We start from the raw sequence: 135694 nt of genomic DNA, 5'->3' as shown, positions 1-135694 counted from the left end.
ACAAGGACAGCCTTCCTGAGAAGGAACAAGGAAGAACACAGAGCTGGGAGGGACTGACATCGTTTCCAGATGTCAGCATCAGAACATCTGGACAGAGCCACGCAGATATCTATTCCCAGTCTCTTCAATGACAAGGGTCAGAAAATTCCTCTTTTTCCTTAGTCCTTTGATTTTCATTTCAACTTGCAATTGAAAGTGTTTCTGGCCGGGTGCAGAGGCTCACGCCTATAATCCCAGCACTTTGGGAGGCTGAGGCGGGCTGATCACCTGAGGTCAGGAGTTCGAGACCAGCCTGGCCAACATGGTGAAACCCCGTCTCTACTAAAACTACAATAATTAGCCGGGCGTGGTGGCAACACGCCTATAATCCCAGCTGCTCAGGAGGCTGAGTCAGGAGAATTGCTTGAGCCCGGGAGATGGAGGTTGCAGTGAACCGAGATTGTGCCACTGTACTCCATTCTGGCTGACAGAGCAAGACTCTGTCTCAAAACAAACAAACAAACAAACAAACAAAAAAGGTGTTTCTGACTTCTATAGGGCCATAGAGAAGGTTTACTTTTTCCTCCCACATGTTAACCCTTCCAGTATTTGAAGTTAGCTGTCCCATCTCTCCACTTAAGGACTGATCTGTGATTGGACACCATCCCAGAACTGCAGGGTGAAGGGTCACTCCTTAGCCAGTCCAGGCTTCCATCTCATGCTTGAATTCCTCCCTGAGCCTCAATGCCAAGTGTGTGGACCTGACACTCAGTCAGTGACTGAAGGACCAGAACATTCATCGTTCAATCCATTTTCTAGTATGCTGTACTCTCTTGCTTTTTCCTCAGCTCCCAACTCCGATCCGACTACCATCAAATGATGTGTTGGTGGGTTAAATTAGTTTCTAAAGAAACGTATTAACTATTATATAAGCTCATGTTCAACTTTTCCTCCTAAATTCAAAACACATTTATTCTAAGAATAAACCTCCACATACTCATATAATAGTTTACCTGGGTACCTGGGTGAGAACTCTCATCTCCTTTGCAGTGAATTCTGTAGAGTAGCCAGTCATTGGTGTTTTTTGTTTTTTTAAACTGATGTTGGTTCAGGCTAAATACATTTGTCACAATTATTACTTAGAAGATACCAGTATAAGAAAAATCCTTTTGAAAAAGTAAAAAAAAAAAAAAGAAGAATCTGAGCATGATTTATCTGCTATACCATGAATCATCACAAGGTAGCAGTGTTCTATGATAATGCCATTCTGAAAACAATTTACAATAGCCTGTCTTCTTAAGAAAGTCAGTGTTTGGACAATTTATGGTTTCCTTGATTAGGAAATTAGGAATTTGAATTCCACTTGACTGTTTGTTTTGTTTTTTATTTTGTTTTTTGAGCCAGAGTCTCACTTTTTTGCCCAAGCTGGAGTGCAGTGGCACTATCTCGGCTCACTGCAACCTCCACCTCCTGGGTTCAAGCAATTCTCCTGCCTCAGCCTCCTGAGTAGCTGGGATCACAGGAACCCACCACCATGCCCAACTGATTTTTGTATTTTTAGTAGAGACGAAGTTTCACCATGTTGACCAGGCTGTTCTTGAACTCCTGACCTCAGGTGATCAGCCTGCCTCGGCATCCCAAAGTGCTGGGATTACAGGTGTGAGCCACTGAGCCTGGTCTCTTTTTTTTTTTTTTTTTTTCTTGAGGCGGAGTCTCCCTCTGTTGCCCAGGTTGGAGTGCAGTTGCACCATCTCAGCTCACTGCAACCTCCACCTCCCAGGTTCAAGCAATTCTCCTGCCTCAGCCTCCTGAGTAGCTGGGATTACAAGCACCTGCCATCACGCCTGGCTAATTTTTAGTTGTATTTTTAGTTGTGACGAGGTTTCACCATGTTGGCCAGGCTGGTCTCAAACTCCTGACCTCAAGTGATCCACCCACCTAGGCCTCCCAAAGTTCTGGGATTACAGGCGTCAGCGACTGCACCCAGCCATTGAGCTCTTATTAATAACTAATCACTTGTGAGCAATGTTAACAATGAACAGCTAAGTAAATACTAAATAAAATATTAAAGCATATCAGGTAATTTTTTCTTTACTGATCCACTTTATCATTTCATTTTATAAGTAATACATAGCAACATAATATTAGAAGACATAATAAAAATCACATATTTCACCACTACTAACATTTTAGTGTATGCCATTTAAAAGTTTGAAATAAACTCGTTAATTTTAGAATAGTTTTAGATTTACAGAAAAATTGCAAAGATAGTACAGAGAATTACCCTATATCCTGCAGCCAGTTTCCCCATTGTCAAGCATCTTACATTCCTATGCTACACTGGTCACAACAAATGAAGCAATATCAATACATTATCATTAACTAAAATCCATACTTTATTCAGATTTCCTTAGTATTTGCCTTATGTCCAATTTCTTTTCCAGTATCTCACTTAGAATATTACATTATGTTTAGTTGTCTGTATGGAGGTTTCTAAAAAAATTACACTGGGCATGGTGGCTCACACCTGTAATCCCAGCACTTTGGGAGGCCGAGGTGGGTGGATCACCTGAGGTCAGGAGTTTGAGACCAGCCTGGTCAACATGATGAAACTTCATCAAAACTAAAAATACAACTAAAAAGTAGCCAGACGTGGTGGCAGGTGCCTGTAATCCCAGCTACTCAGGAGGCTGAAGCAGGAGAATTGCTTGAACCCAGGAGGTGGAGGTTGCAGTGAGCCGAGATTGTGCCATTGCACTCCAGCCTGGGCCACAGAGTGAGACACCATCTCAAAGGGAAAAAAAATAGAAACAGAACTACTACATGATCCAGCAATCCCACTTCTGGGCACGTATCCAAAAGAATTGAAATCAGGATACCTGTGAAGCGATACCTGTGCTCCCTTGCTCACTGCATCATTATTCACAATATCCAAGATATAGAAACAACCTAAATGTCCATTAATGGATACATGGATAAATAAAATGTGGTATATACGTAAATGGAATCAGCCATAAAAAGAAGGAAATCCTGCCATATGCCACATAGGAATGAACCTGGAGAACATTATGCTAACTGAAATGAGCCAGTCACAGAAGGACAAATACTGCATAATTCCATTTAGATGAGGTAACTACAATACAGGGTGGCTGAGGGTGGCTCACATATGTTATCCCAGCACTTTGAGAGGCTGAAGGGGGAGGATCACTTGAGCCCAGGAGTTCAAGACCAGTCTAAGCAACATAGTGAGACCCCCGTCTCTACAAAAAATTTTAAAAAATTAGCCTGGTATGGTTGTGCATGCGTACAGTCCCAGCTACTTGGGAGGCTGAGGCTGGAGGATCACTTGAGCCCAGGAGGTTGAGACTGCAGTGAACCTCGATTGTGCCACTGCACTCCAGCCTAGGTGACAGAGTGAGACCTTGTCTCTAAAAAGAAAAAAATAGTCGAACTCATAGAAGCAGAGAGTAGAATGGTGGTTGTCAGGGATTTCAGGGTAGGATAAGTGGGGAGTTTGTTATTCAGTGGGCATAAAGTTTCAAAAAGATATGCAGAGCTTTTCTAAACAGCCCACTCTAAGCAAAAGAAATTGCTTCCTATCACCCTGCCAATAGCTTTTCAACTAAAGCAAGAATATGTGTGGATGTGTTGGTTTTTACCTGTGTTCACAGCGTGTTGCTTTTTTTTTTTTTTTTTTTGGAGATGGAGTCTGGCTCTTGTTGCCCAGGCTGGAGTGCAGTGGCGTGATCTCGGCTCACCGCAACCTCCAGTTCCCGGGTTCAAGTGCTTCTCCTGCCTCAGCCTCCCAAGTAACTGGGATTACAGGCATGCGCCTCCACACCCAGATAATTTTGTATTTTTAGTAGAGACGGGGTTTCTCCATGTTGGTCAGGCTAGTCTTGAACTCCCAGCCTCAGGTGATCTGCCCACCTTGGCCTCCCAAAATGCTGGGATTATAGGCATGAGCCACCGCGCCTGACCAGTTTGTTGCTTTTTACAAGAATGAGAATGTTGATGCCATTCAATGATACGACAGCATCTTGGCTAGGTGGCATCGCAGTACTGGGACCGTCTGCATCTAACCCATGGAGGTCCCAGAGGTGTAGGCAGAAGTTAGTGAGGCCCATATGTAGGGGACCGAGACAGTGAACCCAAAACACTGCATTGGAACTTCAGGCACAAACATCCTTATGGATGACCGTAACAGTCTGGGAGGGCCACAGGGCAGGGCTGGACACCCGAGACCCGGGTTGTCTGTCAGTAAGCAGCTTCTTCACCATATTATGCTTAAACAGCCTGCCTAGTTCACTTCATTCCTTTCACCAGCATGTCTTGAAGTTGTCCTGCTTAGGAGGAAGTAATAAATTATATCACCTCAAGTATGTTTGCTTCTGTCAAAATGACTTTGTGGAACTGATCTTTATCAATATGTTTCTACTAGCTCCAGCAACTTTGTTTACGTGTTTTATTCACTGACTTAGAAGATTTTATGGTAATATGATATATTATCAAGTTCCTGCCCAAAATAAAGTTCAAGAACTCTGAAACAACATTTTAAAAATATTAGAGGGTCAAAATAAAGACCAATGAAATTCCGATTTTTATTCCAATTAAAAAAATACATTATAATGCATAATTTTTCATTTTGGTCACAGTGGGACATCTGGGGGAGGCTGTCTTTAAAAAACTCAGGAAATATATGCATTTCTTTTCAGCACAGAAAGTAAATATAAGCTTCACATTTTTAAAATACTACATAAGCATGATTATCTCAATAGATGCAGAAAAGGCTTTTGACAAAATTCAACAGCCTTCATGCTAAAAACGCTCAATAAATTCGGTATTGATGGAACGTACCTCAAAATAATAAGAGCTATTTATGACAAACCCACAGCCAATATCATACTGAATAGGCAAAAACTGGAAAAATTCCCTTTGAAAACTGGCACAAGACAGGGATGCCCTCTCTCACCACTCCTATTCAACATAGTGTTGGAAGTTCTGGCTAGGGCAATTAGGCAAGAGAAAGAAATCAAGGGTATTCGGTTAGGAAAAGAAGAAGTCAATTTGTCCCTCTTTGCAGATGACATGATTGTATATCTAGAAAACCCCATTGTCTCAGCCCAAAATCTCCTTAAGCTGATAAGCAACTTCAGCAAAGTCTCAGGATACAAAATTAACGTGCAAAAATCACAAGCATTCTTATACACCAGTAACAGACAAACAGAGAGCCAAATCAGGAATGAACTTCCATTCACAATTGCTTCAAAGAGAATAAAATACCTAGGAATCCAACTTACAAGGGATGTAAAGGACCTCTTCAAGGAGAACTACAAACCACTGCTCAGTGAAATAAAAGAGGACACAAACAAATGGAAGAACATACCATGCTCATGGATAGGAAGAATCAATATCTTGAAAATGGCCATACTGCCCAAGGTAATTTATAGATTCAATGCCATCCCCATCAAGCTACCAATGAGTTTCTTCACAGAATTGGAAAAAACTGCTTTACAGTTCATATGGAACCAAAAAAGAGCCCGCATCTCCAAGACAATCCTAAGTCAAAAGAACAAAGCTGGAGGCATCACGCTACCTGACTTCAAACTATACTACAAGGCTACAGTAACCAAAACAGCATGGTACTGGTACCAAAACAGAGATATAGACCAATGGAACAGAACCGAGTCCTCAGAAATAATACCACACATCTACAGCCATCTGATCTTTGACAAACCTGAGAGAAACAAGAAATGGGGAAAGGATTCCCTATTTAATAAATGGTGCTGGGAAAATTGGCTAGCCATAAGTAGAAAGCTGAAACTGGATCCTTTCCTTACTCCTTATACGAAAATTAATTCAAGATGGATTAGAGACTTAAATGTTAGACCTAATACCATAAAAATCCTAGAGGAAAACCTAGGTAGTACCATTCAGGACATAGGCATGGGAAAAGACTTCATGTCTAAAACACCAAAAGCAACGGCAGCAAAAGCCAAAATTGACAAATGGGATCTCATTAAACTAAAGAGCTTCTGCACAGCAAAAGAAACTACCATCACAGTGAACAGGCAACCTACAGAATGGGAGAAAATTTTTGCAATCTACTCATCTGACAAAGGGCTAATATCCAGAACCTACAAAGAACTCAAACAAATTTACAAGAAAAAAACAAACAACCCCATCAAAAAGTGGGCAAAGGATATGAACAGACATTTCTCAAAAGAAGACATTCATACAGCCAACAGATACATGAAAAAATGCTCATCATCACTGGCCATCAGAGAAATGCAAATCAAAACCACAATGAGATACCATCTCACACCAGTTAGAATGGCGATCATTAAAAAGTCAGGAAACAACAGGTGCTGGAGAGGATGTGGAGAAATAGGAACACTTTTACACTGTTGGTGGGATTGTAAACTAGTTCAACCATTATGGAAAACAGTATGGCGATTCCTCAAGGATCTAGAACTAGATGTACCATATGACCCAGCCATCCCATTACTGGGTATATACCCAAAGGATTATAAATTATGCTGCTATAAAGACACATGCACACGTATGTTTATTGCAGCACTATTCACAATAGCAAAGACTCGGAATCAACCCAAATGTCCATCAGTGACAGATTGGATTAAGAAAATGTGGCACGTATACACCATGGAATACTATGCAGCCATAAAAAAGGATGAGTTTGTGTCCTTTGTAGGGACATGGATGCAGCTGGAAACCATCATTCTTAGCAAACTATCACAAGAACAGAAAACCAAACACCGCATGTTCTCACTCATAGGTGGGAACTGAACAATGAGATCACTTGGACTCGGGAAGGGGAACATCACACACCAGGGCCTATCATGGGGAGGGGGGAGGGGGGAGGGATTGCATTGGGAGTTATACCTGATGTAAATGACGAGTTGATGGGTGCTGACGAGTTGATGGGTGCAGCACACCAACATGGCACAAGTATACATATGTAACAAACCTGCACGTTATGCACATGTACCCTAGAACTTAAAGTATAATAATAATAAATAAATTTAAAAAAAAAATAAAATAAAATAAAATAAAATGCTACATAAGCCTTTGTTAAGCGTAGATTTTAAACAGTTTCATACTGGGATTTGGAGTATTTATTATTATATCTATTTTTATTTAAATGTCAAGATTTATAACTTTTCTAATAGAGGAAAATTTTCTCTGTTAAGATTACCAGTTATACATATTAAAAATTAGACTCAGTTCAATCCAGTATGTTATTTTGTTTTGTGTTTTTTTAGACGGAGTCTTGCTCTGTCGCCAGTCTGGACAGGCTGGAATGCAGTGGTGTGATCTCGGCTCACTACAACCTCCGCCACCTGGGTTCCAGTGATTTTCCTGCCTCAGCCTCCTGAGTAGCTGGGATTACAGGTGCTTGTCACCACACGCAGCTAATTTTTTTTATTTTTAGTAGACACGGAGTTTCACCACGTTGGCGAGGATGATCTCCATCTCTTGACCTCATGATCCACCCGCCTTGGCCTTCCGGAGTGCTGGGATTACAGGCGTGAGCCACAGCACCCGGCCCAGATTGGATAATTTCTGAAAAAACTGTTTGCAAGTGCATGGACACTTTCTTCTACCATCTCCAATCTGCTGGTAAGCCTATCCCATTGTGTTTTATTTTATTTTAAATACTTCCATTTTCAGTTCTAGACTTTTAAACTTGAATCGTTTAAATAGTTTCCATATTCTGTTGAAATTCTCTATATCTTTATTTATGATGACAATATTTTCCTCAGGTCTTTGAATATTTATAATAGCTGTTTTAAAGTTCTTGTCAGCTATTTCCAACATCTGAGCCATCTCACATGTTTTTCTATTGACTACTTCTCCTCTTAACCTCATGGTACTAGTCTTACTTACTTAAATAGCTACTATTTTGTCTTTACATTGTACATTATGAATAATATATTGAAGAGCTTTTGGATTTTATCTTTCTTAATTGAGTGTTGCTTTCTGTTTTAAGTAATCAATTGCTTTTTCGACAAATCACCTTAAATACTTTAGAAAGTATTACACTTTCTAAAGATGCATTTATTTTAGCTTTGCCACTAGTTTTAGGGCAAATTCCTTAGATGTAGAACATACTCTTTACTCTTAGAGCATGACCTTATGATATGCAAACTCCAAATTCCATCTCCCTTGCAGTGCGCAGATGAGGTAGTTGCTCTGTTTTAGGCACTTTCCAGCTGTTGCTTTATGTTGACATCTTCAGAGTCTCATCTCCTTAAGCCCTGTTCAGGGATCAGCCAAGAATTTAAAGTGAATTTAAACACAGATTTTGGGGCTTCCTCTTTGTGGTTCCCTCTTTTCCAAGGTTCCTCCCCTCGATTTCCAGGTCTTTTGGCAGCCCCAGACTCCATCCTCTGACAAGTCAAAAGCACTGCGATTTCTGCTCAGTCCTAGCCACTCCATGCAGTGTGCACTGGGGAGTGCCCTCAGGGAGCAGCTGTATAAACATGAATCTCATTCAGTATGGGTGGTTTTCTTATTTCAACTGTCAAATGCCCTCCTTCTCTTCTTTTTTTTGAAATGAAGTCTCGCTGTGTTGCCTAGGCTAGAGTGCAGTGGTGTGGAGTGCAGTGGCCTCCGGGTTCATGCAGTTCTCCTTCCTCAGCCTCCCTAGTAGCTGGGATTATAGACATGTGCCAGTACACCCAACTAATTTTTTGTATTTTTAGTAAAGACGAGGTTTTGCCATGTTGGCCAGGCTGGTCTCTAACTCCTGACTTCAGGTGGTCCACCTGCCTCAGCCTCCCAAAGTGTTGGGATTACAGGTGTGAGCCACTGCGCCCAGGCTTCCCTCCACTTTCTACCTAACCTTGGTGATTTTTTTTTCCAGGGTCTTCAAATAATTAAATTTTATATTTGTCTAGAGTTTTATAATAATTACCTGAAGAAGAGTTAGTCCAATACAAGCCACTCCACCATTTCTAGAACCAGAAATTCAAGAATTTATTTTTAAGTACTGATACCCCAAATATTTCCAAAGATTGCATTTTATGACTCCTAATATTTCTATTTGTGTATTTATGACTTGATATGTAGAAATGTAACAGCAAAACAGATATTCTGATCTTTGCCATAACTTCAAGATTTTCAGTAGCTTCATATTAATTGTTGCGGGAAGTCAGGGATGCCAAACGGAGGGACTGGCTGGAGTCGCAGCAGAAGAACATGAATTGTGAAGATTTCATGGACATTTCCCAAATAATACTTTTATAATTTCTTATGCCTGTCTTTAATCTCTTAATCTTGTTATCTTTGTAAGCTGAGGATGTACATCACCTCAGGACCACTGTGATAATTGTGTTAACTGTACAAATTGATTGTAAAACATCTGTGTTTGAACAATATGAAATCAGTGCACCTTGAAAAAGAACAGAATAACAGCAATTTTTATGGAACAAGGGAAGACAACCATAAGGTCTGACTGCCTGCGGGGTCGGGCAAAAAGAGTCATATTTTTCTTCTTGCAGAGAGCCTATAAGCGGACATGCAAGTAGGGAAGATATTGTTAAATTCTTTTCCTAGCAAGGAATATTAATATTAATACCCTGGGGAAGGAATTCATTCCTGGGGGGAGGTCTATAAACGGCTTCTCTGGGAGTGTCTGTCTTATGCGGTTGACATAAGGACTGAGATACACCCTCGTCTCCTGCAGTACCCTCAGGCTTACTAGGGGTTGGGAAAAACTCCGCCCTGGTAAATTTGTGGTCAGACCGGTTCTCTGCTCTTGAACCCTGTTTTCTGTTGTTTAAGATGTTTATCAAGACAATACATGCACCGCTGAACATAGACCCTTATCAGTAGTTCTGCTTTTGCCCTTTGCCTTGTGATCTTTGTTGGACCCTTATCAGTAGTTCTGCTTTTGCCTTTTGTCCTGTTCTCTCAGAAGCATGTGATTTTTGTTCTGCTTTTTGCCCTTTGAAACATGTGATCTTTGTACCTACTCTCTGTTCTTACACCACTGCCCCTTTTGAAACCCTTAATAAAAAACTTGCTGGTTTGAGGCTCAGGTGGGCATCACAGTCCTACCAATATGTGATGTCACAACAGCTGTAAAATTCCTCTCTTTGTACTCTTTCTCTTTATTTATCAGCCGGCTGACACTTATGGAAAATAAAAAGAACCTACGTTGATATATTGGGGGCAGGTTCCCCCAATAATTAATCTTGGGATTTCCCCCATGCCTTCATCTTTTGTTTTTCATTAATTGTTTCATCCTCAGATAATCAGTTTTTCAGTAGTTCAATCTTACTGGTGATTTCTTCCAATTCTCCTTCCAAGGTGGAGTGTTTGTGTGTATATTTTAAGACTACCAGCATGTTTCTTGTCAAAGATTGGCAGAATATCCTTTGGTAAACGATTATTATCAGGACAGGGCTGACCTAGCAGCTGCATGCTTCTTTAAGACCGTGCATTTCACATTTGAGCTTTTCAGTTTCTGGGAAGATAAGCATTCTCAAAGAAGATATAATTACATGGCCATCTTAGAATTTCCAATTGATAGTATTTCATAAGCCTATAATAAATTAAGAATTTCAGAACTTTGTTATATTTAAAATCACCAATAAAATAAGAATTATAACAGGAAAAATGTAAAAGACCTGCATATGCCATGCTTTTCTGAAAAACAAAAAAAGTGTTCTGCTAAAAGTATCTTTCAAAAAGGATCTTTAGTGCACTAATCAAAGAATTTAAGTAGGCCAATGTTTGCTATTGTATTATATTCATGAGCAATTGCTAGGTGATGAAGCTTTGTATTTGAATAGCATTTGACAATCTACAAATGCCAGGTATTATTATGTGTTAACGAGTCTCAATTTTGCATCTCCAAGTCTGTGCCACTGTCCTGAACTCTAAACTTACATATCCAACTGCCTACTCAACACTTCACATAGAAATCTTACAGTTTGAACTTATCCTGTTCAAAACTGAGCTCCCAATATTTTTTCTTCTTCCTTCATTTCCCCAAGCTGCTCCTTCCTCAACCTTCACCATTTTAGTTAATACCAACTTCTGAGTTGTGATAGGAACTGCTGGGTGCTGCAGCTGCCCGAACCACAGCTGCAGACCCAGGCCTCCTACCCTAGGGAGCAGAAAGGAGCCCCACCCTCCTGGGTGGGGCTACAGCCTCCCAAACTGCAGCTGTGGATTAGAACCTCGCTATGCTCTTGGAGGAGGGTCGGGGGCAGACAGTATCCACCTTCCTGGTGCAGCTAAAGCCGCCCTCCTAGGTGCAGGACCCAGGAGCATCTGCAGCCTGCACCCTCAGGGGCCCCAAGAAAGAGTCCCCCTGCCCCCCAGCACCACCCTCAACCTCCCTCCCAACCCCCCACCTCCCCACCCCCACTCTCAACCTCCCTCCCTCCTCTCCAAACCTTCCTCCCACCCCCCACCCCTACCCTCACCCTCAACCTCCCTTCCACACCCCCACCCTCACCCTCAACCTCCCTCCCACAACCTCACCCTCAACCTCCCTTCCACACCCCCACCCCCACTACCTAGGAAAGACCCCCTCGCCCACTCCTCCACCCCACTGTAGAGCAGTGGGACACTATGGAAATATCTCCAAATACAGAATCATAAATCTTGCACTTGATTGTTGTGTTTGAAATTGACTATGTGTGGCCGGGCGTGGTGGCTCACACCTGTAATCCCAGCACTGTGAGAGGTTGAGGTGAGCAGATCACATGAGGTCATGAGTTTGAGACCAGCCTGGTCAATATGGCAAAACCCTGTCTCATCTAAAAATATAAAAATTGACTGGGCACAGTGGCTCATGCCTGTGATCCCAGCACTTTGGGAGGCCGAGGCAGGTGGATCACAAGGTCAGAAGTTCAAGACCAACCTGGCCAAGATGGTGAAACCCCGTCTCTACTAAAAATACAAAAATTAGCCAGGCGTGGTGGCAGGCCCCTGTAATCCCAGCTACTAGGGAGGCTGAGGCAGAGAATTGCTTGAGCCCGGGAGGCGGTGCTTGCAGTGAGCTGAGATCACATTACAGCACTCCAGTCTGGGCGATAGAGCAAGATTCAGTCTCAAAAAAAAAAAAAAAAAAAAGGCTGGTCATAGTGGTGCGGGCCTGTAATCCCAGCTATTTGGGAGGCTGGCAGAAGGATTGCTTGAACCTGGGAGGTGGAGGTTGCAGTGAGCCAAGATTGTGCCATTGCACTCCAGCCTGACTAGTGAGACCTTGTCTCAACAAACAAACAAAAATAAAAAACTAGTAGAATTTTGCTGTTCAGGACTTGGAAGTGGTAGGCTGGCCTGTTGCACTGGTGACAACACACCCCAAATTTTGTGTTTCCCTCTGGCAGGCTCATTTTGAGAGAGAGATTTTTCAACTGGGTACAAACAAGGTAGAGTAGATCTTGGAAACCATAATATAGAGGAATTGAAGGCACTTGGCCATGAGAAGAAAGGAGTCATTGCAGGCAAGAGCACTGTGTTCCAATGTTTAGGGGTATAGAATGAAGAACAGAATTATTTCATGTGGTCCAGAAGACAAATCAAGGACAAATAGTTGACTTTTCATATAGGGATGATTTCAGCTTAGCATAAGGAAAAACATTGTCTTCAATTTCTCATCATTTGAGGTAGTTAGCAATAGAATGAGGCACCTGCCTCATTGGGCTTATTAATTAACTCTGCAAATATGTATTGAATGCCTACTATATGCCAAGCCCTGTTCTGGACATGAGCAAGTGATCAATGAGATAGTCATGGATTTGCCGTAATAGAATTTACATTCTAGTGGGGCAGATAACCAATAAGCAAAAAAAAAAAAAAAAAAAAAAAAAAAAAAAAAGTTTAATTTCCATGAAGAAAATGAGATTGTCATGAAGAAAACAAAGCAGGGCGCATGATAGAACAGGGTGGGAAGGGAGCTGAGCAAGAGATAGGGTGGTCAGGGAAAGCCCTGTGAAGACAGCATTTGAGCTCAGACTTAAGTATTTAGCTGAAATAATCAGCTCTGCAAATATCTGAGGGAAAGGCATTCCAGGCAGGAGGTAGATGAGTAGGGGGCTCTCAGCCAATGACCCTGTGATGGCTAAAATTATATGTCCACTTGGCTAGGCTATGGCACCTACTTGTTTGGTCAAACACTAATCTATATGCTGCTATGAAGGAGTTTTATGGATATGATTAACATTTACAATCAGTTCACTTAAGTATGTTACCCTCCATAACGCAGGTGGGCCACATCCAATCAGTGGAAGGTCTTAAGAGCAAAAACTGAGGTTCCTCAGACAACAAGGAAATGTTTTAAGTCTTCAGCATCAGATCCTGCCCGAGTTTCTAGCCTGCTGGCCTGCTCTACAAATTTCAAGCTTGCCAGCCCTCACAATCACATGAATAAATTCCTTAAAATAAATCTCGTGTGTGTATATACATATATATCCTATTGGTTCTATTTCTCTGAAGAATCCTGACTATTTTGGGGGCTCTCACACTCCTTGGCATGAAATGTCTGTGATTCCACAGCCAATTAAGTGGGTGTGGAGAATAGATTTTAACGGGTTAGGATGCTAGAATTATTTAGATGAAAATGCTGAGAATGAGGTTTTCAGAAGGAATTTCTACTTCACAAATATTTCCGCTGATTACTGAATCCTAGAGTGTAGCGGGGTTTCCTACCACTCTGAATGTCCAATCCAAAATGGAAAATTCAGCAGGGGACGGTAGCTAACGCCTGTAATCCCTCAAGATGGGCAGATCATGAGGTCAGGAGATGGAGACTATCCAGGCCAACATACTGAAACCCCACCTCCACTAAAAATACAAAAATTCGCTGGGTGTGGCAGCACGTGCCTGTAATCCAAGCTACTCAGGAGGCTGAGACAGGAGAATCGCTTGAACCCAGGAGGTGGAGGTTGCAGTGAGCCGAGATCGTGCCATTGCATGCCAGCCTGGTGATAGAGCTAGACTCCATCTCAAAAAGAAAAGAAAAGAAAAGAAAAGAAAAGAAAGAAAAATGGAAAATTCGGCTGGGCACGGTGGCTCACACCTGTAATCCCAGCACTTTGGGAGGCCGAGGAAGGTGGATCACCTGAGGTCGGGAGTTTCAGACCAGCCCGACCAACATGGAGAAACCCCGTCTCTACTAAAAATACACAATTAGCCAGGTGTGGTGGCACATGCCTGTAATCCCAGCTATTTGGGAGGCTGAGTCAGGAGAATCACTTGAACCAGGGAGGTGGAGGTTGCGGTGAGCCGAGATCGTGCCATTGTGCTCCAGCCTGGGCAACGATAACGAAACTCCTGTTCAAAAAAAAAAAGGAAAATTCTTCCTTACTCCATTTCTACATTTTAGAATGGGTTTCTTACTAAATTTAGACATTCTCTTGGATAATATTTAAAAAGAAGTAACTGTGGGAATTCAAATTTTTTTGTCCAGTCTTTGCTGGATTATTTAAAATAGACATATTTATATTTTTGAGAAAAATATATTTTAACTTATATTTATAATCCAAGGAATACTCTAGATATTCAAGTTGGAGTGAAAGGTGTTATCAGTGAGCAACCATTTTTGATTTATGATCTATTACAAATACCTGAGAAATCACCTTGAAATGATTTTCCTGGCAATTGCACAACTGATACAGGTCAGTGATAATATTTATTATTCTGTCACTGCTTACTGCTCCCTTCAAGTTCAGCAAATGCCTGGTATAACATTTCACAGACTCAGGGCAAGTTGACCTCATCAGGGAATTGAATCTCCAGGGTCTTATGGCCACAGTTGGCAATTATGGGTGTTTTCCATCAGCAGTACAGAGTGCAGAAAAATGTTGTCAGCCACTGAATAACTGGTGATAGAATAAGAGTTACAGATTACTATGGTTAATTTATCATATTGAGGAGTAGATATAACATCTTACATATATTGTCCTTGGATACTATTAGTCTTCTCCATATAGAATGTGTTTGGCTTTTTAAATACATAACCTTGTCTAATCTTAAATTATGCTATTTAAATTTTGTTGATTCTCAGTAAAGCAAATTATCCTCCATAACTTGGATGGGGCTTGCCCACCCACTTAGTTGAAGACGTTAAGTGTCAAGACTGAGGTTTCCCAGAGAAGGAGGAATTCTCAGTCAGTAACATAGAAACCTTGCCTGTGTTTCCAGCCTACTGCCCTCCAAAATTTGGACCCAAGACCGAAACCATGACCGACTGGAATTTCCAGCTTGCTGGCCTGCCCTGCATATTTCTGACTTGCCAGTTCCAACGACTGTGTAAGCCAATTCCTTAAACTAAATGTCTCTCTATATCTACATCTACGTCTGTATCTATCTCTATCTCACCTGTATATCCCCTATATATCTCCTCTCGTCTGTTTCTCTGGAGAACTCTAATACATCAAGCAACACTATTTTTTTTCATTTTCTCATCTCCCCCTTATTGTTCTTTGAGTATGTTCCAGTTTACTAATATCTAATATACTCAAGGCATGATGGGTGCAGGGTAGAGCCATACTGTTACCATCTTATCCTCACCCCAGTATAACTTAGCTCTTAAGGACAAGGGTCTTGGATACAGAGAGAAGATTTAAGCCCCCATCCCACAATTTTATGACTTGAACAAGTTACTTAACTTCTTTCCACTTTGGTTTCTCTAAGTCTGGTTGGAGATGATAGTAACCACATGATAGTATTCTGTGATGTGAGAGTAAAAGGTACTCTACCCAAAGGAAAAAAAAAAAATCACTCATTCTTTGGCTTTGGCAACAAGCAATTACCAGATCTAGGTTTAAACCCGTGTGTTTTTGTTGCTGTTGTTGTTGTTGTCATTGTTGTTGTTGTTTTGTTTGTTTGCTTTTTTAGACGGAGTCTCTCTGTGTCACCCAGGCTGAAGTGCAGTGGTGTGATCTCAGCTCACTGCAACCTCTGCCTCCTGGGTTCAAGCACTTCTCCTGCTTCAGCCTCCAGAGTAGCTGGGATTACAGGCACGTGCCGCCAAGCCCAGCTAATTTTTGTATTTTTATTAGAGACAGGGTCTCACCACGTTGGCCAAGCTTGTCTTGAACTCCTGACCACAAATGATCTACCCGCCTCTGCCTCCCAAAGTGCTGGGATTACAGGCATGAGCTACTGCACCCAGTCGGGTTTAAACCCATACTAATGGAGCAGTAACAACTTACTACTGTAACTAGGAAGACAATTAATGACAGCCCACATTTCCTAAAAACAGGCCACTAACAATAGTCTCATGGAATGACAATATTTCTTAAGCTCGGCTAACAAGTAACTGCTTCATTTAAATAACTACACTCCCAGAGCTAAATATCAACTCACCCCAACACATCAATTTCTGAAAATGCACCAGTCCCTGAACTCAAGGTTTGTATAAATGCAGCTGTCTGCTTTGCTCAGAGACCCTGTGACTCACAAGCACTGCTCTCTCTCGTTTAGCAATAATTTCAGCTTTTGATTTCAGGCATTGAAACATCATTTGACAGAGGATAAAATTAGATCATATATGGAAGTATTTAGCATAGTGCCTGGCATAGAATAAGCACTCAGTAATGTTAGCTATTCTCTTGAGTATATAATTATATCAGCGTCCTTTAGTTTGACAGCAAAGGCTGTCAGTCTGGGAAGGCTGTTGAGGTGAGCACCTGTATACAAAATGGGCATTATTGGGGTATAAAGTAGAGTAGCAGCAAACCAGGGAGGATGATCAAGACCAGAGTGGTGGCTCAGCATGCTGGCTCATGCCTGTAATTCCACCACTTTGGGAGGCTGAGGTGGAAGGATCATTTGAGGCCAGGAGTTCCAGGCTGCAGTGAGCTATGATCACTGCACTCCAGACTAGGTGATAGAGTGAGATGAGATCCTGACTCAAAACAAAAACCACCACCCCCCCCACAGAAAAACCCAGAGTGGCTCACTGGGAGTGCCTGTGACCAGCGCCACATCTTGTCTGGCCGTGCTTCTGTCTGCTCCATGAGCTGCTACCTGAGAGTGACCTCCTTACACTGTTGAATCTCAGTGTCAGGTAAACCCCAGAGTTCTTTCCACAAGGCCTGTGGATTACTCATCTAGCTCCAGTTTTAGTTGCTGGACTCCAAAATATCAGTGTAGGATCTTTGTCCCATTAAATTTCTTGTGGCTAGATTTGGATCAATGCACCAGTTTGGTCAATATCCTTTATAAGAAAATGCCTGTAAACATATGTTGAAGCAGGACATAGCAGGCTTTACATGCGGAGAGGAGGACATTTTTGCCTTTCTAATGAAAGCCTCTGCTCTATAATTTCTTTGTTCATGAGATTCTGCAGACAAAGATAAGACCTAGGAACGCGAAATACGTTTTTCACTTTAAACTTAATTAAAATTGTATTATTATTATTATGGGTACATAATAGGTGCATAGGTTTACATGCGATTTTTTGATACAGGCATACACTGTGTAATGATTCAATCAGGGAAATTGGGGTATCTGTCACCTCCAGCATTTATCATTTCTTTGTGTTAGGAACATTCCAATTCCTAACTCCAATTCTAACAGTAAATTATTATTGATATGGCAGTCACCTTCCTGTGCTATCAAATACTAGATCTATTCATTCTAACTATATTTTTGTACCCATTATCCATCCCCACTTCACCCATGCCTATTTGCTTTGCTTTCCAACCTCTGGTAACCATCATTCTATCCTATATCTCCATGAGTCCGATTGTTTTAATTTTTAAGCTCCCACAAATGAGTGAGAGCACAAGAACTGTGTCTTTCTGTGTCTGGCTTATTTCGCTTCACGTAATGTCCTCCTCTTCCATCTATGTTGTCACAAATAACAGGATTTCCTTCTTTTTTAATCACTAAATAGTGTTGTTTAAATGTTTTATTTATTTATTTATTTATGAGCTGGAGTTTTGCTCTTGTTGCCCGGACTGGAGTTCAGTGTAGCACGGTCTCGGCTGACTGAAACCTCTGCCCTCTTGGTTCAAGCGATTCTCCTGTCTCAGCCTCCCGAGTAGCTGGGATTGCAGGTGCCCACTATCATGCCCAGCTAATTTTTTGTATTTTTAGTAGAGATGGGGTTTCACCATATTGGCCAAACTGGTTGCAAACTCCTGACCTCAGGAGATCCACCCACCTCAGCCTCCCAAAGTGCTGGGATTACAAGTGTGAGCCACTGTGCCCGACCTAAATGTTATTTTTTGGAACAGTTTTAGATTTACAAAAACTTAGGATGACAATACAGAGTTCACAAAAGCCTAGCACCCGGTGTCTTTTATTATTATTATTATTTTTTTTTTTTTTTTTTGAGGTGGAGTCTCGCTGCGTTCCCCAGGCTGGAGTGCAGTAGTGCGATCTTGGCTCACTGCAAGCTCTGCCTCCCGGGTTCATACCATTCTCCTGCCTCAGCCTCCTGAGTAGCTGGGACTACAGGCGCCGGCCACCACACCCGGCTAATTTTTTTGTATTTTTATTAGAGACAGGGTTTCACTATTTAGCCAGGATGGTCTCGATCTCCCTCATGATCCGCCCACCTCGGCCTCCCGAAGTGCTGGGATTACTTAGACTGGGATTCTGTGTTTTTTGGGGAGGAAGATCACAGAGGTAAAGTGTGTGCCACCACACCCGACGGTTCCCTTTATTATTAACTGTATTAGGCCTTTCTTGCATTGTTATTTACACCTGGAGCTGGGTAATTCATAAAGAAAACAGGTTTAATTGGCTCACAGTTCTGCAGGCTTTACAAAGAAGCTTGGTGCTGGCATCTGCTCAGCTTCTGGGGAGGCCTCAGGAAGATTACAATCATGGTGGAAGGTGAAGTGGAAGCAGGAGTCTCACACGGCCAGAGTGGGAGCAAGAGAGAGAGTTGCAGGAGGTGCCAAACACTTTTAAACAACCGGATCTCATGAGAACTCACGATCATGAGGACAGCATCAAGGCATGAAGGATCTGTCCCCATGACCAAATCACCTCTCAGCTGGCCCCATCTCCAACATTGGATTACATTTCACCAAGAGATGTGGTGGGCGCACAGATCCAAACCATATCATTAACATCTTCCCTTAGCATGGTACATTTGTTACAATGAATACACCAATATTGATGCCTCATTATTAACCAAAGTCCCTACTTTATTCAGATGTCCTTAGTTTTTACCTAATTTCCTTTTAGTTTCCAGTATCCCATCCAGGATATATAACATTTAGTCATCGTGTCTCTTTAGGTTCCTCTAGACTGTGAGTTTCTCAAACTTTCCTTGTTTTGACAGCTCTGACAATTTTGAGGTGTACTGCTCAGGCATTTTGTACAATGCCCCTCAATTAGGATTCGTCTGATGTTTTTCTCATGATTAGACTGGGATTCTGTGTTTTTTGGGGAGGAAGATCACAGAGGTAAAGTGCCATTTTCATCACATCATATCAAGGGCACATGCTAGCAGCATGACGTCACTGTTGATGTTGACCTTGGTCACCTGGTCATCTAGTAGTGTTTGTCTAGTTTCCCCACTGGGAAGTTCCTCCCTCCACTCCCCACTTTCCACATTGCGCTCTTTAGAAGGAAGTCACCATACATAGGCCATACTTAAGAAGTGAGGACTTAGCTTCTTGAGGGTAGAGTGGCTACATAGATTAGTTATAATTATTCTGCACAGGAGATTTTTCTATATTCCCCCATGATTGATATTTATTCAATTATATACTTATATTGTGATGGACTCCTGCGGTTTTTAAATACTTTGGGTTGTAATCAAATACTGGGTTATTATTTTTTTTAAATAGTTCCAACTTTGGCCACAGGAGCTCTTTCTGTTGGATCTCATATCCTTTTGCCATGACTCTGAGGTAGGAGGCAGGACTCAATTCCAGAGGCAGGGCTTGGACACTGGACCAAATTGAGGACCAGCTAAAACAGAGATGGGGTAGAAGTACCTTTCTATAAGACATACCCACCAGTGTGCCATGGCAACATACAGAAGTTATCACCCCTTTCTAAGGCTACAACTTGACAACCTGGAAGTTACCACCCCTTTTAAAGAATTGTCTGCATAATCTGCCCCTTAATTTGCATATAATTAAAAGTAGGCATAGATACAACTGCAGAACTGCCTCTGAGCTGTTACTCTGGGCACATTCGCTATGGGGTAGCCCTGCTCCACAAAGAGCAGTACCCCTGCTGCTGCTTATACACTGCTGCTTCAACAAAAGTTACTGTCTAGGCCAGGCGCAGTGGCTCACACCTATAATCCCAGCACATTGGGAGGCCGAGGTGGGCAGATCATTTGAGGTCAGGAGTTCAAGACCAGCTTGACCAACACAGTGAAACCCCGTCTCTACCAAATACAAAAATTAGCTGGGCATGGTAGCAGGCGCCTATAATCCCAGCTACTTGGGAGGCTGAGGCAGGAGAATCGCTTGAACCCAGGAGGTGGAGGTTGCAGTAAGCCGAGATTACACCATTGCACTATAGCCTGGGCGACAGAGCAATACTCCATGTCAAAAAAAAAAAAAAAAAAAAAAAGTAGCTGTCTAACACCACTGGTTTGCCCTCGAATTCTTTCCTGAGCAGAGCCAAGAACTCTCCCAGGCTAAGCCTCAATTTTGAGACTCACCTGCCCCGCATCAGCTCCACTACTGTTTTTTTGTTGTTGTTGCTTGAAGCCCTTACTTTCTTGCACTACAAGAGGCTCCAGTGTCTCCTTGTTCACCTGGAAGGGATAGTAGAGGAGAGCCACTTACTAAAACTGTGTAAGACACTGGCGCACAAGCGGCCCTGCTGAGATCCCTCCTAGGTGAGCATAACACAAGCTGGTGGAGGGCCCTCCTCTACTTCCACATTTGACCCTGGCAGTCTTTAGTGTTCTCTTACTCTTTACGCCCCTTCTCTTTTTTGCACCTTAAAGTCTCAAGTATCTCAGCTGACATGTGGTGCCCACTGGATGTCAGTGCCTGAGAGCAGAATGGTGGAGAGCAATTTTTTAAATGAAGGATATTCATTGGAAGCCATTTCCCAACGCAGGTCTCTAAATTTTTTTATAAAAACAATTTATAAAGTTTACAGCAATTGCTATTAGCTGGGATGGGATGATGGGTATGAGTTTGTTTTCTCTTTTTTTAAGTTTTGAGGATCTCTGCAAAACTTTGATAGGCCACTTTTCATTTTATGTTCATAATAGCATCTCAAGGAATATTTGATTAACCTCTGCCTTGAATTTCTGGTACTGTGATACAGTCAATTGGGCAGAAACAAGACTTTTTGCTGGGGGAAAGACAGGGAACATTGAGTGGCAGAGACAGAGGGCACGTGAGTGCATTTTTCACTAATACTCCTAGTTATAGGAATATACACAACACTTTTCCCTTGACTGAAAACATATCCTGGGCCAGGCGCCATGGCTCATGCCTGTAATCCCAGCACTTTGAGAGGCTGAGGCAGGCGGATCATCTGAGGTCAGGAGTTCGAGACCAGCCTCCTGACCTCAGAGACACTACTAAAAATACAAAAATTAGCTGGGTGTGGTGGGTGCCTGTAATCTTAGCTACTCAGGAGGCTGAGGCATGAGAAGAATCGCTTGAACCCAGGAGGTGGAGGTTGCAGTGAGCTGAGATTGCGCCACTGCACTCCAGCCTGGGGGACAAAGCGAGACTCTGTCTCAAAAAAAAAAGAAAAAAAACATATTCCTCACAAAGAATGTAAGCCCCATGAGGGCAAGAATCATGCCTACATTGTCCATCCCTTTATTGTCAGGTTTTAGAACATTGTAGGTGTTCAGAAAATTTGTTTGAATGTGGGATCGATATGTTTATTATGTGCATGAACATATTCAACATCTATTGCTTCAAAAATAGATTCTTTACAAATAGAAACAGTGCTCTATTCATTCAAATATATTATTCTTACAAATGTATTAAAGTATTCATAATCAAGAAGAATATATTCATAAAGATAGTTGTTGAATATTCATAAGGATGTTTCGTAAATATTTTACGAACAAATTTCATGAAGATTTTATGAACAAATTACGAAGTAATTTGAGGAATGTGTACATGAAAAGTTTTTGAAGAACATCTGGAGAAGAAAGTACTAATAAGGAAAATATTTTAATAAGAAAAGCTTCAAGATGAAGAAAATATTCATGAAGAGTGTTCCTCATCTTCCCCTCTGCCTCTGCAGCTGGGCTCTTTTGCCTTCCCCATTTCATTCTTTCCTTGAAGAAGTTTCCTCTGCCCAGTTCTTCCAGCTGCAGGGACAAGTTCAGCCGTCACAATTTTAATGTTCCCAACAACCATATAATTAGCAAGTAAAAATTCTTGAAATATCATTATATTTTCCTATGTATAAAATATAATGCATGCAATAATGTACTGCCTTGCCCTGCTATTTAACCTGTTATTTGGCATGTCTTATTTCTCTTGTTTACTACAGATCTCTTTTGAAATATTTTTTAGAGGCTGGGTATTGCTATGTCTCCAAGGCTGGAGGGCAGTGACTATTCACAGGCACCATCACAGTGTATACTCATGACCACACTGCAGCCTTGAGCCATCCTCCTGCCTCAGCCTCCTGAGTAGCTAGGACTACAGATGTGCATCACTGTGCCCGGCCTATTTGTTTTTTTCATACTACACACTTCTTAAAAGCAGAGATCTCATTTTATGCTTCTCTGTAATTCTCATAGTGAGCATTTAGCATCTAACAGGTGAATGCATACATTCTGTTGATTACATCATGAGTTGTTTTTTTTTTTTTTTTAAATCATCTTTGCAGATATATTCTCTGAGGTAAACTTAAATTTTTTTGAATCACCAAACCAGATCATAAAGTTGTACCTTTATTCTAAAAGCTCTTTTTAGCATTCCATGAGGACAGCAGCATTCTTGCAGAGGACAGTAGCACTCAAAGCAGAAATGGATGGGCATCTGTTTGGAAGCCCACAGGGCACTCAGTCCTGATAACAGAAGAGTGGAATAGATGACATCCATTCTGGTGTCACAATTCTGGGCACGTTTGAATTAAGGGGCTTTATTGCTGCATCTTGGCAATAGCCGGAAAGGATCTTTAAAAGCGTAGTGCTTAAAGTGGTTAAGAGAAGGAATTCAGGCGGTTTATGGAAACCCGGATCAGTACTGCAGTCTAATATACAGGCCCTCTTGAAGCAGAAGACTTTTTCAACTGGAGTTTTTTAAACCTCGCCCTTAAGAAGCACTGGAAGAGAGAATGTGTATTTTCTGCAGGCGAAGGCCTCCGAAGGCAGGTGGCTGGCATTTTTACTCAGCAGTGTCCTGCGGCAGCTGTCTGAAGAGCCACAGGTGGCTGCAGTTGGAGAGGGCCTCTCCTTCTTCCTCTTCTCCCCCACCCCCGCAACCCTGACATGCCTCATGCTTGTCATTCAAATTTATCATTCAAACCATAACACAATGCTATGTGGGTAGCTCAGCTGTCTGAGAAAGGATCAGAAAACCCAACTCTAATGGGCTGATGAATGGAAAATACATTACTGATGTAACACTCAAAGGATGCTCTTGCTTTATTTCACCCGAGTGGAATGGAAATGTGAGTAAATAGGATGATGAGCAGCTGATAGTGTCATTTGTAAATGAAAACGTCCAAGGGTGATTTTTTTGCTTTTTAAAATCTTGTACTGTTTATCTTTGACGTGTATACTTTAAAGGATAATAAAATATTTTTCTCCCACTAGAGTACACAGTTAAAATAAATATTATTTTTTCATAAGTGTTCAGTACCTGAATTGTTTTTATATAAATATACTTTTAGTTTTTTAGTTTATTCAAATGTCATTTAGTACATTTTGGACAAGAATGAAATTAAATTATAATGTTCACATTAAGTAGAGTACCAGATAAAATACAGGACACCTAACTTTGAATTTAAGAAAAATGATGAATAATTTTTGTTATGTCCATGCACTATTTGGGATATAAACTCAGGCACTACATAATGACATTTCAGTCAACTATCAACTGCATATATGATGGCAGTCCCATAGGATTACAATAGAGCTGAAAAATTCCTATTGCTTAGTGACATCATAGCCATCATAGTGTCATAGCGAAATGCATTCCTTATGTGTTTATGGTGATACTGGTGTAAATCAACCTACTGCATTGCAGTCATATAAAAGTCTAGCATATATAGTTATGGATAATATATAATACTTGATAATGATAATAAACAACTATGTTACTGGTTTATGTATTTACTATACTTTACTTTTTATCCTTATTTTACAGTGTGCTCCTTCTATTTATAAATAAAAGTTAGCTGTAAAATAACCTCAGGTGGGTCCTTCAGGTGGGATTCCAGAAGAATGCATTGGTACCATAGGAGATGACAGCTCTGTGTATGTTATTGCTCCTGCAGACCTTCCAAAGAGACAAGATGTGGAGGTGGAAGACAGTGATATTAAGGATGCTGACCCCGTGTAGGCCTAGGCTAATGTGCGTGTTTGTGTCTTAGTTCTTAACAACAAAAAAGTTTAAAAAGCAAAAAATAAAATAAAAAATTAACAATAGAAGAAACTTATAGAAGGAAAGAAATATAAATAAGAAAATATTTTTGTGCAACTGTACAATGTGTTTGTGTTTTAAGCTGTTATTACAAGAGTCAAAAAGTTTTAAAAAATTCATTCTACTATAAAGATACATGCACACATATGTTTATTGCAGCACTATGCACAATAACAAAGACTTGGAACCAACCCCAATGTCCATCAATGATAGACTGGATAAAGAAAATGTGGTACATATACACCATGGAATACTATGCAGCCATAAAAAAGAATGAGATCATGTCCTTTGCAGGGACATGGATGAAGCTGGAAGCCACCATCCTCACAAACTAACACAGGAACAGAAAACCAAATACTGTATGTTCTCACTCATAAGTGGGAGTTGAACAATGAGAACACATGGACACAGGGAGGAGGGAGGGGAACAACACACACTGGGGGCTGTCCGGAGGTGGGGGGCAAGGAGAGGGAGAGTATTAGGACAAATACCTAATGCATATGGGGCTTAAAACCTAGATGAAGGGTTGATGGGTGCAGCAAACCACCAAGGCACGTGTATACCTATGTAACAAACCTGCACATTCTGCACATGTATCCCAGAACTTAAAGTAAAATTAATCTATCTATATATAAAATATTTTTTAAATTAAAAAGTTTTATAAAGTAAAAATGTTATAGTAAGCTAAGGTTAATTTATTATTAAAGAAAGAATATTAAAAAAAGAATTTTTTAATAAATTTAATAAATCCCCCCCTATAGAGTCTATACTAGTATACAGTAAGGTCCTAGGCCTTCACATTCACTCATGACCCCCTCACTGACTCAACCAGAGCAACTTCCAGTCCTGCAAGCTCTGTTCATGGTCAGTGTCCCACACAGATGTACCATTTTTTATCTTTTTTTTTTTTTTTGAGCCAGAGTTTCACTCTTGTTGCCCAGGCTGGAGTGCAACAGCACGATCTTGGCTCACTGCATGCTCTGCCTCCCAGGTTCAAGCGATTCTCCTGTCTTAGCTTCCCGAGTAGCTGGGATTACAGGAGCATGCCACCATGCCTGGCTAATTTTTGTATTTTTAGAAGACACAGGGTTTCATTATATTGGTCAGGCTGGTCTCGAACTCCTGACCTCAGGTGATCCACCTGCCTCGACCTCCCAAAGTGCTGGGATTACAGGCATGAGCCACTGCACCCGGCCCATTTTTTATCTTTTATACTATACTCTACTGTACCTTTTCTATGTTTAGATACACAAATACTTATTATGTTACAATTGCCTGCAATATTCAGTACAGTACTATGATGTCCAGGTTTGTGACCTAGGAGCCATAGGTTCTACCATGTTAGCGTAAGTGTATAGTGGGCTCTACCATCTAGGTTCATGTAAATACAACCTGATTTCTCCACAAGGACGAAGTCACCTAAGGACACATTTCTTAGAACATATTCCCATTGCTAAGTGATGAATGACTGTGCTTATACTCAAAAATTACTCATTGTTTATCCAAAATTCATAACTGGGTGGCCTGTATTTTTGTTTGCTAACTGTGGCAACCCTATCACCAAGGCAAATTTCACTGGAAGAAATTTGAAGCTGTCAATACAGTTTTTAATCAAGCACATAGACTTTTATTCACACTTGAAAATCAACCTTACATCATCCAGAGAGTACATATGCTGTCTCCAGCTCCTTGTTTCCCATTGGCCCTCAGCCCATTCCAATCTGCCTCACAGAGCCCCATCACCCCATGGAAACAGGTGTCTTCATGGTCACCAACACGTTCCTTGTTGCCACACCCAATGGACACTTTTCTGTACTCATGTTAACATCTCAGCTGCGTTCTGCAGTGTTGACCTCCTTCTCTCTTTTGAAAGAATTCGGCTCTGGCTTCTGTGACCCCATTCTCTGTCCTGGTTTTCTACTTATCTAGCCACTAATTCTCATCTCCTCTATCAGATCCTTCTCCTCTAACTCCAAATTGGGAACTCCTCGTGGCTTCGTACAAGGTTTCCTCCATCCTCCTCTGTATCAACACTGTCCAACAGAACTCTCTGTGATGATGGACATGTCCTCTTTCTGTACCATCCAATGCAGTAGCCACTAGCTACATATGGCGACTAAGCACTTGAAATGTGACTAGTGTGACTGAGAGATGGAATTTTAAATTTTATTTAATTTTTTTAATTGAGAGTTCCACTCTGTCACCCAGGCTGGAGTGCAGTGGCACAATCTTGGCTCACTACAACCTCCACCTCCTGGGTTCAAGCGATCCTTTTGCCTCAGTCTCTGGAGTAGCTGGGATTACAGGCATATGCCATTACGCCTGGCTAATTTTTGTATTTTTTGTAGAGACTGGGTTTCACCATGTTGGCCAGGCAGGTCTTGAACTCCTGACCTCAAGTGATCCGCCCACCTTGGCTTCCCAAAGTGCTGGAATTAAAGACATGAGCCTCTGTGCCCAGCTAACTTTTATTTAATTTTGATTAATTTATATTATCACATATGGCGAGTGGCTACCATGTTGGACAGTACAGCTCTAGATTATCTTAGTAGGTGAGCTACTATTGGCTTTAAAAAGCAGCTTTATTCTTATGATCTCCTGATATTTATCCATATCTCTAATCCTCCACAGAGCTCCAGGGTTGTGTCCATCTGATAGCTTTGATGACTCACAAGCATTAAGGGACCATAACTGTTCTTTTCTTAGCTGTCAATACTTCAGAAATGGTACCACCAGTTACCCAGTTTGTTGAAGCCAGAAAATGAGAGTAGTTCTTTATTTTTCCTTATTCCTTACTATCCACAGCTAAATCATAAGTAAGTTCCATGGATGTTACCTCCAACTTACTTTTTTTTTTTTATAGGCACCCTATTTACTTTTATTACCTGGCCGGATTTGCAGGATAATTGCCCAGAACTGGCATATTGATCCAGATTTTTACATTACCCATGACTTTTTGTCTCTTCCAAGCTGCAGGAGATCACTACTTGATTCAGGGGAATAAGCAGGGTTAGCCACAGGTTAGGAAATCTGCATAGGGACTGTGTAGACGAAGTAGGAGGCCAGTCATCCCCAAGGGGCTTTTATTGGCTCTGCAAGTCAAGCTTGATTCCTTAAAGGGAAACACACTTCCAGTCAAAGCTTTGGTAAGACAATCAGTTTCTCCAATTGTGTCTTCAGACTTCTATTGGTGTAGTGCATGCAGTTAACTCCTGTTTGACATTCATGAACATTTCAGCTCTTCATGAGTCCTGCACGTTTTTTCTCTATTCCAATGTTGCAATCTTCAAAGCTATTAGAAACCCTTAAAAGCTATTAGAAACGATCCCAGATGGGTCCCTAAAATGAAGCAGCGTCATTGTCTGGGGTAAATATCCGAGTTTCGTCGTCTCACACCAAGGAAATTGAAGACGCGTACACACAAGAAGTGAGTTTAAGAGCTCAGGTTTAATAGGCGAAAGAAGGAGAAAGGAGAATAGTTCTCTCTCCTGCAGAGACAGAGGGGCTCCCGAGTGGATCTTCCCCCCAAATCACATTTTGAATCTGTCTACTTCCTTCCATCTCCACCGCTACCATCTAGTCCAAGCCACCATTTACTGCCTGGACTACTTGCAGTCATCTTCCTGCTTCCTAAACCCAGCTTTAATCCAGTATCCACACAGCGTCAGGATGATTCCTCTCAAAAGATAAATTGGATCATGCCACTTTTCTGCTAAAAATTCTTCAGTGGTAGCCAAGCACGGCGGCTCATGCCTGTAATCCCAGCACTTTGGGAGGCCAAGACAGGTGGATCACGAGGTCAGGAGTTCGAGACCAGCCTGGCCAAGATGGTGAAACCCCATCTACTAAAAATATAAAACTTAGCCGGGCGTGGTGGCATGCGCCTGTAATCCTAGCTACGCGGGAGGCTGAGGTAGGAGAACCGCTTGAACCTGGGAGGCGGAAGTTGCAGTGAGCCGAGATTGAGCCATTGTACTCCAGCCTGGACAACAAGAGCTAAACTCCGTCTTAAAAAAAAAATTCTTCAGTGGTTTGCCATGGTTCTTGGAATAAAATCTAGATGCCCTGTATTGGACTTCAAGGCTCTGAACCCTGCTTTCCATTTCAACCCAATTCATGCCATACTTCTCCTATCAGTGATAAGTTGATCCCTTGTTAACTTGACACCCATATGCATCTCCTTAACATACTAAATTTCCAAATAAAGACATGGTAGCTCAGCCTAACATGATGCAACTAACACAATGTAACTATCTGCATGCAACTGAAAATGTGTTAACCCCTTTTCCAGAATTCAGCTTCCAGGATTTCAACATTTGGAATTTTAATCTTTTGGGATTGTGGTTTTTGAGATTTTAGACATTAGGGATTTTGATCTTTCTGGATTTCAACATTTGGGATTATGGCATTCAGTATTGTGTCTTTTGGGATTATGATGGGCACCACCTGAAATCATGGGTTTGATGTGTTATTTATATCTTTTTCTATTATACATTAAAATAAGTCAGTAACTATTAAAATATTTGTGGACTGTCTAGACTCACTCTGTACCCCATGGGACCCTTGTACCACATGTTGGGAAACAATTGTGTCAGGGCCTCCAGTATGTCTGCTTACTCCCATCCCTGGCCCTTCCTCCCCATCCTGCCGGGATTCCTCAAAGTCCCACATTGGAACACAAACACTTAGAAGTAACAAAGCTCGCTCTGTGCCAAGAGCAATGCTTAAGTATATATGCAATTTTATTGATAAAAGAGTACAATCAAAGCCAATATAATGTATTGGCTAAGAACAGGGAGATGACCTGGATTCAAATCTTGGTCTCCCACTTGATCTATAAGTCATTTCACCTCCTCGGGTAGCTCAGGGGACAGCTGTGAGGATTAAATCAATTACATCAATTAATGTATGTCCAGAGCTTACAATGTCTGACACATGGTAAATTCTGATATATATATTAGCATTTTTTTAATGTTCTTTATTTTTTGAGACAGGGTCTAGCTCTGTGCTCAGGCTGGAGTGCAGTGGTGCTATTTCAGCTCACTGCAACCTCTACCTCCTGGGCTCAAGCCATCCTTCCACCTTAATCTTCTGAGTAGCTGGGACTACAGGCGTGTGCCATCACACCCGGCTAATTTTTGTATTTTTTTTGGTAGAGACAGGGTTTTGCCATGTTGCCCACGCTGGGCTCAAGTGATCCACCTGCCTCAGCCCCGCAAAGTGCTAGGATTACAGGTGTGAGCCACCGTGTTTGGCCAGTAAGTGCTATATAAATGTTAGATATTACTATAGCTTGTGAGTTTTGGCAATGGAAGTTCAAAGAAAAAAGTAACCAGTGAGTTTACTAAGCATCTTTCCCTTTGAAAAAAATTGGTTGGTTAGAAACTCATAGGAGTGTACTCATACCTACTTAATCTTTTGGTAAGACTGCATGCATTTGTGATGTTTGAGTATTAAGCTTTTATGAATTAGTTGGATAATATAGAATGCTCAATGATTTAAAATGGCATCTGACTTACTACAATTTAGCTATACAAATTGATTATTCTATGCAAATTTGAGGATGATACTTCTAGGCACCCCCCCTCAAAAATCTATTGCTCATGTAGTTTATCTTTATTTGAAAACAGAGTATTTTCACTAAACATTAGTGAATATTGGGAGCAGTGCAAAAGCGTGTGTGTGTGCACACGCCAAATGTTTTAAAAAGGCTTTCTGTTATGACAGAATATAACAACAGGTATTTTGCAAATAAACTACAAAACAGTCAAACTAATACTTTTTTTTTTTTTTTTTTTTTTTTTTTGCGGCAGGGTCTTGCTCTGTTGCCCAAGCTGGAGTGCAGTAGCACAAAGATGGCTGACTGCAGCCTTGACCTCCTGGGTTCAAATTATCCTCCCACCTTAGCTTCCCAAGTAGCTAGGACTACAGGCACACTGCCATGCCCTGGGGTCTCTCTCTGCTGCCCAGAGATGAGGCCTCTCTCTGTTGCCCAGGCTGGTCTCAAACTCCTGGGCTCAAGCAATCCTCCTGCCTTGGTCTCCCAAAGTGTTGGGATTACAGGCATGAGCCACCTCTCTCAGCCTATTTAATATGTTTTAATGTTTCATAACAACTGTTTCCTAGATCATAATACGAACAATTTTTTTCCTATTTCTGTTTTGAAGTAAGTCAAGAGTTGGCTTCATTACTTTAAAATGTCCTTGTTACATTTAATTGAACATTATCAATTACCTTTATGAAGAATAACAGAGGAACCATAAAGCTATATTTTAGCAAAACATTTTAATTCTGATTCTGAAACCTAATCAGAAAAAATGTATTTAGTACAATGATAATCCACTAAATACAAATCATTGTTAGACTGTCTCTGTTACAGAAACTATCATGTTATGAAAAGGTATTCAGCTAATATGAATCTTTTAAAAACAACTGAACTTTACCATTGCTAGAGATTTTTTTAAAAGCTGTAGATATATACGTAGGAGATAAAACAATCAAAATTACTTCCTGAAGCTAGTTTAACAGGTTCTAAATGCTAAACAAAAATTTCATGAAATGACTCAGGAGATAAGACTGTAAAAATTTCCTCCTGAAGCTATTTTGGCAGCCTCTGGGGATGTGAAATTCCCTAAGGTGCTCTAATGGGAAAAACCCTAGAATAGGAACCAGAATCCTTGACTTCTACTCCCACTAGTAAGCTAAGTGAACTTAGGTCAGTATTTAACCTCCTCCAGTTTGCTTATTGGTTCATTTGAGAGACTCACACTTTCCTGAGTTACTTCTATGTATTGTAGCCAGTTTCAAAATGCTGTGTGAAATTTCCCATATTATCTAAACATTTCCAACTGATTATTTTCTCAGCCACTCAGCCTTTTTCCTACGATCTGTGTTTCTTTGCACATAAGGTGAATCTCCCCACTCAATAAGAGATCATTGCCATTTCACATTTCCCTGCCTCCTACCTGCATGCACACTGCTATTATGTTGTCCCCTGGATTGTCTTTCAAAAATCCTCATTGTTATAGGTAAAGAAGGGACCCGCTCTATCTGAGTAACTGATTGCACAGCCCAGCCCAGACAGACACACATCCCAAGTCTCTGCTTCATCTGTCCTAGAGGAAACTGGCTCGTGGGGAATAGCCACAGCAGGTCTGATGGCCTGGCAATCTCCTGCAATTTTCATAGGAAGTGGCCCTGAAGGAGAGGTAGCCCTGGTGACTGTCACTGGAGGACCCCAGGCTTCTGGATAGACAGACATCCCAGTATCTTCAGGAGCGTAGTTACAGCTCGAAAGGCTCTTCAACTCTCGCACACTGTCACTGTATTTCATAGCAGGGGGCTGGTAGGCCTGGTAGGACACTTTAGTGGTGGTGGTAATCACAGTTTGTAGGGCAGGGGCACCTGGTGGCGGAGTCGTGAGGTACCTGCAGGGAAGCTGTGGGTTATAATAAGGGCGAGTGGCCATGGCCTGAAACGGCCCATGGTCAGTCCTCTCCACAAGGCTGGGCTTTCCAAGAGCTGGTTTCCAGCCATGCTCTTTGTTGGTGAAATCAAAGCTTCTCTCATAGCTGCTGTATGAATTGACATTATATTGTAGTGTGTTCAGATGAACCCAGTCTGTGTCATTAGGGATACTGGTGGAATCCTTATAAAGGGTGGGATATGGGCTCGTATTTGTATAACCAGGGTTTGCCAATTCATAGCTGCAAGGTGGCCTAGGCAAATAGATTCTTGGGCTTGAGTATTTCTGAAAGGGTGGCATTTTGTCTCCTTGAAAGATGGCTAGGTCACAGGTAGCTTTGTAAGAATCAGAGTTTGGGAAGGAAGGGCAAGGCTGCCCCGGAATAGGGAAGCTGGTTTCAGTAGCTATATCAAAGTCTTCTGGATTTTCCAAGGGAGGTATGTTGCTGAAATGACCACTGCTGTCTTGATTTTCTTCTGCCTAGAAAAATGATACAAACACAGACACATGCTATGTAAATTGTATGGACACCCTCACCCGTAACAATAGCCAACAAGTAAGTAAAAACAGACATCCATGCGCTGGGCTCTGTGTTGTGAACATGGCACTGCCCAGGTACGTGATTTAAGCACATGGTCCAAGGGTTGCTAAGCTTGAGCTCTCTCAGATATAAATACCAACAACTGAATGAGGAAGGTCCGTGGTAGCCAGGTAGGATGCTTCTGAGTGGTAGATGGTCCTCTTCTCACTCATACTGTGTTCCTAATAGTGGAGACTTAGGAGCCACACAGGCCTGGGTTCAATTCCTGACTCTGTCCCTCACGAATTGTACAAGCCACTTAACCTCTCTGAGCCTCAGATTCTTCATGTTAAAAATGGAACTTAATCATAGTAACCTCATTATAGAGTTTCTGCAACCATTAAATGTGTGAAACTCTTCAACCAGTACCTGGCACATAGGAAGTGCTGGAAAGTGTCAGTTTCTGTTATCCTTACACTAACACTCTGCCTGCTTGGCAAGCTTTGGTTGAAAAGGAAAACTGAATTAAATTGCGCAGAGAAATTTTATCCATTCTTATGGATGAAATAATGGAAAGGACCCTCTCAAGGGTACACTGACAATGTCCTGTTGGTAGGCACATATTTCTGTCTTTATTACTGTTGCATAATCGGCCTTATATTAGGATGTCAGCACACTGACATATAAGGACTGTATCATTGCTTGTAGAGATTGTTGCTTTTTCTTTTAAGGAGAAGAAGGGATTAGAAACCCTATCCAAATGTTGACTTAATGATATTTTGTTACAGACATATAATTTTCACATGAAATCAAACCCTTGTAATTAATGTATGACCTTCATATTTTGCATAATGATCAGCGTATCTTGGGATGAAAATGAGCTGAGACCGCTGTGCACTGTCAGCTCCCTGTTACCTCGGATTCTCGAATTCTCTTTTTCTGGGGTTGGTAGAAAGAGGCCATTTGTCTCTTGATGGCGCTTCTTCTAGCTTCTGTCTCCGATTTGCTCTCCGGTCTTGGGTGATCATGAACTCCCTTGGCCTGCAATAAGGAGAAAATGAATCATACATTTGTGCCTCAAAAGGAAGCTGATGATGTTGCCCAAAAATTGATCATGCCTTTCCCAAGATCTCAAGTCTTTAGTTTTGTTTCTTTCAAAATGACAGGGAAAAAAAATTCTCAAACAAATAAAACAGCCTCAAGAATTGACATCTTAAAAGATCACCTGCAATCCCTTCACTCTATTGAAAGAACTATAACTATGACTTGGTTTACCATCTGTGGACCTTAAAGAGCACAAAGTAGTGAGCAAATTTCTAGGCTCCCGCTAGGTCCCTGGGGAGCTCTAGCACCTATTTCTGGCCACTGGGGCTGTATTTTGTTTGGCCCAGGGTTCCCAAGGCACATGATAGGTGGTTTGGTCTTTATGGTCTGATGAAAAGTATCCATCACAAATTGTGTTCTCACCTGACCTACCTGAAAAAAGATCGCGTTGCCGTCAAGCCGCCAAAAGTTGGTTACAGGGTATCCGCTGTGCCCTCGACAAGGAATCAACTCCAAAGCAGAATGACAGTTAGGGCATGCCTTCTCTGCAAAGCCCAGAAGTGAGAAATATTAACCCTGACTCCAGACCCTTCTGAAGAAAGAAAGGGCAAATTAGTTGGGAACAAAGAACTCATGCTTGGGCACAGTGGCTCACGCCTGTAATCCCAGCACTTTGGGAGGCTGAGGTGGGCCATCACCTGAGGTCAAGAGTTCAAGACCAGCCTGACCAACATGGAGAAACCCTGTCTCTACTAAAAATACAAAATTAGCTGGGTGCGGTGGCTCTCGCCTGTAATCCCAGCACTTTGGGAGGCCGAGGAGGGTGGATCACCTGAGGTCGGGAGTTCAAGACCAGCCTGACCAACATGGAGAAACCCTGCCTCTACCAAAAATGCAAAATTAGCTGGGCATGGTGGCGTGTGCCTGTAATCCCAGCTACTTGGGAGGCTCAGGCAGGAAGATTGCTTGAACCCGGGAGGCGGCAGTTGCAGTGAGCTGAGATCGCGCCATTGCACTCCAGCCTGAGCAACAGAGTGAGACTCCATCTCAAACAAACAAACAAAAACAACAACAACAAAAAGCTCGTGACTCCAAGGTCACCCTCTCCCTGGCCCCACATCCTCACTCTGCTGTTTCAGCCGTGCCTTGTCGCAGATGGCTGGCCGCAGCTGCAGGCGGGAACCGTCGGGCAGGGCGCAGGCCTGTGCACACACCACCACACCCAGGCACGACTTCTTGAGGATGTGGCCATTGTGGTTGTTGGTGTTGCGCATGGCCCAGCCGCTCAGGTGACGCTGAGCCTTCTTCTCATCACTGCTGTAGATGAAGCGCACATAGCCATCAGGCCACTCTCGGAATTGGTCGAAGAGGGCCAGCTCCTAGAAGAGTGCAGAAGTAAGGGTGGTTAGTTTATCGAGTCCAAACTGCACACGTTATGCTCTAAAATTTCTCCAAGCACATTAGGATAAAAACATGTTCCTTTTAAATCCAGTAATGTCAAATCCCAAAATGCCACTCTTTCTATTATATAAGACTTCCTGACAACCAGGTAATAAGTAATGTTTATATAGTGCTTATCTGTTAAATGCTAGACATGTATTAATTCATCTAGACTTCAAGTTACAGGCAAACAATTATTTCCAATTTACTGACAAGGACATGGAGGTCCGAGAGGTTAATCAACTTGCCCAAGGTCATATCACACGGCTAGCAAGATCTGGCTCTAGGATTTACACCCTGGCAGTCCCATTCCAGAGCCGGTACTTCTTACCACTATGTTATATCACTTCTTGGTGTGTTTAAATGTTGAAAACATTTTTAAGTTAAGTATCGAAGTACCAGGGGAAAAAGTGATTGGAATGTTCTATCCCTGAAATGTAATTTAACTGGTAAATATCTTTAAGTCAGTGCATTTTCTTCAAAAGCTCTTGGCTCTCCATGCCAAACCTGTGAGTCACATCAGCAGTGGCACCCACAGTAATGTCAGAGAAGAAAGAACAGCTTCCCTCCCTACTCTCAACTTGGCTCTCCAAGTTTAAAAGGGTACTGCAATGAAGGACTTAAGCCATGAGCTTTGGGGTGTGGGTGAGCTTGCCTGGCACTGGACTGCTCCCCGGAGCAACATGGGATTGTCATTCTCCTCCACAAAGAGCCACATGACTGAAATAATAAGTTATTTCTAAAATACCGAGCATTGCCTTAGTATTCATATTTGGTAGTCTTTGTCAATTTAATGCATTATTTATACTGCAATAAATGTCTCTTTTGCATATAAGTTTCATTGCATAATCACCCTTTACTGAGTACTTTCTTTTTTCTTTTTTTTGAGATGGAATCTCACTCTGTTATCCGGGCTGGAGTATAGTAGCATGATCTCAGCTCACTGCAACCTCCGCCTCCCAGGTTCAAGTGATTCTCCTGCCTCAGCCTCCCGAGTAGCTGGGACTACAGGCGCACGCCACCACGCCTGGCTATTTTTGTATTTTTAGTAGAGATGGGGTTTCACCATATTGGCCAGGATGGTCTTGATCTCCTGACCTCATGATCCATCCACCTTGGCCTCCCAAAGTGCTGGGATTACAGGCATAAGCCACCATGCCCAGCCACTGAGCACTTTCTTTTATGTAATGTTTAGGGCTGCTTTCACACTACAATGCAGAATTGTATTGCAAAGCCATATTATGCAATATATATAATTCTCACAACATCTTTGCAAGATGGACATCTTTACTCTTGTTTACTAAATAAGGAAATGGAGGTTCAATAGATAACCTTTCACAGTGGCATAGCTGGAATATAAACAGAAGATGGGTAGCAGCCAGACCCAGTAGCCTTGCTGGTGTGATAAAAGCTCCGAACAGTGTATCATAGTAGTAAGCCATTTGCATCTCCTCCGCACTCCTGCCACTCAGGAAAATTAGATCAGACATTTGCAAAGCCAAAGTATTCACAGTTGGAAAATTCAGACTTGTATACATCATGAATACTGCACATTCTAACAGTAATAAGGCAAATGAGTGATTTTGTTTCCAAAATTACAAAGATATTGTTGAAATCATTATTACTACCATTAGGTATTATTTATCTTTTCTCTGAAATATTACAATTGACATAAATTAGTACATTAATGTAAGGTAAGACACAAGTGAAATATATAATGATGTACTATCAACTCCAAGCTTATACTAAATGCTAATATCTTTGTTTTAAAAGTGAATATTTTAACTTAAGGATCTTAGTAATGAATTGACAATTTTCCAGAAAACAGCCTTTCTTTAGTTCTCCCTTAAGGATGTAGACTAGGCCCACATGCCTCACGCGAGCTACTGAGGTAGTGACCCCGGCAGTGGAGCCGCAGAGACTCTATCTTTAAAATCAGAATAGAGGATGTCAAGGATTGGGTTTCATTTGTTCTAAAGTGTTGACATGTTGTGTGTGTGTGTGTGTGTGTGTACGCACACACACTCCACCTGAACCTGATCGTAGACCTGGAGGAGAGTTTGAGATGGTTATCTCACTCTACCGCTTGATGACAAGTCGGTAAGTAGCCTGAGACTAAGGCAAATTCAAGGACTCTCTCAAGGTCATACAGGTAGTTTAACTCGCTCACTTGGTTAGCCAGAGCAGGGCGATGCTAAGTTTCTTCACTTCACCATGTCCCAGTGTGCCTGGCCCTTTTGAGCTATTACACACATACTTCCACTTAACAACCAGTCTCCTAAAACAAAGTTCGTATTTACATAGGAAGTCTACCAAATGCTTGAGAGACGAACCATAATTACATTATTTGGATGTGATTTTCTAATATGCAAGATATGATTGTTTCCTGTGAAGATGTACATGGACAGAAACAGAATGAGATGCACTTGCTGTACTGTGGTCCACTTTCATGAAAGTGGTACCATGTGACTCTAAAGTAGGCAGACTTTAAAACAAAGGAGTGGGCTGGGCACGGTGGCTCACGCCTGTAATCCCAGCACTTTGAGAGGCTGAGATGGGTGGATCAGCTGAGGTCAGGAGTTTGAGACCAACTTGACCAACATGGAGAAACCCCATCTCTACTAAAAATACAAAATTAGCCAGGTGTGGTGGTGCATGCCTGTAGTCCCAGTTACTTGGGAAGCTGAGGCAAGAGAATTACTTGAACCTGGGGGATGGAGGTTGCAGTGAGCCGAAATCATGCGATTGCACCCAGCCTAGGCAACAAGAGCTAAACTCCATCTCAAAAAACAAACAAACAACAAAAAACCCCAAACAAACAAACAAAAACAAAGGAGTAAAACACACCTCACCTACAAATGTGTGGCTCCAAAAAAGTGCTGACCTCTTTGAGAGGGGACACAATGTTGCAATGAATTACTATTCATCTGAACACCTATCAGGCACATTTTAGTTGCTGAAAAAATGACACATCTCTTTTATTCCTGTGCCACAACATTGCTGGAAGCCCACATTTGTAAATGGCTGGGAAGCAACTCTCATTCTACATCCCCCATCCCCCACAGCCCAGACTTCAGAGTCACTCAGTTTTGGCCCAAACCAGTATGACCAAGCATAATTGGTCATTCTCTGGAATTGGCTTCAAACCACTTCATTTACCACTTCATCCATCCCAGTTCATTCTTTGGACTTGGCTCCAAACCATTTTTGCTTTATACAAAAATGCTTTATACAAAAATGAAATACGACGAATTCACCCTAAAAGAATGATGATTTGCTTGTCATTAAAGAAGAAGTAAGTTTCGGGGACAGATGGCCTCGTTGGCATGACTATGGGGCCTCCTTCCTCTGGGCAGTCAGGCAGGTCTGAACAAATTGCTGAAGTCTGGCTATTTGTTTTAAGTTTAGGTCATTAGATTCACTTTATAGTTGTACCTCATAGTTTTGCTGTATGAGAAGCAGTGGTATTTACATCTGTTTAGATTTTCTCGTTAGCTTTCTCATGGATTTAAAGTAAATGAATAAGGAGAGAGGCACCTGATTTCTACCTTGGTTAACGGGAAGCGAAAGGACAGGCGTCCCGCTCTCCCCAAGACTGGGAATGTGGAGCCTGATCAACATTTCCTGCTGCTTTCCGCGTAATTTCAGGCAAGCACAAGGAAATTGCTGGGAGAAGACACATTTCTTCTTATTTCTTTCCTTTTTTTTTTTGAGACAGAGTTTTGCTCTTGTTGCCTAGGCTGGAGTGCAATGGGGTGGTCTTGACTCACAGTAACCTCCGTCTCCCGGGTTCAAGCGATTCTCCCGCCTCAGCCTCCCGAGTAGCTGGGACTATAGGCATGCTCCACCACGCCCAGATAATTTTGCATTTTTAGTAGAGACGGGGTTTCTCCATGTTGGTCAGGCTGGTCTTGAACTCCCGATCTCAGGTGATCCGCCCGCCTCGACCTCCCAAAGTGCTGGGATTACAGGCGTGAGCCACCGCGCCCGGCCGAGAAGACACATTTCTAAACCCAATTCAGCCTTTTGTGGAGTCCAGTTCTCTTTCTACATTTGAGGGGGCCTCAGAAACCCAGAAATTTTGCGTGTGTGTGCGTGTGTGTGTGTGTGTGACCACGTCATGGTCCGTCCGCAGACTCTTCAAGAACTTGAATGCCATTCTCCCTCCCTCCTTCGGATAGACAGCGCCCCGCGTGCCCGCACACACCCGGTTCACTTACCTGAGGCATCTGTGGATCGTTGATGTCCCAGCTGAGCTGCATCCCGTATGAGCACACGCCGACCGTATCCTGCACCGCGGCTGCCGGCATCTGCCCAACTCGCTCGCGCTTTCCGCCCAGGGTTCTGAAAAATAGAAGAAAAAAGGAGAGGTGCGCCAGGTGATTTTTTTCCTACTCTTTAAAGAAGAAAGTGGGGTATGTGTGTGAAGGGGAGGGGCAGAGAGAAAGAGAGAGAGATTGTTTAGAAATCTGGAAGTTGGGGACAATGGTTATGGACCCGGGCGGGGCCCTGTCCTCGGCCGCGGTGCTGAACGGTCTCCACCCGAACGGTAGCATCGACGTCTGCAGCTGATCCCTCCTTTATAAAGATGCATCTCCGGGGGACTCCGCCCTGTTTCGCCTACCTCGCTAGCGCCCACGCTCCAGGGGCCGGCCACCACCTCCACCACAGACCCAGGAACGGAGGTGGAGGTTAAACTCAGCCCTGGAAGCAAAGGGAAACTGCAGCCAGGGGGTGGGGGTGGAGAGGGTAAGTTGGAATGTATCCTTTAAGTTTAAAACCTTATTATTTTCTTCTCTTTTCTTCTTTTTTGTCTCACTCCGTTGCCCAGGCTGGAGTGCAGTGGCGCCATCTCGGCTCACTGCAACCTCCGCCTCCCAGGTTCAAGCGATTCTCCTGCCTCAACCTCTCGAGTAGCTGGGATTACAGGTCCGTGCCACCACGCCTGGCTAATTTTTGTATTTTTAGTAGAGACAGGTTTTCGCCATGCGAAACCCTTACCAAGCTGGTCTTGAACTCCTGACCTCAGGTGATCCGCTCGCCTGGGCCTCCCAAAGTGCTGGGATTACAGGCATGAGCAACCGCACCCGGCCTATTTTTTTTTTTTTTTTTTTTTTTCTAAACGCATCCAGCTTCCCTGATTTCGGAAAGGGGCTTAGATGGAGGCTTTGGAAGCAGAGGCTTTCCAGCAAAGTCCCCTGAGAGTCAACACTCAATTCCAGTAGAGCATGGGAACCGTGCATGGGCCCCTCTGCCGTCCGCGCGCTCCCTACGCTGAATAACCGTGCCCATGCCTCCTAGTTACGGGTCAGCCCATTTTGGGCCTCCATTGCCGGCTCTTCCCCTAACTATTGTGCGTGTCTCGGAGTCTTCGCTCGGCTGTTTGGGATGTGTGAACGGGCGCCACGCCTCCGCGTATGCTCGCGAGCCCAGGCGCCTTCGCGCTCCCGGGGACTTCGGAGGGACCTGGCCCTGCAGGAACGGAGTCCTACAAAGTGAACCCGGAGGAGGTGGGGGGAAATGAGCCTGGGGTAGGTAGGAGCCTGGGGAAGGACGGAAAAGGGAGAGGGGTAAAGTCCCGAAGAACTCCTAGCTTTCTCCACTGCTTTGGCTCCCTCTGGGTCTCAGCTTCCTTATCTGTTAAATAAGGGGTTATGGTTCGGGTAGCTCTCAGTTGCCACCCACCTGAACAGAACTCTTTTTGAGACGGAGTCTCACTCTGTCGCCCAGGCTGGAGTGCAGTGGTGCAATCTCAGCTCACTGCAACCTCCGCCTCCCAGGTTCAAACGATTCTCCCGCCTCAACCTCCCGAGTAGCTGGGACTGCAGGCGCGCGCCACCGCGACCAGCTAGTTTTGTATATTTAGCAGAGACGGGTTTTCCCCAAGTTGGCCAGTATGGTCTCGATCTATTTACCTCGTGATCCGCCTGCCTCAGCCTGTCAGAGTGCTGGGATTACAGGCACCGCGCCCGGCTCACAACTCTTTTAAAACTCTTAAAAAACAACAACAACAACAACAACAACAAACAAACAAACAAACAAAACTTTCCTGATATAGTCGTGGAAATTTTACTCCATTACAGTCTTGGGAGGCTTTGGGGGATTAGAGAATCGCGGTGGTGCGGGGGTGCGCAGGACTATGTGGGTTTTCCGGGACTGGGACGAAACCTTCCTCATCTGAGCAGCCGTCTCGCCCAGGGCTACTATGGCACTTGGAGACCCTCAGTTAAAAAAAAAAATCGATTGAAGTGACTAAAGTCACTCTGACTACGCCAGGGCCGGATTCTGGGCGGCCAGGGAAAAGGGTTTCTGGAATTTATTCCCCGCGCCCTTGTTTTGCAGCTGCACGCTTCCATTCCCAGCCCTAGCCAGAGAAGAGGAGCCAACTCCTCACGGCGAATTCCCTTGATAGAGGAGGATGAACCGAACCCATGACCCTCCAGACCTGGGGAGCGACGCGCCCTAGACCTCGGCACCGCAAAGCCCGCGCTCGGCACACGGACGGGTGCTGCGCGGGACTCTGCCGGGAGGGCGCCCATGCCAACGCCTCTTGCAGGATTAGTGCCTTCGGTTGGCAAAAGGCGGATAAAGGAAGAGCGAAACAACCTCAGGAAGCTAAGGGTGGTCCACACTCCCTGTCCTTTTACTTCCCCAGCCAAAGGCACAGTGAAGCTTGCTTAGAAAAGTCGATCCCGCGGCTGGGCGCTGTGGCTCATGCCTGTAATCCCAGCACTTTGGGAGGCCGAGACGGGAGTATCGCTTGAGCCCAGGAGTGCAAGACCAGCCTGGGCAACATGGAGAAACCCTGTCTCTTCCAAAATAATAATAATAATAATTTTAAAAAGCTGGGCATGGTGGCGTGTGCCTGTAGTCCCAGCTACTAGGGAGGCTGAGGCGGGAGGATCGCTTGAATCCAGGAGGCAGTGGTTGTAGTGACCTGAGATAGCGCCGATGCACTCCCGCCTGGGCGACAGAACGAGGCCCTGTCTCAAAAAAAAGAAAAGTGAAAGAAAGAGAGAGAGAGAGAGAGAGAGAGAGAGAGGAGGGAGGGAGGCAGGGGGGAGGGAGGGAGGGAAGGAAGGAAGGAAGGAAGGAAGGAAGGAAGGAAGGAAGGAAAGAAGGAAGGAAAAAAGAAAAAAGAAAAAAAAAGAAAAGGAAAGAAAAGAAAAAAGAAGAAAAGAAAAGAAAAAGAAAAAGTATCCCGGTCTGTCACAGAAGCCGGCCAATAGCAGCGGACCAGCGAACTCTGTTGGGGAGAAAGGACAACTTTGAGCAGTTCCTCGCGATTTTTTCCTCCCTTATCTTCAAGCTTGGGTCCTCCTCCCAAGCAAAGCTGAAGGGTCCTAGCAGAAGAAAGTGATGTGTTCATTCCCAGCCTCCTTTCTCCCGAAGTTCTCCCCTCCTGAAAGGTCCAGTTAGTCGTCAGGGTTTCTGATTAAAATCACTCTCAAATGGTCGCCACTAAGGTCCAGTTGGGAACGAAGAGATGTGTCTACTCTTCACCCACCAGGTTCATTCACAGATTTTCATCTTATTAACTGACTGCCAAAGGTCCCCGAAACTCCTGTTGATTCAGTTGCTTTTCGTGTTGTTATGTCTTCCAAAATTGAATGAAAATTTATTGATCATCCATTTTAAAATATATTCTTTCATTAAATGTTGTAGTTTAAGATAACTTATCCTTTCAAATGTTCTAAAAATAACTTTAAAATGGTGACTTAAAGTTACCTCTGAGAATGCATAGAAATTAATTTTTGGTCTTATTGCAGTGCTAGAATAGTTCCTGTCTCTGTGCTTTCGGAATGTTCCTAGAGAGACCTGATCCGTCAAAATGTAAATAAATAAAACTTTTTTATGTTAAAAGCAAATCAATTAATTTCTAAAGGGATTCTGGTATCCAAAGAAATGTCATAGAGCCTCTACCATATTTACTTTGAGAAGAATTAAAATATGCATTTCAAGTTCCCACAAATTATATTTGGGCAAAACATGTTAGTAAAAGAAGCTAATCAAAGTAAAAAAATAACTAAACAGGTAAAAGGTATTTTGCCTATTTCGTTATTTTTAATTTCTCTTAAAGATTTGAATGCATTGCACCATAGACTTTGGAAGGATATGTTTTTCCCCAAAAGCCTGAAAATAACAGATGATGAAGTTTGCTATCTAATATTATGAAAACTCTAATTTTTAATATTCTATTAAATAAAATTCATTTAAACTGTAGCATTTTGTTTATTGCTTCTTATTATTCTTTATTTCTTTCTTGCCCTGGTATTATATTTGTATTGATTCACAATAGTTTATACTCACAGCTGTTCCTGTATTGATTACTAGTTTAATATTACAAAACTCCATTGATTGAAAAGGAAGAAAATCTGCGTTTGAATTTCCTTGGTTTAGATTAAAATAGGTAAACTAATGTAAGAATATTTACATTATACTTGCCAGAAAATGGGTTCATCAGGCTTTGACACAAGCATTGTTTTCAACGGACTAGAAGTGTGTGCAAGTCCTGGGCTAACAGGGGTTCTGGTTATGTTATGTTTTGCTTTGGTGTAGACAAATATCTTCTGTACATATTATGACATGAAATACTCGCAGGTCTAGTTATAATACAAGTTGATTTTTACACAAAGAATGTTTGGATTGGAGGGGTCTTTTTTTTGTTTTTGTGGAAAACTCCAATCCAATTTAGTTTTGCCACCGTGTTCATACAACTGGCCACCTACACAAATCAGCCCAGCCATTGGTACGCATACTTGTCAGGTTAAAGGAAATAGGCAAAAAACCAAACCAAAACAAAAACAAACAACAACAACAACAAAAACTATTTGCTTTGATTAAAAAAAAATTTTTTCCCTTCCTCCGCACCACAGTACTTAAAAAACAACAAGCAAACACACTTTTTGTATGTGTGAAATCAGGAATGTATTAATAATATCGGGTACAAGTCTGGTTACCATAGCAAAGGGTTCGGCTTCTGTCTACATACATCAATGGACCAAAAACTGCTTCTCTGGCTTATTTATTCATTTATTTATTTAGACAGGGTCTTACTCTGTCTCACAGGTTGGAGTGCAGTGGCGCGATCTCGGCTCACTACAACCTCCGCCTTCCGGGTTCAAGTGATTCTCCTACCTCAGCCTCCCCAGCAGCTAGGGTTACAGGCACATGCTACCGCGCCCGGCTAATTTTTTGTATTTTTAGTAGAGACAAGGTTTCACCATGTTGACCAGACTGGTCTCGAACTCCTGACCTCAAGTGATCCACCCGCGTCGACCACCCAAAGTGCTGGAATGACAGGCGTGAGCCACTGCGCCCGGCCGTTCCTCTGGCTTTTTAAAGCGGGGCGAAAACTTGGAACAGCTACCGCAAAGCGAACGACTATCTCTCTGGAATTTCGCAAATACGGGACGTTTAAACGACATAGTTCACATCCTTTGAGTGCTGGCTTTCTCTTAAAGGGTGTGTGCGTGCGCCCAGGTGGCTTGGCCTGTGTGCGCTAGTTACTTGCACGCTTTTCTTGAGTCTCAAACACGGAGCTCTAGTAAACTGCAGGGGCGGATTCATCAATTACAGTTGCGGAAGACTCGACTCAAAAAGCGGTCCGCCCCCAGGGCTCTCGCAGCAGCGCCCCCAGCGGGCGGGTGTCTTGGGTAGGGAAACCGCAGAGGGCTGACCCAGCGCAGCAAAGCTGAGCGGCGCGCCGCTTCAGGACCGAAGCCTCGGTATGCAAGCGGTGAGTGACCCCTGGAAGGCCCGGACCTTTTGTCCACAGTCCGAGGGCGCGCGAGGGCGCGCGAGGGCTTGAGGTCCCTGGGGCTTAGGCTCTGCCGCCCCGAGGTGTTCTCTCAGAGATCGGGTGCTGAGCACAGTCCCCCGCCACCTCCTTGGATTTGCTCGGGGTGTATTGGCAGCTTGCGGTGAGACTAGGCAGAATAGAAACCTCGGATCCCTTGCTAAAGAGCGCTCAGGGAAAGGGGAACCGATAATTCGTGTTCGGAAAGCAATGAGATAGTTCTTTTCTAGTTGCTTTGCGTAGTTTCCTAGCCGGTTTTCCAGCCCTCTTTCCACCTTGCTGCGTAGAAAGTGCAATAGCGTTAAGCAGCCCGAAGTGCTGGGACTTCATTTAACCGAACGTCAAAGGACAGCCCCCAAGATAAAGCTACAATTATTACTTATCAATAAATAATAAAAAGTAAAAACACGTGGAGTGTGAGCCCACCCAGGGACGCCAAAAACAACAAACAAAAACCACTTGGGGCGTGTTTCTAGCATTCTTTTGCCTGGGTTCCTGGTGGTAGAGATTCTGATTTAATTGGTCTACGGTGGGCCGGTAGTTTGTTAGTTTGTTAGTGAGGACCCCAGGTGATTCTGATAGCCAGGGATAACTGCTTGCCTAGATTCAGGAACTCGCTCTTGTTCTCCATAACGTCCATCTGTCATCTGGCGCCATCTTCCCAGCCATGGGGAAACAGATTTGGGACAGAAACCTTTCTAACATCAAGCTACGCTTAAATTCAGAGCACTTAAGCATAACCTCCTCACCATCCCTCTTACATTGAAAGCTGCCATTCACTGAACCATTTTTATGTGCCAGGCACTATGCTAAGAACATTACAAACATTCTGTCAGTCCTCACTCCAATCCTTCTGTATAGGTGTTCTCATCTTTTTTTTTTTTTTTTTTTTTTGAGACGGAATGTCATTCTGTCACCCAGGCTGGAGTGCAGTGGCGTGATCTCGGCTCACTGCAACCTCCGCCTCCCGGGTTCCAGCGATTCTCCTTCCTCAGCCTCCCGAGGAGCTGAGACTACAGGCGCCCGCCACCACGCCCGGCTAATTTTTGTATTTTTAGTAGAGATGGGGTTTCACCATGTTGGCCAGGATGATCTCGATCTCTTGACCTCATGATCTGCCCGCTTCGGCCTCCCAAAGTGCTGGGATTACAGGTATGAGCCACCACGCCCGGCTATCATCATGTTTTTTAAATGAGGAGACTGAAGCTCAGACAATCTAACAACCTTTTCTGCCTAAACCATCCCACTTTCTGATTTTCCTGTCAAGTTCCTACCCACAAAAGTTGCCACATGATCTTCACAGAGGGGGATACCTTTCTGTGCACTGGAGTGGCTCCAGAAATTCCAGAAACAGTAAGCATTTCTTTGGAATTTGCAGAGTACTCACCACCAAGGCCAGAGACGTTTGAAAGGAGGTAGAAATAAAAATACACAGAGCATCTCTGCATATGAGTTAAACTGAAGGAGAGATGGGGCAGTGTCTATAGAGAAAAGAGGTAAAGAAGCGTAACATAAAGACTCCTGGGAATATTTTCTTTGGGATGGGAAGTATTTCCCACTAATTCAGAATTTGTTGACAAAACTTAGAAATTCTTTATAGATCCATAGCATAGTGTTTATTTGATGTCAGTTTGTGCTATGAATTAACATCCTTTTCTTTCTTTTTTTTTTTTTTTAAATGGAGTCTCACTTTGTCACCCAGGCTGGAGCACGGTGGCTCGATCTTGGCTCACTGCAACCTCCACCTCCCAGGTTCAAGTGGCCCTGCTTCCTCAGCCTCACGGGTCGCTGGGACTACAGTCTCGCACCATCATGCCAGGCTAATTTTTGTCTTTTTTTTTTTCTTTTTGAGATGGAGTCTTGCTCTGTCGCCCAGGCTGGAGTGCAGTGGCATGATCTCAGCTCACTGTAAGCTTCACTTCCCAGGTTCACGCCATTCTCCTGCCTCAGCCTCCTGAGTAGCTGGGACTACAGGGGCCTGCCACCACACCCGGCTAATTTTTTGTGTGTTTAGTAGAGACGGGGTTTCACCATATTGGACAGGCTGGTCTCGAACTGACCTCGTGATCCACCCGCCTCGGCCTCCCAAAGTGCTGGGATTACAGGCATGAGTCACTGCGCCTGGCCTAACATCCAATATTAATTGTAGCTTTAGCTGTTCCTTCTATCTCACTTTTGCCTCTACTCAATTATCTACTAACACATGGTTCTTTTTCTTTGCCTTTATCATTTATTTTTAATTGACACATATATTAATTGACACATAATAATTGTACATGTTAATAGGTGTAGTGTGATATTTCCATATGTGTATACAATGTGTAATGATCAAATTAGAGTAATTATGCATATCCATCACCTCAAACATTTATTTCTTTGTGTTGGGAATGTTCAAAGTCTACTTGTCTAGCTATTTGAAAATATACAGTAAGTTGTTCATTATAGTCACCCTACAGTGCTATCGTACTCTAGAACTTACTCCTTCTTCCAGCTAGACGTAATTTTGTGTCCATTAACTAACCTCTGCCTATCTCACCCTTCCCCTTTTCTAGTGACCACTATTCTATTCTCTACTTCTATGAGATCAGCTTTTTTTTTTTTTTCTTTTTTTTTCTTTTTTTTTGAGATGGAGTTTTGCTCTTGCTTCCTCAGCTGGAGTGCAATGGTGTGACCTCAGCTCATTGCAACTTCTGCCTCCCGGGTTCAAACGATTCTCTTGCCTCAGCCTCCCCAGTAGCTGGGATTACAGGCATGTGCCACCATGCCCGGATAATTTTGTATTTTTAGTACAGACGGGGTTTCGTCATGTTGGTCAGGCTGGTCTCAAACTCCTGATCTCAGGTGATCCACCCACCTCGACCACCCAAAGTGCTGGGATTACAGGCATGAGCCACCACACCTGGCCAAGATCAGCTTTTTAGCCTCTACATGTGATCAAGAACATGCAGTGTGTCTGTCTGTGCCCTGCTTATTTCACTTAGCATAATGTCCTCCAGGCTCATGCATGTTACCATGAATGACAGGATTTTATTCTTTTTTTCTGGCTGAAAAGTATTCCACTGCGTGAATATATCACATTTTCTTTATCCATTCATCTGCTGATGGACACTTAGGTTGATTCCATATCTTGGCTGTTATGAATAGTGCTGCAATAAACATGGGAGTGCAGATATGCCTTTGACATACTGATTTCTTTTATTTTGGATATATCTGTAGGAGTAGGATTGCTGGATTTATGATAGTTCTGGCTTTAGTTTTTTGAGGAACCTCCATGCTGTTTTCCATATTGTCTATACTAATTTATATTCCTACCAACAGTGTACAAGAGTTCCTCTTTTTCCATATCCTTGCCCTCATTTGTTGTTTTTTGTCTTGATAATGGCCATTCTAACTGGGGTAAGATAATATCTCATTTTGGTTTTGATTTGCATTTTCCAACGATTAGTGATGTTGCGTATTTTTTCATATACTTGTTGGTCATTTGTATGTCTTCATTGGAGAGATGTCTATTTAGCTTATTTACCCGTTTTTAATTGGATTGGTTATTTTGCTGTTGAGGTGTTTGAGTTCCCTGTATATTCTGGATATTAATGGCTTGTTGGATGCATAGTTTGCAAATACATTCTCCCATTCTGCTGGTTGTCTCTTCACTCTATTATTTCCCTTTCTGTAAGAAGCTTTTTGGTCTGTATAATTTCATTTGTCTATTTTTGCTTTCATTGCCTGTGATTTTGAGGTCTTCTCCATAAAATCTTTGCCCAGACCAGTGTCCTAAAGTGTTTCCCCTATATTTTCTTCTGGTAGTTTCATAGTTTGGGATCTTAAGTGTAAGTTTTTAGTTTATTTTGAGTTGATTTTTGTATATGGTGAGACATGGGATCTGGTTTCATTCTTCCACATATGAATATCCAGTTTTCCCAGCACCAGTTATTGAAGAGACTATCTTTTCCCCATGAACGTTCTTGACACCTTTGTCAAAAATCAGTTGGCTATAAAGAAGTAGATTTATTTTGGGTTTATCTATTCTGTTCCACTGGTCTATGTATGTGTCTGTTTTTATGCCAGTACCATGCTATTTTGTTCCTATAACTTTGTAGTATATTTTGAAGTCAGGTACTATGATGCCTCCAAGACACTTTTATTTAACTTTATTTTACAAGCTCTCATTCTGAAAATGGTTTATTAGTTCAAAACCTTTTACTTCTACTTTATAATCATCATTATAGAGTTTGTTTTGTATGATTATTTATTCAAATGATGTTTGCTTTGCTTCTTCTGATAGTTTGTATTGTATTTGTCATAGACCATGCTAAAGAAGGTTGGATAAAGGTTTTTTTTTTTTCCAAGTACTGTTTTACTTAGACCGATAATACGAGCAAACAAAAATTTCTGTTCAGGAAAACAATACAAACCTTTATTTATTTATTTATTTTTGCTTTATGTTTAAAACTTGAAATGCATCTCTTTGAAATAAAAATTGTTTTAAAAACATATTTTTATTCCACACAGAAAAACAAAGATCCTTTGCAGCCTATTAAGGAAGATAGGACTGGGAAGGCCCAGAATGATGCTTTCTGGGTAAAGATCAAGTTTCTTTTATAATGTGTGTGTGTCTGTGTCTGTGTGTGTATGTGTGTGTAAGTGTATGTATTTCTAGTTCTGTGTTCCCTGGGTCATTAGCAAGATTGTTCCTCCAGTTGCTCAAATCAGAAGCAGAGAAATCTTTATTTTTCTCCTTCCCTAATCTCTCATGTCCAATTTATTACTATATCTAGTCAATTTACTGTTAGCTATCCTACCAATATCCTAGTCTAAACTATCTTGTATCCTGTGCTATTCTAGATGTAGATAGATAGTACTGAACAAACTAGATACAACTTCTGCCTTTATGGAGCTTATAGACTGGCAGAGAGCCAAAGAAAGCAGGAAGAAAAACAACAGGGTATTGAGATGGGGAATGATTGGGAGTGTTGAGGAGACACCTGGTCTACTTAAGGTGGCCCTGGAAGATCTACCTGAAAAAGTTATGCTTAAGCTGTGGTCTGAGTGGAGCCAGCCATGTGGAAAGTGGTGGTGTGAAGTAGCCCAGGCCTTGAACAGCCAGGTCAAAGGCCCCAAGGTAAGAGCTTGACTTATCCTAGGACTCATTAGCAGGGTAGTGTCAGACTGTCAGAGATCAGATCATGCCACGTTCTGTGGGCTAAAGCAAAGGACTTGGATTTGTTCTGAATGCAGAGGAAGCCATGGCAAAGTTTTGTTCTGTTTTAACAGGATCTCACTCTGTCACCCCGGGTGGAGTGCAGTGGTATAATCATGGCTCACTGCAGCCTTGACCTCCTGGGCTCAAGTGATCCTCCTGCCTCGCCTTCTGAGTAGCTGTGACTACAGGCATGAACCACCACACCTGACTAGTTTTTCATTTTTTGTAGAGATTGAGTCTCAATATATTGCCCAGGCTGATATCAAACTTCTGGGCTTAAGCGATCCTCTTGCCTTGGCCTCCTAAAGTGCTGGGATTATGGGCGTGAGCCCCGCGCCTGGCAATGGCAGAGTTTTAAGCAGGTAAAAGGGAGTAAATTTCAGCTGAGTGATCTCACATAAGTTTGTAACCTTTCTTATCCTTGCTACTTCTATCCTGAGATAAAGAACCTAACCTCTCAGGACCGAGGCGAGGATTAAATAATAACATCTGCAGAACACTTAACACACTTGGCACAAAAAAACTCACTATGTGTTGACTGAAAAAAGAAAACATTCCGTTTAAATGGAATAATTTTAAATGCTGTTTTCCCTTTTAATTCAGTACTAAGAATAAGTGGAATTTTAGGCTGTAGATAGTAAATTGCTTCCTTATTAAAATAGTATTGTTTTATTTTTAAAGATCAAAAATCTTTTATAGTTTAAATGTTTAAGGAAATGTCTGTTATTCAGGTATATGCACTTTTTTTTTTTTGAGACAGAGTTTTGCTCTTGTTGCACAGGCTGGAGTGCAATGGTGCGATCTCGACTCACTGCAACCTCCATCCCAGGTTCAAGCATTCTCCTGCCTCAGCCTCCCAAGTAGCTGGGATTACAGGCATGCACCGCCATGTCTGGCTAATTTTGTATTTTTAGTAGAGACGGAGTTGCTCCATGTTGGTCAGGCTGGTCTCGAACTCCTGACCTCAGGTGATCCGCCTGCCTTGGCCTCCCAAAGTGCTGGGATTACAGGTGTATGCCACTGCGCCCGGCCCTTTAAGTATATGTACTTAGAAGCATGTCTTAGCTAATGTGCAGGCAGAAAAGATGAATTTCATTCATTATGGTCAATTTGCATACTTATCTATAATTATTAGTATTATTTTTCTTCCTTCTATTATGATCATTTATGTCACTTAGTGAGTGATCATAGGCTTGAATTTTTAGTGTTTTAGAATTCCCAACATTGCAGAGGGTCTTCATCCCATGATACCTGAAACTCAAGTGTTGTTTTCCTTGGGTCAGTGGTTCCCAGACTTCAGAATCACATGAAGGGCTCTGCCCTGAGTCTGAGTGCGAAGAATTCCCCAGGTGATGCCAACGCTGCTGGTGGTCTAGGAGCCACATTTTGGGAACTCTTGTCTTAAGCCAACAGAAACATCAATCATTTGTGAAATGATTGTTTACTATTCAACATAGAGATCTCCATTCTATGTTTACCCTATATTATTTCACACTGAATTCTTATTGATAATGATATCAGTTAGAAATATTACTATAAAATAAATGTTTTTAGGGAAAAAGTAATTTGCAAACTATCATCTTTCCAGCTTCAGTCACTTATTATGAATGCATTCCATGATAAAGGATTTCAGAAAATAAAAGAATACTTTCAACAGAAAGAGAGCCACTGTCCTCAAAAATATAATCATCTTCTATTACACCGTCTTAACAGATTAATAAATAAGGCAAGTTGGTTTGCTTTGTGACCAAAATATGAATGTATAATTATTTATAAGTGTTTTAATTTAGTGTGGTTTATACCTAGGAACTAGATAAAAATGAATTTCAGTCTGTGTCACTGTTGCTGAAATGTATTCAGCGATTCTTCATAGATGGCCCGAAAGAAGATGAACCTTTGCTAATTCAGCAGGGACTGATCCCAAAGATAAGTGTCCTATTTTTATTTTATATGGCTTTGGGTAACTTAAAGAACTTATATGGATTTAGTTATCTAGTTAAGTTTAGTATTTCTGTTCCTTTGAAATCCAATTTGAAAAGAAATTGATATCCATTCTTATTGCTTATTTCTAATAAAAAATTAAATTCAACATACATTTCCTGATGTACTTGCTATGCAAGGCACTTTGGGAGTGCACGGGATCGAGTCAGACACAACCACTCCTCTTGATGAGCCTATGCAGTGATTATTATTTTAAATTATTTTAGTGAATTTGGGGGAAAATGAGTAGGAGTAGGCTCTAGAACTATTTTAATAGACTTTATTAACAAGATTAGACCTAGAAAAATGATCATCGAAAACTTTTCTTTGCTCTTGTAACACGTCACTTTTCCTGTTTTCTAAACCTTGGATGAATCTGAAAAAACCAATAGCAAAAACATTTTTGCTTATTCAAAGTTACCCAAATTATCACATTTTATTCTTTTAAAAATATTAACCAGGAGATAACACAGTGAGTGCCTTTGTAACGGCATCTGGAAGCAAAGCAGAATCTGCAACATCTCTTGCTGTAGCTCCTCTCTTTTAATGGTGAGGTTTTTGCAACCCAGAGACAAGTTTGTTTATTGGTGAGGAGATGTGGGGAAGAAGTAAGGTAGAAGGATGATCTGACTGCTAATAATGTCTTTGATTTACACCTTGAGTTCTAGTACCTGAAGTTTATTAAGGCCAGATTGGGCCAAGATCTGTCTTTGCCCTTTGTTACTCTAAAATGCATCTGATTCTGAAGCTACCCCTTCAGGAGAAAAAGCAAACTCCAGGCTTTCCCAAACTCCTCTTAGGGACTTCAGAAGTGTTTGCAGGGGGAATTAAAGACTGTGCTTATGCAGACCGTATATATTTCATTTTGCATGTAACCCCACTTGACCTGCTGACACACTAACTTATGCAGATAACAGGAAGCAGGGAAAAGGAGATAAAATCTCAAAGGAAATGAAGCAGAGATGTTCTAAGTATACCTTGGAACCCTAAGCTGACCTTTTGGGATATGAATTGGAATATGCCCCACCCTAACTTTTCTATTTAGGTTTAAGAATTCCCTCCCAAGGTTTAAAAAAGTGTCAGATCAAATCCCCACTGGAGTTTTGAAATCAAGTAGGAGTTTCTATATTCCATTGGCATCCTAGTTGGTGATGGAAATTTCATAACCATTATTTAGATACGTTATTTCATATAGGTTTTGGCAAGAATAGATCAACATTATCAAAGAGAATGGGATACTAGACTCTATACCTCTTTTTTTCTTTCTTTCTTTTTTCTTTTTCTTTTCTTTTCTTTTCTTTTCTTTTTTTTTTTTTTTGAGACAGGGTCTTAATTTTGTCACCCAGTCTGGAGTGTAGTAGTACGATCTCAGCTCACTTCAACCTCTGCCTCCTGGGCTCAAGTGATTCTCCTGTCTCAGCCTCCTGAGTAGCTGGGATTACAGGCACACACCACCATGCCCAGCTAATTTTTGTATTTTTAGTAGAGACAGGGTTTTACCATGTTGGCCAGGCTGGTCTCGAACTCTTGACCTCAAGTGATCTACCCACCTTGGCCTCCCAAAGTGCTAGGATTACAGGCATGAGCCCCTATGCCCAGCTTAGACTCTATACTTGTTTCTTTCTTTCTTTTCTTTCTTTTTTTTTTTTTTTTTTTTTTTGAGACAGAGTCTCGCTCTGTCATCCAGGCTGGAGTGCAGGGGCGATGTTGGCTCACTGCAACCTCCGTCTCCCAGGTTCAAGCAATTCTTCTGCCTCAGCCTCCCAAGTAGCTGAGATTACAGGTGTGTGCCACCACACCCGGCTAATTTTTTTGTATTTTTAGTAAAGATGGGGTTTCACCACATTGGTCAGACTTGTCTCTGTTGGGAATAACGCTCAAAATTCTAAGGAAATTGAACACTCGAACAAAGGATTCTTAGCAAAGCAATTTTACTTCTGCGCAGGGGGGTGCCTCCTTGGCCAGTTGCCATGAGAGCACACCTCAACAAAGGGGCATGAGAGCCTTTATTGCTGACGCAAGCCCTGCCCGTGTACCTTTTCCCCATTGGCCAGGGTCGGGTCGTACAATCTAAACTAATCCCGGCTGGCTAAACATTTGATTTTTTTTTTTTTTTTTTTTTTTTTAGATAGGGTGGGCACGTAAAAGAAAGTGGAGAGGAAGGGGAAGGGGTGTCTGTAATGAGCTAGAAAGTTAGTCCTCTTTTCAAATAAGGCAAGGAATGTGAGCTGGTACTGATAACGCCTGGTACTGTGGTGTGCCTGGGCATCTAACAAAGGCAAAAAGGAGAAAGAAGGAGAAAAAAGGGGGGGGTGCTATGAATTAAATAATAAAAGATTGATCAGATTATTTGAACAGAAACCTCATCATATCCCACATCTTGAACTCCTGACCTCAGATGATTCGCCTGCCTCGGCCTCCCAAAGTGCTGGGATTATAGGTGTGAGCCACCGCGCCCGACCAACTCTATACTTCTAAAGACAATTGTGTTTGCAAACTCAACACAAAGTGTGCTTGGAAGTTCTTCTACTCCATAGAATAAGAATTCATGGCACGGTGACTCCCGCCTGTAATCCCAGCACTTTGGGAGGTTGAGGCAGGTGGATCACCTGAGGTCAGGGGTTCGAGACCAGCCTTGCCAACATGGTGACACCCCGTCTCTATTAAAAATACAGAAATTAGCTGGGCAGTGGTGGCTCATGCCTGTAATCCCAGGTACTTGGGAAGCTGAGGAAGGGGAATTGCTTAAGCTGGAGGTTGTGGTGAGCCAAGATGGTGCTACTGCACTCCAGTCTGGGCACAGAGTGAGACTCTGTCTCAAAAAAAAAAAAAAAAAAAAAAAAAAGCCCTACAGGAAGGAACATCTTTAGTCCTGCACTGTAAAATCCAGGAGGACTAAGCAACTTGTCTGATACCATATTCCTAAGAAGTCATGGCTATTGTGTCTGGCTTCTGGTAGTGATACAACTGTGGGGAGAGCTGGGATGTCTGTTAGACAATGTGTGACCAGGGTGTATAAATGGGTTCAGTGAGAACTTCCTGTTGCCAAGTATTGATCAGAGAGTGCAGCCTTTCTGCCATTTCTGTATCTACTCAACCAGCGTATTTGGGAGGGTGCTGGGAGTGCGATAGGCTTTGGAGGGATGGAGTGGTGACAAAAATGTATTTGAAAAGCATAGAATTTTAAGTATGAACTTAGGGAGGGAGAAAATATAGCCTTACCAGTTAGTTCTGCTACATAGAGAGACATTTCTTCTCTTGTGCTATTGGAGAAAAGCTTTCTTCAGCAGGTGGATGATTCAATCTAGTGCAAGTATTTGTCCGATTTGAGACAAAAGAAACCTTACTTGGAACATAGTAATGGCTTTCAAACCTGGCTGGACATGACAGTCACCTGGAGAGCTCTCACAAACATTCTTAAACCTAAAATAGAAAACTCAGGTGGGGGTATATCACCAGTGATTCTGATTACTGGGTCTGGGGGATGTTTCCTGACTCTCCAGGTTTTCCTAATGTACAGCCAAGGTTGAAAACTGGTTTATTGATCTTCAGCTGGAGTGAGTCAGGTTCTTGGCCCAAAGCGTACAGAGTTTTGAAGGCCTGACTCCTGCAAGAGTTGTTCATCAGAAACTCACGTGACTGATGTCATGTTCGGCTGATGATTTCTAACTATGCATGCGGGGTTTTTCTTATTTTTATTTATTTTTCTAAGAGTGACGAGTCTCAGCAAAAATCATGGGAAAAATAAGATGGTTTTTGCTTTATGGAGGAAACACCGTATATTCTGGGGTGGGGGAGGAAAGGTTACAGAAGTTTATTTTAAATCATACCAATTCCAGCAGTTTAATATGAAATTGGATATATATTCCTATAGGAAAAAATTCTCTAATTAGCTGGAAGCTTTTTAACAAAAGAAAGATACCTAGGCCTGAGGCATATTTACTACAACCAAGAATACTTCTGAGAACTTTCCAAATTCTATATATTCTTTGATAGTTTGTTTTCAGCAGATTCTTAGATCACAAGATTTTTTTTCCCCCTGTGCTGAGGAGGTTCACTTATCTTTTTTTTTTGGAGGTGGGGTCTCGCTCTGTTGCCCAGGCTGGAGTGTAGTGGTGTGATCACAGCGCTTGCTACAGTGTTGACCTTCTGGACTCAAGTGATCCTCACACCTCAGTCTCCCAAGTAGCTAGGACTAGAGGTGTGCACCACCACACCCAGCTAATTTTTATATTTTTTATAGAGATGAAGTTTAACCATCTTTCCCAGGCTGGTCTTGAACTCCTGGCCTCAAGTGATCCACCTGCCTCGGCCTCCCAGAGTGCTGGGATTACAGGCGTGAGCCACTGCGCCTGGCCTCATTTATGTCTTAAATGCTCCTCACTAGTCCCTTTATACGGCTTTCTGACACAGATCCTGGCTGGCACTCTATTTTGTGCTGATCTCTGAGAGCTTACTTATGACAGTTCTGTAGTGGTATGGCACCATCGTGAAGTGTTCCGGTGGGAGGTCTCAGAGCCAGGCCTCATTGAAATGGAATGGAATGGGAAAAGATCTTTCAGATGATTTTGTTGTAATGAGAAAATTGTCCTGTGAAATTTTATTGAATAGGCAGCATTTAGTCATATGTAGTTACATGAGTGTCCTCCTGTGTACCTAGTTTCCTGGTTTGAAAGAACAACGGGAATTCTGACCTCGGAAGGCCTAGCCTCAGACACATCGCTGATTCGTGTTACAGAGGACTTCTTTGACACTGCGTTGGTAAGGATGGGATGGATGCTTCACTGAGCAGATGCCATTGGTAATTGGCAGGAATCTTCAAGTTATTTATAAAACATGGTTTTCTAAATATGTAAGTTTTGTTAAAAGACTGACGTGGCTGGGCGCGATGGCTCACGCCTGTAATCCCAACACTTTGGGAGGCCGAGGTGAGTGGATCACCTGAAGTCAGGAGGTCGAGACCAGCCTGGCCAACATGGTGAAACCCGTCTCTACTAAAATACAGAAATTTACTGGGTGTGGTGATAGGCGCCTGTAATTTCAGCTATTTGGGAGGCTGAGGCAGGAGAATCACTTGAACCTGGGAGGCGGAGGTTATAGTGAGCCGGGACCACGGGATTGTACTTCAGCCTGGGAAACAAGAGTGAAACTCTGTCTTAAAACAAAACAAAAGACTCTCATGTATTATTATTAGAATATTATTAATATGTGACATAGTAAGAAACTATATAACCAATGTTAAAAATGAGAGGTGATTTATTATCATATATACAAATATATTAGTCACCTGATTGAGAGTGATATGCACATTTTAAGGATGTGATTAAGGCTCAGATAGGCTTTCTCTAAAATTCTTTCCTTCTGTAAAGTCAATGCCTGCCTGTTAGAGACAATTAACACTAATACATTTGTGTTATAGTTTATCATGCTGTTTAAAAATAATATGAGCTTTACTTTTTCTTTCTTTTTGTTAGATTATTTCCAGGAGTAGTAGTGAAGGTAAGTATATTATTGGCTACTAATTGGCTGTTAATTTTTCATTAATAGAATATTCTGGCACAGAGAAAAGAATATTTAAATGATATGTAAAAGTAAAGTAAGTTTAAACATTTTATTTGGATTTATTGACCACCTTATGGTCATCATGGTGTCATTTGGAAATGTATTTCATTGTAGAAAAAAGTCTTGTATTTGTCTGAGAAACATTTTTGTTTAGCTGCTCCTGACATATGGCTAGCTCTGTTCAGGTAATAGAAAGCCACTTTTGTCATTCAAATGTGCAAAAATTTAGCTACTACTGATTTAGCTTGAAGCTGATTCAGATGCCTTTCTCTGTCTTTCAAGAGTGTAAAAGGTAAAATTTTAGAAACTTTGGAGGATAGCTTGATTTTGTTCCATTTAACTCAAGTTAAAGGTAGTTATGCTGGGTGTGGTGGCTCATGCCTGTAATTCCAGCACTTTCAGAGGCTGAAGAGGCAGACCTGATTGCATCCAGAAGTTCGACACCAGCCTGGGCAACATAGTGAGACCCCCATCTCTACAAGAAATAAAAAAATTATCGGGGTGTGGTGGCGTGCACCAGTAGTCTCAGCTACTTGGGAGGGTGAGGTGGGAGGATCACTGGAGCCCCAGAGTTTGAGCCTGCAGTGAGTCATGATTGTGCCACTCCACTCCAGCCTGGGTGACAGTGAGATCCTGTCTCAAAAAAAAGTAATTTGACATTTGAATTATGATACCATGGATTCAAAGATGCACTTAAATATTTAAACATTTTGGAAATTGGAGCCATCTTGATATGTCATTTTCCTATGTTACATGTTTTTAGTTTTCTTCTGAAAGGCTATCGTCAACTGACACTATATTCTGCAATGGATGGTATCTGGTAGCTGAGGAAATGCAGTACCAGAAGCTGAAGCATGCACTGGACTTGGTTGACTTTAAAACTTGGTTGACTTGGTTGGTCCTCATAATTCAAGTCAGTGGTTCCAAACATTTTCAAGTCAAAGTTTTATGATCATCACAATGATAGTTACTGCCTTTAAAACTGGTTGATAAAATGCACAGTGGTAAAAAACTACTTTGATTTTTGTAACATTTTAAAATAAACTTGCTTTGTATTAATCCCAACAGTATGTATATACTGCATATTTGAAAAACAATGCATATGTGAGCTCTATGTTCACTCTATGGTCATCGCTTGGGGCATTTATGGATTCACATAATGCTATAATGACTTTCATTGCCCCGGTAGAGGAAACATTGTTCTAGATGACTGTGTTAGTCCAATTAGGCCGCCATAACAAAATGCCATCAATTGGGAGGCTAAGCCAACAGACATTTATCTCTGGAGGCTGGGAGTAACAGATTAGGGTACCAGCATGATTGGATTCTGGTGATGGCCTCTTTCTGACTTCTTGCTGTGTGCCTACGTGGTAGGCAGAGACCTGGCTTCTTGCTGTGTGCTTACAAGGTGGACAGAGAGCCAGAGCTCTTTCTTTTTGTTTTCTTTTTCTTTTCTTTTTTTTTTTTTTCCCGAGACAGAGTCTCGCACCGTTGCTCAGACTGGAGTGCAGTGGCACGTTCTCAGCTCACTGCAACCTCTGCCTCCCGGTTTCAAGCAATTCTCCTGCCTCAGCCTCCTGAGTAGCTGGCATTACAAGCGTGTGCCACCACGCCTGGCTAATTTTGTATTTTTAGTAGAGGTGGGGTTTCACTATTTTGGCCAGGGTGGTCTTGAACTCCTGACCCCGTGTGATCCAACCACCTTGGCCTTCCAAAGTGCTAGGATTACAGGCATGAGCCACCGCACCTGGACCGAGCTCTTATAAGGGCACTCATCCCATCATGAGGATCCCACACTCGTGACCTCATCTGAACTTCCCTTACCAAAGGCTGCATCTCAAATACCATCACATTGAGGGTTAAGGCTCCAACATATGAATTTTGGGGGGGACACAGTCCCATCTATAGCAATGGCAATCCGTGCTTGGAGCCCACTGTGGTCACCTTAGCAGGACTGGCCTCTCTGCAAGTGACATGTTTTCACGTGTGGCCTTCGACAGTTGTCTTGTGTGAGTTTTATGCCCAGGCTCTGCAGAGTTAATGTCTAATCCTTCTCTCCAAAGTAGAAAGATGTTTTCACTGAATTTCTTCCCACCTCCTTCTGCAGTTGACAACATTAATCACTCCTTCTTTTTTGTTCTGAAACTTATGTCTTCTTATTTATTTTTATGACTCTTTTGTTTGTGTTCTGCTATATGGATTATGGCTTTCTTTCACAGTTTATCCCTCTCTACTGATTTGAATGACTTATGTCCTAGTTTTGTTTTACTGTTAGTTACCCTTAATTTAATTACATCAAAAGGATGGTACCTGATTTCTTCTTCTTTGTATATGACAATAAATTTAATGTGTTAAAGAAATTAGAGTATTAGTATAGTAATACTAATAGTATTACTAATAGTATAGTAATAGTAATACTAATAGTATAGAGTATTAGTATTAGTAAGAGTATTAGCCTGTGGGAGGGACGTGGTCAGAGCTTTTCATCGTTTGAAGATGTCTTTCTGGCTTTTATACAATATTACTGTCACTTTGCATGCTGTGCCCCTTACAATCCTGTTGCATTATCTTCTGATATTAAGGGTTGAAAGCACGTTTATTTTACATGGTTCTTGGTGACTTATTTTGAATCCAAATGTTACTTTAGCTCAGGAAAATTTGTTCTTTGATAATTTTATTACAGCAGAGTTTCTCAATTTTGGCAATATAGATATTTTGGACTGGGTAGTCCTTTGTCCTGGGTGCTGTCCTGCACATCAAAGGGTGTTTGGCGGCATCCCTGTCCTCTACCCTCTAGATGCCAACAGCATCCATCCCCAAGTCATGACAACCAAAAACATCTCCACACATCCCCCGTGGGGCAAAATCATCTGTAGTCATCAACTACTGAGGTAGAGTGCTTTGGGTGTATTTAACAGAATATCTAGCTCAAATAGGCTTAAATGATAAAGACAACTTACTGGCTGAAGGGACTGAAGAGTCCAGAGGTGGGCAGTTTGGAAATAGAGTGGCTCCACTCCATTTCTCTATAGCCCTTTCAGTTCTGCCTTTCTCAGAGTCTAGTCTTTGCTCTCAAGGTGGTTTCCCTTGTTGGTTGCAACGAGAACTTTGTGCTTCCTGGTTCACATCTGGGGGAGAAAGGTTCCCTTTCCTCAACCAGCAAACAAAAGCCCTAGCTTTGCTCTGATTGGGTGCCCTGCCCTCCAGATGAACCAGTCACTATGAAAGGATAAATGGGCCACCTCTGCCTAGTTTAAGCCAGTCCGGATTTACCCCTGGAACTGATGGGTCTCACCCAAATAGCACAACTGCTCCATAACAGAGGAATGGGGAAGGATGGTGGAGAGACCACCAAAAAGTCCATTACATTTACTTTCTGTTCCCTCTTTGTAAGATTATCTGTCACATCTTTGTTTTTATCTTCATGTGCATCTTTTCCTCACTCATTTTTCCCCCTGCATTTTGACAGCAGTTCTCAAGTTCTTCTTAGAAGAAGAATTACCTGGCTTGAAATATCAATATTGCCAAAGTTGAGAAAGTCTACTGTAATAAAAGTATCAAAGAATTAATTTTCCTGAGATAAAGTAAGATTTAGTTTCAAAATAAGTCACCAAGAACCATGTAAAATAAACGCGTATATGAATGTGTGCACCTGCTCACAACCCTTGATACCAGAAGACAAAGCAACAGGATTGTAAGGGGCACAGGCTGCAAAGTGAGTTATATTGTAGAAAACCCAGAAAGGCACCCTCAGTGAAAGGCTCTGACCGTGTGTAGGAGTCATTTTCTTACTCTTTCAAACATAAAATTGAGTCTTTGAAATTATACTTTCAGGGAAAATTCAGATGTTGGATTCCTTCCTACTTAGCTTAGGATTCCTGGTGACAGAAAAGACTGTAGATCATTTGATTCAACGGGAGGTAAGTTGCAAATAACAAAATAGATACCAGCGGCTCCAGAAACCTTGGAGAAGATCGTACATAGGTCTCTGTTTTGTTTCTTCTCCATGAATGTCTTCTCAATTCCCAAAAGGGCTTGAAGACTTTTAACTGCATTTTGGACGCTGTCCCTCGGGAAGAAAGAAAAAAATTCCCTTTGTCAGAACGCATGTGTCAGCTTATGTAAGTGACTTTGTGTAAGTTACGTGCTGTAGTAAGGGTAAAACCTCTCATGACTGTACGGCTTCAGTCTGTGTTCTGCTTAGACCTGATTACGTCCTTTCTCTCTTCGGTAAATGCTTTGTGCACCTGTTATGAGTCAGGCACTATGCTAGGTGATAAAGAGGCTGAGGTAAAAAGAAGACATTGCAGCCGGGCGCGGTAGCTCATGCCTGTAATCCCAGCACTTTGGGAAATCAAGGCAGGCAGATCACAAGGTCAGGAGATCCAGACCATCCTGGCTAACATGGTGAAACCCCATCTCGGCCGGGCACGGTGGCTCAGGCCTGTAATCCCAGCACTTTGGGAGACCGAGGCGGGTGGATCACGAGGTCAGGAGATCCAGATCATCCTGGCTAACACGGTGAAACCCCGTCTCCACTAAAAATAAAAAAAATTAGCCGAGCATGGTGGCGGGCGCCTGTAGTCCCAGCTACTTGGCAGGCTGAGGCAGGAGAATGGCGTGAACCCAGGAGGTGGAGCTTGCCATGAGCCAAGATCATGCCACTGCGCTCCAGCCTGAGGGCAACAGAGCGAGACTCCGTCTCAAAATAATAATTAAAAAAAAAAAAAGAAACCCCATCTCCACCAAAAATACAAAAAATTAGCTGGGCATGGTGGCACGCACCTATAGTCCCAGCTATTCGGGAGGCTGAGGTAGGAGGATCACTTGAACCCGGGAGGTGGAGGTTGCAGTGAGCCGAAATTGCAGCACTGCACTGCAGCCTGGGCCACGGAGCGAGACTCTGTCTCAAAAAAAAAAAAAAAAAAAAAAAAAAAAAAAAAAAAAAAAGGCCGAGCGCGGTGGCTCAAGCCTGTAATCCCAGCACTTTGGGAGGCCGAGACGGGCGGATCACGAGGTCGGGAGATCGAGACCATCCTGGCTAACACGGTGAAACCCCGTCTCTACTAAAAAAATACAAAAAAAAACTAGCCGGGCGAGGTGGTGGGCGCCTGTAGTCCCAGCTACTCGGGAGGCTGAGGCAGGAGAATGGCGTGAACGCGGGAGGCGGAGCTTGCAGTGAGCTGAGATCCGGCCACTGTACTCCAGTCTGGGCGACAGAGCGAGACTCCGTCTCAAAAAAAAAAAAAAAAAAAAAAAAAAAAATTGCTAGATTTTTCCTTTTTAATAATTATGAAGTTTTTTTTTTTCTTTTTGCATCAACATTGATGCAAAATGCTTTCTCAGGCTCTAGTTTTTCATTGTAAATGTGAACTAAATTCGTGACTCGGGAGAATGTTAAGAGTATAGACCATAGAGCCTGCTTGGTTTCAAATCTGAGTTTTGCCACTTTTGCCCGTTGTCTATGAGCACAGCCCTGACTTCATCATATCTCAGTTTGTTTGCCTGTAAAATGGAGTCAAAGTAATACCTACTTGATAGAATTATTGTAAAGGTTAAATCAAGCAATCCATGTAAAGTGATTAGCACATTATCTGCTAAAGAAGAAGTGCCCCAAGGTAGCTACACTAATGTGAGATGGAATTTTGATTGCTTTTCACGTGATGGATATTTTGTTTTTTGGTGACCCAAAGCCACTGTTGCATAGTTCTTGGGATGTGAGATTTGGAGGTAAGGTTGTAATGTGTGACCATAGAAACAACAAAACCAGCACCCTGTTTTGAAGTTGGAACCGGAACCTGTGACTGCGCTAACCACCAGCCAGCATGAGGACATCATTGTGGCACATTATTTACGTGGTGTGTGGCCACAGTGTGGGGCCTGAAATAGGTGATTTGTGAGCATGAAACTCACTGTCATCGTGGTTGTCCATTTAGTCTTTGCAGGATATAGTTTTTACACTGAATTTTTCCTAAACACATTTTTATTTAATACATTAGTGAAATCACTACTCTTAGTGGTGTATTTAGATTTGGGGAGCAGCTGATCTCATGTTTTCTCCTAAGTTTTCAAACTAATCTTTGAACACACTACCTTATTGTCTGTGTGTTCTAGAAAGTCTGGAGTGTTCTGGACTTCAAAGGTAAAACCTGCAATATAAAATTAAGCAGAATTAATTTTGCTCAGTGGTACTGTTTCCTGGTTTCTATTTAATAGTAACAAGTCGATCTACTTCTTACAAGGTTTCTCAACAAATCTATTCTTTAAAATGGGAGTTATTTCAGGCATTAAAAGATCAACTTGGCCGGGCATGGTGGCTCACACCTGTAATCCCAGCACTTTGGGAGGCTGAGGTGGGTGGATCACTTGAGGTCAGGAGTTCGAGACCAGCCTGACCAACATGGTGAAGCCTCGTCTCTATTAAAAATAGAAAGCATTAGCTGGGTGTGGTGGGCACCTGTAATGCCAGCTACTTGGAAGGCTGAGACAGAATTGCTTGACCCTGGGAGGCAGAGGTTGCAGTGAGTCAAGATCGTGCTGCTGCACTCCAGCCTGGGTGACAAAGCCAGACTCAGTCTCAAAAAAAAAAAAAAAAAAAAGATCAACTCACACTTGTTAGCATTTATTTGAAATTCTGAGTGAATAATGTACAATTCGAGAGTCTGCATTAGTTTTAATAATGTAATAGCTTAATCCTATTACATCTCTAAATTAATTTGTTTTTTGCTTTGTTTTGTTTTTTTTGTTTTTTTTTGAGACGGAGTCTCGCTCTGTCACCCAGGCTGGAGTGCAGTGGCCGGATCTCAGCTCACTGCAAGCTCCGCCTCCCGGGTTCACGCCATTCTCCTGCCTCAGCCTCCCGAGTAGCTGGGACTACAGGCGCCCGCCACCGCGCCCGGCTAGTTTTTGTATTTTTAGTAGAGACGGGGTTTCACTGTGTTACCCAGGATGGTCTCCTGACCTCGTGATCCGCCCGTCTCGGCCTCCCAAAGTGCTGGGATTACAGGCTTGAGCCACCGCGCCCGGCCTGTTTTGTTTTTTAAGATGGAGTTTCACTCTTATTGCCCAGGCTGGAGTGCAATGGCACGCTCTCAGCTCACTGCAACCTCCGCCTCCTGGGTTCAAGCGATTCTCCTGCCTCATCCTCCCGAGTAGCTGGGAATACAGGCATGTGCCACCATACCCGGCTAGTTTTGTGTTTTTAGTACACATGGAGTTCCTCAATGTTGGTCAGGCTGGTCTCGAACTCCCAACCTCAGGTGATCTGTGCATCTAGGCCTCCCAAAATTCTTGGATTACAGGCATGAGCCACCGTGCTCAGCCTAAATTAGTTTTTAAAATCAGATCAAGCAGCTCATAGGAAAGAATCACTGTCTGTATCATTTCCTGCAGGTATCAAACTGTGTAAAAGGACATATGCCCTCACAGGTTGGTGCGGTGATTATAAAACTCCGGAATTAATTTGATGAACCCTTAGAGATCATCAAATGGAATTCACTTTACAAGAGGGAAAATAGAACCTCAGAGTGTATATAGTAGTTCTAGCTTCTTAAAAAATAACATCTAGGTCATTAATATATAAAGTTGAGAAGGTTTTTCCATAAATATGTATTATTGACATTAAGGAAATTCTGATGCTGAATTTGAAATAGTTTCAGAAACATATTTTGGTTTTAAAGTTTAATGCCAGTATAGTAAAGTTTCACCTCTTGATGTTCACTTCAGTTAAATGTGATTTATCTAAATGTTTCAGGAAAGACCTTGCAAGGACACTCTGGACTGTGGGTGGTAAGAAATTTTAGAATTTTCAGTATTAGAATATTAAATATTGGACACTGGGGGTTTTATGAGCATCTTGGGACCATGGGGAATAAATTATGGTTAAATTGAAGATAGGAATTAGGGTTTTATTTTAAATTTATTTTGAGAGATTTTAGCATGCTGAAAACTGTAAAGAATAATTCGTGAATACTCGTTTACTACCAGCCAGCTTCGTCAAAATTTAGCATTTTACCACATTAGCTTCAAGTCTGTTTTTAAAGGAAAAAAAAAAGGTGTCATGGATAAAGTCCCCTGTGTCCATGTTCCTCATCCCATTTCCTTCTCCTTGACTCAGATTTGTTTTTCATTCCCAAGCATATTTTTCTGTTTTTACTCTGTAGATCCCTAAACAACATGCATTATCATTTTGTAGATTTTAAAAGCATCCTATAAATGCCATTCCTTGGGCTACAGCTCCCTTTTTACCCTTAGAATTGTTTGTAATTTAAACATGTTACTACATGTAGTTTTAGTTTATTCGCTGTGAAATACTACAAGTTATTTTGGGATTTTATTTTGTAGTAGAAACTTTTTTTTTTTTTTTTAAATGGAATTTTGCTCTTATTGCCCAGGCAGGAGTACAACGGCATGATCTTGGCTCACTGCAACCTCCGCCTCCTGGGTTCAAGCGATTCTCCTGCCTCAGCCTCCTGAATAGCTGGGACTACAGGCATGTACCACCATGCCCAGCTAATTTTTGTATTTTTAGTAGAGATGGGGTTTCACCACGTTGGCCAGGCTAGTCTCGAACTCCTGACCTCAGGTGATCTGCCTGCCTTGGCCTCCCAAAGTGCTGGGATTACAGGCATGAGCCACCACGCCTGGCCAGTAGAAACATTTTTAAGGCTGTTTGATGATTTGCTTTGGATGAGTATTTTAATATATCTAAAATATAATACCCATAAATATTATTTATTTAAAAATTGTTATATACCAACCTCTTATTTAGATTTTTATTTTATTTCTTAAATACTGAATTTACATGATTTTGGCAAGGTGTGGTGGCTCATGCCTACAATCCCGGCACTTTGGGAGGCCGAGGTGGGCAGATCGCTTGAACCCAGAAGTTCAAGACCAGCCTGGCCAACATGGCAAAACCTTATCTCTACTGAAAATATAAAGATTAGCAAGGCATGGTGACACATGCCTGTAATCCCAGCTTCTTGGGAGGCTGAGGCAGGAGAATCACTTGAATCCAGGAGGCGAAGATTGCAGTGAGTTGAGATCAGGTCACTGTACTCCAGCCACCACTGCACTCCAGGGTGACAAAGTAAGACTATCTCAAAAAAAAAAAAAAAAAAAAAAAAGAATTTAAATGATTCTGATTACTCCAGGATGCATCTTGCCGTGGTAACTAAGACGTAATGCTAGGCTTCTCAGATGGAGTTTCTTAGAGCAAGTGCTAGCTCTGGAACTTGTTTTTTCTTTTGCTTTGTGCCCAGAATTATCTGTGTCTACCATGTTTTTAATCTCTAGATTATGACCAGCAGGTTGCTATTTCTGAAGCGCTGTGTAGACTGACGATTAGAAATTCAAGGGAGGAACTTGTCCATAAATGGTTTGATGATGAAGTCATTGCCGAAGGTTTCAAAGAAATTAAGGATCGAGAATTTGAGACGGTGAGATTCCTGGTCATGCGAATTTCTGTTTAGCCAATATTTATTTATTTATTTATTTATTTATTTTTTTTGAGACAGAGTCTCGCTTAGTCGCCCAGGCTGGAGTGCAGTGGCGCGATCTCGGCTCACTGCAAGCTCCGCCTCCCGGGTTCACGCCATTCTCCTGCCTCAGCCTCCCGAGTAGCTGGGACTACAGGCGCCCGCCACCTCGCCCGGCTAGTTTTTTGTAGTTTTAGTAGAGACGGGGTTTCACTGTGTTCACCAGGATGGTCTCGATCTCCTGACCTCGTGATCCACCCGTCTCAGGATTTTTATTAAACATGGACCTTTATATTTCCTCAGACTCTGAACCTACTGTCATATACTGCATATAGTAATTATTTAGCCAGGATTCAGTATAATCTCAGTGGAAAGACCATGAGCTTTGGGTCTATCCCAAACTGGGTTGAACCTAGAGTTTGAGTCCCACCTCTCCAATTTATGGGATGTATGCATTTTGGCAAGGTAGTTGACTTGTGAAGCCTGAGTGACCTCATCTGTAAAATGAGACTAAAGCCCACCTCAGTCTTGAGAATTCAATGAGAGAAACTGAAAGGTCCAGGGCTATTGTAGGCACTCATGTGTTAATTTCCTTTCTGCTCTTTGTCATTTCTCATTTGCAGGAAAATTTGATGAAAAGAGAGAAATGTAATTATATTGATTCCAAAATCATTTCCTTCCCCAGAGCTATCAGTTTCTCAATTGAATTGTGTATGTGTTTTTTTTTTGAGGCAGAGTTTTGCTCTTGTTGCCCAGGCTGGAGTGCAAAGGTGCGATCTCGGCTCACCACAACCTCCGCCTCCTGGGTTCAAGCGATTCTCCTGCCTCAGCCTCCCGAGTAGCTGGGATTACAGGCATGTGCCACCACTCCCGGCTAATTTTGTATTTTTAGTAGAGATGGGGTTTCTCCATGTTAGTCAGGCTGGTCTCCAACTCCCAACCTCAGATGATCTGCCTGCCTCAGCCTCCCAAAGTGCTGGGATTACAGATGAGAGCCACCGCACCCAGCCCGAATTGCTTTTTTACATGAAAGGCTTACACTGCTGATGTCTAATTGCTGCTGAATGGTAGATCAGGAGCATAAGGAGTGTTGACTACAATAGCCAATCCTTGCTAACAAAAGGGAACAAAATCTTGGATCTGTGTCTTTGTTTTTAGAATGTGGGGCAACAGATTTCTTCCTGAGAGCTGTTGGTTAGGTAAACTCTAATAATAGTCTTTGTTCTTAGAACATATGCTAGGAGAAGAGAGTGAGATAGAGAACTCCCAAAAAGGAAAATTGGCCATAGATAATACACCCAGATCAACCCAAAGTTGATAAATTTTATAGGTTTGTGGTTGGTTTGTGCTGTGCAGGTGTTAGGGAGGTGGATGCCCAATGGGTTGATCAAATATTGTAACCTAGGTCATCAGTAAGATGTATTTCTCTTGCTTACACTTCTGATCCAGTGAAACATAACCAGGCATTTAACTTTTGGAGACCTAAGTATTCCTCAGCTGAAAATCTAATGGCTGCAGGGAGCAAAGGTTCCTTCTAGAAACATGATCCCAGAGCCTCCTCTCTGTGGCATGAAGTATTGTTAACATATAATAACGAATCCTTATAAAGCCTCATTGATGTTACTGCATCCTGGTCATTTAGAAGCAACACTGGCCTCTGTTTGCTAAGATAGTATTGACCAAGACATCTTGATTTTTTTTTAATAAAAGAGTTTATATCATTTGCTTTGAAGGACAGTAGACGTTTTCTCAATCACCTAAACGACAGACTCGGTGACCAAAGAAGGTAAGTTGTGTCTCTGAGCATTATGGACTAGTTGTGTTCTGAAAATGTCTAATGTTTTAAAAGAGCAGTTTAGGATCTGTTTCATTTTGGGAGAGAATATTGGGTACATCTTTACAGAACATATTGAGTTGTCCATTGAGTAGAAACCTGAGAAGATCAGACCCTTTCTGCCTAGTGGCTTGTTGGAGTGTGTTTAAAAATTATCTCTATCAGTTTTATTATATTTGTGACTTGGGGTATTTTAAAATAATACATTCTTTAAAGAGTTCATAGATTTTATTAAAAACAATTTCCTGACTTGAAGTTGCTGGAGTTAGTTGTATCATGAACAGTTAAGTCCTTGGTCAGACAATATTTGCTAAATTCACTCCTTTTGTTTGGGAATCTGGCTGAGTAACTGGGTTGAGATATAGTACTAATAAACCTGGTTTACTGACTGCCAGATGGAGATTTGAAATCTACCCATAGTAGGTCTCCATTTGCAGACTTAACCCCCTTATCGTACTCTGTACGAGGAGACTTAATGCATACTCTAGTTATACGTGCTTGTTGCGGAACGTCTGTAGATGTATTTAAGGTTCATTCATATTTTATTTTTTAATTGTGAGATGTTTTGCAGGGTGTATTCATTTCCGTGTGTTGCTGCTTTTGCTGATGAGCATGAGGTATGTTCATCTCTCTTGGAGGTCTGAGGGTGGTGTGCAGTGAAACCAGGAGTTAGGTTTATATGGTTAGGTCAAACTTTTGTTCTCATAACTCAAAAGGGCTTTTTAAAAAAGGATGCCAACTTCTCCTAATGACCTAAATTCTCAAACTGATCATACCATACCCTAACCAGAATGCATTACCAGTAAGTTTAAGGGCTCTACTATTACTATGGGAAAAAGGAATTTTAGGGTCTGTACTGTGTACATGAGGACAGTTACAGGAAGCTTGCCTCATTTTACCCTGTTCATGGGTAACCTAATTCATGCCTAGACTGGGGTAAAAAGAATGATTTCCTTGCTTCTCTCCTTCCATCTTATGCCCCACCTTCTTATTCTCAACCACTGGGGCCACTGTCCTTTCTCTCTCTCTCATTCTGCCTTGCACTTTATAGTCCAAGGTTGACCAGTTTCTTCCCCACCCCCCATTTGGTTTCTAGAGGAACAAGGTCCTTCATATAAAAGGGCCGCAACCTACAGCATCTCAGTTTCAGGTTAAAATATTTAGAGGTCTTGGAACCTTGACTTTGTTTGAGTGTCCTGGACCCTGTCTTCAGAATGTCCTCATTCATCATTTCTTTGTTTTGGGTTCAGAGTCCCCTTCTTGGCCTCTCTGAGCTAAACTTGCAACTCATGGCTACACTACACATTCCTTCTCTCTAGAACTGAGTCTGGTAGGCTGATTCTGTTTATTTTCCCTCCGGTTGTCTGACGATTCTGCTCTGTTTGGTTTTTCTTCTTTCTGCGACATCCAAATTTCCATTCCCTTCCATCAGGGCCCTTACCCTGACCCTTACACTGGCTTCCAGGAACATGTATTGTGGGTGAAAGCCCTCATTCACCTCTGTAGCTGTTAAAAGGTAGACATGTACTATAGAAAGGAAAGATGTCCAAGAAATACAACGTATTGGAAAATTGGATTGTAGAATAGTAAGTCTAGTGTTTTATCTATTTTTGGGGAATAAAATCTTTCTATATACTTCTTTTTTTTTTTTTTTTTGAGACAGAGTCTCGCTCTGTCGCCCAGGCTGGAGTGCCGTCGTGTGATCTCAGATCACTGCAAGCTCTGCCTCCCGGGTTCACACCATTCTCCTGACTCAGCCTCCTGAGTAGCTGGGACTACAGGCGCCTGCCACCATGCCTGGCTAATTTTTTTGTATTTTTAGTAGAGACGGGGTTTCACTGTGTTAGCCAGGATGGTCTCAATCTTCTGACCTTGTGATCCGCCTGCGTCAGCCTCCCAAAGTGCTGGGATTACAGGCGAGAGCCACTGTGCCTAGCCTATACTTGTTGATGTATGTCTAGGAAACATCTGGAAGGAAACAAAGGCATTGTTAATGGTGCCTATGGAAAGGTACTTACGAAAAGCTGAGGGGCAGAGAAGATGTTTACTGTTTCTATAAACACCATACTGTTAGAATCTTTCTTCCCCTGTTTTAACTATAAACATCTATTTATTTTAGCATCATTAAAATGAAGGAAATTTGAAGTCTTCACGTTTTAGCTCTACTCTAATGGAAGATAGATGGCAAATCACTCATGTTTGGTTACAGTATCTCCTTCTCTGGAAGTTTCCATCCATATGCAGTGTGGATTGTTACTGATTCAACATAGAACTGTTTTCTCTGTGATTTTCATTAGAAAAAAATTGTGTAGCTAGAATCATGTGACATATTTAAATATCTATTAAATATGCTATGGATAGTGGGATTTTTGGAGGGGTGAGGAGAAATGGCCAAGTTCCATAAAACTGAGATCCTTCTGTTTTGCACAAAAGAGTCAGTCAATAAAGAGAGGCCCTATAATGCTAGGAGAATGCTGTTCCAGGAAAAGCACAAATTCTGTTTGCAAGGGAATAATGTTTATCTGACCCTATAGCATGATTTTTATGTGTATAATTCATGCTGAAATGATCTCTTACAGATGAGAAAACCAGCGGATGAAAAATTAGAGAAATTTTGGATCGACTTCAACCTGGGAAGTCAGAGTGTCACTTTTTATATAGACAATGCTGAGGTAATGATTCTTGGTTAGAACTAAGCCTTTAGAGATCATTTTTATGGAAGTATATGTTTTGCGCTCATGAATTTCACTTATTTATTTTCCCAAGAATACTCTATGGGACTCAGTGATACTTCCGAAGGAAGCAGTGATGAATTTCGGCATAATAGGTAATATGATACATTTAAACAACCCACATCCATTTCCAAGTATTATTTCTGTTGTATTTGCAGTGCATATTTATTTATACATACTGTATATTGATTTTTATTATATTCTAGGGCATATTTTGATCATGCCTTGGGGTAGGAAGGCTGTGTGGTATGATGGAAGGTGTGCTGTCACAGGTTTGTGACTTCTGTGCTTTGTGACCTTGGGATTAAATTATTTGTCTAGTTTTTTCATTTTAAAAATGTTTGTAGATTCTCACAAAATTAAAAGTAGAACTACCATATGATCCAGCAATCAGTTAACAATGCTTTTCCCCAAAGTACTGCTTTGGTTTGAAAGAGTCTGATGGGGAGAGGAGAACATGTCATCCTAGGTTCCTCTCTTGATAAACCTAGAAGATCAGGTAGTAAACTGTGGATAGTAAGGAAGACATCTAGCAAGAAGGAACATGGCTGTCAGGAAATGTAGGTGCCTGCCCCCTCTATGGAGATGGATCATCAGGCTGTTTTGTAATTATTGGTTAGGATCAAGGGCTTTGCAGATCAGAGATTTTGATTTGCATTCCCCTGATCATTAGTGATGTTGAACATTTTTGCATGTTTGTTGGCCATTTGTATATCTTCTTTTGAGACTTGTCTATTCATGTCCTTAGCCCACTTTTGGATGGGATTTTTTTTTTCTTGCTGAATTGAGTTCGTTGTAAATTCTGGATATTAGTCCTTTGTCGGATGTATAGATTTCTAAGGTTTTTGCCCACTCTGTGGGATGTCTATTTACTCTGCTGACTGTTCCTTTTGTCATGCAAAAGATCTTTAGTTTAATTAACTCCTAGCTATTTATCTTTGTTTTTATTGCATTTGTTTTTGGGTCATGAAATCCTTGCCTAAGCCAATGTCTAGAAGGGTTTTTCCAATGTTATCTTCTAGAGTTTTTTTTTTTTTTTTTTTTGAAGTGGAGTTTTGCTGTTGTTGCCCAGGCTGGAGTGCAATGGCGCGATCTCGGCTCACCACAAACTCCACCTCCCGGGTTCAAGCGATTCTTCTGCCTTGGCCTCCCGAGTTGCTGGGATTACAGGCATGCGCCACCATGCCTGGCTAATTTTTTTGTATTTTTAATAGAGATGGGGTTTCTCCCTCTAGGTCAGGCTGGTCTTGAACTCCTGATCTCAGGTGATCTGTCCACCTTGGCCTCCCAAAGTGCTGGGATTACAGGTGTGAGCCACCGTGCCCGGCCTATCTTCTAGAATTTTTATAGTTTCAGGTCTTAGATTTAAGTCCTTCATCCGTCTTGAGTTGATTTTTGTATCAGGTGAGGGATGAGGATCCAGTTTCATTCTCATACATGTGGCTTGCCAATTATCACAGCACCATTTTGTTGAAAAGGGTGTCCTTTCCCTACTTTATGTTTTTGTTTGCTTTGTCAAAGATCAGTTGGCTGTATGTATTTGGGTTTATTTCTGGGTTCTCTATTCTGTTCCATTGGTCTATGTGCCTATTTTTATACCAGTACCATACTGTTTTTGTGACTATGGCCTTATAATATAGTTTGAAATCAGGTAATGTGATGCCTCCAGATTTGTTCTTTTTGCTTAGTCTTGCTTTGGCTATGTGGGCTCTTTTTTGGTTCCATATGAATTTTGGGATTGTTTTTTCTAATTCTGTGAAGAATGATGGTGATATTTTTCTGGGAATTGAATTGAACATGTAGATTCCTTTTGGGAGTATGGTCATTTTCACAATATTGATTTTATCCATCCATGAGCATGGGATGTGTTTCCATTTGTTTGTGTTGTCTATGATTTCTTTCAGCAGTGTTTTGTAGTAGTTCTTGTAGAGATCTTTCCCCTCCTTGGTTAGGTATATACCTAAGTTTTATTTATTTATTTATTTATTTTGGAGATGGAGTCTCACTCTGTCACCCAGGCTGGAGTGATTTCAGTGGCGTGATCTCAGCTCACTGCAACCTCTGCCTCCTGGGTTCAAGCGATTCTCCTGTTTCAGCCTCCTGAGTAGATGGGATTACAGGTGCTCACCACCACACCCAGCTAATTTTGTATTTTTAGTCGAGACGGGATTTCACCATGTTAGCCAGGCTGATCTCAAACTCCTGACCTCAGGTGATCCGCCCACCTCAGCGTCCCAAAGCGCTGGGATTACAGGCATGAGCCACTGCACCCGGCCCATCCCTAAGTTATTTTATTTTATTTTTGCATCTATGATAAAAGGGTTTGAGTTCTTGATTTGATTCTCAGCTTGGTTGCTGTTGGTGTATAGAAGAGCAACTGATTTGTGCACATTAATTTTTTATCTGAAAACTTTACTGAATTATTTGATGAGTTCAAGGAGCTTTCTGGAGGAATCTTTAGAGTTTTCTAGGTATACAATCATTATCATCAGCAAACAGAGACAATTTGACTTCCTCTTTACCAATTTGGATGCCCTTTATTTCTGTCTCTTGTCTGATTGCTCTGGCTAGCACTTCCAGTACTATGTTGAAAAGGAGTGGTGAGAATGAGCGTCCTTGTTTTGTTCTGGTTCTCAGAGGGAATGCTTTCAACTTTTCCCCGTTCAGTATTATGCTGGCTGTGGGTTTGTCGTAGATGGCTTTTATTCCACTGAGGTATGTCCCTTGTATGCTGATTTTGCTGAGAGTTTTAATCAGAAAGGATGCTGGATTTTGTTGAATGCTTTTTCTGCATCTGTTGAGATGATCATGTGATTTTTGTTTTTAATTCTGTTTTTGTGGTGTATCACATTTATTGACTTGTGCATATAAACCATTCCTGCATACCTGGTATGAAACCCACCTGATGATGGTGGATTATCTTTTTGATATGTTGTTGGATTCAGTTAGCTAGTATTTGTTAAGAATTTTAGCATCTATGTTCATCAGGGATTTTGGTCTGCAGTTTTCTTTTTTGGTTATATCCCTTCCTGCTTTTGGTATTAGGGTGATACTGGCTTCATAGAATGACTTAGGGAGGGTTCCCTCTTTCTCTATCTTGTAGAATAATGTCAGTAGGATTGGTACCAATTCTTCTTTGAATGTCTGGTAGAATTCTGCTGTGAATCCGTCTGGTCCTGGACTTTTTGGTGCTGATAATTTTTAAATTACAATTTCTTTTTTTTTTTTTGAGACGTTGTCTCGCTCTGTCGCCCAGGCTGGAGTGCAGTGGCCGGATCTCAGCTCACTGCAAGCTCCGCCTCCCGGGTTTACGCCATTCTCCTGCCTCAGCCTCCCGAGTAGCTGGGACTACAGGCGCCCGCCACCTCGCCCGGCTAGTTTTTTGTATTTTTTAGTAGAGACGGGGTTTCACCGTGTTAGCCAGGACGGTCTCGATCTCCTGACCTCGTGATCCGCCCGTCTCGGCCTCCCAAAGTGCTGGGATTACAGGCTTGAGCCACCACGCCCGGCCTAAATTACAGTTTCAATCTTACTGCTTGTTACTGGTCTGTTCAGGGTATCTGATTCTTCCTGATTTAAGCTAGGAGGGTTGTATCTTTCCAGAAATTTATCCATCTCTTCTAGGTTTTCTAGTTTATATGTGTAATGGTGTTCATAGAAGCCTTAAATGATCTTTTGTATTTCAGTGATGTCAGTCGTAGTATCTCCTGTTTCATTTCTTATTGAGCTTATTTGGATTTTCTCTCTTTTCTTGATTAGTCTTACTTATAGTCTATCAATTTTATTTGCTTTTCAAAGAACCAGCTTTTTGTTTCATTTATCTTTTGTATTGTTTTGTTTCAGTTTCATCTAGTTCTGCTGTGATGTTGGTTATTTCTTTTCTTCTGCTGGATTTGAGTTTGGTTTGTTCTTATTTCTCTAGTTCCTTGAGGTGTGACCTTAGATTGTCTGTATGTGCTCTTTTAGACTTTTTGATGTAGGTGTTTAGGGCTATGAACTTTTCTCTTAGCATTGCCTTTGCTGTATCCCAGAGGTTTTGATAGGTTGTGTCACTGTTGTCACGCAGTTCAAAAAATTTTTAAATTTCCATCTTGATTTCATTTTTGACCCAATGATCATTCAGTAGCTGGTTATTTAATTTCCATGTATTTGCATGGTTTTGAAGGTTCCTTTTAGAGTTGATTTCCAGTTTTATTCCACTGTGGTCTGAGAGAGTGCTTGATATAATTTCAGCTTTCTAGGCCAGGCGTGGTGGCTCACACCTGTAATCCCAGCACTTTGGGAGGCCAAGGTGGGCAGATCACCTGAGGTTTGGAGTTCAAGACCAGCCTGGCTAACATGGTGAAACCCTGTCTCTACTAAAAATACAAAAAAATTAACTGGTGGCACATGCCTGTAATCCCAGCTACTTGGGAGACTGAGGCAGGAGAATCACTTGAACCTGGGAGGTAGAGGTTGCAGTGAACCAAGATCATGCTACTGCACTCCAGCCTGGGTGACAGAGCAAGATTCCATTTCAAAAAATAAAATAATCATAATAATAATTTCAGTTTTCTTAAATTTATTGAGGCTCGTTTTTTGGTCTTCTCATATGGTCTGTCTTGGAGAAAGTTCCAGGCGCCTGTTGAATAGAATGTATATTCTGCGGTTGTTGGATAGAATGTTCTGTATATATCTGTTAAGTTCATGTGTTCCAGGGTATACTTTAAATCCGTTGTTTCTTTGTTGATTTTCTGTCTTGATGATCTGTTTAGTGCTGTCAGTGGAGTATTGTAGTTCCCCACTGTTATTGTGTTGTTGTCTATCTTATTTCTTAGGTCTGTTAGTAATTGTTTTATAAATTTGGGAGCTCCAGTGTTAGGTGCGTATGTGTTTAGGACTGTGATATTTTTTTTGTTGGACAAGGCCTTTTGTCATTATATAATGTCCCTCTTTGTCTTTTTTAACTGCTGTTTTGTTAAAGGTTGTTTTGTCTGATATGAGAATAACTCCTGCGCGCTTTTGGTGCCCATTTGCATGAAATGTCTTTTTCCACTCCTTTACCTTGAGTTTATGTGAGTCCTTATGTGTTAGGTGAGTCTCTTGAAGGCAGCAGATGGTTGGTGAATTCTTATTCATTCTGCAGTTCTGTATCTCTTAAGTGGAGCATTTAGGCCATTTACATTCAGTGTTAGTATTGAGATGTGAGGTACCATTCCATTCATCATGCTATTTGTTGCTTATATACCTTGGTTTTTGTAATATTGTATTTTTGTTTTATAGGTCCTGTGTGATTTATGCCTTAAAGAAGTTCTGTTTTGATATGTTTCCAGGATTCAAGATTTAGAGCTCCTTTTAGCAGTTCTTGTAGTGGTGGCTTGATAGTGGCAAATTCTCTCAGCATTTGTTTGTCTGAAAAAGACTGTATCTTTCCTTCATATGTCAAGCTTATTTTCACTGGATACTAAATTCTTGGCTGATAATTGTTTTGTTTGAGGAGGCTGAAGATAGGGCCCCAATCCCTTCTAGCTTGTAGGGTTTCTACTGAGAAATCTGCTGTTAATCTGATAGGTTTTTTTTATAGGTTACCTGGTGCTTTTGTCTCACCGCTTTCAAGATTCTTTCCTTCGTTGGGAGGCTGAGGCTGGAAAGTGGTGTGAACCCAGGAGGTGGAGCTTGCAGTGAGCCGAGATCGCGCCACTGCACTCCAGCCTGGGTGACAGAGCGAGACTCCATCTCAAAAAAAAAAAAGAAAAGAAAACCTGATGACAGTGTGCCTAGCCGATGATCTTTTTGCGATGAATTTCCTGAGTGTTCTTTGTGCTGCTTGTATTTGGATGTCTTGGTCTCTAGCAAAGTCGGGGAAGTTTTCCTTGATTATTCCCCCAGATATATTTTCCAAACTTTCAGATTTCTCTTCTTCCTCAGGAGTGCCGATTATTCTCAGGTTTGGTCATTTAACATCACCCCAGACTTCTTGGAGGCATTGTTAATATTTTCTTACTCTTTTTTCTTTGTCTTTGTTGTATTGGATGAATTCGAAGACCTTGTCTTCGAGCTCTGACTTTGTTTGGTTTTGTTTGTTTGTTTGTTTGTTTTGAGACAGAGTCTTGCTCTGTCACTGGGCTGGAGTACAGTGGTGTGATCTCAGCTCACTGCAACCTCCACCTCCTGTGTTCAAGAGATTCTCGTGCCTCAGCCTTCTGAGTAGCTGGGATTACAGGCACGTGCCACCATACCCAGCTAATTTTTTTGTATTTTTAGTAGAGACAGGATTTCACCATGTTGGCCAGGATGGTCTCGACCTCCTGACCTCATGATCCACCCACCTTGGCCTCCCAAAGTGCTGGGATTACAGGCGTGAGCTACCATGCCTGGCTGACTTTCTTTCTTCTATTTGTTCCATTCTATTGTTGAGACTTTCCAGAGCATTTTGCATTTCCGTAAGTTGTCCATTGTTTCCTGAAATGTTGATTGTTTTTTATTTATGCTATCTATTTCATTGAATAGTTCTCCTTTCACTTCTTGTATGATTTTTTTTTTCCCCTTACATTGGGCTTCACCTTTCTCTGATGCCTCCCTGATTAGCTTAATAACTAACCTCCTGAATTTCTTTTTCAGGTAAATCAGGGATTTCTTCTAGGTTTGGATCCATTGCTGGTGAGCCAGTATGATTTTTGGGGGATGTTGAAGAACCTTGTTTTGTCATAGTACTAGAGTTGGTTTTCTGGTTCTTTCTCCTTTGGGTAGGCTCTGTCAGAGGGAGGGTCTAGGGCTGAAGGCTGTTGTTCAGATTATTTTGTCCCATGGGGTTTACCCTTGATGTAGTACTCTCCCCCTTTTCCTATGGATGTGGCTTCCTGAGAGCCCAGTCGTAGAGATTATTATCTCTCTTCAGGGTCTAGCCACCCAGCAAGTCTACTAGGCTCTGGGCTGGTACTGGGGGGTGTCTGCAGAGTCCTGTGATGTGAACTGTCTATGGGTCTTTCAGCCTTGGATACCAGCACCTGTTCTGATGGAAGTGGCAGGGAGGTGAAATGGACTCTGTGATGGTTCTTAGCTTTGGTGGTTTAATGCTCTATTTTTGTGCTGGTTGGCCTTCTGCCGGGAGGTGGCGCTTTCCAGAGAGCATCAGCTATGGTAGTGTGGGGAGGAACAGGCGGTGGGTGGGGCCACTATTCCCTTAGTCTTCAGTTACCAGGATAGGTAGGGAAGGACCACTGGGTGGGGGCAGGATTAGGAGTGTCTGAACTCAGACTCTCCTTGGGTGGGTCTTGCTGCGGCTGTGAGGGGTGAGGTTCCCAGGTCAATGGAGTTATGTTCCTAGGAGGATTATGGCTGTCTCTGCTGAGTCATGCAGGCTGTCAGGGAAGTGGGGAAAAGTCAGCAGTCACAGGCCTCACCCAGCTCCCGTGCAATCCAAAGGCCAGTCTTACTCCCACTGTACCCCCACCCCCAACAGCACCAAGTCTGTTTCCAGGCAGTGGGTGAGCAAGAAAGCAGGGGCTTTTAAAGAGGACTTGGCATGAATGGTATGTAAGGGAGAGAGTGAGGAAGTGTGGGGTCTCCGTGACTTGCTTATTCATCAGGTGGTCTGGCTGATGCCATTGTGGGCAGAACTCAGTTGTACATTGACTGTTGTCTCAGGGCAATCTCCTGGTGGGGAGAATCTCAGGGAGTGCCTGGTGTGGTTCAACATTTCTTCCTTAGAATTTCTTTTTGTTTTGTTTTGTTTTGTTTTGAGACAGCGTATCTCTGTCACCTAGTCTGGAGTGCAGTGGCGCAATCTTGGCTCCTTACAACCTCCGCTTCCTGGGTTCAAGCGATTCTCCTGCCTCAGCCTGCTAAGTAGCTAGGATTACAGGCCCATACCACCACACTTGGCTAATTTTTATATTTCAGTAGAGATGGGATTTTGCCATGTTGGCCAGGCTGGTCTCAAACTCCTGACCTCAAGTAATCTGATAGCCTCGCCCTCCCAAAGTGCTGGGATTACAGGTGTGAGCCACCGTGCCTGGCCTCCTTAGAATTTCTAAGCAAACATATAGTTAGATGAGCTTGCAGCACAACGAGTGCCTCATGGAAAGAAGGTAAATGTTATCATTGCATTCCTTTTTTTTTTTTTCTTCAACTTTTATTTTAAGTTCATGGGTATATGTGCAAGATGTACAGGTTTGTTACATAGGTAAATGTGTGCCATAGTGGTTTGCTGCACAGATCATCCCATCACCTAAGTGTTAAACTCGGCATTCATTAGTTATTCTTCCTGATGTTCTCCCCAACATTCCCAGGCCCCAGTGTGTTGTTCCCCACCATGTGTCCATGTGTTCTCATCATTCAGCTCCCACTTATAAGTGAGAACATGTGGTGTTCGGTTTTCTGTTCCTGTGATAGTTTGCTATGGATGATGGCTTGCAGCTCCATCCATGTCCCTGCAAAGGACATGATCTCATTCTTTTTTATGGCTGCATAGTATTCCATGGTGTATATGTCCCACATTTTTTTTTAATCCAGTCTATCATTGATGGGCATTTAGATCGATTCCATGCCTTTGCTATTGTGAATAGTGCTGCAATGAACATAGGTGTGCATGTATTTTTATAATAGAATGATTTATATTCGTCTGGGCGTATACCCAGTAATGGGATTGCTGGGTCAAATGGTATTTCTTTCTCTACGTCTTTGAGGAATCACCACAGTGCCTTCCACAATGATTGAACTAATTTACACTTCTACCAACAGGGTAAAAGCATTCCTTTTTCTCTGCAACTTTGCCAGCATCTGTTGTTTGACTTTTTAATGATAGCCATTCTGACTGGCATGAGATGGTATCTCACTGTGGTTTTGATTTGCATTTCTCTGATGATCAGTGATGTTGAGCTTTTTTTCATGTTTGTTGGCTGCATGAATATCTTTGTTTGATAAGTATCTGTTTATGTCCTTTGACCCCTTTTCTGTTTTTTTTTGGTTTTTTTTTTTTTTTGAGACGGAGCCTTGCTCTGTCACCCGGGTTGGAGTGCAGTGGCGCGATCTTGGCTCACTGCAAGCTCCTCCTGGGTTCACGCCATTCTCCTGCCTCAGCCTCCTGAGTAGCTGGGACCACAGGCTTCCGCCACCACGCTGGGCTAACAATTAGCTAGTTACTTTTTAAGATATTTAAACTTACTTTTGTTGAATGGTTTTATAGACTTTCCCTGCAGTGATGAGTAAAATGTCCAGTAAGATTAGTATTTTGGGGAGATCATGGAGCCTTACTCTAGGCCAATACCGTCCTATAGAAATATAAGGTGAGCCAGATACTTAATTTAAAATTTTCTAGTAGTCACGTTAAAGAAAAAAGTAGATTAATTTTGGTAGATTAAAAAAGTAAGATTAAGTAGATTAATTTTAATAATATATTTTATTTAACCCAGAATATTATATCCAGGAATAATATCCAGAATATTATTTTAACATGTAATCAATATTTTAAAATTACTAATGATACATTTTACATTCTTCTTTTGTGTACTGAGTCTTCATAATCTGATGTGTATTTTATGCTTACAGAGCATCTCAGTTGGTACTAGGCATGCTTTAAGTACTCTGATGAGTTGGACCTTACAGATTTAGACTCATGTATGTTTCACTCTTTTTTTTCCCCTTCTTTCCCTTCTCATTAATTTGTGGCCATTAGCTTTGCCTGTTCTTTCCTGGACTTTGCTGCCTTTTCTATTCTGCTTCTTCCAACTTACCTTGTACCTAACGTGGCTTATTCTTGGGCTCTTTGTGAATTTGGTCTAAGCTATTTTCTCTTCTAAGCCTGATGACAATTTGTCAGGAAGGGGCCGGTGACCAGGTAGGAGCCTGCAAGGAGGCTGTTGTCTGAGACACAGACTTTCTTTTTTTTTTTTTTTTTTTTTGAGATGGAGGCTCACTCTGCCACCCAGGCTGGAGTGCAGTGGCACGATCTCAGCTCATTGCAACCTCCACTTACCGGGTTCAAGCGGTTCTCCTGCCTCAACCTCCTGAGTAGCTGGAATTACAGGGGTGCACCACCATGCCCAGCTAATTTTTGTATTTTTAGTAAAGACAGTGTTTCAGCGTGTTGGTCAGGCTGGTTTCGAACTCCTGATTTCGTGATGCGCCCGCCTTGGCCTCCCAAAGTGCTGGGAGACGCAGACTGACTGACTTTCTTTCTTTCTTTCTTTTTTTTTCTTTCTTTCTTTCTCTTTCTTTCTTTTCTTTTCTTTTCTTTCTTTCTTCTTTCTTTTTCTTTCTTCTTTCTTTCTGCCTGTCTTTCCCTTCCTTCCTTCCTTCCTTCCTTCCTTCCTTCCTTCCTTCCTTCCTTCCTTCCTTCCTTCCTTCCTTCCTTCCCTCCCTCCCTCCCTCCCTGCCTCCCTCCCTCCCTCCCTCCCTCCCTCCTTCCTTCCTTCCTTCCTTCCTTCCTTCCTTCCTTCCTTCCTTCCTTCCTTCCTTTCTTTTTTGACAGAGTCTTACTCTGTCACCCAGGCTGGAGTGCAGTGGCACTATCTCGGCTCACTGCAAGCTCCGCCTCTTGGGTTCATGCCTATTCTCCTGCCTCAGTTTCCTGAATAGCTGGGACTAGAAGCGCCCGCCACCGTGCCCGGCTATTTTTTTGTATTTTTAGCAGAGACAGGGTTTCACCGTGTTAGCCAAGATGGTCTCGATCTCCTGACCTCGTGATCAGCCTGCCTTGGCCTCCCAAAGTGCTAGGATTACTGACGTGAGCCACCGCCACTGGCCTGCAGACTTCTTTCTAAGGTGTTTCTGCCTCTTCTTCAAGTGGAGTCCATTGAAATGGTGGTAGATTATTCCATTTTGCACACTGGGGACAGTGAGTTTTATTTTCAATTTTAGAAATAAGTAGAATTTCAGAGAAAGAGAGTGAATGTTGTGCTTAGTATATTTGGGAATGAAATACCTATTGCAGATGATAGCCTTGTATTAAACAAAATGCTCTTAAAAAAATTGAATTGCAGAAGGCAAAACTATCTTATTTCTTTGCTGCTAAGGTAAGTTACTTCCAATGTTTGCAAGATCAACCACTTAATTGTATAGTATATGTATATGCGTAAATACACATGTGCATCTAAAGGACAATTTCAAAGTAATGTTATTTAATATGATTTCTTTTCAACTTCTTACCACAGAAAAATCTGAACAGACACCCTAGTATAGTTATTTAAAATTATAAAATTTTAAAATAAAACATTGAAGTATGTTGTTATGCATTGATACTCCATATTTTCTCGTAGAAACTGAGAAGATAAAGATATTTATCATTTACCTCAAGAAGCCCATGATTATCAGCTACAAAGAAGTCATGAAAATAGAAATCCATTTTGATTTGCAGTTCAACATATCACAAGCTTCCATTCAAGCTTTAGGAAAAGATAAACAGGTGGCAGGTTTCGTTCTTTTGGATTATTTAAAAATGTTTTAGTATATTTCATGTCTATTAAATGTCCTTGTTGGGTTTTGATGTGAATATTTGATCAAGCAGAAAACCTGGTCTTTCGAGTGCCATGTGAAAAGAGTTGAGAGTTCTGGATTTGAATCCCACTTTTCCCTTTTCATGGGTCATTGTCTTGACAAGGTAGGACAGAAAGCCTCTTTGTTCCTTGAAATGCTTTATTCTACTTACTGTGAACAGATGAAAAGTTTTCTAGGATAATATCACTCTCTTACCACCTTCTTCCTGGAGTCCTGAGGACACTGGCATTTCCATCTCTCTCAGCTCCCCCTGGACCTATGGGGAGTGTATTAGTCTGTTCTCACGCTGCTAATAAAGACATACCCGAGACTGGGTAATTTATAAAGGAAAGAGGTTTAATGGACTCACAGTTCAACATAGCTGGGGAGGCTTCACAATCATGGTAGAAGGCAAAGGAGGAGCAAAGTCACATCTTACATGGTGGGAGGCAAGAGAGCTTGTGTAAGGGAACTCCCCTTTATAAAACCATCAGATCTTGTGAGACTTACTATCACGAGAACAGCATGGGAAAGACCCGTCCCCATGATTCATTTACCTCCCATGGGAATTATGGGAGCTACGTTTCAAGATGAGATTTGGGTGGGGACACGGCCAAACCATATCAGGGAGTCATTAGGAATAAAGTTTCTGAGGGAGTTTTTCCACAGTTTTACCTGTCGGTCTTACCTTGTGGAAATGGTCTGTACCTCTCTAGATTGCTGTGATCTCCAACTCTGTGACTGTAATGTTTCCTGTTTGTTGACAGGAACAGGAAACCTTTCTATATCACAGACGGTAGACGGGGCAAAGAAATTTGTGACAAAAGGCAAAAAATACTGTGGTAATGGCCCACAGAGAGTTGAATTAAGAGCTCAGAGATCTGAGGGAGAGGTCTTGGTCTGGCTTCCTTTTGGTTTGAGTTGTATATGAAAGTGTTTATATGTAGCAAAGTGCTCTTAAAATAGTTTCCAAAAACTCACCCTATTTTAATGACATGGTCTTTTTACAAAACCTCCATTTCGTGGTTGAGGATGAGGATGAGAAATAAAGGGGAAATCAGTCACTTGATAAAAAAAATTTCTTCCATCAAATTACATATGTTCTGATGAGAAGTTTGCCTTAACTCACAAAAACATCAAAACCATATGTATTTCCATATTTCACAAAATGAATAATATGTTTGGAGGGGAGAATGAGGATCTTCCTGTGATAAAACTGCAGTTCCTAGAATAGGAGGCCCCTACCCTAGGGAAAGGGGTTGGCCTGAGGACCCTACAGTTGGGAACTCACTACAGACTCATCCTGAGAGAGACTCAGTGCCTACAAGAAGCAGGGATTAGCCGTTACCCAACGGGGTGAGACCTGGGCCAGAAATGGGAGAGGCTGGGAAGACACTAGGAAAGAGTGCTTAGAGCAGGGGAATGGCTAGCCCTAGCTCGTCCTGGAGGGAGATGGGGCCTGGAGAAGGCAGAAACAGTGGAATGATCCTTCAGGAGAGGACAAACTGGTAAACTTGAGTAACTTCTGATTTATCATGTTTTGTTCTAAGCTTTAGGTTTTCCTTAATTTTTTTTTTTAAATGACTACATTTCAAAGTTGACTTTTGTCTTGCATTTCAGATGTTGCCTGACCAGATGAAAATCTCCTCAGAACTTTTTAGTAAGTCTGATAAAGAAGACAGGGAGAATCCCAGTGGCCATGAAAGAGAAACAGGTATATTGGGAAATAAGGAAATTCTGACCCTGAGTTTCCTGTAAAAGCAATGAAACCTTAGTTGGAAGAGGTCACTGGAAACCTGTGGTCATATGAGTGATGCATGTCTGATGGCACCTCTGGAGGAAGAAGAACTGCTGATAGCCTTGAATTGTTTTCTACACCTGATAAGGTCTCTCTTGTCGGTCAACTGGAAATGACAAAGGAGAAGAAATGATGGGGTTTGGGGGAGGCAGGACATGGGGGGTAGGGAGGGTCTTGTCTACCCACAAAGCTGGCCCCGCACTAGACCATGTTTCTCTTTTGACTTACGCCCCAAGGCTGTTTTCCCAAGTGCCCATAGATTTCTTGTTTTTTGAGATGGAGTCTTGCTCTGTTGCCCAGGCTGGAGTGCAGTGGCGTGATCTTGGCTCACTGCAACCTCTGCCTCCCAGGTTCAAGCGACTCTCCTGCCTCAGATTCCCAAGTAGCTGGTACTATAGGTGTGTGCCACCATGCCCAGCTAATTTTTTCTATTTTTAGTGGAGATGGGGTTTTGCCACATTGGCCAGGCTGGTCTCAAACTCCTGGATTCAAGTGATCCGCCCACCTTGGCCTCCCAAAGTCGTGGGATTTCAAGCATGAGCCAACATGCCAGCCAGTGCCCATAGATTTCTGATTGGAGGTTTGAGGCAGGACCTAATTACCAGCTCTTACCAAAGGATGGAGAGGTACCAGAGGGGGCATCCCATGAAGAGCACTGGTGAGAATGTCAGCGTGTGCATGGTTATTATAGTAAATGTCTTTCTCTTAATTTGTATAGAGCAGGCAAAAGAATCCATCAACGTGGTAGAGTTTATGAGTGCTGAAGATGACCGCTGCCTAATAACTCTCCGCTTAAATGACCAACCTAAGCCACCTGTGAGTACAGGGAGTGGGGCTCAAGGTTCTTATCTGTCTCTACTAGCGTAGTGACAGGTGGAAGCCACCTTTCCTGGTTCATAGACCATTTTCTCCTGGCCAACCATCTGTCAATTAAAAAAACTTTTTTAAGACAAGGCCTTGTTCTGTCGTCATAGTTCACTGCGGCCTCAGCCTCCCAAGCTCATGCGATCATCCTGCCTCAGCTTCCTGAGTAGCAAGAACTACAGGTGGTGGCACCATGCCTGCCTCATTTTAACATTTTTTATAGAGATGGAGTCTTGCTCCATTGCCCGGGCTGGTCTCAAACTCCTGGCCTTAAGAGATTCTCCCATCTTGGCTTCCCAAATCTCTGGGATTACAGGCATGAGCCACCATGCCTCATCAGCTGTCTGTCAGTTTTTTTCACCATCCCCTCCTTGAGATTGTTTTTGCCTCCATGTTTGTGTATTCTCTTTTCTTTTTCTTTTTCTTTTTTTTTTGAGACTGAGTTTCGCTCTTGTCGCCCAGGCTGGAGTGCAATGGCACGATCTTGGCTCACTGCCACCTCCACCTTCTGGGTTCAAATGATTCTCCTGCTTCAACCTCCTGAGTAGCTAGGATTATAGGCGCATGCCACCATGCCTGGCTAATTTTTGTATCTTTAGTAGAGACGGGATTTCACCATGTTGGCCAGGCTGGTCTCAAACTCCTGACCTCAGGTGATCACTCGCCTTGGCCTCCCAAAGTGCTGGGATTACAGGCATGAGTCACTGCACCTGGCGGCACCCGGCTGTGTGTTCTCTTTTCGTTCAACTCGGTTTTCCCTTGGAATACATGACTTATTTGGCCTCTGTCTCATTTCTTCATTTGGGATCTAGAGACTGAAGGAGCGTAATGTTTGGGAGTGACACTTAGCTCCTCCCTGGCCTGAAATGAGAATGAACTATTAGTAGCTGAATGCTGCGGCCCTTGAGAGGCAAGAGGGCTTGAGGACTGGGCCCTGAAGATACCCAACAAACAGAACTCAAAAAAACTCCATATTAAAATCAAGCATAAACATGTATTCATCACAGCATTTATGACAATGTAAAAACAGAAAAAGATTTTAAAAATATAAATATCCAAGTACAGTTGAATAATCCACCAGAAAGATTAAACTTGCCCTAAATCTCTAATCTTTTGTAATCCAGGCTTAATTTCAAAATGCTTTATGTTTTAAACAAATTACGCTCCTAGGCTGGGTGCGGTGTCTCACACCCGTAATCCCAGCACTTTGGGAGGCCGAGGCAGGTGGATCATGTGAGGTCAGGAGTTTGAGACCAGCCTGGCCAACATAGTGAAACCCCATCTCTACTAAAAATACAAAAAAAAAAAAAAAAAATTAGCTGGGTGGTGGCGGGCGCCTGTAATCCCAGCTACTCTGGAGGCTGAGGCAGGAGCATCACTTGAACCCAGGAGGCAGAGGTTGCGGTGAGCCAGATTGCGCCACTGCACTCCAGCCTGGGGGACAGGGTGAGACTCCATCTCAAAAAAAAAAAAAAAGAAAAGAAATGACCCTCCGGTTTGGTTTTAGTTCTTCTAAAATGTAGAGAGGCTTGTCTTTGCAAAAAATATTCCCATACTTTCTTTTGCCTTCTGACTTAGTATTTTGAAGTAGTATTAGGCACAATATTGAGATTGGTCAGCTTTTGAACAGTCGTCCAGCATCTCTTCTGTTGCAAACGTTTTATTAGAAAGGATTTTGTCATCCTGTACAACAGCAACTTGGTTGTGAATTGACTGATGGAATAATCTTTTACTTCCTCTCCATACTTCTTTGCCTTTATATTATATAAGAAAGCCCAGGCTTCTAGAAGGGTACTTCTCTTATCTCTAGCTTTGTAGAATATGTTTAGTTGTACATAAGAGGCACTAACACCCCTCTAAAATTCTCATTTATGATCTGTGCTTGTAGAAGTCTCATTACAGAAAGCATCTCTTCTCTGAGAGTGATCAAGATTCGAGTACCAGTGAACTATCTTGGATCAGTAACCAAAAAAGGAAATCCCTAAAATCATATTCTGGTAGAAAGAAGACAAGAACCAGAAGTAGTATGAGCAGTAAGTCTGGCATGTCTTCTTTTGAATCACTTTTCAAATAGTGATTTTCAAATGAGATATTTATTTTTCGGTATGTAATGGGAGTGGGTCCAAAGAAAGATATGATCATGGGGCCAGCTTTCCCTGCTACAGTTACACTGGAAAGGCAAAATGTACTGTGTACATGAGACGGAAGAACGTAGTTGTTACAGATGAGTTTTGTATAAATGGAGTAGAAATTCAGATAAGAGGAATCTGTCATGAGCTGGAATCATCAGGAAAATCTTCAAGGAAGAGGTGGGTGGGACTTGATTTTTAACCCTTGGAAAAAAGAATAGGATTGTGAAGAGGAGAAAGGGAAGCATTATTAGGCAGGTAAAACCACAAGGGCATGCATGGTGGCTCACACCTCTAATCCCAGCACTTTGGGAGGCCGAGGTGGGAGGGTTGCTAGAGACCAGCCTGGGCAATGTGGTGAGACCACACCTCTACAAAATTAACACATTAGCTGGGCATGATGGTGTGTGTCTGTGGTCCCAGCTACTTGGGAGGCTGAGGCAGGAGGATTGCTTGAGCCCAGGAGGTCACGGCTGCAGTGAGCAGTGATCACTTCACTGCACTGCAGCTCAGGTGAAAGAGTGAGACCCTGTCTCAAACAAAACAAACTACAAGGACACAACAAGGATGTGGGGGTGACATTCGGGGACAAAGTCTGGAGCAGAGAATTCATGCTGAGTGGTGAGGAACTGAATGGTGAGGAGCAAGATTGAATATAGAAAGGATCTTAAGAGGAGACATTTCAGGAAGCTGTAGGAAGTGGGAATTGCTTTTAGCCTTAGCATATTGGGAGAGGGAGTAGTGAATTTTTATGCCTCATGAGTTAATGTGTATGTTGTGTACTTGTTTTCTTTCAATTTAGTCTTGTCAGTTTTCCCCCCCAGTAGTGGCAGTGACCGTGAGAAAGACCAAGTAAGTACATTTTATCTGGGTTGATATGTGCCCTACGAGTTAAACGGCATTTATTTCCCCAAAAACAACTTTCAGAAGTATGAAAATAACAAAATATTGGTTTACTGATATGTGAATCACTGTCAATGGAAATTGCAAGGACTTCTAAACATTTAATATGACTCTTGGGTAAGTATTTAGGGTCTTCTATGCTGGGCATGCTGGCTCATGCCTGTAATCCCAGCACTTTGGGATGCCAAGGCGGGTGCATCACTTGAGCTTGGGAGTTCGAGACCAGCCTGGGCAACATGGTGAAACCCCGTCTTTACAAAAAGTACAAAAATTAGCCAGGTGTGGTAGCATGTGCTTATAGTCCCAGCTACGCAGGAGGCTGAGGTGGGAGGATGGCTTGAGTCTGGGAGGATGGCTTGAGCCTGGGAGGTGGGGTTTGCAGTGAGCTGAGATTGCGCCACTGCACTCCAGCCTGGGTGACAGAATGAGACCCTGTCTCAGAAAAAAAAAAAAAAAAAAAAAAAAGATTTAGGGTCTTTTTTTTTTTTTAAACTGTTCCCAAATGTTGCTGGAGGATGTTTGTTATTAATGATGCTAAAATTCTGGGCTATTCCCATGTCCTGCAAATGTATACTCTTTTGAATGTATGTTCTGAGGTAAACTTGTTGGTTCAGTTCTTCCCTTAGTTTTTTCTAATGCTTTTAATGATTTAATTATTTAGACATTTATTTTGCAAGTGCTTAGGATACCTTCAGGCTTATATAAATATTGAATAAACCCTCAAAGTTTCTTCATTTCCCTTCATTTATCCTTGTTTTATATCAAAGTTGTAAAGAGTAGAGACAGCAGTGTCTGCACCAATTCAAAGCCAATTTTTGCCTTTTATTCACTGAATTACCTCTATCAGCAGTTGGTTTTTGTTTTGTGTCATATGAGCTATATATACAGTACAGAGTCTATAATCTAGTTCAGAGTGTTTTGTAAGGAGCAGCTGCTGTGATTCTGAGAGTATCGACAGTGTCCTGCCTGCTCATGCAGAAAGAGTTTGGTTAGGGTCTTAATCACACCTTCATCTTTCTTCCATCAACCTGGGATGTGTTGCTCTCTGTCAACCTGAAGGGCTCTCATGCTCTAAGGACAGGGGTGGTTTAAACCTATGAGTCAGAGTGCGTATTTATTCAGTGAATAGTTTAACCTGAAATAATGAGTTATCAGTTAGAAATGGACCCAAAGAACAGTTTCTAGTAAATACAGCTTTTATTTGAAATAAACACCCAAGAAATACCACAGCTTCAAAAATCTTTTTTTATTTTTTTGAGACAGTCTTGCTCTGTCGTCCAGGTTGAAGTGCAACAGTGTGATCTCAGTTCACTGCAACCACCGCCTCTCAGGTTCAAGTGATTCTCCTGCCTCAGCCTCCTGAGCAGCTGGGATTACAGGCCCCTGCCACCATGCCCAGCTAATGTTTGTATTTTTAGTAGAGACAGAGTTTTGCCATGTTGGCCAGGCTGGTTTCGATCTCCTGACCTTAAGTGATCCACCTGCCTTGGCTTCCCAAAGTGCTGGGATTATAGGCATGAGCCACCGTGCCTGGCCACAGTTTCAAAAATCGATAAATTTAAGCTGTGCCTCTGGCAAGAAATCTATGTTGATTTTCAGTGAGGGCATTGCTGATTTTCTACAAATACTGGTATTCAAAATTATACTTCTCTCTTGTATAAGATAATAATTTACAGTACAGGTCAGCACATTTTTTCTGTAAAGGGCCAGATAGTAAATACTTTAGGCTTTCTGAACCATGCAATCTCTGTGGCAACTACTCACCTCAGCCTTTGTAGCCAGAAAACAGCCAGAGATAGAATGGAAACACATGGGTATGCTGTGTTCTAATAAAACTTTGTTTGCAAGAACAGCAACAGACTAGAGTTTGCCAACCCCTGATGTAGAGCAGTGGTTCTCAAACACCATTGGCCATCACAATGACCAGGATGGCTTGCTAAAACATAGATTGCTGGGTCCTGTCCCTAGAGTTTTGAATTGAATAGATGGGACTTGAGAATTTGCGTTTCCATCAAGTTTCCAGATACTGCTCATGCCCCAATGTAGACCACACTTTGAGACCACACTTAGAGTTATCTACTGAAATATGACTTCATGTTCTTCCAATTCAGGGATCTTATGATCTTAGCATTTATTTTTTTGTGGCTATTGTTTATTAGATGTGTCTTTGAAAAATTAAAAAGAGAAGCTCAATAGCATTTATACCAAACTTTGAATGGAAAGCAAAAGGAGAAATTTCCTATTCAGTAAAAATGCAAGTGAGCTGAGATCCGGCCACTGCACTCCAGCCTGGGCGACAGAGCGAGACTCTGTCTCAAAAAAAAAAAAAAAAAATTGCAGTCAGAATTTTATCTACTGCAGTAAAATCTCACTTAACCAGAGTACCTCAAGAAGGAAGGATTTAGTTAATGTAATTTTCCTGCTCATTAAAATTTAAATCTAGTGTCCCCTTACACTAATTCTAATTGTTAGATATTTTATTTCTTAGTAAGCTGAGTAAAGGAAATATAATTGAATCATTGATCATTTAGGATTTTCACTAGGATCATTAGGCAGATCAGTTCTCATGCTGTAATACAATAGAGGCAGGTAGAGCAGGCATGTTTCAATGAGTAGACACTTGGCTTTGACCCTAGGACTTTAGACAGGCACATTCCCTCTGTTTCTGTCTCGTGCACTCTGTCTCTCTCTTAACTAAATCTCTGAAATAAGCTTGCTTTATTCTCCTTCCCCTTTGGTTTTTATTAATGTATTTAATAAAAGTACTATTATTTGAAAATGTCTTTAAGATAATTTTAAATTAATAAAAATAGTAATGTTGTAGTTCCTAAGGAAAACATTTCTATCTCAATATATACATTGAAAATAGTTCAAAGAGTCAAGGTTTGAATCTATTGTCCATTTGAGTGGAGCAGTACTTTAATGCAGAGCAATTAGAAGATAACTGGAAATTGGCTGGGTGCGGTGGCACACGCCTGTAATCCCATCACTTTGGGAGGCAGAGGCGGGCAGATCACCTGAGGTCAGGAGTTTGAGGCCAGCCTGGCCAACATGGCGAAACCCCGTCTGTACTAAAAATACAAAAAAATTAGCTGGGTGTGGTGGCGCATGCCTATAATTCCAGCTACTCACAAGGCTGAGGCACGAGAATTGCTTGAACTCAGTAGGTGGAGGTTGCAGTGAGTTGAGATCATGCTACTGCACTCCAGCCCGGGTGGCAGAGTGACTCCATCTTAAACAAAAAAAAGATAACTGGAAATTGGAAATTTAAGAATCTATAAGATCCTTTTCAACTGTGAAAACCAGAGTCTAGGATCAGGTGCCAGCCTCTCTCTTTTTACCTAACAGAATTTATGATTTCCAAGGATTCATGAGATTTTCATTTCTGTATCTCCTGAAAGAATAAATGATCTAGTTCAGATTCAGTACCATGGCATTAAGCTAATATCCACCCCTCAACTAAAAACACACAGAAATTCTGAATAGAATTAGCATTTATTTTCAAATGGAGTAAATCTAATACTTAAGCTTCTTAAAGTAATATTGAAAATGTCTTAGAATATTTTGATAACTTGTTTTGAATTGTTATAAATGTTAACACTTTAAAAAGATACTATATTTTAGGCTAAGCTTCTGTCACCATCACAGAAAGACATACCCAATCAAAATAACACCGTATCTCCAAAGACTTCTGAAAAAAAATTCCAAGATAGTTTTGCTTTTTCGACTCCTGAAGATTCTGCCCAGAGAACAGGTACATGATTTTCCGTTGACTTACATAGAAAAAATTTGTATTCGGGAAAGGAAGTTTGAAGTAAACAAAACATTTTCATTTTAATATATATTAAAGAAAATATGAAGATAACATTGTTCTTTACCTTAATGTCTCTTATTAGAAAATAACAGAGGATATGATGTTTTCATTTTGCTTTGCCATTTGAGATCAGCTTGTGCCCAAGAATTGCTGGTTTCTTCTTTTTTTAAAGAAGCAAGACATCTCAAATTATGACCTGTAGCAGGGGTTGGTAAACATTTTTTGTAAGGTTCCAATAGTAATTATTTTTTGCTTTTTGATCCATATGGTTTCTTTTTCTTGTCTTTTTTTTTTTTTTTTGACATGGAGTCTTGCTCTGTCACCCAGGCTGGAGTGCAATGGTGTGATCCTAGCTCACTGCAACGTCCGCCTCCCAGGTTCAAGCAATTCTCCTGCCTCAGCCTCCCATACCCAGCTAATTTTTGTATTTTTAGTTGAGATGGAGTTTTGCCATGTTGGCCAGTCCATTCTGGAACTCCTGACCTCAAGTGATCTGCCCACCTTGCCCTCCCAAAGTGCTGGGATTACAGGCATGAGCCACCACAGCTGGCCTTGATCCATATGGTTTCTGTTGTAACTATTCAACTGTGCGGTTGTTGCACAAAATTGGCCGTGGATAAGATGTAAGCCAATGGGCTAGCTGTCTTTCCATAAAACTTTATTTATAAAATGAGTAGCAGACTGGATTTGGCTTGGGGGCCAGAGTTTGCCCACCCTTAACCTATAGGCTTTTTCTTAACCCTCAATGTATTTTATTTTCGCTGTCTCCTTTTTTAAGTTTGTTAAGAATATGATTTTGTTTGTTAATAACAATATTAATATTGTTTATTATTCTGCAGTTCAGTACATTGCCAGGCATACAATGATATTTAGTAAGTACTTCAATAACAATCTGTTAGTGTAGCTGCCACTGGAAGAAAATAAATAGGGAAAATAAAAAAGTAGAGAGGAAAATGTAACATTCAAGAATAAAAGGGGTCAGGTGCTGCAGTGGCTCCCTCCTGTAATCCCAGCACTTTGGGAGGCTGAGGCAGGTGGATCACCTGAGGTCAGGAGTTCGAGACCAGCCTGACCAATATGGTAAATCTCATCTCTACTGAAAATACAAAAATTAGCCAGATGTGGTGGCAGGCTCCTGTAGTCCTAGCTGCTTGGGAGGCTGAGAGGAGAATTGCTTGAACTGGGTGGTGGAGGTTGCAGTGAGCTGAGATTGTGCCACTGCACTCCAGCCTGGGTGACAGAGTGAGACTCTATCTCACAAAGAAAAAAAAAAGTAAAACAGAATAAAAGAAAGGAAGAGAGCAAGAGAGGGAAGAAAGGAACAAAGTTACTACCAAAAAGTAACAATCAACAAGATGGCAATACTAAGTTCTTACCTACCAATAATTACTTTAAATGGATTAAATTCTCCAATCGAAAGACACAGAGTGGTTGAATGGATAGAAAAAAATGAGATTCAGCAATATGCTGTTTACAGGGGACTCACTTTACCTTAAGGACAGGTATAAACTGAAAGTGAAGGGTTGGAAAAAGATAGTCCATGCAAATGGCAATCAAAAGAGAGCAGGGATGTGGCTACACCTACATCAGGCAAAATAGACTTTCTGTCAAAATTTGTCACAAGAGACAAAGACTAGATGATGATAAAAGGGTTAATTCATCAACAGGAAATAGCAATTGTAAATATATATATGAACCCAACATTACAGCACCTAAATATATAAAGCAAATATTAACAGAATTGAAGAGAGAAATAGCAATACAATAACAGAGTTCTTTAATTTCCCCACCTTCAACAGTCCATAGATTATCCAGATAGAAAATCAATAAGAAAACAGTGGACTTGAATAATACAGTAGACCAGATGAATCTAACTAACATATACAGAACATTCCGTCTCACAGTGGAACACATACTCTTCTGCAGTGCACAGTGCACATGGGACATTCTCCAGAACTGATCATATGTTGGGCCACAAAATACATCTTAACAAATTTGAAAAGACTGAAATAATCTTAGAGATCTTTTCTGATCACAGCAGTATGAAACTAGAAATAATAACAGGAGGAAGATTGGAAAATTCAAAAATACATGGAAATTAACACACTCCTGAATAACCAATGGATCAAAGAAATTAAAAGGGAAATTTAAAAATCTTGAGATAAATGAAAATGGAAACATACCAAAATTTACGGGATGCAGCAAGAGCAGTGTTAAAAGGTAAGTTTATAGCAATAAATACCTACATTAAGAAAAAAGAAAAATCTCAAATAACTTCACCCCTCAAGAAACTGAAGAAAGAAGAAACTAAACCCAAAGTCAGCTTAATGAAGAAAATAACAAATATTAAAGCATAAATAAATGAAATAGATACTAGAAAAGACAATAGAAATGATCAATGAAACTAAGAATTTGTATTTGGAAAGAGTGAAATTGACAGACCTTTAGCTAGAGAAAAAGAGAGAGGACTCAAAAGAAAAAAACATTATATATGAAAAAGGAGACATTACAACGGATACCGCAGAACTACAAAGGATCATAAGCAATTACAACAAACAAATTATACACCAACAAATTGGATAACCTAAAAGAAATGGATGAATTTCTAGAAACGTGACCTACCAAGACTGAATATGAAGAAATAGAAAAGCTGAAGAGACCCAGAATGAGTAAAGGGATCAAATCAGTAATCAAACCTCCCAACAGAGAGTAGCCCAGGGCCAGACGGTGTCATTGGTGAACTCTACCAAGTATTTAAAGAAAAATTAACACCAATCCTTTTCAAAGTCTTCTGAAAAACTGAGGTGGAGAGAACACTTCCAAACCCATTTTATGAGGCCATCTTTACCCTCTTGTCAAAGCCAGATAAGAATGCTACAAGAAAAGAAAATTACAGACCAATGTCCCTGATGAACGTATATGTAAAAACCTTCGAAAATACTAACAAAACTTACTAAATAGCACATTAAAAGGACTATATACCATGATAAAGTAGGATTTATCCCTGAGATTCAAGGAAGGTTCCACATACACAAATCAATAAATATGATAAACCACATTAACAGAATGAAGATTAAATTCCTAGAATCATCTCAATAGATGCAAAAAAAGCATTTGACAAAATTTAACATCCTTTCGTAATAACTCTCAATAAATTAGGTACATATGGAATGTACCTCAATATATGACAAGCCTATAGCCAGCATTCCACTCACTGGTGAAAAGCTGAAAGCTTTTCCTCTGAGATCAGGAATAAGACAAAGGTGCCTACTCTTGCCACTTCTGTTTAACATAGTACTGGAAGTCCTACCCAGTTCTATCCAGGCAAGGAAAAGAAATAAAAGACATCAAAATTAGAAGATGTTAAATTGTTTTTGTTTAAAGATGACATGATTTTACATATATCAAACCCTAAAGGCTTTACCAAAAAACTGTTAGAACTAATAAATGAATTCAGTAAAATTGCAGGATACAAAATCAACATACAAAAATCAGTTGTGGAGTTTGCTTCTGGGTTTCAACAAAACTACAACAAAACAAAAATGAGTTGCATTTCTAGACACTAACAATAAACTAAGAAAGAAATCAAGAAAATCTCGGCCAGGTGTGGTGGCTCACGCCTGTAATCCCAGTACTTTGGGACGCTGAGGCAGGCAGATCATGAGGTCAGGAGATCAAGGCCATCCCAGCTAACACAGTGAAACCCCATCTCTACTAAAAATGCAAAAGATTAGCCGAGCGTGGTGGCACACTGTTGTAGTCCCAGCTACTCGGGAGGCTGAGGCAGGAGAATCGCTTGAACCCAGGAGGCACAGGTTGCAGTGAGCTGAGATCATGCCACGGCACTTCAGCCTGGGTGACACAGTAAGACTCCATCTCAAAAAAAAGAAAAAAGAAAAAATCTCACTTATAATAGCTTACAAAAAACACAAAAATAACCAAGGAGATGAAAGATCATACTCTGAAAACTATAAGACATTGATGAAATTAATTGAAGACATAAATGGAAGAATATCCTATGTACATGGATTGGAAGAATTAATATTGTTAAAATGTCCTCATTAGTCAAAGCAATACACAGATTCAATTCAATTGCTATCAAATTTCTACTGGCATTTTTCACAGAAATAGAAAAAACTATCCTAAAATTTATATGGAACCACAAAAGACCCTAAATAACCAAAGCAATGTTGAGAAAGAGGAATACAGCTGGAGGCATCACACTTTTTGATTTCAAAGTATATTTAAAAACTATAGTAATCAAAACAGTATAGTACTGCCATAGAGACAGGCACATAAGGCCAAAATAACATTATCAGCCCAGACATAAACCTACACATATATATGGCCACTTAATTTATGGAAAGGGCACCAAGAATACACCATGTGGAAAGGAAAGCCTCTTCAATAAATGTGTTGGGAAAACTGGTTATCCACATACTAAACAATGAAATTGGACCCCTCTCTTACACCATATACAAAAATCAACTCAAAATAGATTAAGACTTTAAGATCTAAAACTGTACAACTACTAGACAAAAATAGGGAAACAGCTCTTTGACATTGGTCTCAGCAATGATTTTTTGCATACAACCCTAATAGCACAGTAAACTTTTGGGACTGTGTCATACTAAAAATCTTGTGCACAGCAAAGAAAGCAATCAATCAAATGGAAAGACAACCTAAAGAATGGGAGAAAATATTGGCAAATCATATATCTGATAATAGGTTAGGGGTTAATATTCAAAATAACTTCCACAATTCAAAAGCAAGAAAACACATAACCTAATTAAAAATGGGTAAAGAAGCTGGATAGACATTTTTCCAGAAAAGATGCGCAAATAGCTAATGGTGGGTATATGTGCTCAACATCACTGATCATTAGAGAAATGCAAATCAAAACCATAATGTGATATCTCACACCTGTCCAGATAGCTATTATCAAAAAGACAAGAGAGAACAAGTGTTGGCAAGGGTATGGAGAGAAGGGAACAATTGTACGTTGTTGGTGGGAATGTAAATTGATGCAACCATTGTGGAAAACAGTATGGAGTTTTCTCAAAAAAATTAGAATTGTATAGAATCCTTCAATCCCACTTCCATGTATATATCCAAAAGAGATAAAATCAGCATCTTGAAGAGATATCTGCACTTCCATGTTTATTGCAGCATTTTTCACAATAGCCAGGATGTGGAATCAGCCTAAGTATCAGTCAGTGGATGAGTGAATATAGAAAATGTGGTATATATAAACAATGGAATACTATTCAGCCTTAAGAAGGAAATCAGGCCATATGCAACAACATGGATAAACCTGGAGGTCATTATGTTAAGTGAAATAAGCTAGTCAGTAAAGGACAAATACTATATAATCTCACATATACACGGAATGTAAAAAAACCCATAGAAACAGAGTAGAACAGTGGTTGCCAGGTGCTAGGAGGTGGGGGGAAAGAGGAGATGGTCCTCAAAGGATATAAACTTTCAGGCATAACATGAACAAGTTCTGGGATCTACAGCACAGGCAGTGATGGATGTGCTCATTGATTTGAAAGTGATCATCATTACACCATGTATATGTATATCAAATCATCAGAAAAGAGTAAGAGGCAATAAGGGAGGGGATTCTAAGGGAGAGAAGAGAAGAATCACAAGATAGAGGTGGAAGAATCCCTGCCCATGTTATTTGAGGCCGATCTAGTTGAAGTAACTGGCTGTTAATCTTACCTACAGATGTACAAACCTAATAAGAATTCATGTCCAGAAGATACAGTCAGTAGATTTTTGTTTCACTTAGAACTGTGTCCCTTTTTTTGATGATGAGATTTAATATCTAGAATGATAGTGAATTCTTATTGCTTTGTTACTTGGCATGTATTCACTTGAAACTTCTCTCTAATGCTCAGAGCTTCAAGGTCCTCACTCGCTGAGCAAGCTCACTTCCTTGGAGCACCCAGAAGATGAAGAAAACATATCTAAGGTACTATTTAATTGTTGGTTATTCATCTGATTTTCCAGAATTAATGTCATATTTGCATAACACATTGGCTATTCCTTTTGACGGGGTAATATAACACCACCTGTTTCCTGCTTCGCCATAAAGGACATATATTTGTGGTCTGTTCTGTTTTTAAGATTGTGAACCAAGAATCGCTAATGGAAAGTACTAGCTTGAAACATAAGCTGCAAAACTTGGAAGACAGAGGTGAGAGAATAGTCCTTTTTTTGGGGGGGGGGCGCAGAATAAAATGAAATTAATCTGATTTTGGCAGACTGGGCTGTTACTCAGATTGCAGATCAAGTCACTTTGCCCAGTGACTTTTGCCAGGCCGTGGAGGGAAGAGTGTGAGCTGCTTATTAGTTCTAAATGTTCATGAAGGTTAGGAGGAAAAATGGAGGGCTCCATTCAGAAACCAGGACCTCTTGTGCCAAGGAAGGTATAGCCTGGGACCTGAATCCCACCAGCCAGTCACACCTCTCCAGCCTCAGAGGAGGGCACAGTGCGGGTACTTTCCTAAGGATCTCATCCAGAGCTTATTTCATTCTCAAGCATGTACTTGCAGTTTATAAGAAATGTTCCAAAACATTGTGTGGTCAAATTATTAAAACTTCTGAGTTCATTTACTCATGTTAACAGTGGTATAAAGATTCCCAGCCTGGTCCACAATGTTGTATATAATATAATGTAATGATATAATACTTTTCTACTGTTTATGATGTTTCTTGACTGCATTTTTTCTCTACTTTAAAAAATTACATATCGAAAGGATTCAACTGGTTATAAATATGTGTAGGATATTTAGAAAATTAATGCAACAAATATCTGCAAGCCATCATCCAGTTTTAGAAATATAACATTACTATTGCTTTCAAAATCCTGGTATGCTTTACCTGAAACCCATCCCACCCCCTCCCCTTAATTTTATGTCTGAATCTCTGCTTTTTTGTTCATTTGTGCATTGGGGGAATTCCATACATTCAGAAGAGATAGTCAGATGTGTACAGTTTAAAGAATGACTATAAAGAGAACATCTGTGTAACCACAGCTCAAACTGGGAACTAGAAAATTGCCATTGGCTTACAATCCTTCCATACCAGATTATTACTTATTAATTTCTTTCATCCCTCATGGAGGTAATGACTTAGGACTTTTGTAAAAACCCTTCAGTTACTTCTCTTTATACTTTTGCTTTCTCCGTATATATCCCTAAATAATATACAGTTTAGTTTTATCTGATTTTAAATGTAAACAAATGACATTATACTGTATATGTTATATATGGCTTCTTTTGCTCAGTCATTTGTGAGATCCATTCATGCTAATATGTGTAAGTGAAGTATATTTCTTTAGCATTCAGTTACATGAAAATACCACATTTAAAAATCCATTCCAGTGCTGTGGGATATTTGGATTTTTGCAGTTTTGGTTGTTAGAAATAATGCCACTATGAAGAATCATGCGCATTTCTCCTGATACACATGTTAAAAATCTTGTCTAGGTACATTTTTAGGAGTATAATTGCTGGGTTACAGAATATGCATACCTTTAACAATTTTACATATGCCAAACTTTCTCAAAGTGACTGTATGTGTTACTTTTCCACTGGCTGTGTATGAGAGCCCTGTTGCTTCACATCCTCACCAACACTTGGTATTTTAAATTTCTGATGTGTGTGTGTGTGGACACTGAAGTTTTAATTCAAATATCCCTGATTGAAGTTTAGCATAGTTTTATGTGTTTATTAGCCATTTTAATTTCCTCTTTTGTGTAGTGTCTAACATGTCTTGCCTAGTTGTCTATAGAATTATCTTCTTATATTGATTCCTAGGAATTCTTCATAATACATTCTGGACACTCGTCCTTGATTATGTGGCTTGTAAATACCTTCTTCCACTGTGTGGTCTGTACTTCTTTCTCTGTATAATGCGTTTAAGATTGCTTTTTTGATAAACCAAAGCTTTTAATTTTAATAAATTCTATTTCTTCAATCTTTTCTCTGTGGTTAGTCATATGAAATTCTTACCAAAAACATATGATCATATATTATTTCCCATATTACTACATTTAATGCTATTCATTTCTCTCTAAGTACTGCTTTAGGTGAATCTCACACATTATAATATATAATATTTGTCATTATTTACTTTAAAATATTATTTTTTATTTTTTAATTTTTTATTTTATTTTATTTTGAGACAGAGTCTCACTCTGTCACCCAGGCTGGAGTGCAGTGGCGTGATCTTGGCTCATTGCAACCTCCGTCTCCCGGGTTCAAGCGATTCTCCTGCTTCAGCCTCCCAAGTAGCTGGGATTACAGGCATGTGCCACCATGCCTGACTAACTTTGTATTTTTAATAGAGGCGGGGTTTCGCCATGTTGGCCGTGCTGCTCTTGAACTCCTGACCTCAGGTGATCTGCCTGCCTTGGACTCCCAAAGTGCTGAGATTACAGGCATGAGCCACCATGCCCGGCCTAAAATATTTTTTTTTTATTTCTTTATTGACCAGATGTTGGTTAGAGATATATTTGTTAATTCTTAGTGGTATAGGAGTTCTTAGCTATCTTTTGGTTATTGTTTTCTAGTTTGATTGCATTGTGACTAGAGAACATAGTCTGTATGATTATGCCTTTTGAAATTTTGAGATGTACTTTATGGCTTAGTATATGCCAATTTTTAAAAATATTAATTTGTGGTTAAAAGAGTATATTTCACAATCATTGGGTACAGTGTCTATATATGTATATTCATTAGGTTACTTTTCTTGACTATATTCTTCAAATCTTATATTCTTACTATTTTTTAATCAGTCTACTTATTATATCAAGTGCTGAGAGAAGTGTATTAAAACCTTTCGTTATGATTGCAGATTTGCCAGTTTTTTCTTCTGGTTCTGTTCAATTTTTGCTTCCTACAAGTCTTTTTTCTAAAGAATAAGTCTTTAGGCCAGGCATGGTGGCTCACACCTGTAATCCCAGCACTTTGGGAGGCTGAGGCGGGTGGATCACTTGAGGTCAGGAGTTCAAGACCAGCCTGACCAACATGGTGAAACCCTGTCTCCACTAAAAATACAAAAATTAGCTAGGTGTGATGATGCATGCCTGTAATCCCAGCTACTTGTGAGGCTGAGGCGAGAGAATCACTTGAACCCAGGAGGTGGAGGTTGCGGTCAGCCAAGGTCGTGCCATGGCACTCCAGTCTGGGCGACAGAGTGAGACTCCATCTCAAAAAAAAAAAAAAAAAAACAAAAAAAGAATAAGTTTTAAATAAAAGCAAAATAGTTAACTTATTGTGTATTTACCTTATGGCATATTAAAACTCTTATCATTATGAAGTGATGACCCCTATATCTGGTCATGTTTTTGTCTTAAAGTCTGTTTATTTTGTTTAGAATTTTCATGGTATAATTTCTAAAAGTCTTCTTATGACTGACGTATGTGTATGTGTTTCCTAATGTTATATATTGTTATATATATAACTTGTAAACAGCCTGTAGTTGGACTTCCTTGTCCCTCATTTCATAGTATGTCTTTTAACTGGAGTATTTAGTCCATTTATATTTCACGTACTTCCCCGCATATTTGGATTATATCTACTAATTTATTTTGTACTTTCTGTGTGCCCCAACCATTCTGTTTTCTTTCTCTCATTCTTTTCATTTTGCATAAGTATTTTTATTGTACTTTTACCTCTACTCATTTGTAGTTATATACCCTCTTTTTTCTTTTATTGATTAACTTAGAAACCATAACATGTAAATTTCTAAGTCTAAATTTAATTTAGTGTTAATCTAGTGTGACTTTTACATAATGTGTAAATTTCTAAGCCTAAATTTAATTTACTGTTACTTTTCCTCCAGATTATATAGATCTAAGATCCTTGAATTCCATTGGCCTACCCCAACCACATAATGTGTTGGTGTTCTTTATTTTAAAACTTGAGGTTGAATTTTTGCTTTATGAAAATGCCCATTCAACCCTTATTCTTGAATTTTGCTGGGTGAAGAATACCATGTTGGCAAAACTTTTTCTATCATACATTAAATAAATTATTCAGTTGTTTTTTGTATTCTATTCTTCCTGATGAAGATTTAGCTGTCAATCTACCAGTCACTCTTCAAAGGTAATTTGTCGTTTTTTTTTCCTCCTTCTGAATATATATAAGATTTTTTCCATTTATCCTTGGTAATGTTCCACTTATTAAAATTTGTCTAAGTAAGTCTAAATACGTCTAGGTAAGCAAAAACGTTTTTGTTTATGTTCCTTGGCATTTGTAGGGAATCTGGAATATGACATGTCTTTCATCAGTTCTGGGAAATTCTCAGTCACTATCTCCTCAAGTATTGCTTTTGGCTCATTCTTCTTTCTCCTGCTTGAACTCCAACTAGATTCTACATCTTTTAGCCACTCCTACATATTTTCTATTCCTTCACTTTATTTGCATGCTAGATAATTTCATCTGTTTTTCACAACTACCTGTTCACCAGTATCTAATACTGGACCTATCATTGAATGTTTATTATATTTTTTTATTTCTAGAAGTTGTTTGGTCCTTTCTAGAGCTGCTAGGTCCTTTTGTGTAGTTCCTATTCCCTGAATACTTTTTTTTTTTTTTTTTTTTGAGATGGAGTCTCACTCTGTCACCCAGGCTGGAGTGCAGTGGCGCGATCTCAGCTCACTGCAAGCTCCGCCTCCTGGGTTCACACCATTCTCCTGCCTCAGCCTCCCGAGTAGCTGGGACTACAGGCGCCTGCCACCACACCTGTCCAGCTAATTGTTTGTATTTTTAGTAGAGACAAGGTTTCACCGTGTTAGCCAGGATGGTCTCGATCTCCTGACCTCGTGATCCGCCCGCCTCAGCCTCCCAAAGTACTGGAATTACAGTTGTGAGCCACCCCGCCCGGCCTCCTTGAAGATATTTTTAAGCTTGTTTTTCTTTGTTTAAATAGAATAGTTAATCTTCTTCCCTCTTTTTCAAAGTTGACTTTAGTTGTTCAAGGGACTTTTTTTTTTTTCATATAAATTTAGACTAAGTTGATCAAGTTACTTAAGTTCACTGGAATTTTGATAGAAATTGCATTAAATATATAAGTTAACTTGAAGAGAAGTGACATCTTTAAAATATTAAACCATCCCACACAAGAGTATGAAATGTCTCTCTATTGGTCTGTGTCATTGCATCCTTTATTGAGTTTTAAAGTTTTCTCTATGAAGGGCTAATGTATTTTGGGGTAATTCTTAGATATTTATGATTTTTTTACCATTGTTTTAAAATTTGTTATTGCTAAAGTTGAGCGATACTGTTGATTTTTATAAAATAACCCTGTATCTGGCAACCTTGCTGAACTCCTATTAAGTCAAATAATTTATCTGTTGATTCTCTTAGTTGTCCTGAGTAGATGATTCTATTACTTGCAAAAAATGATAGGTTCTTTCTCCCCTTCTGATACTTACATCTCTTATTTTTCGTTCTTCATATCATTGGCCAATATCTTTAGTATGTTTTAAACATAGCAGTGAAAATCTGCATCCTTGTCTTTTTTCTAATCTTATAGCAAATGCATCTAAAGTTTCTCTGTTAAGTAAAATATTTGTAGTAGATTTTTGGTATCGAATTTTTACTAGATTAAAGAAGTTCCTTTCTACTCATAATTTGCTGAGTTTTTAAAAAATCATAAATAAGTATTGAACTTTATGAAATGCATTTTTCTGCATCAACTAAGATAATCAAATGAATTTTCTCCTTTGGTTTCTTTTTTCCCTCCAGCTTTATTGAGGAATAATTGGCAAATAAAAATTGTATATATTTTTATGGTATGTAATGTGATATTTTGTTATGCATATGCATTGTGAAATGATTACCATAATGAAGCTAATTTACATATCCCCTCACATAGTTATCTTTGTGTGTGTATATGTGTGTGTTAATAATAAGGATCTACTCTCTCGGCCAGTTTCAAGTACATATACATTATTATTAGCTATAGTCACCATTGTATATCTCAGGTCTCTAGAACTTATTCATTTAATAACTGAAAGTTTATGCCCTTTGACCAACGTCTCCTCATTTTCCCAACCCCTTGATTCTTGAAGGTAACCATCCTTCTATGCTAAGTGAAAGAAGCCAAACACAGACCAGGGCTGCATAATTTTACTTATATGTGGAATTTTAAAAAGTACAACTCATAGTAACAGACAATAGAAGGGTATGGTGGTCCTTTTGCTTATTAATATGACAAATTATATCAATAGGTATTATGTTGTTCAGCCATACTTGTGTTCCTGGGATAAACCTCCTTTGTTTGTGGTATGTTTTAAAAAAGATACATTGTTGGACTTATTTAGTGAATACCTTATTAATGAACTTTACATCTACGTTCATGAGTGGAACAAACCTGTACTTTTCTCCTACTGCTATTATCTTGCATTGGAATCAGTGTCACACTAGCCTGTGGATGGAGGCCGGGCAGCTCTCTCTCTTGCTGGAAAAGTTTATAAAAGATAAAAAATAACTATTTTTTAAAAGTTTATAAAACCACCTGGGAATTTGGGGGATGGGAAAATGTTGTTATTTCAATTTCCTTAGTAGTCACTGATATACTCAAGTTCTCTATTTCTTCTTGGGTCAGTTTTGGAATTATATATTTTTCTAGGAATGTCTCAGCATCATATTTTTTAGTGTGCTTCTTAATGTTTAATTTAATTTTAATCATTGTAGTTGTTTCCTTTATATTGTGTACATGCTTATTTGTATCTTTTACTCTTGATAAGTTTTACTAGAAGTCCATCTTTTAAAGAATTGGTCTTTTGGTTTGTTACTCTTCTCTGTTTTTATTTCTATTGTTTTATCTTCTGTTGTTATATGCTTTTTTAAAATTTTTACTTCTTATATCTTTGCATTTATTCTGATGTTCTTTTTCCAGTTTTTGAGTTAAATACTCATTTGTTTTTAACCTTTCTGTTTTCTTGATAAATGCATTTAAGTTTTCTTAGGAATGCTTTGGCTCTATCACATTTTGATAGTAGTGTTTTTGTTACCATCAATGCTTAGTAGTTCTTCCTTTTTATGTATTTTTAAAAACCCAGTTATTTAGTAAAATTTAATGTAGTTTCCAAGCATATGGGATACTTCCGTTACTTATTGCTAACTGTTTGCAACATGGTCAGAGAAACACAGTCTGTATAATATCTTTCCTTTAGAATTTACTGGGATTTACATTAAGGCCTAATTGGACTTGCCTTATGGCTGAGAACAGCATCCAAATTTCATGAGTGTTCTGTATGCACTTATCTACTTCCCTTTGTTGTATATTATATGTTTTGAGGCAGTGCTACTAGGTGCATCAGGAAGTGACTCTTCATCTTCAATCTTTTTTTCACCCTTGTGAATTGCTATCACATAAAGAGCTTTTACCTGGATTTTAAAAAGTCTGATCTGACAATCTCTTTTAATAGGAACGATTAATCCATTGTGCTTCCATTGATAAATTTGGATTGAGTTTTCTTGTCTTTGTCCCACATTCTCATTGTTTCTGTCTTTGCCTTCATTTAGATTTATAATTTTTAATCATTTTCCCCCTTTTCCTAGTTTGGAAGTTTTCATCCCCTATTTCTAAAGTTAACCCTAGAAATTTTAACACACACACTTTTAAAAGCTTCAAGTTAATATTTTTACCATATTCCAAACAGAAGAAGGACCTTCAAACACTAACTTCAATCACATTTCCGAACATTTAGTTTCCAAACATATGGGTTATTTTAAAGGTATTTCATTACCTTTTGCTAACTTTTTGCAAGATGGTCAGAGAAACAGAGTCTGTGCAATATTGTTTAGAATTTATTGGGGCTTATATTAAGGCCCAGTTGGACTTGCCTTATGGTTGAAAACTGTATCCGAATTTCATGAGCATTCTGTGCTGTACTTATTCTTCTGACCATTTAGCTGCTTCTCCAGTTTTTCTAATTCGTAAAATATTTTCTGTTGGTATTACTTCACTCAGTGTTTTATTAGATTTACACTCAGATTTAATCATTTTGCTCACAATTCCTTTTTGCATCTTTCCTCCTGGTATCACTGTCCTTTTGTTCTTTTTGCCTGAATTACTCTAAAAAATATTTTCAGCATTTTCATTACAGGATTGATGTTTCTTTTGGAAAACAGAGTCTAAGGTCCAACTGGTCTTTCCTTTTTGTAGTACGATCAGCAGGAGCCCTTCCCTTAACTCCCTCTCCTCCAGCACTCCAACAGAAGCTGGGAGAGAAGAAGAGACGTGTGTCAGAGGGACCCTCAGACAGGCTGGAGTGCAGTGGCACAGTTTTGGGTCACTGCAGCCTTCGATTTCCTAGGATCAAGCAATCCTCCCACCTCAGCCTCCCAAGTAGGTGGGACTACAGGTTCATGCCACCATGCCCAATGAATTTTTGTAATTTTTGTAGAGACAGGGATTTGACATGTTGGCCAGGCTGGTTTTGAACTCTTGGACTCAAGCAATCTGTCACCTCAGCCTCCCAAAGTGCTGGGATTACAGGCATGAGCCACATGCCCAGCCAGAGGATAATTTTTTTTTAAGATTTTGAATTTTGCCATCATCTACCTTCTTGGAGAGGTCTCCAGATTCAGGAAGGAGTCAAGAGGATAGCCCCTTCCTAGCTCAGTGCCTGGCATATAGATACACTCCATAAGTATTTGTCAAGGGAATGGAGTAAGAAAGTTAGAAAACCCAACATTTAAGGCTGGGCATGGTGGCTTATGCCTGTAATCCCAGAACTTTGGGAGGCCGAGGCAGGAAGATTGCTTGAGCCCAGGAGTTCAAGAGCAGCCTGGACGACATAGTGAGAGCCTGTCTCTACAAAAATTACAAAAATGTTAGCTAGGCATGGTGGCATGTCCCTGTGTTCCCAGCTACTCTGGAGGCTGACATGGGGGTGGTTGAGCTTGGGAGGATGAGGCTGCAGGGAGCTATGATTGTGCCACTCTATTCCAGCCTGGGTGACAAAGCAAGATCCTGTCTCAAATGAAACAAAAAACCCAACATTTAATAATGAAACTCTGCTTGATTCCATATTTAAGCATGTATATGTAGTCACAAATATTTATTATCAATTGAGTTATCCATTTTTAATTGTATTAATCTATACAAAAGATATTTAGTAGTCCCCATCAGACTGAGTATTCAACAGTAAAAATCGTCTTTAAATTATCATACTCTTAGCACTTAATAAACATCGGTAAACAAAGCACTTGCATTGGGAAAGCGTTGTAAAAACCACATGGAGGATCTTTCAGTAGATTCTGTTCTTGCTCAGTAAAGACTGTTGGCCTTTATCATTGTTTACCACAGGATGTCACTTCAGAGCAGGGTTTCAAAAAATGCCTTAACTTAGGGGAACTTGGCTGTTAACCACAGGATTGGTTCTGGTCTGGCATTAAACATTGTTTTTAACAGAAGTTTTGCAAGTTGAAAAATACAACACAGATGCCAAACATACGTTCACTGAAACTTGTGCCCAGTCGGCCACCCAAGAGAAGTTCAGAAGCTCCTCAGATCGTACCTGTCTTCACTTTTCTTGGAAATGAAGCCGGGTTCTTGTGAGAGCAGAACACCCTCTTTACAGCCACTAACACATACACACGGATTTCACGTTCTTTTAAGATGACTTGACTACATTTGTGTTTATTTTTGAGGTGTTTTCTGTATGTAGTTTTAACTCTGTTATGAAAACATTGAAACATGACAGTGAAAAGCAGCATACGGTTACTGTGGAAACAAAACTGAGCCAACGACATCACTTAGGACCTGCAGCCTCTCCTGATGAAGTGCTGGTTCTTGTGCAGGAGCCTGTGCTCCCTGGAGAGCCATGGCTTTGGTACAGGTAAAGAATTTCACCAGCACTGCCACTTCGAAGAAGGTTTCTAGAAGTCTAGCGATTTCTGTGTCTCTGAAGCCATCCATCTGGATGATCCCTTGTTAGTAGGTTCACAGATTCTGCGTAATTCATTCAGGGGGTGACCAGGTTATTTACATCATGTTCCTGGACTTCTCTCTTTGGTGGATGTAACTAGTGTCTGTGCTGACAGATGCCTTGCTTTGCCCCAGGTATGCTCGGTGGGCGGCAAAGGGGGGAGGATTGAAATTCAAGGCCAAGCTTTGGCTTATTGCTATAAATTTGCCACCAAGAAAAAAAAAAAAAAAAAGAAGTTCCAGAAGGGGCAGAACAGGCAGTAAGGAAAAGAAATGTGGTGATTGTTGATCAGTGCCTAATTGAGGTAGGTGGAATCCTTTTTAGGTGGTTTCTTTTGGCCCTAACTGGGGTATAGACACCACAGAAGATGCAAGCAAAAAGAAAAGGATAGAGTTGTAATTGGTTCTTTTTTTGATTTTTAAAAATCTTTGCCCTTGAAATGATGGGATCCCCCCAGAAAATATCCATCCAAACCTTTCAAACAAATGGACACACCTAAGTCTAAGTGCAATGGGAAGAAAAGAGGTACTAGCTCCTTTAAGATGCCTCTCACAAATAAGAGTATTTCTTAATGTGTTTCTTTTCTTTTTTTATTACAGAGAGGCTAGATACTGGCTCTTTCTTTTCTAAGTTCTGCAGAATGGAAATGTGATCTCTAATGAATTTTTCAGTTTATGAAAGTACTATTATAGAATACTAATTAGGGTGTCCCATGAGGTCTGTCCTTAATAGTTATTACTAGTTACTATTATTACTGGTTTAGTCCTTTTTGCTTTGAGATAATCCTTTTCCTCTCTTAGTTGGTATTTCTTACCTCTCTTGTTTACCATTTTCTTTTTTTTCCAAATTCATATATTTATAGCTTCCTCCAAAAGATAGTTTTATCAGATCTTAAAGTGCTAAATGTATTAATTGCTATTTGTCTTAAAGTGTTAAATGTACTAATTGCTATTTGTCTATTAATACAGGCAGTTTCTTTTCCTTACTGCCTGTTCTGCCCCTTCTGGAACTTTTATTTTCTTGGTGGCAAATTTGTAGCAATAGCCCAAAGCCTGGCCACTATAGCAAATATATAGTGGCTATTTAGGTCTCTAAAGCTTGTGCTGTTTCTCTACCTCTACCCTCACCACTAGGAGAATTAGAATAACAGAATTGAAATAAACTCTTTATCTGTTGTATTGAGATCTCCATTGGGCATATCAGGTGTTTTATTTGTAGGAGCTTGGGTATTCTGCAGCATTCATCTATTCATTTATTGAACAAATGTTTATTGAGTGTCTACTATGTGCCAGACACTTCTGTCGGTGTCAGGGATATGGTAGTGAAGAAAACAAAATGCCTGCCCTCATTGGGCTTTACTCTCTAGTGTGGGAGACAGATGACGGACAAGTAAAACATGTAGTATGTTGTATGTGATAAAGGCTGATAAGAAAATTAAGCTGGGAAGAGAGTGTGAAGAGTTGGGAGGCTACATTGAAAATTAAGGTTAGATGGATGGAGAAATCCTTGGTGCAGATCTATGGGGAAGTACGCTGGTCAGAAGGAGTCTCAAGTGCAAAGGCCTTGAGGTAAGACTGTGGCAGGGATGTTCGACAAACTACAAGGACACCAGGATATCAGGAGCAGAGTGGAGGAAAGGTCACTTGCCTCTTTACCTCTCGCTATCTGCCAGCCGCATTGCCCTGCCTCTCGCACATAGTAACGTCCACATATTCATGGAATGAATTAGTGAAATTGAATTCCAGAACTTTCAGAGAGAACAATCAACAGCAACTAGACAGGTGTGTGACAAAAGAGAAGTCAGATGATGTCACAACTAAAGGTATGGTGGGGGAGAGAGAGTGGTTTAGGTGGGGAGGGATAGACTCGAGTGGGGTTTGAAATAAAGATGTCAATACTTGGAGACACAAGTTGGCCGCTTGAGAGAGCTCAGGCAAGAGAGAGATTTGGAAGTGACAGTTGAAGGTGAAGGATTCAGGACTTCCTCCAGGGAGATGGTCTTGGGCAGGAACTCAGAAAGGGAGGGATTCGTTCCATAGGCAGAACCTTGAGGATGGAGGAGAAGCGGGCAGCAAAGAAAAGGAGGAGTTGAGCAAAACGCCAGGGCTCTGTGAACCATGGTGGTGCCATTGATAAGATTGGGAGGGCCCAGGTGAGGACCAGACATGTCTGGGATAAAAGTGAACATCAGCATAGGAAATATTTAGCGTTATGCTGAATTGAAATGGGAATCTATGTTCGAGTCTCTCAAAATCACTTCAGCTGTGAGGAGGCAAGATGGCCTCGTTTATGACGTAGCCTTCAGCATAGCGCCGATGTGCCAGTGTCACCAGCAGATGGCGCGCTCCAGGATGTGAGCTGAAGCACTTCCACAGGCCCATCTGCCTGGTAACCTTGCTGTCTTGCTGTGTAGCTCAGAACCCTGGAAACGTTGCTTTTGATGTCTACCATTACTGCTTCACTTAGGAACGCTCTGCTTAGTGAGCGGTCTGTGCTAAGCAGAGGGTTCCTAAACGTAACTGAGCTCATCAAAGGGATGCCTGTTCCCATGTTCGGGTATCAGTAGACATCGTGCTTTGATACTTGGGCTGTGCCTAGTCAATGCACCGAGTAACTCATTAGCAACAGGCAGGGGACAAGTTTCAGATGCTACTTGTCAAAGTTAGATATTAACTGCCAAAAAATGAACAAGATAATTTTGAGTCAAAAGGAAATTTGCTCTGTTTGCCTTTAGACATACCAGAAGGTAGTTTTGCTAAGTCAAAACAATCAAGATTGGAAGAAGAGGTTGCTCCAGGATCCCCTTTCTCAATAACAGAAGAAAGAGAGTTGCCAGGTAACATCATGCACCCAGCCAGTGGTTCAAGTAGGAGTGGGATAAGTGGGTCAGCACAGGATGTACCAACATGAATTACAAGGGAGGTATAGTTTTAAGATCATAGTAGCTACAAAATCCTAAAAACTAAGCTTTGTGTGCTTTTGGAGACAAGCAAATTGTTGCACAAATTATAGATAAAAGCAAGTGCCATTATCCCCTAGCATTTTTATTTCTTCCTCTTAACTCTTCCTTCTGGCAATTTTCAGGGCCCAAGCATTCCTAAAGTTGTAGGTCTCTGATACAGTTGATAGTTATTAACCAAATTTTTGTGTGTGAAATATCTATACCGATTAAGAAGAATGATATGACATGTCTGCATGTTTGAGGCTGCCCTTCTGGACAAATGGTACCACACATTTTGAAACAAAGGGCTCCAACACAACAGATTTGAAAGCATTGATTCCAGACTCCTGGATTTGAATCCAGGAGCTGCTGGTATGAGCACACAAAACTTATGTGAGCTCCATTAAATGGGAATCCTGACAGTACCTACTTCACACAATTTTTGTGAGACTTAAAAGAACTGATGCTTGCAAATCCCTCAGAACAGCACCAGACCCCTTGCAAGCAAGGGGCACCCAGGAGCAGTTACACCAGAGAAATACCCTAGCCATATGTCCTCCTCAGAACCTCTTACAACACCTTGGCCTGCTTCTTAGACAGAATGTCAGTTGCCCTGCTTTCAAGTGCTGGGAAGGTTTGGAAGAAATGAGCACTTGCCAGAGAACGAGGTCATGTCCGGGCAGTCAGCAGGGCTTCCATGGTTCGCATCTGTGCTTCCAAATAACTCATCCTCTGGGCAACAGATGAATTGAGCAAGTCTAGTTTGAACACTTTGTTAGTTTTATTCAATGTTTTATTTTTGTTTTCCAGAAGGAATTTCCACTTCATCCCTAGAAGTTGTGCCGGAGAACTTGAACGATTCTGCCATTCTCCCAACCTTTGAAAACTTCTCTAGAAAACTGGAAAGAAAATACGAGGTAATAGTCCACAAAACGTAAAAAACGAGAGTGTTATGAATCTGGAGGACATTATGCTAAGTGAAATAAGCCAGACAGTACTGCATGGTCTCACTTATATTGAAATCTAAAAATAGTTGAACTCAGAAACAGGGAGTAGAATGGTGGTTACCCCCGGGGTCGGGGTAGGGGAAATGGGAGATGTTGGATGGAGCATACAGACTTTCAGTTACAAGTTAGTAAGTTCTGGAGACCTAACATACAGCATAGGAGACCTAACCTATAACATAACATCACTATAGTTAGTGATAATGTACTGTGTACTTGAAATTTGCTGAGAGAGTGTATCTTAAGTATTCCTACCAACATCACCCCCAAGAAGGTAACTATGTGAAGTGATGAATATGTTAATTTGCTTGATTGTGGTAATCATTAAAAAAATTTTTTTTTTTTTAAAATAGAGACAAGGTCTCACTCTGTTGCTTAGGCTGGTCTCAAACACCTGGGCTCAAGTGATCCACCTGCCTCAGCCTCCCAAAGTGCTGGGATTACGGGTGTAAGCCACCAAGCTTGGCCTGTGGTAATCCTTTCATAACGTATATGTATATCTATCATGTGTATACTTTCAATACATAAAACTTTTGTTTTTCGTTTTTTAGAGACAGGATCTTGTTCTGTTGCCAAGGCTGGGGGCAGCAGTGAAATCATAGTTCATTCTAACCTTGAACTCCTGGGCTCAAGTGATCCTCTCACCTAAGCCTCCCATGTAGCTGGGACTACAGGTGCATGCCAACACACCTGGCTAACTTTTAAAAATTTTTTGTAGAGATAGGGTCTTGCTATGTTGCCCAGTATGGTCTTACACTTCTGGCCTAAGATGATCCTCCTGCTTCAGCCTCCCAAACTGCTGAGATTACAGGTGTGAGCCACCGTACCTGGCCTGATTTTTATTTGTCAATTATACTTCAACAAAGCTGAAAAAGAAGAAAGAAGGAGAAGCTAGTTCATTATGAATTTAAAGTAACAACTTCATATTATTTATCAATGCTGTTGTTAGCCTTCATATGTGAAGGTGCTTCTAAGTGTTTGGGGAGGGGTATTTGTCTTAGCTGTGGTCACTGATTTCAGTCTTTATGAATTGTGGTTTGTATTTATCAGACAGCTATTCCATGTCCATTTGCCCCAGTGAGACCAAGTGGACCTATGTGTAAATCAGACTGATAGTTTGGTTTCATTGGTAGCATTTTCAGACAACTGAACTACCGGAAAGCAATGATTTGGTCACAGTGATAGACAAGGAGGAAGGGAAGGAGGGAACCAAGTGGACTAGAGGGGAGTCTGGGGCCAGGCACGGTGATTCATGCCTATGGATCCCAGCACTTTGGGAGGCCAAGAGGAGAGAATTGCTTGAGGCCAGAGTTCAAGATCAACCCATGTAACATAGTGAGACCCTGTGTCTACAAAAATGTTTTTAAAAATTAGCCAGGCATGGTGACATACACCTGTAGTCCCAGTTACTCAGGAGACTGAGGTAAGAGAATCCCTTGAGTCCAGCAGTTTAAGGTTACAGTGAGCTATGATCATGCCGCTGTGCTCCAGCCTGGGCCACAGAGCAAGACCCTGTCTCTATTTTTTTAAAAAAGAGAGAGGAATCTGAGATAAAGATGGAGGTAGACTGTGGATTGGTGGTTGGCCGAGTGGTGGCAGACTTTTGAGACACTGCATACAGCCCATCCCCAAATCTTGTCTGCAAGATGAATATTGGAACCATTTCAATCTTCCTTTTTTGTCCTGTTACTTATAAATCCCAAATGACTTATTTATTAGTACATTTGAGAGAAGTATATTACTCTAACCAACATTCATTTAACTAACTTAGATCTCCAGAGTCTTATTTTCTGTGATACCGGTGTAAGCCAATTAGTAATAGAAATTTATTCATAGTATTCATTATGTGTATTGGTAGTATATTAGGCCATTCTTGAATTGCTATAAATAAATACCTGATACTGGATAATTTATGTTTTTTAAAAAAGAGGTTTAATTAGCTCCAGGTTCTGCAGGCCAAATAGGAAGCATGGCACTGGCATCTGCTTGTCTTCTGCGGAGGCCTCAGGAGCTTTTACTCGAGGTGGAAGGCCAAGGGGGAGTGGGTGTGTCACGTAGGGAGAGCAGGAGCAAGGGGTGGGGAGGTGCCACACTTTCAAATAACCAGGTGTCATGATTCGCTATTTGTGAGGATGGCACCAAGCCATGAGGAATCCGTCCCCATGACCCAAACACCTCCCACTAGGCCTCACTTCCGATATCGGGGATTACATTTCAGCATGAGATTTGGGTGGGGACAAATATGCAAACTACATCAGGTAGCATGAGTATAAATTTTTCTATTTCAGCTTGTTCTGTATTGGTACTGAACCTGGGGTAATACCTGACAGGTGTGTAGGATGATGCCTGATCACACTTGTTTAGCACTCATGTTTGCTATGAATATCATTGCATGCTGGCAGCATCTTTTTAACACAAAACATACACTCAATTTATGTAATTATATTAAACCCAAATTTGATCATTTTGTTATTGTTGTTATGATTTAGCTTAGGTACGGAAAGCGTCCACTTAATTCGGAAAATGCAAAGAAAGCACCAGATTGCCTAATAGAACTTTTAAACCAGATGCAACTGTACAGGTAAGTATTAGATTTTCAAACAAAGTCATGGAAGTATGATCACTCACCAACAATGTTTGTCTCATGACCACTGTGCTAGGGCCCTGAGGAGTTGGGGCCTGAGCAGATATGAGGATTGATACGTCATTTAACCCTTCTGGGTTTCTGGTTCTTCACTCATATGATAAGGGGTTGAACTAAATGTCCTTCTTAAGCCTCATGGTCTACCATGATACTAAAATGCTGTTCTTAAAAAAAATTATTATCCAATTATGAAGACAAGGCAAGCATGGATATATATGTTAAAAATGCGGCTAAATGAAATGTGCTATATCCATACAATGGTCTATTATTCAGCCTTAAAAAAGAATTAAATTCTGCCGGGCGCGGTGGCTCACGCCTGTAATCCCAGCACTTTGGGAGGCCGAGGCGGGCGGATCACAAGGTCAGGAGATCGAGACCACGGTGAAACCCCGTCTCTACTAAAAATACAAAAAATTAGCCGGGCGCGGTTGTGGGCGCCTGTAGTCCCAGCTACTCAGGAGGCTGAGGCAGGAGAATGGCGTGAACCCGTGAGGCGGAGCTTGCAGTGAGCCAAGATCGCGCCACTGCACTCCAGCCTGGGCGACAGAGCGAGACTCCGTCTCAAAAAAAAAAAAAAAAGAATTAAATTCTGACACATGCTATACCATGGATGAACCTTGAAATCATTATGGTAAAGGAAAGAAACCAGATAACAGGGAACAAACGTTATGTGACTCCACTTATATGAGGTGTACCTAGAATAGTCAAATTCATAGAGGCAGAGAGTGCAAAAGAGATTGCCAAAGGTTGGGGGAAGGAGGAGCTGTTGTTTAATGGGTACAGATTTCTGTTTGGGATGATGGAAGAGTTCTGGAAATGGATAGTGATGATGGTTACAAAACATTGTGAATATACTTAATGCCATTGAATTTTATACTTAAAAATGTTTAAAAGGGTAAATATTATGTTATGTGTATTTTACCACAGTAAGAAAACACCAGCTGGGCGTGGTGGCTCACGCCTGTAATCCCAGCACTTTGGGAGGCCGAGGTAGGTGGATCACCTGAGGTTGGGAGTTCGAGACCAGCCTGACCAACATGGAGAGACCCCCGTCTCTACTCAAAATACAAAATTAGCTGGGCGTGGTGGCACATGCCTGTAATCCTAGCTACTTGGGAGGCTGAGGTGGGAGAATCACTTGAACCTGGGAGGCAGAGGTTGCGGTGAGCCGAGATCATGCCCTTGCACACCAGCCTGGGTGACAAGAGCAAAACTCTGTCTCAAAGAAAAAAAAAAAAAAGAAAACACCATACATACACAATACATACATTTGTATGTGCACATACACACACACCCTTATGACCATGTAACAAGAAATACAAAGGTGCCAGGATTTCAGAGGGGCGAGGAAGGCGAGTGGAGGGATGGGTTTCTGTAGTGGTTTGAGTTAATTCCGAGTGATTACAATGGAAGTGCTTCCTGAGCGAGGTTTTAGAAACAAAGAGTCGAATGGCACAGGGAAGGTGAGAGTAGAACTTGTTCCTTGTTGGAGAGAATGGCCTGTAACTGAAGGAAGGGAAGAAAGGAATGGCCAGTTGATTTGCTTAACCGAGACAGAAAGTTTCTGAGGATGGAATACATTATGACTGAATAGAAATTTTTACTATTTTTCAAAGTCTGGTATGCATGCAGTGTCCTTTGAATGTGAAAGCAAGCTCATGAAGGACTTTGCATTTGTGGAATTCCCATACTCTTTCAAGGGCACACAATTATCTATGCGTTCACTCAGCAAATGCACACTGAGCAACGTCGGATACCAGGCCCTGTGCTTGGTATGAGAGTGAGGTGAGGACGAGTTTTAGATGCTCTTCATGGAAACATTTGACCTAATAGAGAAGACAAACTATAAGCAAGCAAATAAGAAAATTAACAAATAAGCAAATATGACCATTAGACAAAGAATAGCGACTTTTAGAAATGTTAGAGCTAAAATGTAGATGTGGGAAAAGAGTGTATTAGCTCATTCCTGACCACAGCTTTCAGGGCCAGCTTAATGCAAGAGAAAGGGGAGCAAGTAGAAGGTAGGAAGGGATGGGGAGCCTCAGTCTCATCTTCCCTGGAGTCATCTGTCCTGTTCTCTACTAAAAAAAATCAGCTTCCTCTGTGCTGCTGTTGAAAGCTGACCTGAGACCAGGTGCGGTGGCTCGCGCCTGTAATCCCAGCATTTTAGGAGGCCGAGGCAGGCAGATCACCTGAGATCAGGAGCTCGAGATCAGCCTGGCCAACATGGTGAAACTCCGTCTCTACTAAAAATACAAAAAAAATGAACTGTGTCTGATGGCGCGCACCTGTAGTCCCAGCTAGTCTGGAGGCTGAGGCAGGAGAATCACTTGAACCCGGGAGGTGGAGGTTGCAATGAGCTGAGATTGCGCCATTGCACTGCAGCCTGGGCAACAAGAGTGAAACTCCATCTCAGAAACAAAAAAAAAGAAAAAGATGACCTGAGAGTTTGCATAGTGAGGTTTCCAGGTTGGGGATGAGCAGGCAAGAAGGGAAGGGAAGAGAAGGGAGACACCATGTGTTCCCATGACAAGAAATGTCTGGAGAAGAATCTGAAGTAGCCTTGTAATCAGATGACTTACTAAGAAAGTCTGCTGTCACATCCAAGCCGTCCCAATGACATTTACTGCTTTTACGTTTGTTAGACTCAATAAACTAGAGCGCTTTCAAAATTTGGTTCTTCAAGAATTGAGCAGTCTTAAGAAGGATATTCAGGCCCTGGAACACCTTGAGAAGGAGGTTCTGGTAAGTTTCTTTTGTTTGGAACATTTTCTGACTTCAGATCTTTCCCAGGGAAAAATAACACTAACTACTTAAACAAAACTTTTGTTCAATCTTAGGAATTCTGGGGGAAACAGTCTGCTGATCTGCAATCTTTCTGTGATCTGCAAGTGCTAAGGTACTTGGAAAGGTGTTCTTTCTAGCAGAATCTTGGTTGAAGTACGAGGTAATGCTTTAGCTGGAGAATGGGCAGTTGGTGACGGTGAAACTCCCATAACTAGCGAAATAGCTGCATCTTTTTGAACTGGCCGCTTCTGTGGCACCTCCCTGAGGATAGAGTGCGGCTAATGATACCAGTCGAGAAGCGTAAATCTTGAAAAGCCTAACATCCAAATTTCTGTGTTTTTTAAAAATGCCGATTGTTTTATTTTCAAGCAGTATTTTTAAAAATTAAAATGACTAGATTTTGAGAAAAATGTTTAGGCTTCTAAGTAAACAGTTTTCAGTTTCGTACAAATGTTCAGTTATATACAAAATTGTGCTTTTGATAGACTATATTCTATTTTACTCATTTACACATTTTTTTAAACAACAAATGGGTTGATCGTGCTATGACTCACTGGACTGTAATTTGTCAGTGCATCCTCTGGGGCTTCTCTTTCTATCCATTTGGGATATCGTCCCATGTTTCGGAGCCCAAAGAAGGGGAGAGTTGAGTCTGGACTCCTACTTCTCTACTTCTGCCCTGAGGGAAAATTCTAGTGTTCTCTTCCCATTAGAATAATCAAAAGGAATCCCCATATAAACTTATAATAGTTAAAGCTTTATCTTCCAATTGAGAATCAACTGCTTTCACAGAAATTTAAGGCACGTGGTTTTAGGAAGGATATTCTTCTGGTCATGCATATATTTCAAAGCAAAAAAAAAAAATCTTTTAAAATTTGCGTTATCTATCCTGCCTTTTACTCCAGTTAACACAGTTAATGATAATGACTGTATGAACCATTCCCACAATCCCTCACACACCGTCTCCCTCCGTGTTGCATTATGTATAGTTAAAGGTGCTGACACCTTTTAAACCGTCTTCTCTTAATACCCATGTTTGGGAGTGAGTGGTTCTCCAAGGTCGTGGAATCAGGACCTCTTTACATATTTAACATTTACTAAGGATTCCCAAAGAGCTTCTGCTTATGTGGGTTCTCTCTGTGAATAGTTTTCATATTAAAAATTGAGACAGATTTTTAAAAATACACTTATTTTAAAATAACAATAAACCTTTTCGTGTTGATATAAATAACAGATTTTTGTGAAAAATAACTAGACTTTTCAGAACAGGAAGCATGTGGGAAGAATAGCATTGCTTCATGTTTTTGCAAATCTTTTTAATGTCTGGCTTAATAGAAGCCGGCTGGATTCTCGTATCTGTTTCTGAGTTTAATCTGTTGTGAGTCATGTAGCCTTTGGGAAATTCCCCTGGACATTTTTGAGGGAGTAAGAATTTAAAAAAACAAATAATGTCTTAATATTATTATTATTATTATTACTAAAATAATTTTGACTTCACAGAACCTTTGGTTTCTTAGGGGTTCCCCAGACACGCTTTGAGAACAGCTGATAAAAAGCCACACTGTGTTAAGCACTAGAGAAGATTGTATCCCCTAGTCTTCTGAAACCTGGGGGATTCATTTATTTTGACTAAATCCCCAATTTTAGGCAACTTTCTCTTCAAATATTGTAAGATATTAATTACTATTTGCATTCATCTCTCTTTGATAACAGGTCCCTGTGTGAACTTAAATGCCTTAAAAACAACCATCTCCTAAATATACCTCCCTTGGGGTTTTACGTTTGTTCTTTTCTCTTCCAAACACCAAGAAAACTGTCCTCTGGCTTGCCAGTGAGGGATGATGGTGATTCTCTTAGCTCACACTGAGTGCTTATGGGTGCCTGGCCCTGGGCTGAGTGCTTGATGTGCAAGGGCCTTATAAGAAGTTAGTCAGCCTTATTCAAGGTCAAACAGGTATCCCTTGTCTGTCCTTGTCTTATGTTTTCATGTCAGTGATGGCCTATGTGTTTTGTTAAAGAAATGAAAAGAATATCCCTCAGACTGGATTATTTCGGCCCCTAGCTTAGAACTCCAAGGAGTTAGGGATTCAGTGCTTTGACAGTGCCCATGAAATACCTCTGGGTATGTTGTGGGCCAGTGGTACTGACAGAGAGAATGCATAAAATGGAATCAAATGAACATGTTAATCTCTATGTTAATATCCTTGGTTGTTGGTCTCTATAATTAAGTAATATAATGGTCTGTGAAATAACTCTGATATGCGGATGTATCTAGATGTATGTTCTTGTTTTTAAATTGCCTAATGTGAATGTAATAAGAGATGAACCAATTTCTTCTAGGTTCAAATCAACTCAGACTTCGTAAGAAAGCCAAAGCCTGGTTTTGTGATTGCAGCCCTCAGGTAGGTGCAAAGATTTGCATTGTTCAGTGGATGTGAATTGGGGTCAGGGCAGGGGACAAGCTCTAAAAGATACTGTAACGCTTTGTTTATAGGGCATCTCTGCAGGGGAGCTTTTCCTTTACAGCAATTTCTCCCATCTTAGAAACTATCCTTTTGGGTCTGGGTCATTCCTTCAGTAAGTGTTTATAACTGAATGCTTACCCTGCATCAATTACTATGATGGACATAGAGATACAGGTTGAGCATCCCTCATCCAAAATGCGTGAGACCAGAAGTGTTTCGGATTTCAGATGTTTTTGGATTCTGGAATATTTGCAGAATATGTACTGGTTGAGCATCCTTAATCCAAACATCTGAAATTCACAATGCTCCAGTGAACATTTCTTTGACATTGACATTTAAAAAATTTTGGATTATGGAGCATTTTGGATATCAGATTTTCAGGTTAGGTATATTCAGCCTGTTCAGTGGTTAACACACAAACGTGTTTAATGGAGGCAACCCATTAAAAGATACATTTTTTGAAGGAAGATAGAAAAGTGGCAAGTAAACAAAATGATGACAACAAGTGCTTTGAGGGATATTAACAAGGTGCTTTGGCAGAGAGCAGTGGTATGAAGTGTCAACTTAAGATAGGTTGCTCATCAAAGGTCTCTCTGAGGAAATGACATTTAAGATGAGGTTTCAAGAATAAGAAGAAACTAGACTTGTGGTTTAAAGTAACAGGGTCAGGTGGGGTCATCTTTGAGAAACAGTAAGGGAGGCAGTTATTTGAAGTGAAGTTGGGAGCATGGTAAACTCTCAATGAGGTAAGGCTTCATGGTCCATGTTGAGGAGTTTGAACTTTATACTAAGGATTAGAGAAAATATATGTGGTTTTTGGTGAAGGTATTGGTGATCCTAACCTGGGAATAGATTAGGATAATATAATCTGATTTATATTTTAAGAAAATTACTCTAGATGCTATGTTAAGAATTGATGGGAGGAATGAAGACTGGAAGAGGAGAGTCTAACCAGAAGTCTTTTTGTGTCCAAGATAGTGATTCTAAGCAGGAGGATAGCAGTGGAGGTGGTGAGAAATAGAGAGATTTCAGATATATTTTGGAGCTAGAGTTAATAAATTGCTGATAGCTGGAAGCAGTAGGTAAAGGAAGAAGAATGAAGTCAGTCTTCTAGGTTTTTGTCTTTTGCAATGAGAAGGATGGTGTTGCCAGTTAGATAAGGAAGACTTAGGGTGGGAGGAATATGTGGCTCAAGCAGGAACTACAGTTTATTTAACATTTTAACTTGCAGATGTCTGTGCACATCCAAGTCTTGATGAGAACCCGGAGTAACTGGGCAATTTTCCAGGAAAATACAGTTTAACAAAATGAACTTCTAAATAGATGGGACACCTTAGCAGAAAAATCTTCATAGAAGAGAGAGACAAAGTTGTCAAGGAAGTACCCTATAAATATGTGTAGGATCCAGATTATATCACAGAGGAATTCTACTAGTTTTTTAAAGGAAGGATAATGTTAGTGCTGCTCAAACCATTCTAGCACATAGGAGATTAAAAATTTCCTAATTTTAACATAAATCTTGCATTACAATGTCAAAATGCGACAAAAATTGCAAAGAGAGGTACAGAACAATCTCACTTAAAATAACCACTCTAGGCTGGGCATGTTGTCTCATACCTATTAATCCCAGCACTTTGGGAGGCTGAGGCGGGTGGATCACCTAAGATCAGGAGTTTGAGACCAGCCTGGCCAACATGGTGAAACCTCATCTCTACTAAAAATACAAAAATTAGCTGGGCATGGTGATGGGAATCTGTTATCCCAGCTACTTGGGAGGCTGAGGCAGGAGAATTGCTTGAACCCGTGAGGCAGAGGTTGCAGTGAGCTGAAATCATGCCACTGCACTCCAGACTGGGCAACAGAGCAATACTCCGTCTCAATAATAATAACAACAACAACAACAACAATAATGACAACAACAACCACCACACCAAAATTCTAAATAAAGTGTTGGCAAACAGAATTTAGCAGCATATTGTCATGAACAAATGAGATTTATTCCAGGAACGCAAAGATGGTTTGATATTAGGGAATATACTAATACATTAATTACCAATAGATCTAGGGAGAAAAATCATTATGATTATCTTTATTTCCAAAAGCATTTGAAAATTCTACATCTGTTTTTGAATTTGCATAAAACCTAATAAAATAGTAGTGACTGGTTACTCTGTAGTATGATAAATCTCAGCTCAAAAGCCAGTATTTTGCTTAATCGTGAAATTCTAAATGCATTATCACTAAAATCAGGACCAATGAATGGGAGATGGAATAACATAAAGGTGTCCATTCTGCCTACATTAGTAAAGGAATTAAATCTACCACTCTCAAAGCCCCAGCAGGGTTATTTTTTGAAACTTGACCAGCTGATTCTAATGTATAAGGACAAGGAGAGGGGAAAAAGTAGACAGAACATGATTGAAAAACAAATTAGAAAAAAGAGTACTGGTACAAATCCAAAGCAATTAGAAGGGAGTTAATAATGAGTTTCAAATCCGAAATAAACAAAATGGAAACCATAGGGGAAGGAGTAAAACCAAACCTGGTTCTTTAGAAAGACTAAATGCATTAAACAAACTTCCACTTCAGACTGATCAAGAAAATAAAATGATAGAGAAGGCACAATTGAAATTTTGAATGAAATGTAGAAATAAACAATTCATAGAGGCCTTAAAAAGCATAGGAATATATTAGAAACAGCAATATGTCAATAAACTTGAAAACTTAGATGAAATGAATAATTTCCTAGATGAATATGAATGAAATGTAGAAATAACCAATGTAGAAATGACCAATTAATAGAGGCCTTAGAAAGCAAAAGAATATATTAGAAACAGCAATATGTCAACAAATTTGAAAACTTAGATGAAATGAACAATTTCCTAGATGAATATGTATTACCTAGAATCATAACTAAAGAAATTAAATTGATAGTATAAAAAGCCCATCCTTAATTTATAAAAAAAAAACATCAGGTCCTGATATTTTTAATATAAGTTTTATCAAATTTATAGGGAATAAGTAATCCATAAACAAATGACTCCAAGGAAGAGGGGGAAAAGGAAAGCTTCCCAGTTTATTTTAGGAAGTTTCTATAACCTTGATACCAAAACAGGGCAAGGACAATCATGAGAAGAAAATTATAGATCAGTCTCAAATGAACATAAATACAAAAATGCTAAAAATTTAGCAAACATACTCCACCAGTATTATGTGTATGGGTGGAGGGTGTGTGTGTGTGTGTGTGTGTGTGTATGTGTGTGTATTGAGGAGAAAAAAAGAAAAGCCATTAGAAGTAGATGGATATCATACATGCAAGGATGGTTTAACATTTAAGAATCTATTAATTTATTTTTACCTGATCAATAGAATAACCACATACTTATTCTAGTAAATTCAGAAAACACATTTGATAAAAATTCAGCACCCATTCATGAGTAAAATCCAACCAATAAACAATAAGACTCTTAAAAAACTAGGGATACAATGTCTGCAGCAACACTGAACTTAATGGAGAAACATTTAAAATCATTAACAATAATTTCTGTTCTTTCTTCCTAGTTAGTGTACTGCTGATTCTAGTAATTTCTGGTTAGCCTTAAGTGTCCTTTTGAGGTTTGTAATGAGCTTTCTTGCATGATTTTTCTCCAGCAAAATTCTGCTCAGATTCAGGTGTAAAGAAAGTTAGAGAGAAGGCTTCATCTAGGGGAGTGGTTTTGCCAGAATCCAGAGGCAGTCTCAGTCCAAGAAATTGAGGTGTTTGCTCAGGAGTTGTTAGAGTGATGCACCTTAAGCCTGACTGGGAAGGAGAAATTGAAGCCAGTTCCTTTGATGGACCAGTTAGATAAAGTAATGGGTTCAACGGATGGGCATTTCCTGTGGATAAAATTGTCCAGGTAAGCAAGGAGAACAAGTGATGGCGAAAGGCCTGGAAGATGTGGTCAGAATGTGGGATGTTGAGAATCAAGACATCTGTGATGATAACAGGTTGGAGTGCACATAGCTGTGGTGGCACTGAAGAAACTACTAGAAGAAGGAGGGACTTGAAGAACCAAGAAGCCGGAGCTTGAAAACAGATGCTTCGTGATAGTGTTGTAATTACTGCTAAGCTGATAGGAACCAGGGCCCAGTGGACAAAGGGGCCAGGAGGTTGATAGTAGAATGCAGATGGATGACAAACATCAGCAGGGAGGTGTCTATGAGAGTCAGAGTCATGCCTGTGTGCAGCAGTGGGGAGCAAGGAGAACGCTACCCCTCTGCCTGGCCAGGAAGTCACGGGATTTCAGAGGAAAAAAAGCTTTCAATTGAGTCAGGGTGTCGGGGGAGGTGGTACCTTCAGAAACCAGCCATGTTTTAGTTAGAGGAAAGGAAATATTTTCTTCTAGAAGAGGCTAAGGATATTCGTTTGCTGCTGGCAGATTGAATTGTAGGGGCAGGAGAGGAAGACCTCAGGGAGTGGGGAAGGCAGGGAAGAGCAGTAGATGGACTGGGGTCCAGAAGGAGATGTACACACAGCATCAGGTGAGGATGTGGGGGTTGATGACCATCTTTCAGCAGCTACTAAAGCAAGGGGATTTGAGACCAATGGAACTGACTCTGAGCTTTTCAAAGGAGGAAGCTTATAGTTATCTCTGAGAGCCCTGTGTTTTGCTGAATGGTCCTTCAGCTGATGGTGCTCCTGCTTCGTGAATTTTCTGGCAGAGTCATGGAGGATCACAGAGTAAATAAGTATGGAATGTGTGAGACAACCACCAACTATTCTGTTCTTGGATGCAGTCTCTTTAAGGATAGCAACCCTCCCACCCAGCTGGATTCTTTGAATATTATTTTGTTCATTCTCACAGCTTTTACTAATATGGCTTTTTATACAGATATCCACTTGGGGATTTTCTGTAATTTAGAGGTCTAAAGTAGATTTTGTAAGCAGACCATATCCAAGTATATTTTTATAAGGATGTAATTCTATTTAACTTGAAAGTATAGTAATTATTTTTGCAAAACTTGTATTTAGTTTAATTTTAACTTGAGAGTAAATAGAGTAGGTGATTTTTTTAAAAAAACTGTTTTCATGTCCAAGACTGTGCTTTATTATTTTTGACCTGATAATTCCACTTCTAGGAAATTATCTTAAAGATGAAATTGGACAAGTGCAAAGATACGTGCGATAATATATATTATTACAAACTTGATCGTAATAGGGAGATAATGGAAAGTGCCTAGATGCCCAGTCGTATGATATGCCATGTAGCCATTACAAAGAAAGATTTAGATGATATTAATTGACTTGAGAAGATGTTTAACAGTAAGTGAAAAGTCGCAAAGAAGCATATATAACATGATCCCACTTGTATGAAATGTTATATGAGTATGCGCCTGCTCATTACTCAATAAACAACTAAGTCTTTTAGGTGCCAGGGACTGTCTTAGATGCTGGGGTAGAACGATATCCACAGGATCCCTGACCTCAGTTCTATAGGATTAAGTGGTGGTAATAAAGGAAACAGATGAGGATTCATACCTGTGCTAAGAAGGAAAATACTGTGGATAAGAGAGAGACTCACAGCGTGGAAGGAGGAAAGGCCAAGTGAAACCTCTCTAAGGATGTGACATTTGAGCTGAAATCTGAAGGTTGAGATGGAGCCAGCAGCTTCTGAGGAAGTCCATTTCAGAAGGAATGGCCCAGGCAGATGTTCTGAGATTAAGTATATTAATATACTTAGTATATTCTAAGAATTTAGGGAGGGCCGCAATAGAAGAAGCAAGGGCAGAATACGTAAGATGAAGTTAGGAAGGGTGTGGGTGGGGATGGTGGGGGTGACCCAGGACCTTACAGGCCATGGTAAGGAGTTTGGATTTTATTCCAATTGCAATGAATGGGTAGTAGTGAAAGGACTATTTTCGAAGGCATGTATGTTTCGGGGTGGAGAATTGGATGATATGGGCAGTAGAGAAGGATCTGGAAGGATTGCTGATGGCTTGGATGTGATAGGTGGGAAAAGGCAGGATCAAGGGCAGCTTCTAGGTTTGGGGCTTAAGCAGCTGGGTGGAAACCGGTGTCACTTAAGGAGGTGGGGAAGATTGGGAAAGGACCAGTTGATTGGCCAGGGGAGGATAAGGATGGATATGCATCTCACATTCAGGACATGCATTCCATATGTGATCTCAGCATCTGAATGGCATTGTCATGTGGGTAACTGAATATCTGAGACTGAAGCTCACAGCTGGGGGCTGAACGTAGACTGGATGAATTGACTGAGGGACTCAGTATAGAGAGGCAGCCCAGGACAACATTCTTGGGCTACTCCAATGTGTTGAAGTCAGGTAGAGGAGATGAAGCCAGCAAGAGGATGAGAAGGAGTGACGAATGAGATAATCGGACTATCACCCCACTAGATCTTTTGGCTAAGATCAAGTGCAGAGATAACCCAACAGGGGGAGGGCGGTTATGGAGGATGAGAGTTTGCATTTATTTATGTACTTGGATGCGAAGTAAGAGGTCTAGATTCTAAATGGATGTTGTAGAAATGTCAGCTGAGTTTATTTCTGTGTGGTGATATTTAAAGTAAATTTAATTTCTATCTTAGGTCGTTCTGTGTTTTTACAACTTACTGAAAGATAGGGGGTCGGGCACGGTGGCTCATGCCTGTAATCCCAGCACTTTGGGAGGCCGAGGAGGGCAGATCACGAGGTTAGGAGATGGAGACCGTCCTGGCTAAAATGGTGAAACCCCATCTCTACTAAAAATACAAAAAATTAGCCGAGTGTGGTGGCATGAGGCTGTATTCCAAGCTACTCGGGAGGCTGAAGCAGGAGAATCGTTTGAACCGAAGAGGTGGAGGTTGCAGTGAGCTGAGATTGTGCCACTGCATTCCAGCCTGGGCAACAGAGCGAGACTCTGTCTCAAAAAAAAAAAAAAAAAAAGAAAAAAAGAAAAAAAAAGACAGATAGGAGTTACTTTTGTGTAATAAACAACATAGAAGTTTATAAAGAGTTACATTTTCTTGTTCTCCCCAGCCTTTCCTCTTATCCATGATCCAGAGATAAACATTTCTTGATAGTTGGGAGAATATTCTTCCAAAGATTTATTCTGATGCTTACACCAGAATATATACAAATATTTACACATGTGTACGTATATATGTTTTTGATTTTGTTTTTGAGATGGAGTTTTGCTCTTGTTGCCCAGGCTGGGGTACAACGGCAGGATCTCAGCTCACGGCAACCTCCTCCTCTGAGGTTCAAACGATTCTCCTGCCTCAGCCTCCCGAGTGGCTGGGATTACAGGTGCCTCCCACCACACCCAGCTAATTTTTTTTTTTGTATTTTTAGTAGAGACAGTGTTTTGCCATGTTGGCCAGGTTGGTCTCGAACTCCTGACCTCAGGTGATCCACCCACCTTGGCCTCCCAAAGTGTTGGGATTACAGGCGTGGGCCACTGCGTCCAGCCTGTAAATATATTTTAATGATATACTAAATATATATTATTCGTTCATTCAGCAATAAAAATAGGACTTGCCTCTTAGGCAGCAATATAGATCTTATTTTTTAATAACTGCAAAATAGTTTATAAACATGCTATAACTTAAATATCCTTTTCCCTATGAGCGACATCCAGGTTATTTTTAATTATGATTAAAAAAATTTGTAGTGAGTATCTTTGTACACATATCTTGAATTACTTACATTATTGAGGGAAAAAAATACTGTTTTCTTTTGAGGACATAGCAATAGCAACAAATCTCCAAATCAAAATAGGACTAAAAGAGGATATTAAAAAAGACTAATCTGCTCTAAAAATATTGGAATAATTCCCAGCTCCAATAGAGAATTGGATTAAATGTGAACTAAATGTGCGTGTTGCATTTGGTCACAAGTAACAGAAATTGGACTCTGGCAGCTAAACCAAGTAGGGCTTTTATTTTTTCCCCTGTGAAGAGCAGCAACGTAGTCCAGGGCCAGTGGCACAGCAGCTTTAAGTAGTTATTAGGGACCTGGGCTCTTTGAGCTTTTTGCTTTACCATTCTTTATGTGACTTGGGAATTTTATAATCACGGCGTGGCTGTTGAGCCTCTAGGTATCTTTTCTACACCCCAGGCAGGAAGAAGGAGTTGAGTAAAACTAAAAGGTAAAAGATGTGTGCCAACGCCCTCCCCTCTTTCGTTTTTTATTCATTTAGTCTATTTTGAGATGAGGCCTTGCTGTGTTGCCCAGGCTGGTCTTGAACTCCTGGGCTCAACTTATCCTCCTGTCTCAGCCTCCCAAAATGCTGGGATTATAAGCGTCTGCCACCATGCCCAGCTTCCTCCCTACTTTTTAAAATCAGGGAAGCAGTTTTCCTGGAAGCCCAAGCTGATAGATTTTTGTCTGCATCACAGTGACCAGAACTAGGTCACAGGGCTCACTCTAGTTGCAGGGGAATCTGGAGAGGTGAAAATTTGCCTGAGTGTGTCACAGCACTCCCCAAAAGTGAGGGCCTCTGTTTTTAAGGAAACGGGGGAGAATAGGTGTTGGATAGGTAACTAGTCATATCTGTGATGCCTGAATTAAATTACACATGCTGCACACAGAAAAAAATAGAGAAATAACTTACGTCGCACAGGTGATTCTGCCATTCTTCTCAATAGGCATGTGCCCTGGAGTTTGGGTGGGATGGGAGAATCTGTTCCCTCGGTTGATACCAGCTCCTACCAACCTCTTACTTATGAGTATCTAATTGGGCTAATAGGGCATGGTTGCTCACGCCTGTAATCCCAGCACTTTGGGAGGCCGTGGTGGGCGGATCACCTGAGGTGAGGAGTTTGAGACCAGCCTGGCCAATGTGGCGAAACCCTGTCTCTACTAAAAATACAAAAATTAGCTGGGCGTGATGGTGCATGCCTGTAATCCCAGCTACTCAGGAGGCTGAGGCAGGAGAATTGCTTGAACCAGGAGGTAGAGGTTGCAGTAAGCCAAGATCATGCCACTGCACTCCAGCCTTGCGACAGAGTGAGACTCCATCTCAAAATAATAATAATAATAATAACAATAGGGCTGATTGCCATTCTGTTTATTAACAACATACAGTTTTCCTAGTGTGGCCCTTAAAGCCAGGCCACCCACTTCATCTGATGCTATAACGGAGAAAGAGCCGTCTTATCTCCAACATCCAACAAAATCTCCTGTTATGTTAAACTGTTGAGAGACGGCATGTACATCTTCAGAGTGGCATGTATTGAAGAGGTTTCTGAGGATAACCAGGCAGTCTCTGCCAAGGACACTGACATGAGCTTTTGACGAACATGTAAGATGCTTCACTGAATACCTGAGTTAGTGAGATGTAGCGAATAAAAAGGAGTGATGCTCATATTGGCTCACAGGGTTCTTAGGGACTAAGAGGAGGACACTTTGGCCTTGACTAATTACTGCTCTCCTTTTCCTTTTCTGCCAGCCTGGGCTGCCTGAAGACGAAGATAAAGAGCAAGGTTACTGCGGGCTCAGGCCGCGTTAGCCAGACTTCCGTGCTCTGTATGCATTCAGTTTCCCCCCCTTCAAACAGCATTCCTGGGAACTGCTGAGTTCAGACAGAATATATGTTGGTAGTTTGCAATTGAGTTATCTATTTGTTCATAAAAATTAACCTTTCTTATTAAAATTTGGTCAGATAGTGTTAACAGAAAGTTCAGGATGTTAAACAACTTGGAGTGGTGTTGCTTTTTTTTTATAATTTTAAAAGTAAAATGGACTTTTTTTGTTGGAGAAATGTCTTCAAGTTTTGTGTAAATAAAACACCTTAGCAGCATCTGTATAAATACGATTTAATGTATCTCTTGGAAGGAGAAATTTGAGTTGAAGATGATGAAGATAGCTCAGGTAAAAATGGTGGCTTTACATTTTTTTTAATTGATTAATTAATTTTTTTTTGAGACAGTCTCACTCTGTGGCCCAGGCTGGAGTGCAGTGGCATGATCTCGGCTCACTGCAACCTCTGCCTCCCAGGTTCAAGCGATTCTCTGCCTCAGCCTCCCAAGTAGCTGGGATTACAGGTGCGTGCCACCACGCCCAGCTAATTGTTGTGTTTTTAGTAGAGATAGGGTTTCACCATCTTGGCCTGGCTGGTCTTGAACTCCGGACCTTGTGATCCACCCACCTTGGCCTCCTGAAGTGCTGGGATTACTGGCATGAGCCACTGTGCCCAGCCTGTGATATGTTTTGAGTAAACTTACTAGGCGGTCTCATTTGATCTGCAAATACTCTCATTTCTCCAGCGCTTCAACAAAGTGTCACCTTTAGTGGGGCAGAAATATTCATCATGTTGTTATTAATTACTAAATGCTCTAGTGAAGTCTGAGTGGATGAAGCTGCACATACAGTTAAGCATTTGAATTTATTTTGGAAAAATGAAGCCTACATAATTTAAGGCCATCTACAAAGTAACTTTGTTCGTGACTGGGTAAGTGAAGTGAAAGACTACAGATTGAATACTTTATTCATTATATAATAAAACTTAGTTACATTATGTAGGTTATTAATTTACAGTTTAATTTGTCTAAAATAATGTTTATAAGTCCAGTTTTGCCATCTTTTCTTCTCTCTCTCTCTCTCTCTCTCTCTCTCTATATATATATATATATATATATATATATTTATTTATTCATTTTTTTTGAGATGGAATTTCGCTTGTGTTGTCCAGGCTGGAGTGCAATTGCCTGATCTTGGCTCACTGCAACCTCTCCCTCCCAGGTTCAAGTGATTCTCCTGCCTCAGCCTCCTAAGTAGCTGGGATTACAGGCGCACAGCACCACTCCTGGCTAATTTTTGTATTTTTAGTAGAGACAGGGTTTCACCATGTTGGCCAAGCTGGTCTCAAACTCCTGACCTCAGGTTATCTGCCTGCGTTGGCCTCCCAAAGTGCTGGATTACAGGCATGAGCCACCATGCCCAGCCAAGAGCACTTATTTTTTATGTCCAAAAGCATGAATGAGGTTAACTAACTTCATTTCATTTAGGTATATCCAGTTCAGGGCTCACAGTTTCTCATGACCTGAGAGTGTATGGATTTCAGTGCCATTACATGGACCTGTCTTCATCGAAGTACATCTGAAGAATTTATATGACTTCCAGTACCTAGTGAGCATATATTTGAGCACTGTTCTCTACAAACCCTTGAGTTAGCTGACGTGGAGGATGTTGGGATGGATACGACACTATCTTAGCTGCAAGGAACTTAGTCTAGAGAGGACAGTAAGACACCCAGGTCACTGTAAATCAAGGCTCTATGTGACAAGTGCCAAAACGAAGCGTAAACTGAGCACCATCAGGATTATGAGGAGGTAGAAGTCATTTTTGTTGCGGTGAGCAGGATGGCTTCCTGGAGGAGAGGTATCACTTGAAATAGATCTTGAAGGATGAAGGAGTTTTTTTCTAGGATTAGGAAAGGGATGCCTCCATGAATATAAGAACAGAGATGAAAATGCAGAATGTGAGGCCGTAATACTATGGAATATTAGTGGGAATTAAGTTTGGCTAGGCCCAGACTAAAGTGTCTTTACCAGCTTGATTGGGAGGACTTCATTCTGTAGGTAAGAAGCAGCCACTGAAGACACAGGAACACAGTGGTTTTGGAAGGTTAATCCGGTAGCAGTGTGAAGGCTGCATTCAATACACTGGGAGAGGTGACTGTTGCAATAAAGGCCTCAACTACAATAGGACTGGGAATGAAAAAGAGGGGACAGAGAGGAGAGGCTATGGTAGGTGTAAGATTTAAAGAGCGATTTTGAGGATGGGTTGATGGAAGTTGCAAAAACCATGAGCTTGGGATATTGGGGGGATATTGGGGACATCTCTTTGAAAATACCAGAGAGGCCCTATTCCACATTGTCTTCTTCAGTGAATCCTTGTAGCACTTCCTGTGTGCCATGTGCTGTGCTCAGCGCCAAGGATTCAATGTGATTTTGCCCCTGTCTGCAAGGAGTGGCAGTCTAATGGGGAGACAGACATCAGTCCAACGCTTCCACAGAGAAACAGGAAAACAGCCTGGGGAGTGCTGTGCCGGGTGGTGTGTGAGCTGCTCAGGCCTGGAAAGATGGTGCGGGGTGGCAGGAGGCAGGAATTGATGTGCTTTTCCAGGCAACACGGGGAGAAGGCTGGACCAGGAGGCATCCTGGAGATGCTGACATCCAGCCCTCAGGGAAAAAGAGCAGCATCAGCTTCCTCACCTTGACCCTGGGGACTGAGCCAACCCTTGGGCCCATTCCCAGCTCTGCACTCAGGCTCCCTTCCTTTTTGACTCACTTGTAGCAGGGAGCAGCCCTGTAGCTACCCCGGCAGACTCTGTTGCCATCTGTGGCCTCAGCCTCATTTGTCATTTTAGGTGTTCCTCTGTGCTCTGACCTTCCGTCCTCCAAGCAGCTCCCCTGAGGATCTGCTTTGCCCTCAGGCAGCAGATGAACTCCTGGCCTTTGTACTTGGAACCTCAGCTGACCAGGCCTGCATGAAGCACCCTCCCCTCTTGACTCCTTCCCCATCCTTCCTGTGACAAAGACCGAGGCCTATTTTTTGCAGGGTTCAGGGCTCTAGTAGACTGTTTTCAGGGATATTTGCTAGAGGCCATAGATGACTATAGGGAAGTGTCTTCTTTCCTGTATTGTTGTTAAGTTTTTATTGAAATCTATGGTTTTAAAAACTTCTTAAATTTTAGATTCGGGGGTGTATGTGTAGGTTTGTTAAAGGGCATATTGTGTGATGCTGAGGTTTAGGCTTCTGTTGACCCTGTCACCCAGATAGTGAGCATAGTACCCAATAGGAAGGTTTTCAATCCCCCCACCCCTGCCTTTTGGAGCCCCCAGTGTCAGTTGTTCCCATCTTTATGTCCATGTGGACTCAAGGTTTAGCTCCCACATGTAAGTGAGAACATGTGGGATTTGGTTTTCTGCCCCTGCATTAATTTGCTTAGGATAATGGCCTCCAGCTGCTTCTATGTTGCTGCAAAGGACATGATTTCATTCTTTTTTATGGCTGTGTATATATACCACATTTTCTTTATCTAATCCACTGTTGATGGGCACATGGGTTGATCCTGTGTCTCTGCTATTGTGGATAATGCTGGATAAACATACAAATGCAGGTATCTTTTTGGTAGAACAATTTTTTTCCTTTGGGTAGATACGCAGTGGTGGGATTGCTGGGTTGAATGGTAATACAAGCTTTTGTTCTTTGAGAAATCTCCAAACTGCTTTCCACAGGGGCTGAACTAATGGACATTCCCACCCACAGGGGATAAGCATTCCCTTTGCTCTGCAGTCTCGCCAGCATGTTGTTGTGGGCATTTTTCCCTGTGGTGACAAAGGCACCTGAAGCATCCCCTGCCCCTGCCCCATGAGCTGAGCAAGGGGCCGGCTTCTTTCTTACTGCTTCCTCCTCCCCCATCTCAGCTGCAGTCACTCAGATGCTCCTGGAACTATTCAACACATACACCCCTTAGCTCTCCTTTCAGCAACTGCTGTAACTGCTCCTTCACATCCTTAGTTCTTAGGAAGGATTTTCATGTGGCTTGCTTGATCATTGTTTTTCTTTGACTTCCCCTTCATTCTAAAGGCTCCTGCAATTTGCCAACTGCCTCCCAAGGACCAAATTCAGTGCCTTTTTTTTTTTTTCCCTTCACTAGTTGCTCACCTTGCTGCCTTGGAGCATTTTACTGTTTAAATATTCTCTTTTTCCTTGGCTTCCGGGACACCACTTTCTTTGAAGTCTATTTGAATTCTTCACCCATCTAAACTGACCTCAGGCATTACTTCCTTTAGGGATGTTTCTCTGGCAAGGTTTTTGTTTTGTTTTGTTTTGTTTTTTGCACGGGAGTCTCACTGTGTCGCCCCAGCTGGAGTGCAGTGGTGTGATCTCGGCTCACTGCAACCTCTGCCTCCCGGGTTCAAGTAATTCTTCTGCCTCAGCCTGCCAAGTAACTGGGCTTACAGGCATGTACCACCACGCTTGGCTAATTTTTGTAGTTTTGGTAGAGATAAGAGTTCACCATGTTGGCCAGGCTGGTCTTGAACTCCTGACCTTGTGATCTGCCTGCCTTGGTCTCCTAAAATGCTGGGATTACAGGTATGAGCCACTGTGCCCAGCCTCAATACTTATTTTATAACTAAATGTTTATCTACTTTCCTAGACTGTGAACTCTGAGAACAGATATTTCATCTGGATCATTCTATATCACTACCACGATACATAGTGCTGGACAAGATTTGATGAATTTTTCAACTGAATATAACTATTTCCAGAGGTTATCAAACTCCATAGGTCTAAACTAGCTTTAAAAGAATAGAAGCTCGTAGCTGGGTGTGGTGGCTCACACCTGTAATCCCAGCACTTTGGGAGGCAGAGGTGGGCGGATCATGAGGTCAGGAGATCGAGACCATCCTGGCTAACATGGTGAAACCCCGTCTCTACTAAAAATACAAAAAGATTAGCGGACATGGTGGTGGGTGCCTGTGGTCCCAGCTACTCGGGAGGCTGAGGCAGGAGAATGGCGTGAACCTGGGAGGCGGAGCTTGCAGTGAGCCGAGATTGCGCCACTGTACTCCAGCCTGGGGGACAGAGGAAGACTGCGTCTCAAAAAAAAAAAAAAAAAAAGAAGCAGCTGGTTCTACATGAACTGTCTTACATACAGTGCTTCCATCTTTCAGAGAAATCTGCAACATCTATCATTTGTTTCTAGGGCCACTGCCAATAAGTCTGTGTTTCATCTCCCTCTAAGCGTATCATACGGTCCCAGGCAAAACTGTATAGACTTTCTCCTTTTGTTGTTCAATGTGTAGGCATCACAAATTCAAATGCCTTCAGGGGCCAGCCAGCTTAATAGGCTGAATAAAAAGGATGAGTGGGCCAGGTTCGGTGGCTCACACCTGTAATCCTAGCACTTTGGGAGGCTGAGGCGGGCAGATCACCTGAGGTCAGGAGTTCGAGGCCAGCCTGGCCAACATGGCAAAACCCTGTCTTTACTGAAAAAAAAAAAAAAAAAAAAATTAGCTGGGAGTAGTGGCACATGCCTATAATACCAGCTATTCACAAGGCTGAGGCAGAGGTTGCAGTGAGCTGAGATCACACCATTTCACTCCAGCCTGGCCAACAGAGTGAGACTCTGTCTCAAGAAAAAAAAAGAAAAAGGATGAGTGATGGTGACTGTGGCAAATACAAGAGAAAATGCCCATCTCAAGGCATACAGGTAGCTATACACTATGGCACACGCAACATCAAGGGATGTGTGACAAGCTTCCCCCTCCTCAGCCTACCAAATGTGATTTGGTCACAAACACTTTCAGCACAGGCTCCTGGTGGGTTGCTCGTGAGATCCACAATGTCTGCATTTACCAATTG

The 135694-nt window shown here is 41.2% G+C and overlaps 2 protein-coding genes and 1 long non-coding RNA gene across 3 annotated transcripts; 2 read left to right on the top strand and 1 right to left on the bottom strand.

Annotated features, from left to right (window-relative positions):
* Nucleotides 1–31527: 31527 nt before the first annotated feature.
* GCM2 (glial cells missing transcription factor 2) lies at nucleotides 31528–41529 on the bottom strand. Its single transcript, XM_001088392.3, has 7 exons — nucleotides 41385–41529; nucleotides 40296–40533; nucleotides 39211–39334; nucleotides 34677–34929; nucleotides 33983–34095; nucleotides 33422–33547; nucleotides 31528–32466 (listed from the first exon to the last, which is right to left on the bottom strand). Exons 1-7 carry the CDS (start codon nucleotides 41527–41529, stop codon nucleotides 31528–31530), a joined length of 1938 nt encoding a protein of 645 aa, XP_001088392.2.
* A 10069-nt stretch (nucleotides 41530–51598) lies between these two features.
* Nucleotides 51599–119600, top strand: SYCP2L (synaptonemal complex protein 2 like). The gene is made up of 25 exons (XM_078001062.1): nucleotides 51599–51715; nucleotides 51796–51919; nucleotides 56630–56730; nucleotides 57444–57468; nucleotides 61366–61451; nucleotides 61564–61652; nucleotides 65285–65319; nucleotides 66829–66971; nucleotides 68744–68796; nucleotides 69416–69461; nucleotides 71424–71516; nucleotides 71611–71671; nucleotides 82814–82959; nucleotides 84651–84744; nucleotides 85547–85644; nucleotides 87581–87725; nucleotides 88624–88673; nucleotides 92349–92478; nucleotides 98445–98518; nucleotides 98674–98743; nucleotides 111234–111335; nucleotides 112251–112357; nucleotides 114934–115025; nucleotides 117734–117833; nucleotides 119589–119600. Exons 5-25 carry the CDS (start codon nucleotides 61377–61379, stop codon nucleotides 119598–119600), a joined length of 1815 nt encoding a protein of 604 aa, XP_077857188.1. The 5' UTR covers nucleotides 51599–51715; nucleotides 51796–51919; nucleotides 56630–56730; nucleotides 57444–57468; nucleotides 61366–61376.
* Nucleotides 119601–120104: 504 nt separating this feature from the next.
* On the top strand, nucleotides 120105–130118 carry LOC144340572 (uncharacterized). The gene is made up of 2 exons (XR_013416823.1): nucleotides 120105–120277; nucleotides 129768–130118. It is a non-coding gene; the product is annotated as an uncharacterized LOC144340572 (long non-coding RNA).
* The last annotated feature ends 5576 nt before the right edge of the window (nucleotides 130119–135694 follow it).

Source organism: Macaca mulatta, chromosome 4, assembly GCF_049350105.2.
Source record: "Macaca mulatta isolate MMU2019108-1 chromosome 4, T2T-MMU8v2.0, whole genome shotgun sequence".
Lineage (NCBI taxonomy): Eukaryota > Metazoa > Chordata > Mammalia > Primates > Cercopithecidae > Macaca > Macaca mulatta.
Note: the sequence above shows the minus strand (reverse complement) of the source record. Positions and strands in the feature narration are given on the sequence as shown.

Bases quoted from the DNA above. Each gene is read 5' to 3' on its own strand.
- GCM2 (XM_001088392.3), bottom strand. From the start codon at position 41,529: ATGGGCGCCCTCCCGGCAGAGTCCCGCGCAGCACCCGTCCGTGTGCCG. The intron at 40,534-41,384 runs GTGAGGAGTTGG...GTCCTTCCCCAG, and splicing joins CTCTATCAAGGGAATTCGCC to GCTCCTACCTACCCCAGGCT. The intron at 33,548-33,982 runs GTAGGTCAGGTG...TCCTTATTGCAG, and splicing joins GCAACGCGATCTTTTTTCAG to GCCAAGGGAGTTCATGATCA.
- SYCP2L (XM_078001062.1), top strand. From the start codon at position 61,377: ATGTTGGATTCCTTCCTACTTAGCTTAGGATTCCTGGTGACAGAAAAG. The intron at 98,744-111,233 runs GTGAGAGAATAG...GTTTGCCTTTAG, and splicing joins GCAAAACTTGGAAGACAGAG to ACATACCAGAAGGTAGTTTT. The intron at 115,026-117,733 runs GTAAGTATTAGA...TACGTTTGTTAG, and splicing joins AACCAGATGCAACTGTACAG to ACTCAATAAACTAGAGCGCT.